Source organism: Rattus norvegicus, chromosome 7, assembly GCF_021556685.1.
Source record: "Rattus norvegicus strain SHRSP/BbbUtx chromosome 7, alternate assembly SHRSP_T2T, whole genome shotgun sequence".
Classification (NCBI taxonomy): Eukaryota; Metazoa; Chordata; class Mammalia; order Rodentia; family Muridae; genus Rattus; species Rattus norvegicus.
The window spans coordinates 25,493,388-25,616,701 of record NC_141540.1 but is presented as its reverse complement, the minus strand read 5'-3'; the positions used below and the strand labels follow the sequence as shown (position 1 = coordinate 25,616,701).

Sequence of the window (123,314 nt, the reverse complement as noted above, 5' to 3'; positions counted from 1 at the left end):
CAGCCACACAAGCTGAAGCTCTGTACTGCTGGTAGATAAGCCAGATCCAGGATGATTCTGGGGTCCTTCCAGCTAACCAGCCAGGCTGAATAACATGGCCAACTCAAGTTTCAGGGAAAGACCCTGTCTCCAAAGCAACGTAGAGAGCAATGGAAAACACCCAACTCCAGCCTCTGGCCTCTACACAAGCATGCACATGACAGCATACCCAGAGACACATGCAGACCTACACCACACACAATAATGCATGTATTAATCAAAATAAGAAACTGACATCCACTGGGCATTTCCTATGTGCTGGACACTTCTATAATATATTACATATGTTAACTCATTTAATTCATAAAATAAGCCTGGCTTATCATCAAAACCTTATTATAAAGAAAATAAATACAAAGCTTTAGGAACTCATATAGGATCATATTTAAGTAACTGTCTTTATATTATTTATATAAAGTTTTCTCTCCTCTCTATATAAAATGCAACTCAGATAACAAATGTTCTGCCCATTCCATCGCAGGGCAGGGAAATGCTAGTCTCACAACGAACAAGAGTTGTATCTTTGTTGTTCTATATTAAATAAGACAATTTTCTTACAGGGAGGTTTTGTTTACTTAGGTTTTTTTTTTTTTGGTCTTTCAAGACAGAGTTTCTCTCTATAGTCTTGACTGTCCTGGAATTCACTCAGTACACCAGGCTGGCCTCAAACTCAAGAGATCTGCCTGCCTCTGCCTCGCAAGTGCTAGCATTAAAGGTTCATCAGTAACTAGAAGGAGAAGAAGGTGGATCCTTGTGATTTTTAGGCCAGCCTCATGTACAAAGTGAATTCCAGGACATCCAGGGATAGACAGAGAACCATGTTTTGAAGGGGGCAGGACGAGGTATGTCATTAGACACAAGTTTTAAAGAAAAGAGTCTTGGGCTGGAGAGATGGCTCAGTGGTTATGAGCACAGACTGTTCTTCTAGAGGTACTGAGTTCAATTTCCAGCAACCACATAGTGGCTCACAACCATCTGTAATGGGATCTGATGTGCTCTTCTGGTGTGCCTGAAGACAGCTATGGTGTACTCATGTACATAAAATAAATAAATCTTTAAAAAACGTTTCTCCTTCCCTTTTTGGAATTATGTCAATTATAACATTAACATTATACCTTTTATACCTCATCTTTCTGACATGGTTTATCATGTAGCTCTGGCTGTCCTGGAACTCATCATATAGACCAGGCTGGCCTTGACCTCACAGAGAACCACCTGCTTCTTCTAGGGTTAAAGGCTTGTAATGCCAGGCCCATATGCCTCTTCTTTCTAATGCTTTCCCCTTGAGGCCCTTTCTCCTAACAGACCTTATTTCTTTTTCTTTTTCTTTTTCTTTTTTTTTTTTTTTTTTTGGAGCTGGGGACTGAACCCAGGGCCTTGCGGTTGCTAGGCATGCGCTCTACCACTGAGCTAAATCCCCAACCCCAGACCTTATTTCTTGAAAGATAATTCTGTGTTGGCTTCTGAGAACCAACCCATTCTTTCCCTCTTATATCTAATAAAAATAAATAAAACAAGTGGACAGCAACTGGAACAATACCCACAATTGTCCTAAGGCTGCCACAGGTGCTATGGCTAGCTATACAAACAACAGCAGCAAAAACAGGAAACCCTGACAAGGCAGAGGTCAGAAGGCAGGAACCATAGAAATGTGTCCTCTCCCTCCAAATGCCTACCGTCTTGGTTAGGGTTTTTCTGCTGTAAACGGACACCATGACCAAGGCAAGCCTTATAAAGAACAACATTTAGGTTTAGTCCATTATCACCAAGGCGGGAGCATGGCAGCACCCAGGCAGGCATGGTGCAGGAGGAGCTGAGGGTTCTACATCTTTATCTGGGCTGCTAGCAAAATACTGCTTCCAGGCAGATAGTATCTTAAAGCCCACTCCCACAGTGACACCCCTATTCCAACAGGGCCTCACCCTCTAATAGTTCTACTCCCTGGGAGGAGCATATACAAACTGTGACACATACCCCAATGCAAGTTTACAACCACCTGTTAAGCATGCACAGCTGAGGCTCTCACACAAAATACTTTTTAAAAAAGTCTCAGCAAAAGTTAATTTCCAATGCCATGTAGGTCTTATAATTCGCCTTGGGAAAACTGTTTCGGCACTGAGCTTTAAGAATAAAAATCACAATAACTAGGTACAGTAGCTCATACCTGTAATCAGGCAAGTGGGCACTTAAGTCAAGAGTCACATGAATCTATCTGGACTATGCACTGAGTTACTAGCCTGAACTATGGCATCAGCTACTGTCGTCCCACTCAACTGCCACGTGCAGGGACCTCAGGACATTCTTTGGGAATATGCAAAAGTGAATGAAATCCCCCTGATGACTACTGGCTTGTTATACAAAACCAGTCCAACTCTTAAAGTATCTGCTAGTGAATAATACAATAAATATTCATAAGCTTGAACATTTACTACATTTCCTGGGCTCACCATTTTGTTAATTTGCCTTTTTCTGTTCCATATGCATTTTTACCATCATCAGGTATAATGAATGGGTCTTAGCAGATTCCACTTGGGTGTTCTACTGAATTCTCTCTCTCTCTCTCTCTCTCTCTCTCTCTCTCTCTCTCTCTCTCTCTCTCTCTCTCTCTTTCTCTCTCTCCTGAATTCTTGACCAGAGTTCTTCCAAAACAAGCATTCACACAAATTAGTTCTTTTTATTTTGGTTTCAGTTTTGAGATCTGGCCTCATGCAGTTCAGGCTGGCCTTGAACTTCTGATCCTACTTGCCTCTACCTAGGACTATGGGGATTATAGCATGCATGTCCCCATGTCTGGTCATTTCATTCAGTGCTAGGGATCAAAGGCAGGGCTTTGTGCCTGGCAGACAAACGCTGTAACCAACTGAGCTACATCTGTAGCCCCTACACAAACTAAATAATCGTCAGCAGCTTCAAACTCTGTCAACTAGTCAAATAGACAGCAAGTGAGCAGTATGATTTAGCATATAACAAATGCCCGCCCATCTACAGCCAGAGAGAATAATCACTTGCGTTTCTTAATTGACTGATGCTGCTGTCGCCATCCTCAGCTGTCCTCATGGAAAGCTAATCATCCTAAACATGCTTAACTTCCCAGTGTCAGATTCAGCACTAATCAATCTTCACTACTGGTCAATGGCTGTCCATCTAGTTGCAGCTTCAGTTTTTTTTTTGTTTTTTGTTTTTTGTTTTTTTTTTATGGTATTGGTGTTTTGCCTGCATGTGTGTCTATGTGAGGGTTCCAGATCCCCTGGAACTGGAGTTAGACATAGGTTGCTGGGGACTGAACTCGGATTGTCAGGAAGAACAGCCAGTGCTCTTAACTGCTGAACTATCTCTCCAGCCCTTCATTTTCATTTTTAATTTTTTAAAAACATATTTCTTATGTATACAGCATTCTGCCTGCATGCATGCCTGCAAGCCAGAACTGGGTACCAGTATACATGGTTGTGAGCCACCATGTGGTTGCTGGGAATTGAACTCAGGACCTCTAGAAGAGCAGACAGTGCTCTTAGCCTTTGAGCCATCTCTCAAGCCCCCCTCACTTTTAATTTCATAAAGAAATTTTTTATGAGAATTTGATCTCAATTTTCTAGGTTATTTTTAAAACCTACTTCCCTGTAAGTCGAGACTATTATGAGGAATGTAATCTGATAATGTCTATTCTTCTCACATAGTTACACTGTGATGGTGTAACAGAAACAATGCTTTGCCACTTAATTTGATGACAACATCCTCCATTGTGCCTGGAGTCTGCCATTTGAAATCAACTTTTGTCTTTTCATTTTTCTCTCTTTTTGGTTTGAGAGAGGATCTGACTATAGCTGGTCTAGCCTCACCCTGTGGCAATTCTTCTGCTCCAACTTCCTGAGTGTTAAGATTATGAGCATGAGCCACCAATGGGTTAAGAAATGATTAAAATAAAAGTTTAAATGCCAAATACAGCAAATATACATGCCAGTCAATACCAGCAACACAACTACATCAATATCATTTTTCCTTTTTTTTCTTGGACAGGGTTCTCATTGCAAAGCCATGGTCGGACTAGAACTCATTACATAGACCAAGTTGTCTTCAAATGTGGTCACCCTCCTGCCTCTGCCTCTGCCTCTGCCTCTGCCTCTGGGGTGTTGAGTGACAGCTGTGAGCCAGCACAGCTGACTCCATTACTGGGATTTGTAATACACCATATGGCAGCATGAAGAGACCACCATATGTCTCCTGTGGAAACCACTCAACTTTGCCATTGGAGAATTAATAAATGCAAAGCTCTAGCAAAATTTTTATGTACACTGAAATTTAAATTTCATATAATGTTCATGTGTCAAAATATTATTCTTTTGTGTTTGATCAAATTCTCTACCCCATAGATCTTTCTTTCCAACTATGGAAATAAGGCATTCTCCTTTAGTCTAAAGAAAATTTCTTTTACACACACTTACACACACACACACACACACACACACACAGTGTGTGTGCACATAGGAGAATAACTGTCAGTACACTTCAGAATTAGAAGGCAGTTTGGCGAACCAACTCCAGGCTGTCAGAATAGGAGGCCATTACACTCACATGCTGAACCATCTCACTGTCCCCATAGCTTCCCTTACATTAATTTTTAATTTGTTGCAGCACTTATTCCAACAGTACAAGCTTGCTATCAAAACTTGCCGTGTACCTTTAAGCCAGGCAGTGGTGGTACACATCTTCAACCCCAGCACTTGGGAGGCAGGATCTCTGAGTTCAAGGCATGCCAGCCAGATCTACAGAGTTCCACATCTTCTTTGAAAATGTGCTTAATGGAGCTGAAGAGGTGGCTCCCCGGTTAAGAGCATTTGCTGCTCTCTCAGGAGACGGAAGTTTGGTTCCAAGTAGCCATGATAACTCACAACTGCCTGTAATTCCAGCTCCAGGGGACAATACAATAGAACATCATAAGTGAAAGCTGTTTTCATTTATAATATTTGTAGTATAGTATAAGTCTTTTTGAACTGATGTAACAAAAGTACCAGAAACTAAATAGCTTTTAGAGGAATTTTTTTTTCTATTCTGAAGGTTGAGAAAAATCCATTCCCAAGTGTGTCTATAAAGACAAAGAGAATGTATCCCAGGTGGTGGTGGTACAGCACTTGGGAGGCAGAAGCAGGCAGATCTCTGTTGAGTTCGAGGCCAACCTCATCTACAAAGTGAGTTTACAAATCGCCAAAGCTATATAGAAATACCCTGTCTCAAACAAATTTGAACTACAAAAAGGGATTTGAGCATGGTGGTGTATGCTTTTAGCCCAGCACTGAAGGGAGGCCAGCCTGTTCCAAATGAGTTCCTGAACAGCCAGGGCTACACAGAGAGACTCTGTCTCCAAAAGAATCAAGGGGAAATTGGGGGACAACTCTATATAAAAATAAGTATATGGAGTTTTATGTGGTTTTGTTCATTTGCCTGCCTCTGCCTCCCCAGCACTGGAATTAAAAGACAAATTGACATCATCTTTATTTTTAAAGATTTATTTTATGTATATAAGTACTCCATCGATGTCTTCAGACACACCAGGAGAGAACATTGGATCCCATTACAGATGGTTGTGAGCCACCATGTGGTTGCTGGGAATTGAACTGAGGACCTCTGGAAGAGCAGTCAGTGCTCTTAACCTCTGAACATTCTTTCTAGCAGATAAAATGCTTTCTTAAGATGATGTCATGCATCATGGACAAAATTCATATAAACTGTACCAGAATAATACTCCGAGTAGTTCTTTAGCTGACTGAGGCTGAAACCACGTAGGTGGTCAGTCACCCACAAAGGATAGCTATATAGGACAGGAAACCCAACTGGCTTCTGCCAGCCTATGTTCCTACCTGATCTCAAAGATGTCACAGTTCTTCTACACTGTTTCTCCCAAGTCACTTTCCTGGGTGATCAGTTCTCTCTGCTTCAGAGTGTCCTGCATTGTTTCCTCTAATCCTTCCTTATTCTGGTCATTAGATGAGTGTACTGTCAATGGAGGTATCCATACCTGTGTGCACATACAAACACACACAGACACACAGAAACACTAATACACACTCCCAAACACACAACACATGTGTGTTCACACAATATAAGCATAGTACATTGCAGTCAAGTGTTTACTTTCTGAGGTAATCCTTAATATAAAGACCCCCCAGGATTCTCTGAAGGCATAAAAACAAATGTTGAGTGGGATATGTACATAGCAGGCATAGCCTATAGCCTATAAACAACTCAGTCAGTGTTGTGCTGTCCTCCCATAAACCAACAAAGAATCATGGTTCTTGCCTTATTCCCCAATCTGGCTTAGCTCGTTCCCAAGGCTGTGTAGAGCAGGCTTGTTTCCCAGCAAAGGATCGTATGTTGGTGGTGGATTAGACTCTGTTCTTGTTCACTGTTTCAGACTTGCCCCACAGTGTGCAGCTTCTTCTAATAGCAGCTCTCTTTACCTTAACTTGAATGATTTCGTGCCCAAGGCTATTGGAACAGAATCATAGGAAATCTCCATACCCAGGATACAAATGAACAGTTTTTCTCCCCATAATGTGATTGTGTCACAGATATTTTGAGTAAGTAAGTAAATGCTTGCATGGATTATCTTACATTGAGTCATAATCCATTGAATGGCCCCACCGTATAGTACATTTTCACTCCCTTGGCTGATGGACGTCTGGACAGATTCTCCTTCAGGGCTGCTTGGGGACCACCACAGCACTGATGTGCCCTAGTTGCTCTGTTGACACCTACTCCTTGTTCTGTAATCTTTGGGTCAACTAAAACTTCTGTCCCAATTTCTATACATGTCTTCTCATAGGCCTACCTGTTCTTACACTACCAGACTTGTCTTAAGATCCTCATTCCTCCTATCCCGCACTGAGGCTGACTTTAACTCAGAGAAAATGATGTTGACTAACAGCCCTTGCAGAATGCTACACAGATAACATAGGGCAGTGGGGGAGGGTGTTAAACTTTTCACTCTTGAAAATGTAAGCTGGAAAAGTACTTGACAGAGGGGAAGGAGACGGCCCATGGGCTGTAGGGTCTTTAAAGGTGTCCTGGTGTTTACTTACTGAGCTATTACTGCCCAAATCTCACGTTAGCTGTGACAAAATAGCTCTAGATCTTGATCGATCTATCTGGAGGAAAATGATTACCCCAGTAGAGAGACACTGCTCTTTCACAATCCTATAAACTGCAAGATGGACAGTGGGTGTTCTCTACAGTGGTGATTGCATCCTACTAGGAAATATATCCCAAGATACTCAAGAAAAAACAAAACAAAACAACAACAACAGAAAAGCATGAAGTCAACAATTATCACTCCCTCCCAAACTGTGACTTAGCTCCACTCTTGGCTCAGGCTGTTCCAACTTTGTATCCATGGTTACACTACAGATAAAGCCACAGGAAACAACTAGTATCTCCATTATGCAATCAATAGAAAGCGCTAGGGTTAGCTTAGGGTTTACCATTATCTCCTGTTATTCCTGCTTATATCTGAATGAAACCTAATTGTTTCATTTAGGTAGTTTAAATGGATTTAGTTTTTTGAATACTTAGACTCCTATTATGCTACTTGGTCTAGTAGCGTGATTCTCCAGCCTTACTACTTACCCTGCTCATCACAGAGTGAGGTTTGCCCCAGTTAGAAGGCTCATGTACACCTGCATCTGATGGTCCTTTGACTCTCTCCCTAACACCAACAACTAACTTAATTGCTTAGAGCCTTTCTGTATGGAGACCTGGAAGGTGGCCTCTGTCTAGCTGCCTTCTGAGCTGTAGCACTGTGTCTTTGATTTTGGCTCCAGTCATGTTTCTTTATGCATCCCATTTATTAATAATGTCCTTTGACCCTGTCTGGATGATTTTTACCATTTATTTTCCTCTTTGATTATCCACTGTCTTGTAAAACATCCTGAGCTTCTTCACAATGGGTTCAACAGTGCATTTTCCTTTAGAACAGGCCGTGAAGTTCTTAGACCAGAATGGGCCTAAGATTGTCCCAATATGAAGACTTATGAAGAGATCAATTCTCTTAGTTTAATTTCAACTGCATCCTTTGTTAGGGTGCTCCACAAGCTAATAGACCAATAGACATGCTAATGTGGACATGGGAAACCTTACAAGGTATCATCCTTAGACAAAGAACTACATGTAACTAAGGAAAGCTGAGAGTGGAAGAAAATAGTCCTCCTCATGACAAGAATCCTAATTGGTTATCCAATACCATGTGGCTATCCCTGAAAACATTCATACAAATAACAGAAAACAATTCTGCTACTTGTATTTATATATTTATGTGTTTTATGTATCATATTGCATATATATGAATGATCAATGATATAACATATGATATATATATAGTTATAGATATGTCTATCTATCTATCTATACATACATACATACATACATACATACGTACACACATATGACAATCTTGATTAAAGAAAAAGAGGATGTGAATTTGAGATGGACCAAGTGGGCATGTGAGGAGTTAGAAGAAGGAGAGGGGAGGGAGGAGGTGATAAATTACATTTTAAATTAAAGTTTACATAAAAGTAGCTAGAGGCTAAGTCTTAGTCAGCATCAGAATTGACCCCAGCATTTTCCTTTCCATCCACCAGCTATGACAGATAAAAATGACTAAGAGACTATACATCCCATTTCTTTCTTGTTCCTCTTCATTTCCTACGCAAGCAGTGAGACAGCTCCTTAGGACTATGGTGTATCACTTTAAAATTGCCCTGGAAAGGTCTCCTAGTAACTGACACAGAAAACTGCACCTCCACATCACAAGTAACTCTGCATCCACCCAGAAATCAAAGTTTCCCAAACCAGCCTGGTCGTGTTTCTTTTTCCCTCTAGCATGCTCTAACAAGTCAGGTTTGGGCTCACAAATCCTGCTTCTGCCACCACCTGTCATCTTTCAAAGCCAACTACAAGATTAGAAAGAACAAGACCCATGAGAAGCCTAACTACTGATGCCTCCTACAAGTTCAGAGTCTTCCCCCAATTCACCTCCCACTTTCATAATTTGCTATACTTACAGTTCACTATAATCACTGAATCACACTATTTATCATGGAGAAAGTGTGCAGATCCAAACCAGCCAAAGTAGGAAAATACAGGACAGTCTTCCTGAGGAGGTTCCAAATGAGTTTTTCTTCTTCCTGTAAGTGCACATGAACAACTCTGGGCACTAACAAGTGACAATCACAGAGCACACACAGGAAGAGAGTACATCTAAGCTTCTATTTTCAGAGTCTGAACTGGGTCTTTATTACATGCACAAGACTGACTAATTGGTAACATGATGGAAGCTGGTCTCTAGATCAACTGAACCATGTGGCTCATCGTCCCCAGCCTGGTTTACATAGTTGGTTTTCTGGAATGGTCAGACTTCACTTGGAATCACATGAGTAGCCTTTTAAATGTGGTCAGTTTCTACTGAAATACGAGACTCCCATCATGTGTGGCATAGACTACCAAGGTGAGAGAAGAAGCTAGCTATCTTTTTGGATGAAGTCAAATTGCTTACCGTGTAACCTATACCTCACACTTTAAACACATAACTAACTTAGAATAAGTAACTGAGTCAAAGTTAAGAGCTAAAGTTATAGGCTGGAGAGATGCCTCAGTGGTTGAGAGCACTGACTGCTCTTCCAGAGGTCCTGAGTTCAATTCCCAGCAACCACATGGTGGCTCAGAATCATCTGTAATGGGGTTCTGATGCCCTCTTCTGGTGTGTCTGAAGACAGCTACAGTATACTTATAAAATAAATAAAGCTTTTTTTAAGTCATAAAAAGAGCTAACATTATAAAACTCACACATTAAAACATAGGTGTAAATTATCATGACATTGTATGTGGCAGTTTTCCTGTCTGTGTCTCCAAAACTGCAGTATCAAAAACAAAATAGATAAACAAGACTTGACTGTATTCATGTTTAAAAGAAAGTTCAATGTCAGAGCCAAAGGAAACTCCAATTCCCCTGACTCCAAGAGGCAGTCCAAACATCCAGGTATGAGCTCAGCCTGGACTACAGGAGGGTTTCTGGTGGTTAGATAATAGCCAGCATTCCTCAGGAATTGTGAAACTCATTGCCATCTATCAAAGGCAGAGGGACAAATGGCTACCTGTGGTATCTGTCAACACACCAATGCTCATGCTGGCCTTCAGGCTCCTTCAGTATAAAAAGTACCCATCCCACATTTCCCAGTCCATGCGAGCATACTAGCCCTTCCCACCTCTTCCTCTGCCCTAAACTTTCTATAGGTACTAATTCTCCTTTTAATACTGCTATTCCTCTCTTCCTCTCTCTTCCTCCCTCCCACTCCTTTCCCTCCCTCCCTCCACCCCTCCCTCTCTCTGAAAAACAAAAAGAAACACCCAAAAAGATGAAAATTGAAACAAACAAAACCAAGAAAATAATGGCCAAAATAAAACAGAAACTATACAAACATTGAGTTTGTTTTGTGTTGGACAACTACTCCTGAACCTGTTCTTAAGTGTGGTTGATATGCCCAGTGACACCTCACTGGAGAAACCTGAATTTCCCCTTACAAGTGGGCATTAATTTCAAATAGCTTCTTGGTTAAGTATAGGGCTGGAGAGATAGTTCAGCTGTGAAAGGCTAGGTTCACAAAGAAATACATATTTTGAGTTTTGATCTCTTTTTAAAAATCAGGCCATTAGTCCCACCATGAGGTCTCAGAGCCCCACCCTCTTTACCTCTTCAACTTTCCCTCAAAGGATATCACATCAGGGATTACAACCTTAACCATGTGAATGCTGGGGAAGACAGCACTTGGTCTTCCCACCTTTCAGGGAAGCTTCCTTCTGGGCCAGCCACACCCACCCCAGGGTGCATCCTGGGCTGGCTTCCCAGCACAGTGTCTTGGGCATCAGCTCAAAGAGAAGCCCAGGAAGGACTTGCAGTGGGTCTCACATTGCTGCTGACCTCCAAGCGATGGAGAGGAGGTCAAGGAGAGGGGAAGAGCTGGACCACAAACTCTAAAAGTACCATAGGAGGACCAGAGATGAAAATGGGTATAGTGTGTGAGTCACTATAATGGACAGTTGGACAGACAGGGACAGGCTGCAACCTGCTCTGTGTCTTCAGGGTAGAGTGAGAAGGACACAATAACCTATGTGCTTGCAGAGTTCATCACAAGGAGAGGAAAAAAGACACTGCTATTCATGAAGGTAGACCTCTGGGACAGATAGCAGTAATCCACTTAACTTGACCCCAGGTTTCCCAAATTTACCTAAGGACACTTATTAACCCCCTCAGGGAACCTTCCTGTAAAGTTTAGTCCAATCTTCCTATTTCATTGGCTTAAATTTCCAATATTTATACCTACAACCCTGCGTGAGTATCTGCATTAGTAACAGCTGGATTGGATTCTGGAGCTTTAAGTGTCAAGAACCTCTACACCTCTAATTCCTTTCTTCCCGTAAGACATAATTAAGGCTCAAACTTCCTAAAGTGACATTACCATGCACCACTGTGGATTGACTACTAGACACATGGTTAAATAAAGTGCTTTAAATATTTTTTTAAAAATATCAATTCAAGAAATGATGATTGACTGGCTCCTGGAGTCATCCTCATGCACTTTTCTCAGGAGTTACAAGGACACAGGAATAGCAGAGGCAGAAGTTGATGCATGAGGAGCACCGGCCAGGGCCCAATAGCTGGCCGTTCTCACACAAACATTTGGTGTCATCACCAGTCCCTTTTCACCCAGAAGCTGAGCCACAGAGAAGTATTATTGCCCAAAGTCTTGACTAGCCACAGATGGGGAAGGCTCTCAGGGAACTCACTCCTCACTGCCTCTCTGTATCATGGGCTACATAGCACAGGGGTCTGGTCAAGTAGTGAGTGCCCCTGTGTGTTTAATGAGCTGGGGCTGAGATAGAGTGGGTTCCTTGAGCCTCTTACTTTGGTGAGCATAATGGCTGTTATTGGTGGTCAACTTGATTATAATCAGAGTGAACTATAATCCAGAAATGGAGGGTACAGCTATGAGAGATTTTTTTGCTTGGTTTGAAGTGGGTGAGTACACTTCTAGTCCAGACCTTTGAGGAAGACACACATCTTTAATGCAGATCTTGAGATTAGAAAACCTTTAATCTGTGCCAAACCTTCTGCTGGAAGTCTACGTAAAAGACAGAGACAGAGTAGACTTCTGCTCTTTGGTTGCTCACCCTCACCTTGCTAGAATACCCATCCCTTCACTGGTACTGGAACCTCCTTCTTCAGGATTGCAGTGTATACTGCAGACCAGATATGATGAGACATCCTGCCTTGTGGACTGAGCAACAACTGGATTCTTGGACATTCCATTCACAGCCAGCTGTTGTTGAATTAGCTGGACTGTAGCCTATAAGTAATTCTGATAAATCATATATATGCAATATATACATATAATATACATATACACATATAATGTACATATAGAATATACATGCACACACACATAAAGTACATATGTATACTATAATACACATATAGTATACATATAATACATGTATACATATATGCATAAATAATTATATATAACAATATATACTATATAAATAATGATATATGTATTATTCATATAGGTATGCACATATATACATATGATAGATAGATGGATAGATAGATATAGATAGATAGATAGATAGATAGATAGATAGATAGATAGATGATAGAGACTCTCTCTATGATTCTGTTACTCTAGAGAACCCTAACTAATACAGGAAGCCTCTGTTTAAAGGTGCTACTGCTTACTCACTGTACCACCCAGCACAAGCCAGTTCACCTGCTGAGAAGGGATCTGTTGCCATGTAGTATCAAAATGACAGTGTGGCTCTTTAAAGAAGTTTGAGCCTCTAGCATGTTGGCCCCAGCAGTGCCAAGGAAGAATTACAGGGCAGCTTTAGCCACTCTCACTGTTTTTCTGAACTGTCATTGAATTTCCATTTAAGATATCCATGGCTGGCTAGGGTATAGCTCAGTTGATAGGAAGCTTGCCTAAACTGCTCTGAAACCCAGACTCTAAAATCAGGTGAGCCTGAAATCCCAGGGGAAGAGGCAGAAAGGATCAGAAACTCAAGGTTACCCATGAGATCTTCCTGTTTTTATGAGACCCTGTTTCAAAACAAAACAACAAAACAAATGCCTAAAAGTCACATGGTACTGGGTGCTAAATATGTAAACCTAGCCATTACTCTTGCATGGACTTACTGTTAGCCTGTTATCAGAATCCTTCTTTGCTAAGAACACTCCAGGTGTTTTTGTTTGTGTTTGTGTTTTCAGGGCAGTGTCTATTCAGCTACCCTCATTACCCAGCAGTTGTGTTAAAGGCAGGGGGAGTGGTGGTCTTAACTGGGTGAAGCCAAGGGTGCAGTGGGCAGCGGGTCTCTGCCTCTACCTTCCCACACTAGCTCCTGTGAGGACAGTTCCTGGGTCTGGGCTTCTTGGTGATTCCAGGAACTTCCTGGACACAAACAATTCAGAGTTTCCCTGCTGTATGAGACAAAGAACATTGGTCTCTGGCCTAAATTTCCTGCTTTTGTGCCCAGCACCAACCACTAGCAACATTGGATTTTTACATTTAAGTCCAGTCAATCTTTCAAAACAAACAAACAACAAAAAACAAAACCAAACAGAACACCAAAGACCACAACAACAAAAACAAACCCAAAATCAAATTTTCATTTCTTGGCCACAGAGGCACGTTTCAAGTGTTCATTGGCCACAGAGCCAGAAGAAGACAAAGCGGGGGTTGTGAATATTCCATGGAATTGCAGACACAGTTAGGGCCATGTGCTGCTTCTGGGATCTGTCCCACGTGCCTTATGAAACCTCTGTCCTCACATACTGCGATCCCATTTCTTCTCAGGCCATCACATTCTGCTCAGATCTTGCCCCAGGCCAAGCTCTTCTTTGTTATGAGAACCCAACATGGAAGCCCCGTGTCTATGTTCCTCCTCTGGGCCTTGGCTCAGTGGCACAGAACATGAGTGTAGCTCAAGGGGTCCTCCTCCCTTCCCACTCGATAACCTGGGCAAACCCAGCAGTGACTCTGTCCATTTGCACTGTGTATCCCTCTAGCCTTGCTGTAGTTCTCCAAGCAGGACCGAAGAGGGACCCTCCTTGTCCTGGACCATCTCATTCCTCTCTGGGTCAGAAAGACCATCAACAGCTGCAACGTTTCTTATCTCAAAACCACACAAAGGACACAACCCTGTGACCTGGAGGAGATCTGAGGCAGGGACACAATGGGCCTGACCCAGACCAGAGAGGGCTCCAAGAAGCCCATTGGCTTTACCCTCAGTGAAAACCTAGAATTCCCTCATTTCTCCTCCACCATTCCTTACTCTTGAGGTGTGGGCTCCCACAGGCTCTCAGAGCCTACTGTTGGCTGTGACCCATCGAACAGCCCGAGTCCTTCTTCAGAAATATACTTTGAATCCTGGATCTCATCCCTTCAGACCCAACCATTACCCTCTTTCTTCTGCACAGGAAACTACTTTGTATAGCGCCCAGCCTCCACATCAGGTAAGCTCTTCCCCACTGCCTCCAGACCTCAGCTCCTCCACTGTGCTGCCCAGTCCACAGCTCAGCCTGCTCTATAGCTGGCCTCTTATTCTTCCAGAGACTGTGAAGAACAGCCTGTGTCAGGACTTTGGGCTTAATCTCACACTGCCTGCTGGGTTTGCCTCATTAAACCCTTGATTTCTCTCTTCTTTCCGGCTGCAATCAAATGCCGCTTAACTGAGAAGTCTTTTCTGTCCACCTGTCCCAAGTGTCAATCCTACCTCCACGGCTCTGCCCTGAAGCCCTTTCCTTACTCCATATCTACACCAAGGTTACCCCTCCAGTGCTGCCTCTTTCTCTTCTTAGCACACATGCCAAGGCCCATGTCGTGCTGCACATTTATACATTACTGTGACGCTCTCACTAGAATATTGATGCATAAAGAAGGAACGTTTTCTATCTACTCAAACATACTGGAATATCAGTACCATACCTATGGAGAGACCTGTGAGCTAGGAAGCTGGAGGTAAATATCATTATCAGGAGGAAGGACGGAAGTAGTGTTCTTGTTTGTGGAAGAAGCATATGCAAAGGCCCTGTGGTCATCACAACTGAATTCTGGGATCATTGTGGCAGAGATAGGGAAGTAAAAAGTGGTCAAGGGAAGCAGCAAGTATGTCTTCCAGGCTTTGTGGGCAGTGGTAGGGAGCAATGGGCAGAGTATTAAGGTGGGTGGGTGAGTCAGTCAAAAGTTGAGAGCTCACTCTGAAAGTTCTGGAAAGTGGGAAGGGAGGGAGGGGCTCTAGAACAGCCAAGGAACAATTCTGGAACATCTAAGGGAGACAAGGTGGGACTGGAAAGTTGGGATTCCCATGGCTAACAGGTCCTTTGTGCTGCACTCTCTGTTTCATGAGCAATGTCATGTTAAAAAACAGAGAAAAAAATGCCTGTGTAAGTATTAGATATTGTAGCCATTCTTATAGTACTACAATTACATTTTATGACTAAATGGACTCAGATAACTAAGGTAAGTAAGGTATGATTCATGTGAATGTATAAATGTTCACAAAATGGCTGCACCTGGCGTAACTTCTACCTGGGAATGAATTTCTTGATTTGTGTCTTTGATCTTCACATTTCTATTCATTATGAAATCTAAAACCTACCTGAAGATAACACACAGAACAGACTGGAATGTCTATGCAACTGAGGCTCACAGGACCAGACTGTAGTCTTGCTTACACATTTGAAGCACTGACTGTTCGGCTATCTCCTGCGCTTTTTCAAATTTAAATAAAAGTCATTGTTTAAAAGATTATTCATTTTTAAAACGTAAATGCTCTACCGTTTTGGTTATGAGGAGAGTCTAAAGCATTCTTTTCAAAATTAATTTTTTCAATATCAAGACTACCTTCTGTATAATACTTGTTCATTTAAATAAAAGGAGGTATAATTACAGAGGGCAGAGTGTAGCTCAGAGGTAGAACCCTGGCCTGACATACTCAAGGCTCGGAGGTTTTATCGATGGTTTCGCTTCTCCTGCTTTACACACTGTAGGGCCCTCTGTGCGTTGTCCTGGATTTTTTCTTTTTGTAGCTTACCTCCTCCTCCTGTTTCAACCTCTTGCAGAGGACTGAGTTTTCTCATTCTTTGCCTCCTTCAGAGACACACCACTTTCATGAGCCCAGTCCCTGGCTCTCACCTGCACTTCGAAGGAGTCAGGTCCTACAGTCTCCAGTTAAGTAAGAAACAACTCCTCTTCCTCACAGACTTTGTGGTTTTGGTTTACTTTTAAAACTTGAGCATACAATTGAACTCAGCCGAGAGAACCCCATCACGGACAGTTTGCGGAGGAGCCTTAATGTGATCCGAGTGTATCTTACTACTTATCTATTTTACTTGGACATTCTCTCATTTATTCCCTATTCTCAGTCTCTTGTTTCCTTCCACCTGAACTTGTGTTCTTCAGATCTACCCAAACTGATAGCTGGACACATAAATAGTTTATTTCTTATAATAATTGAATAAAGCATTTTATTCATTTTATTTCTCCAGGACCTCACACAAGGGCATTAATATTGCTCCAAGTACTTTGTTGTGGTGAAAAGTTCTGCGATGAAGCTGTTGGCTTAGATCTGAGTCTATTCTTTCCTTCATTCAGCATAGATTTACTGGATACCTATCTGTGCTAAATACAATGAGGATGGGAACAGGGTGTAATCAAAAATAAATACAGCTTCCCGCTGTTTTAGTAAGGGAAGAAAGGACACTATAAATATATAATGCTCTATATAAAGCAAAGAAGAAAATAAATCAGGATAGGAAGGCAGAGACTGGCGAGGTTGCTATTTAGATGGAGGGCTCAGCAGAAGACTCTCTGAGAATGGAGTGACATTTGAACAGAGATGAGATTGAGGGAGAGTAGCCATGTGGATATCTGGAAATGGAATATTCTGGGGTAGGAATTAGCTGAACCCTGAGATGGGAAACACAAGGCAGTTCTGGAAATGGCATTGAGGAGCTGAGAGAAGAAGGAGGGAGGGAGGGAGAAACAGGAAACAGGAGGGAGCTGGAGCCATCAGATGGGATTTCCTCTACCACCTAGAAACTTTGGGTTCTGTTTTGAGTGGGAAGGATTTTAAAGAAAAGAACGAGATCTGACTCAGAGCTTTTGTTATTGCTGTTTGAAAGGTCCTGCTCGCTAGCAGTTCAGTAGAGAGAAGCTTTCAGAGAAACAAGGAAAAGAGGAAGTGGCCAGACAGGATGCCATGACAGTGGCCTTGCTGCAAATGGAAGAAGGGATATGTGTCCATGCAGAACTGGTAGAGGCGCTGGGGCCTCAGGCCAAACAAACATGAGGTGACTGGAAAGGTGGGGAAATAGCTGAATGAAGAGTGGAGGCCACAAGGGAAGACTCAAGCGAGAGACACAGAAGCTTTCCAAGGGCTTCAAGAAGGATGACATCAGTCAATGCTGATGGGCCCAACAAGAAGGCAGAATATAAACAACTCCCTGGAGATATGCTGCTGTAAATGAGCTATAGAAAGAGAAGTTCAAACAAAGACATTTTCTTTCCTTTATTTATTCTTCCTCCCCTCCCCCCTTCCACTGTTTCTTGTGTCGGATTACAACTCTTGTTGATGTGAGTGATACTACAGCGTAGGAGAGATGGGCAGCACAGAGGCAACCTAGAGAGCAGACAGGCGAGGAAGCCATATAGGGGTGTGGAGTGCACAGACACACACTGAGGACTGCCTCACTGAGACAGACGAAACACATGCACATTGTTTTCCTTTCACATTCTCAATTCAGTAAGAGAGGTGGCCAACTGAATGCAAGGCAGAAAAAGAATGGATTACAGGAGAAAGGTTCAAAAGGAGAAGGGAGGGGAGCAGAGAGCTGGCCAGGGTAGGGAAGCCACCAGAGGCCTTGAAGAACAGCTTGTTCAGCTGTCAGGTGGGATGGAGTTGAGAGTGAGTGGGGACTGCTAACCCTGGAGTTGTGCTTAGATGTCAGGGCACCGTGCTGGGTGACATATTCATAGAACTACATTAGTTTCTCCACATCCTCCCAGTGCCTTAGACAGTCCACAGTTCTAGTCTGTGGATCCTACTCAGGCAGTACAGTGGTTGCCTGGGACACTGAAGTCCCGGGATCAATCCCTATAGTAAACCACGTGAATCTGGTATTGTGGCGTCTGCCTGCAGAGTAGTCACAGCTATGAAGTGGAAGTTTCTGTTTGTGTCATGCGATGCAGACTCATGTGGTATTTTGCTTAGGCAAGACCTGCAGCAGGACAGGTGATGTTTGGAGAGAGTATACATACATAGGACTCAACAGACAGTGATGGGGTGCTTGCACAGCTAGCCTTGCAATGTTTCGTTGGTCTTCAGTCTTCACTGATCTTCACTTCATTGAGAGAGGTATGGCAGAGAGTTTCTCCTGGCACCCCAGCTGGTTCTGGTCACTCCCATAGTGGAGGACTGTCTGTTTCTGCTAGATCATACCTCCACTGCTGATCTGTATTTGATATCCTACCACTACCAAATTGGACTGCTGGTATCTCAACAACAAAGACTGGAATCACCCCCAAAGACCTACTTCTATTCTGGTCCACATACCCTTGTCCTAGTTACCATTTTTCTCTCCAACCTTTGGACAGTGGACTAGAAGGAGAGTGGGTCGAAGCATTTGAGGATTCTTATTAAAGTAGATTTTGAAAAACCTAAGCCTACACAACTCACTGCAGGGACAGAGCTGGTGTGATTTCTTAGAGTGGCTTGCAGTCTGTAGTTCAAGTAGCTCAACAATGGCTGTGTAGGGCTGGAGTCCTGGATTTTTGGGTTTTAGCTGATTCTAGACAGTCAAGCCAATAATCAACAATGTCCATCATAGCCTTAAGCCAGCATTCAGGAACTGAAAGCAAGAGGATCTGAAGTTTGAGGTCAGAGCCAGTGTGAGGCTGTCCTGCGCCACCTGAAACCTTATCTCAAAACACAACCACAATTTTTTTTTTGCCAAACTTTGAGACAAAATGGTGCTTCCCTCTGTAGTTTGAATATATCTGAGCACTGAAGTTGATCCTCTGTCCCTAGGCCTGTTGGTCTCTCCTATTCCCCCTTCTGTGAAATGTGTATTTATAATCTGTCCTAAAATGGGCTCCCTGAAAATTCTCAGACACAGGCTAGTCTATAGGTCATTTATTCAGAAGCACAAGCAAGGGAGTGAGGACATCACAAAAACAAGATCTCTTGTTCAGAAAAGGTAGACAGGTTTACCTTGCTAACAGGCTTCACAAAAAGATAAACAGGTTTCTGATGTAACTTTTTATTATTCCTTTATTTAAAGAAATAATAAATTATTTCCAGACTGTCTCAACCTGGCAGCCTCAACCCACCAGCCTCCAATAACGACACAGAGACTTACTATTATTTATTAAGGTTAGACCTTATAGTTTAGGTTCATTCCCAACTAGCTCATATAACTGAATCGACCCATTTATTCTAATCCACATTCTGCCACGTGTCCTGTTATCTCTCCTTCAGTCTTGGCACCTGTTTCTTCTTCCGTGTCTGGCTAGTGAATACTACACACACACACACACACACACACACACATAGACACATATACACACAGACCCCCACACACAGAGAGACACAAATACACACACAGACATACAGACACACACATGCACACACACACAACACACACACACACACACACACACACACACACACACACACACTATTCTGTCCCAGAGTTTCTCTCTCTACCCAGGTGTTCCCCTTTCCTCTCCTGCCCTGCCATAGGCTGTCAGCTCCTTATTAAAGCAAACACTGAGACAAGTGATGCTTCATGAAAATGATAGCAATCTTCAGACTGTACTCAGCAATCTGCTGGTACAGAAATCAACATTTGAATAATACAAAGAAACCTTTACACAATGCACAAGAAGATTATCCCCACAATAAAGGACTGCTCTCAGCAATCAACAACTGTATTATGAGAAATGGTTAAAGAGGAAAAAATGGTTTACAGTTTATGAAAGTTATGAGAGTCAAAGAAAGTAATTTCATATCTGGGGATATAAAAGCTTAAGTAAGTTATAAAAGTATGAAGAGAAAATGATTTAAGGCATATGAAAAGTGAGAAAATTTTCACATTTCTTTCTCCTTCTATGTGCCTGGAGTGCTGGGGGATGTTGGTCATGTAAGATAATAGGCCACATGTTCTTGCTTCTTTAAGCCAACTTGGTTGCCCCAACTGCACAGCATGTGCTTCATCAGAAGTAGGCAGGAGGTACATCATGATGGATGCTTGCCCCTGTTGGACAAAGACAGAAAGCACATAGCCTTGTGGGTTTTGCCTCTAGAAGTCTCTGAATAAAGTAGTTCTGGCTACTCTGGGAATCCTGAATTTGGATCTGACCATTGTCCATTGTCCTAGATAGTATTTAATAATTAAATGTGGCTCCAAATTTCTGGTTATGGTCTTGTGCTGCCTGGTGGAAATAAGAAAACATCATGTTCCTCAAGGGAGAAGTCCCCAGGAAGGCAGCCCTCATGTTATACAATGCACAACAGCAACCTGCTTATTAGCTTTCTTTCTTCTTCTGATACCCCTCCTGTTGTGTCAAAGGTGAAATGTCCTGCATAGCCCTTCATGTTTGAAGACTTGGTCTTCATCTGGAGGCTCTCTAAGGAAGGATGTGAAATCTGCAGAAGGTGGTGGCTTGGAGGAGGAAGTGGGTTCATGTGGGGAATTGCCTCAAGGTTTATTAGCCTGGCTTCACCGGTTGGTTGCTCATCCTTTTCTCCTTCCTGAGTATGGATATAATGTGCCCCGCACCCTCTCCGTCCTGCCACTGTCCTTCCTCACCAACACGATGGACTGTGTTCCCACAAACTGTAAGCCAAAATAACATTCCTTGTAGGGAGCGATGTGGTCTAAAAAGATGGCACCAACATCCGGTACTCGATTGTGGTAAACACCTGTGCAGCACATGTGTTGGCATACCTCCGGCAGCTATCAGGCCGGGGCGATATTCATGCTAATGAGGTGCTTCATGCTCCACCAATCCCTGGAGGAAAAGTATACAACCATAGTCTGTTATGTTTATAAGGTGAGCGCCCTTGCTGCTGGCGGTCCCCATATCAACAATGAGGTGGTCCTGCAATAAAGGCTGTTGAGAAGAATCTGACCAAAGAATTTTCTCTTCAGGTCCAGTTTGGTGAGCCAATTAAGTTATGGGAGATACTAATAGAAGTATAAGTGACCCAAAGGCAGTGACACTGCTGGGAAGACCCTGAGGGAACTTCTGGGTAGCTATGCCCCCAGAGAAGCCTTATTCTGGTCACGCGTTTACCCCTATGGAGTCAGGACTGGGATCACAGGGGAGAGAGGCTACTCCTGAAGATCTCACAGGAGCCCCAAGAACTCATCTCTCTCTGGAGAGCATGCTAACAGGGCACATGGGGGTCTCTGTGAGTCATGATACTGAATCAAGATGGCAACGACTACATTCGACACAGAGGAAACAGTTACACAGTACTGTCAATTAAACTACAATGAACAGCACAGTCCACACAAGAATTTCCAGGCCTCAATTACCAATTATACCTATGAGTGGGAGATCCTGACTTCATGTACCTGGGGTTCATGGCTCATAAACTCAGCTCAACACATTACCTTAGAAATCAGGTAAATATCAATTTTGGAGAACAAGTTCACATAGGTGATAATCCAGACCACGTCAGTTTCTGCTCTGTTACAATACAGCTGGAATTATTGGGGAGAATGGGGTGTCATGGTGAGCCAGCCCTTAGCTACATGTGAGAGAAAACGGCAATGGAAAAGGGGACACAGTTGCTGCTGGCTTAGGACAGCATGCAGCATGATTGACAATGCCAGCAGGACCATGGAGGTTCCAATAGCAGGGCACCAGGTATGAAGATTCTCACACAGTCATATATTTAACCAATGAAGTACCATATGTGCATTAGGAGGCTGGAGAAAAAGCTCAATAAATAAAGTTCTTGCTTTGAGGACCTGAGGTCTATCTCTGGAAACCAGGGCTACATAGTGCTACACACAGAAGAGTGGAGACAGGCATATCTTTTTTTCTTTTCCTCCATTTTTATTAACTTGGATATTTCTTATTTACATTTCGATTGTTATAACTTTTCCCGGTTTCTGGGCCAACATCCCCCTAACCCCTCCCCCTCCCATTCTCTATGGGTGTTCCCCTCCCCACCCTCCCCCCATTACCACCCTCCCCCCAACAATCACGTTCACTGGGGTTCAGTCTTGGCAGGGCCAAGGGCTTCCCCTTCCACTGGTGCTCTTACTAGGCTATTCATTGCTACTTATGCAGTTGGAGCCCAGTGTCAGTCCATGTATAATCTTTGGGTAGTGGCTTGGAAGCTCTGGTTGGTTGGCATTGCTGTTAATACGGGGTCTTAAGCTCCTTCAAGCTCTTTCAGTCTTTTCTCTGATTCCTTCAATGGGGGTCCTGTTCTCAGTTCAGTGGTTTGCTGCTGGCATTTGCCTATGTATTTGCTGTATTCTAGGTGTGTCTCTCAGGAGAGATCTACATCTGGTTCCTGTCAGCCTGCACTTCTTTGCTTCATCCATCTATCTAGTTTGGTGGCTGTATATGTATTGGCCACATGTGGGGCAGGCTCTGAATGGGTGTTCCTTCAGCCTCTGTTCTAAACTTTGCCTCTCTATTCCCTCTTAAGTGTATTCTTGTTATCCTTTTAAAGAAGGAATAAAGCATTCGCATTTTGATCATCCTTCTTCAATTTCACGTGTTCTGTGCATCTAGGGCAATTCGAGTATTTGGGCAAATAGCCACTTATCAATGAGTGCATACCATGTGTGTTTTTCTGTGATTGGGTTACCTCACTCAGGATGATATTTTCCAGTTCCATCCATTTGCCTATGAATTTCATAAAGTCATTGTAGTTGATAGCTGAGTAGTATTCCATTGTATAGATGTACCACATTTTCTGTATCCATTCCTCTGTTGAAGGGCATCTGGGTTCTTACCAGCTTCTGGGTATTATAAATAAGACTACTATGAACATAGTGGAGCACGTGTCCTTGTTATATGTTGGGGCATCTTTTGGGTATATGCCCAAGAGAGGTATAGCTGAGTCCTCAGGTAGTTCAATGTCCAATTTTCTGAGGAACCTCCAGACTGATTTCCAGAATGGTTGTACCAGTCTGCAATCCCACCAACAATGGAGGAGTGTTCCTCTTTCTCCACATCCTCGCCAGCATATGCTGTCACCTGAGTTTTTGAACTTAGCCATTTGAGACAGGCGTATCTTTAGGGTATATCTAATTAGTTAGCTCCAGGCTAAAAGGAAACCCTGTCTCAAAGGAAGTGCATCCTGAGAAAGACACCTGAGGTAGTCCTCTGGCCCTTGTACAGATAGGACTCATGCAAAACAAAGAGATAAGTAGAGCAATGTGGCTTGTTGCCTTGCTTCCCTGTTATAACACACCCTACTAAAGCAATTGAAGGAGGGAAAGTCTTATTTTGGCTTGTAATTCAGGAAGACATTGGTGAGAAGGGAAGGGATGAGTAGGAGCAGGAGGCTTACTGTCTCCTTTCAGCACCACTCAGGAAGCAGAGCAGGACAAAGAACAAAGTGTGACAAGGCTACAGAATCTCAAGGCTCACCTCCACCGACCCATTTTCTTTAGTGAGGAGCTACCTCCAAAGGCTGAGCAACCTTCCCAGAGAGGCCACCATCTGGGGACCAAGTGTTCAGTACACTTAGGTTGGGTATTTCATATTCTAAAGATACTTGTGCTATTTTAACACACCCTATCTGTACTGGTTGCTTTTCTGTTGCTCTTATAAAATACCATGGCATGAGTATTGCTCTTTATCCTCTGCTTCCACAGTGTGGATAGGATTGGTGTGGCCTCGAGCGTCCTGCGCCTACCTCCAGACACACATGGTACTAATTACAATGCTGTGATGGTTAATTTCGATTTTCAGTTTGACAGGCCTTAGGATCACCTAGGAAACAACCTCCAGAGTGTGTATGTAAGGACATTGCAGGGAAGCTTGATGGGTGGGACCTGCACTGTGGGTGCGAGTGGAACAATTCCATGGACTGGCCATGATTTCCCCACCATGGTAGACAATATCCTCAAACTACAGGCAAAATAAGAGCGCCTTTCCTCGGCACATCACCTTTGTCCAGTATTTTATCATCCTCACAGCAAGAAAAGTAGCTAATACAGAAATATTGTTACTGAGCAGTGGGCTGACCCTCTGCTAACCTGACCCTATAGATCATAGGCTGACCCTCTGTTAACCTGACCCTATAGATCGAGGCTTGCAGAACTGGAAGGTGTGAAGAATGTGAAAAACTTATTGTCATCCATGGGGATTTAGAAGACCAGAATGCCTAAGAAACACAAGCAATGGAGACCCAGCTCATGAGGTTTCAGAGAAGAAGAAACTGGGCTAGGTGGCCTTTGTGTCACAATTGTGCCAAGAACATAGCTGAAGCTGACAGGGAGCCACGTTTACTTCTTCCCTAAGAGAGATTCCAGGAGACTGCAAAGAGATGGAGTTCTCACCCCTTAAAAGCCCATGGATATAGAGCACCCACCACATTTCCTAGAGGGCTAGAGATGCCTGCAGAATGGAGCAGATATTTGCTGTGTGATAAAGTTGTCCTGGGAAGATGCAGCACAAATGTCTCTTCAACCCACATTGGGAACCCACAGGAGACAAAAGTATGGACATGACTGAAGACCAACTTGGTAGGGCAATGAGTTTTATTGGACCTACTTATAGGCATATGTATTTGTGTGTGTATATACATATACATACCTACATACACACACTATATATATATATACATATACATATACATATACATATACATATACATATATATATATATATATATATATATATATATATATATATATATATGGGTGAGGGGTTACTTGTAAGAACACAAATGTCTCAAAGGCAGCTGCATCATTTAGGCCCACTCTGTATGAGTGACAGCTGGGAAACTGGAGCACCCTGCACAGGTTAGAGTGTGACCTTTCCAGGTACCTCTGGTCTAAACCTCTTCCAGGCAGCTCAGCTGCTTTCTGCTTTTTTCCAGGCAGCCTGTGTGGTCTCAAGAGTCTTATTTGCAGTTCCCCTTATTTGGTCTGAGAGGGAATCTCAGCTTCTATTGCTCAGTCTGGCAGGGAGGGGCCTGGTGAATCTGGTCAGTTTCAGGTATTTCCTAAATCTACTTTGAGTTGTTTATCTGCCTGTTTAAGAAGCCGTCTGTAGGATAGAGTGTTCCAATAGCAGAGAAAGCTGCTATGCAACAATATTCCTTCTGAATTCCAACACGTGGCACTGATTGTAAATATTAAACCAAGAGCCCATCAGACTTAGTTGTGGGGCCCAAGGTACCACAAATCAGAGTGTTTGCTTTCTAAAACAGATCTTGAGACAGAATAGTACAGGGACCTGAGTGACTATGGGGCCCCTGCTTTAACTAACTACTGTGTGCTAAAGCCCCACCTCCGTTGTTCTGCCTAGATGCTACTCTTAGTTTCTATATTAAAAAGAGCAGAGGACTTGGTCTAATTTGAACTTGCACTGGGCTTGTGCTTGCTGTCATAGCCACTGTGAATGCTTTTGTCCAGCTGCCGTGTTGTGTCCGGAGGACACAGCTTCTTGCATTCACTCGCTGCTTCTTACAATCTTTCTGTCCATCTTCCACAAGGCCTTAGGAAGAAGGGTAGAGTACAGATGTTCCAGCTAAGGCTCCAGCAGGTGCTCAAGGCTCTGACTCGATTCACCTTGGTCAGCTGTAGCCACTGGGAGATGGACAGTAATCGTTCTTTATTTTTTCTTTTATTGGATATATTTTTTATTTACATTTTAAATGTTACCCCTTTCCCAGTTCCCCCTCCAGAAACCCACTGTCCCATCCCCCCTCCCCCTGCTTCTGTGAGGTTGCTCCCTCACCCATTCACCTGCTCCCTCCCACCTCCCCACACCTACATTCCCCTACACTGGGGCATCTAGCCTTCACAGGACAAAGGGCTTCTCCCATTGATGCCCAAAAAGGCCATCATCTGCTACATATGCGGTTGGAGCCATAAGTCCATCCTGTGTACTCTTGGTATGCTGGTTTAGTCCCTAGGAGCTCTGGGGGTTCTGGTTGGTTGATATTGTTCTTCTTATGGGGTTGCAAACCCCTTCAACTACTTCAGTCCTTTCTCGAACTCCTCCATTGAGGACCCCGTTCTCAGTTCACTGGTTGGCTATGAGCATCCATCTCTATATTTGTCAGGCTCTGGCAGAGTCTCTCAGGAGACAGCTATATCAGGCTCCTGTCAGCATGCACTTCTTGGCATCTACAATATTGTCTGTATATGGGATAGATCTCCCAGGTAGGGCAGTCTCTGCTCCATACTTTGTCTCCATATTTCCTCCTGTGAGTATTTTTGTTCCCTCTTCTAAGAAGATCTGAAGCATCCACACTTATTAAGCACTGTGGTGGTTTGTATGTGACTGGCCCATGGCTTGGCACCATTAGGAGGTGCGCCCTTGGTAAAATAGGTGTGACATTGTTGGAGGAAGTGTGTCACTGTGGGTATGGTCTTGTCCTAGCAACCTGGAAGCCAGTCTTCTCCTATTTGCCCTCAAAATAGGGTGAACAACTATCAGCTTCTCCTACACCATGCGGGCCTGGGCACTGCCATGCTCCCACCTTGATGATAATGGACTGAACCTCTGAAAGTGTAAGCCAGCCCCAATTATATGTTGTCTTTATAAGAGTTACCGTGGTCACAGTGTCTGTTCATATCAGTAAAACCCTAACCAAGACAACCACTGGTAAGTCAACTAAACTCCAGTGGAAGGCCACACATCCATGACTATATGGGCACTACAAATAGACACAATGAGAGAGAAAGAGAGAAAGAGGGAGGGAGGGAGGGAAGGATGGGGGAGGGGGAAGGGAGGGGGAGGGAGGTTGGGAGGGTAGGGAAGCGGGATGGATCTGGGAGAAGTTGGCAGAAAGTAACTAATTCTGGGATATTCTCAAAGAACTCCTAAATAAACCCCACAAGCATAAAAAGTGAAAATTAAAAAGGCAAACATCTTTGCTACATCCCTATTCTTCCCTGCACAGTCTTCCCAGACTAACCCTCACCTTAGTCCTGAATTTGTCCTCTGTGACTAGGTTCAGAACCCTTTCATTTTATTTCCTTTTCTCTGCTGTTAATTTAAATCAAGCTGCACTCACCCCAAATTCGGAGGCCACTGGCCTTTTTCATGTTCTCTTGATTTTCTAATTTGTTGTCTGTACGTTATAATGTATATTTTGTGATAATTCTACAATGCCTGAGACCTTTGTGGCACAGCACCGTTTTCAGAATGAAGCTTCTGATCTTTAATACTCTGTGCAGAGCTTGGCATGGTTGTCCCCTGTCTGCCTACTTCATGTGTCACATGCCTTTTTTCTCCATACTTGGACATCAGAGTTTTTAAAAAGTCCTAACCAGCTGCCTCCTCTCTTCCATTCTGTATGTTTCTTCCTTCTGGTTATTTTTCCTTGGCTCATGCCTATCCAGTTTTCAGATTTCTACTATGTTTAAAGTTTCTTCTTAACCCACCATTCCTTGTTGGTTTTCGTTTTTGTTTTTTTTTTTTTTTTGGTTGTCCTTTTGTTTTTTGTTTTACATCACTGTGTTTACAGTGTGTTTTGTCTACATGCCATCTACATATGTAAAAACTCAACTTTTTCCTTTGTGTTTGGCAGATGCCATGCCTGGTACACAGCCACTCACTCTTGTCTTATTTGGTAACAGAATTCCCTGTTTAACAAGATGCATGACTTACGTGTGTCTCAGAGCTAAATGCAATGTGAGGTAACTAATGGCCAAAGATGTGAAAATGAGAGTATGTCCATTCACAAAAATGTCTTTCTTCAGCCATTTCTCCTTCCCCAGATAGAATGACAGACTCTACGGCTAGACACTAGCTGTCAGTCTGGACCATAAAGTGGAAACTGCACCCTGGAGACAGTTGCACAGTATGTAAGATAGAAGATGAGTGCTGCGGCTGCAGGTACTATATCATTTTAGATTGTCTACATTGACATCAGAAATGACTTCTGTAAGGCATAAGACATCTTCACTTTGGTTTATTTATTGTAACTTGCCTGTGAAACTCATCCAAACTGATTCTGTGTAATTAGTGTCTCTGCCATCAGAACAGGAACTGTAGTGAGGGCTGGGACCATCTGTTTGGATGGTCTCTTTGTTTTCGTTTGTTTTAGAGACCAGAACTCACTGTGTAGTCTTGCCTATCTCAAACTCCTAGGGCCCAACAGAGCGCCAAATATCAGATCAACACTTACATGAACATTTCTAGAAAGAAAAAACTGGGGAGGGGGGACCAAATGAAGCAGATAGCCTCAGGGAATAGTGTAATATAAGAGTCCCTTTTAATAATGCATCTGGCAGCCTTGCTCCATAATCTGCACATACTGTGCACACATACACCCTGTCTGAACAGTGCACCTGGCAACATAGGACTCCTCCCAGCATCTCACTATACATACACGCCTCTCTAAACAATAGTTGAAGTTACTGTTCCCCTAACAATAACTAAATCTAGATAATTCCCATTCAAATATTCAGTGTACCCAGTGTAGCCAGTATGTAGGATACAAAGACTCACCTGGTCTGAATTGGTTGGAGAAATATGCCCAGTAAGTCAAACTGTGTCCTTCATGGGAATTTTTAGGGAGAATCCTCTTGAGAATCCCGGGCCAGCCCTGCCAGGGGACCTGGAGGCATGGCGCTCCTGCAGACTCCTAGCCCGGCCGCTACCAAAAAGCCACAGTCTAGGCTCTCTCTGTATTTTTATTTCCCTCTTGTGGTAAGAGCAGTTCATATGACACCTAGGTTAGCTGTGATGCTTTGTGTGCGCTTGGTCCAGGGAATGACACTCATAGGAGATAAGATCTTACTGGAGTAGTTGTGGCCTTGCTGCAATGGGTATGGCCTTGCTGGAGTAGGTGTGTCCCTGTGGGTGTGGGCTTTAAGACCTTTGTTCTAGCTGCCTGGAAGCCAGTCTTCTCCTAGTTCACTTCAGAGGAAGAGGTGGAACTCTGAGCTCCTCTGACCTCACATCTGCCTGGATGCTGCCAGGCTCCTACCTTGATGATAATGGACTGAACCTCTGAACCTGTAAGCCAGCTCCAATTAAATGTCATCCTTTGTAAGAGTTGCCTTGGTCATGGTGTCTGTTCACAGCAGTAAAACCCTACATAAGACACTAGTCCACTGATAGCTTTGGAGTGCACAAAACTCTATTGTCAATGATAAATGCTCTATTGCATTGCACTCTGAAATGTTATATGTGTTGAGTTTCTTTTCCCATTCCTCACCTGGGGACGATATTCTCATTGTGTTCTCTGTTTCTGGGTTGACTCTAACAGATATAGCTCATACAATCAGGACTGTTGCCAGCATACCTGATGGCCCAGAATAGAGAAAGGGAAGAATATTGGCTGGTGGCCTGGACCTTTCAGTACCAGTCCTGCAACCTGGTGGTTGGCATCCAGAGGAAGGCACAATGCTTCAGGAAGGCAAAAAAGGAATCTACTCTTTGTCAACTGACTTCTCCCTTCCTATTGGCAAGTTCCACACATTTGCTAAGTGTGCCTTGGGACTCAAATTTCTACCATGAGAACAGAAGTGTTTGTCACATAGAATGCTTGCTAACATACCCCCCTATGGAAGGCTCAGAGGATAATGAGAAAGCAACAGATATACCACTGTAAATGCCTCTTGCAAGGTTTCGGTTGGCTTAAAAGTACTCACAACTTCCCATTTCAGGGCAGACCTCCAATCATGCCTGCTCCTGCAGACCCCTAGCCAGGTTACCGGTCCGGTCCTCAGGGACAACAAGCCGGATGGCCTGCCCCGCCAGAGTAGCATCATCCAGGCAGGTAGGAGACCCGTACCCATCCTTGGGCTCATTCTCCCTGCCCAGGGGAAGCAGTAGCAGAAGGAGGCAATGCAAAGTGAGCCCATTGTGAAGGGAAAGCGAGGGTTCAAGGATGTTTGGAGTGCTGAAGCAGGGATTGGAAAGCCCATGGCATTGGAAAAGAATGGAGAGGTGATCTGGAGTTTGCATGAGAGCTGTACACTACTCTGACATCTCCAGAGCAACTTAGGGCTGTCACCTCTCTCCAGATTGACTTGGAATTAAATGGCCTTGTACCTGCCAGGGCAGGACAGGCTTTTCAGAGGCAGCTTAGCCAGGTGGCACACTCCCTGTAATGTTTCTATCCTATGATAAAGGACAGGGATCCTGTGAAAATATTTTCTTAAAACTGCAGGCAATGAAGGTATATTATTTATTAGATTTCTTCTGATCTACTTGTAATTGGTTGCCCCTTGCAAGTGATTGTACTTGGAGGATGTAAAATATCCCTCCTTCAATTACTTGGAGAAAGAGAACATAAAAGAAAGGGAGACATAGACGAAAAGATCTCCTGGGAAGAATACAAGCAGGCCACCTATGGCTACTACCTGGGAAACCCTGCTGAATTCCAAGATAGCTCTGGTCATTACACCTTTTAAAAGATGCTTCAACAAAATAAGAGGAGGTTTAAGGCTTCAGACCTTGACGGTGACCTGAGAGCTCCTCAGGAGGAGTTCTCTTCCTTTCTGCACCTAGAAGAGTTGGAACATATGAAGGAGATTGTAGTTCTAGAAACTCTGGAGGATATCGACAAGAACGGGGATCGTTTGTGGACCAGGATGAGTACATTGCAGACATGTTTTCCCAGGAGGACAATTGCCCTGAGCCAGATGAGGCTTTGTCTGAACAGGAGCAGTTCAAGGATTTCTGATATCCTAGCAAGGATGGGAACCTGGACAAGGATGAGATTCACCACCGGATTCTCCCTCAGGACTACAACCATACACAGGCTGAGGCCCAGCATCTGGTGCATGAGTCAGACAAAAACAAGGATGAGATGCTAATCAAGGAGGAGATTCTAGACAACAAGTACATGCTTATGAGAAGCCAAGCCACCAATTATGGGGACGATATTACCAAAAATCATGATGAACTTTGAAAGACACTCATCGGCATGTGGCCAACAATCTTGGGCTTTCTGCAGATGTTCTGGGTGATTGCTACAGTTGTCAACTGTATAGCAATTGTGTCCCTAAACCGTGAGATTATACCTCAGATTGGGGTAAAAATTATTTTTCACTCCATACTTACTGGAAAATAACCATCACTATTTATTCCAGTAGGATTTCCCCTGAAGCACATTAAACTCTTGGGAAATTGTAATTCTCTGAGGGGATGCACTGCATGATCTCCTAGACTCGTTCCCTACTTATTTAATTAATGGACAAGAAATCCTGAAGGGGTTCTATAATTTAATGTGAGTGGTGGGGACACTGTGCAGATAATCACTATGTATTTGAACTATTAAATTTTGGGATTTCTTAGTTGCCACTGTTAAATGTAAAGGTAAAGGCTTGAAGGAGTCAATGTTATATTGTCCTATGTCAGCCAACCTTGGAGCAGGCATGGTATTTCAAATTCTTTATATTGGGAGCTGCTATTGTAAATGGTATATATACTTTTGTGAATTTTCCTGTTTGGACCTGCTAATGTGCACAATAAACCCACATCTTTGTGGTTTTGTTTTGCTTTATTTTTAATACTAAGAAGCAGAGTTCCCTGCAGCTAAATCCCATGGGAGGGAGAGCTGGACCCTGAGAAGTGTGCAGACTCCTGAGAAATCAGTGGTGACAACATTCCAACATTCCCTCTGCCCAAGAGAGAATCGCCTAGTGCCAACTGTGCCCCCTGGGTGCAAGGACCCAGGAGCAATCACAGACAGGATCCTTCTGATTCCTGTCTGCACCTAAAGGTCAAAGACGGTCACCAGGAACACCTACACACTTGAGTCCCAGCACCTGTTCTCAGAACAGGTTGAAAGAAAACAAGAAAACAAGAGGGTCAAGCCACTCTCAGAAAAAGCAAGACAAGCAAACACCAGAGACAACCCAATGGCTAGAGGCAAGTGCAGGAACGTAAACAACAGAAGCAAGACTACTTGCCACCATCAGAGCCAAGTTCTCCCGACAAAGAAAATACTGGATATGTAAACACACCAGAAAAGCAAGATTTAGATTTAAAAATCACATTTTATGATAATGATGGAGGACAAATAACTCCCTTAAAGAAATATAGGACAACACAGGTAAACAAATAGAAGCCCTTACAAAGGAAACACAAAAATGCCTGAATGAATTACAGGAAAACACACCAAAACAGGTGAAGGAATTGAACAAATCCGTCCAGGATTTAAAAATGGAAATAGAAACAATAAAGAAAGCACAAAAGGAGACAACCCTGGAGATAAAAAAACCTAAGGAAGCGACAAGGAGTCATAGATACAAGCATCACCAACAAAATACAAGAGATAGAAGAGAGAATCTCAGGGGCAGAAGATACCATAGAAAACATCGACACAACCATCAAAGATAATGTACAACACCAAAAGCTCCTAGTCCAAAATCTCCAGGAAATCCAGGGCACAATGAGAAGATCAAACCTAAGGATAATAGGTACAGAAGAGAGTGAAGATTCCCAACATAAAGGGCCAGTAAATATAGTCAACAAATTATAGAAGAAAACTTCCCTAACCTAAAGAAAGAAATGCCCGTAAACATACAAGAAGCCCACAGAACTCCAAACAGACTGGACCAGAAGAGAAATTCTTCCTGTCACATAATAATTAAAACACCAAATACACAAAACAAAGAATATTACAAGCAGTAAGGGAAAAGGGTCAATTGACACATAAAGGCAAGCCTATCAAAATTACACCAGACTTCTCACCAGAGAAAATGAAAGACAGAAGTTCCTGGAAAGATGTCATACAGACCCTAAGAGACTACAAATGCCAGGCTAGGCTACTATATCCAGCAAAACTCTCAATAAACATAGAGGGAGAAAGCAAGATATTCCATGACAAAACCAAATTTACACAACATCTTTCTACAAATCCAGCCCTAAAAAGGATAATAGATGTGAAACTCCAACAGAAGGAGAGAAACTATGCCACAGAGAAAGCAAGAATATAATCTCTTTGCGATGAAATGAAAACAGGGACACACAAACCTAACATCACCTCTAACAATGAAAATAACAAGAAGCGACAATCACTATTCCTTAATATCTCTCAATATCAATGGAATAAATTCCCCAATAAAAAGACATAGACTTAAAGACTGGATACCTAAAGAGGACCCAGCACTTTGCTGCATACAGGAAACAAACCTCAGAGACCAAGACAGACACTACTTCAGTGTAAATGACTGGAAAACAACTTTCCAAGCAAATGGCCCAAAGAAAAAAGCTGTAGTTGCAATTCTAATATCGAATAAAATTGACTTTAAACTAAAAGTCATAAAAATGGTAAGGAAGGACACTTCATAGTCATCAAACGAAAAGTCCACCAAGATGAACTCTCAATCCTAAATATCTATGCTCCAAATGCATCAGCACCTAAATTCATAAAAGAGACCTTACTAAGCTCAAATCACACATTGCACCTCACACAATAATAGTAGATTACAAGACCCCACTCTCATCAATGGACAGATCATCGAAACAGAAATTAAACAGAGACATAGAGAAATTAACAGGAGTTATGAACCAAATGGACTTAACAGATATTTATAGGACATTTCATCCTAAAACAAAAGAATGTAACTTCTTCTCAGCCTCTCATGGCACCTTCTCCAAAATTGACCATGTAATCAGTAAAAATACAGGCCTCAACAGACACAAGAAGACAGAAATAATCCCATGCATCCTATCAGATCACTATGGACTAATGCTGGCGTCCCATAACAAGAAAATGACAGAAAGCCCACATATACAGGGAAGTTAAACAACACTCTACTCAATGATAACATGGTCAAGGAAAAAAATGAAGAAATTAACGACTTCTTAGAATTCAATAAAAAAGAAGGCACAATATACCCACACTTATGCGACACAATGAAAGCGGTGCTGAGGAAAATTATAGCTCTGTCTCCAAAAATAAACAAGAGAGAGCACAGATCAGCAGCTTGACACATAACTAAAATGCTCTAGGAAAAAAAAATTAAGCAAATACACTGAACCTCTGTAGAAGGCAGGAAATCATCAACCCTGTGACTGAAATCAACCAAGTAGGAACAAAAAGGACTATAAAAGAATCAACAAAACAAGGAGCTGGTTCTTTGAGGAAATCAAGATACATAAACCCTTAGCCAGACTGACCATAGGAGACAGAGAGTGTATCCAAATTAACAAAATCAGGAATGAAAAGCAAGGCATAACAACAGAATCTGAGAAAATTAAAAACAATAATCAGATCCAACTACAAAACCCTATATTCAACAAAACTGGAAAATCTCAAGGAAATGGACAATTTTCTGGACAAATATGAGGTAACAAAGTTAAATCAGGAACAGATAAACCATGTAAACAACCCCACGACTGCAAAGTAAATAGAAGCAGTTACTAAAAGTCTCCCAACAAAAAAGAGCCCAGGACCAGATTGATTTAGTGGAGAATTCTATCACACCTTCATAGAAGACCTCATACCAATACTGTCCTAACTATTCCACAAAATAGAAACAAATGGAGCACTATCAAATTCCTTCTATGAAGCCACAATTATGCTTATCCTACAGCACACAAAAACCCAACAAAGAAAGAGAACTTCAGACCAAATTCCCTTATTAATATCAACCCAAAAACACTCAATAAAATTCTTGCAAGTTAAATCCTAAAACACATCAAAAGGATCATCCATCTTGATCAAGTATGCTTCATCCCCCCAGCCTGCAGCAGCTCACTGCTCCCAAACCCCTTGGGAGAGATAGCTCACTGCACGGAGAGGTGGGCACTCCTGAGACTGCAGAGCAGAAGAGACCACCAACACTGCCCATCCCTGCCCACATTCCTGGCCCAAGAGGAAACTGTATACGGCCTCTGGGTTCCCTTGGATAAGAGCACAGGAGCAGCAGGTCCCCTGCGTCTGAGACACCGCCGGAACCTGAAAGGACCGACCAGATAAACAGTTCTCTGCACCCAAATCCCATGGGAGGGAGAGCTGAACCTTCAGAGAGGCAGACACGCCTGGGAAACCAGAAGAAACTACACTCTGCCCACATTACTGATTCCAGAGGAAAACACCAAACGCCATCTGGAACCCTGGTGCACGGAAGCTCCCGGAAAGGGCGGCGCAGATCTTCCTGGTTGCTGCCACAATTGTGGTTGAAGCCACAATTACTCTTATACCTAAACCATACAAAGACCCAACAAAGAAAGAGAACTTCAGACCAATTTCCCTTATGAATATCAACACAAAAATACTCCATAAAATTCTGGCAAACCAAATCCAAGAGCACATCAAAACAATCATCCACCATGATCAAGTAGGCTTCATCCCAGGCATGCAGGGATGGTTTAATATACGGAAAACCATCAACGTGATCCATTGTATAAACAAACTGAAAGAACAAAACCACATGATCATTTCATTAGATGCTGAGAAAGCATTTGACAAAATTCAACACCCCTTCATGATAAAAGTCCTGGAAAGAATAGGAATTCAAGACCCATACCTAAACATTGTAAAAGCCATATACAGCAAACCAGTTGCTAATATTAAATTAAATGGAGAGCAACTTGAAGCAATCCCACTAAAATCAGGGACTAGACAAGGCTGCCCACTCTCTCCCTACTTATTCAATATAGTTCTTGAAGTTCTAGCCAGAGCAATCAGACAACAAAAGGAGATCAAGGGGATACAGATCGGAAAAGAAGTCAAAATATTACTATTTGCAGATGATATGATAGCATATTTAAGTGATCCCAAAAGTTCCACCAGAGAACTACTAAAGCTGATAAACAACTTCAGCAAAGTGGCTGGGTATAAAATTAACTCAAATAAATCAGTAGCCTTCCTCTACACAAAAGAGAAACAAGCGGAGAAAGAAATTAGGAAACGACACCCTTCATAATAGACCAAAATAATATAAAGTATCTCGGTGTGACTTTAACCAAGCAAGTAAAAGATCTGTACAATAAGAACTTCAAGACTCTGAAGAAAGAAACTGAAGAGGACCTCAGAAGATGGAAAGATCTCCCATGCTCATGGATTGGCAGGATTAATATAGTAAAAATGGCCATTTTACCAAAAGCGATCTACAGATTCAATGCAATCCCCATCAAAATACCAATCCATTTCTTCAAAGAGTTAGACAGAACAATTTGCAAATTCATCTGGAATAACAAAAAACCCAGGATAGCTAAAACTATCCTCAACAATAAAAGGACTTCAAGGGGAATCACTATCCCTGAACTCAAGCAGTATTACAGAGCAATAGTGATAAAAACTGCATGGTATTGGTACAGAGACAGACAGATAGACCAATGGAATAGAATTGAAGACCCAGAAATGAACCCACACACCCAAGGTCACTTGATTTTTGACAAAGGAGCCAAAACCATCCAATGGAAAAAAGATAGCATTTTCAGCAAATGGTGCTGGTTCAACTGGAGGTCAACATGTAGAAGAATGCAGATCGATCCATGCTTATCATCCTGTACAAAGCTTAAGTCCAAGTGGATCAAGGACCTCCACATCAAACCAGATACACTCAAACTAATAGAAGAAAAACTAGAGCAGCATCTCGAACACATGGGTACTGGAAAAAATTTCCTGAACAAAACACCAATGGCTTATGCTCTAAGACCAAGAATCGACAAATGGGATCTCATAAAACTGCAAAGCTTCTGTAAGGCAAAGGATACTGTGGTTAGGACAAAACGGCAACCAACATATTGGGAAAAGATCTTTACCAATCCTACAACAGATAGAGGTCTTATATCCAAAATATACAAAGAACTCAAGAAGTTAGACCGCAGGGAGACAAATAACCCTATTAAAAAATGGGGATAAGAGCTAAACAAAGAATTCACAGCTGAGGAATGCCGAATGGCTGAGAAACACCTAAAGAAATGTTCAACATCTTTAGTCATAAGGGAAATGCAAATCAAAACAACCCTGAGATTTCACCTCACATCAGTGAGAATGGCTAAGATCAAAAACTCAGGTAACAGCAAATGCTGTCGAGGATGTGGAGGAAGAGGAACACTCCTCCATTGTTGGTGGGATTGCACACTGGTACAACCATTCTGGAAATAAGTCTGGAGGTTCCTCAGAAAATGGGACATTGAACTACCTGAGGATCCAGCTATACCTCTCCTGGGCATATACCCAAAAGATGCCCCAACATATAAAAAAGACACGTGCTCCCCTTTGTTCATAGCAGCCTTATTTATAATAGCCAGAAGCTGGAAAGAACCCAGATGCCCTTCAACAGAGGAATGGATACAGCAAATGTGGTACATCTACACAATGGAATATTACTCAGCTATCAAAAAAATGCCTTTATGAAATTCATAGGCAAATGGTTGGAACTGGAAAATATCATCCTGAGTGAGGTAACCCAATCACAGAAAAACACACATGGTATGCACTCATTGATAAGTGGCTATTAGCCCAAATGCTTGAATTACCCTAGATGCCTAGAACACATGAAACTGAAGATTGATGATCAAAATGTGAATGCTTCACTCCTTCTTTAAAAGGGGAACAAGAATACCCTTGGCAGGGAAGAGAGAGGCAAAGATTAAAACAGAGACAGAAGGAACACCCATTCGGAGCCTGTCCCACATGTGGCCCATACATATACAGCCACCCAATTAGACAAGATGGATGAAGCAAAGAAGTGCAGGCAGACAGGAGCTGGATGTATATCTCTCCTGAGAGACACAGCCAGAATACAGCAAATACAGAGGCGAAAGCCAGCAGCAAACCACTGAACTGAGAACAGGACCCCCGCTGAAGGAATCATAGAAAGAACTGGAAGAGCTTGAAGGGGCTCGAGACCCCTTATGAACAACAATGCCAAGCAACCAGAGCTTCCAGGGACTAAGCCCCTACCCAAAGACTATACATGGACTGACCCTGGACTCTGACCTCATAGGTAGCATTGAAAATCCTAGTAAGATCACCAGTGTAAGGGGAAGCCCTGTGTCCTGCTAAGACTGAAACCCCAGTGAACGTGATTGTTGGGGGAAAGGCGGCAATGGGGGGAGGATGGGGAGGGGAACACCCATAAAGAAGGGGAGGAGGAGGGGTTAGAGGGATGTTTTCCAGGAAACCGGGAAAAGGAATAACACTCGAAATGTAAATAAGAAATACTCAATTTAAAAAAATAAAAGAAATGACTATTTTAAATAAAAAAAAGTGTAAAAAAAAAAAAGTATGCTTCATCCCAGGGATGAAGGAATGGTGCAATATATGAAAATCCATCAAGGTAACCCACTATATAAACAAACTCAAAGAAAAAAACGGCATGATCATTCCATTAGCTTCAAAGATGCATTTGACTAAATTCAACACCCCTTTATGAATAAAATCCTGGAAAGATCAGAAATTCAAAGCCCATACCTAAACATATTAAAAGCAATATAGAGCAAGCCAGTAGCTAACATTAAACTAAATGGAGAGAAATGTGAAGCAATCCCTCTAAAATCAGGGCCTAGACAAGACTGCCCACTGTCTCCTTACTTATTCAATATAGTTCTCGAAGTCCTTGCCAGAGAAATCAGAGAGTGAAATGAGCTCAAAGGGATACAAATTGGAAGGGAAGAATTAAATTATTAAATTTTAATTTTACCGGGCATGTTAAATCAAAACAATATTAAAACTCCAAAGTAAACAAAACAGCCATTCAAAACTCCAAACAGAAAATTAGCAAACTCTCAAATCAGTCTTTTTTTCTTTGCCTTTCTGTTATCAAATTAATATAAATCTTAACACTCCCACATTAATGTCCGACTGACTTTAGAAATGAATGAATTCTGTTCCTATTCCTTAATACTACTGTGTTTAATGCATGTTCTCAAATAGCCGTTTCCTGAATAACACCATATAAGCCCCACTGGATCTCGAAATTTTCAGAAGTTAATAGAAACAATACCATCTTTTATTTTCAGATATTCTATGCATACAACTCATTTTTTTCCTGATTTTGATCCAAACTCTCTTCAATCAACATACAGTAGATTCTTAATTGGTTAACATGAATTTTTCTAAGTAGAACTTATTGGGAATGTGTGTATGGAAGAGGCAATACAACAGAGCACAACAGAAATGGACTTAGTCAAAACACCTACATTTATGCCTCTTACTAAGTTACGTTATAAGCAGCATGCTTACCCGAGTTTATCTCTGACAGACTGCTCTGATAATGACTAAAATTGGTGAACTCATTTTATAACGTATAAAGTAGCATGCTGTATTTGAATTTGTTTCAATGAAGTTAGAAAAGTCCCCCCCCACTAGATTTTCCTATCTTAGCTGCCTTTATTCACTGAATTGAATTGTAGTAAACTATTATGTCACATCCACTCAAAATCGATTCATGAAACTTAATAGGTAAATACTGAATATTAAGGAAAAGCTAGAATACATAACTTGTTTATATGTGTGCATACATGTTAAGAAGCTAAAAATGTCAGTTTTTAAAAGATTAACTTAATAAAAACTTTAGAAATGAAAAATCATCAAATCATGTTTTGCTTTTATCTACTTAAAGCCATATTTTCTATTTTGTTTCCTACATGAGAAGTACCTTATTCCTTTGAACAGTAAATCCCCTTTGTGTTATTTCATGCTAATGACACGGCAGGGAGTAAGATTATTAAATTTTTTCCTTCTTTCACTATCTTACAATTTCAGTTTTATTCTAAATGGAACTACTATATATGCTATGCAATTTGTGGACTATTTAGAACTTGTCTTGATTTGATTTCCTAATAGTGTTTATTAGTGTGTGTGAGTGTGTTTGAGTGTGTTTGAGTGTGTGAGTGTGTGAGAGAGTGTGTCTGAGGGTGTGTGATTGAGTGTGTGTTTTTGAGTGTGTATGTGAGTGTGTGTGTATGAGTGTGTGAGTGTGTTGAGAGAATGTGTGTGTGAGTGTGTATGAGTGTGTGAGTGTGTGTGAGTGAGTGTATGTGTGTGAGAGTGTGTGAGTGTGTGTATGAGTGTGTGTGAGTGAGTATGAGGGTGTTTGTGAGTGTGTGTGTGTGACTGTGTGTGTGTGTGAATGTGTGAATGTGTGTGTGTATGAGGGTGTGTGTGTGACTGTGTGTGAGTGTGTGTGTGTGTGTGTGTGTGTGTGCATGTGTGCAAACTAATGCTCTAATTAGCTGCTATGGAGAATACTATTCCCAACTCAGTCATTAAGGTTAGTATTAAGCTGTAAGTCATATGAGGAGAGTGGTCACAAATAATAATTATGAATCCTCTTCTGTTAAATTGTCTGAGATTTCCAAATGCTGCATGCTATGAGTGGGCCTCACATCTCAGCACACTAACTCTATTAAGTATAATTCCATTGTGTTTTTCTTCACCAATTTTCTATGAACAACTTTATTAATTTTTCTCCCATTCATTTTTTGGGGGGAGGAGGCAAGGTTCTTTGTTTTCTTGCTTATCGTAGGTCCACAGAATTTTCTGTAGCCTGTGAGGAAGTCCTAGACTTAGGACACTGGATCTGTACACTTTACGGAATTAACCAGTTCACTAAGCACGTTTTTGTTTGTTTGGTTTCTGTTTTTCTTTTGAGATCTCACTGTGGGAGCAGAGGAAGCCCTGAGGAAGTGAAGTCGTGAGTGGATGTGTGCTGTTAACATGAGCATGACCATGCCAAGGACCCCAAAGCCATTTACCCATGGGAAAAAGGCCAAGGCCCCCATGCCCCATGAGGCTCAGAAAAATGCCAAAGCCTTCTCAGGATGGTGTTGAGAGTGTGTGCAGAAAAAGTCTACTCTATCTTTCTCCCTGGCCCCATCTGGATATTTACAGCCTGAAGACTGCTCCCTGCAGAGACTGCTCCTACTAAGATTAGCTAAATCTGCCCCTTGTCAGTTACATATGCATAGTCTTCCCCTCCTTGTTTATCTGCATGTAATGCCCACCTCCTTGCTGCTGTGTGCAAGAACCCTGCTTCCTGGCCAACTCTATATAATAAACATGCTGAGCTTCTGGGATGCTGCATTTTCTCCAGCCCACAGACCCAGCCTTGCCCATGTATGTGTGTCCAATGTCATTCTTCATTTCCTCGTCACCTCCGGTCAGGCCCAAGTCCCTGGAGCCACGCAAAGGACTTGGCAATCTCAGTCTGCTCCACTTTGAAGGAAGTGCTTGCTAAACTGAAATCTAAAGGACACAGTGGATTAAGCTCCCTATCAAGTGTCTTTGGTGACGGTTGGGGTGTGTGTGAGACCAGTTACATTATGACTATTGCAGAAGAGTTAAGGATTCACAGTTTGCTTTTAGTGAAGGTAAGCTCCCCAAGAAGCTATCATTGCCAACGTTTTCCCAAGTCACCTTCTAGGAGGTCAACTGACTCCTAGGTGAATCTTTGGTTACACTGCTTCAGTTTTCTGTGTTTTCTTCTGGCTACACTGTCCAAATGGCACCCACTGGTCACACATGGCTATTTGAGATGAACTAAACTTAGAACTAAAATCTGCCTCTTTAGTCACAGCAGGCAAACCAGGAGGCCAACAGCCAGCCAGAATCCATAGCAAGAAACACAGCAGAGATAGAATATTTCTATCATCTAGAAAGTTCTCATGGACAGCAGTGGTCTAGGTTCTTGGTGTCTGGTTTTTCCTTCGGGGAGAATTACTTGATGTATTAATATCCAAAAGTTTATTTTTAAAGCAACTACCAAAATATGACTTACTCACCCCCAAATTAATCCATTTTAAGTCTACAATGCAATGGTTCCTCATAATCTACCTGAGTTCATCCCTAGATCACAAAACACAAGGAGAGGGGTGACTGCTTCTCAATTGTTTTCCAAGGATACTCCATGGCTAAAGAAATCCAGACACTGCAGAAGGAAGTTATATGTTACAGTGTACAGATGGTGACTTTAGAGAATTGAAACTGAATTTCTACCAACCCCAAGTGAGAAAGACGTCGTCGTCATGGGGCTGCAGCTTAAATGAGTTCAAAGAGAGGTACAGGCCTGGCTGGATTTCTCCAAGTCGTGTGCACAGGGGAGAGCTGCACTGCAGCACCAAAGCTGGACAACACTCATGGGCATGTCACAACTTAACATTTCTGTCCTGTCCTGGACACAGAAGTCTCTCTCTAGCAAGGGAAATCTAAGTCCATTAAAGCATGGTTAATATAGGACTCCTTCAGAACATTTGATTGTTGCAATACATACCATCCTATGTAACAGTACACTATAATATGTACAGTACGTAGTATGTTCTTGTAGAGTGTATGCGGTTATGTACAATAGTATGCAGCAGTATGACCACTGCATAATTATACTGCACTACTTTTGAATTCTTCAAAATTCAGTCTTTTATTGATAGTTGTACAAAAATACATTTTCCTAGAGTTGAAAAAATATTATACAGTATTTCACCTAGGCTTTTTATTTCATTGCAACATTAATATTTTTGTATCTTTTGCTAGTATCTTTAGATTCATTATAAGAGTTTTGTGTATTTTTCCCAATCTGGCCCCTATTTGATGCCATTTCAACGTTTTTTAGTATTTTGACGAAAATAATACCACAATGATAAAGTCATACCCATTTTCTTTAGTCATTTACACATGTATATACACATATGTGGGCACTTATACATATTAGAATGTACATATTTCTATGCTATATTGTGTAGAATACAATTCTATTATATGTCAACATATACAGTTTGCTCAATATGATTTCTGTGAATGTTATCAGTCAAGGGAAATATTAAGAGCCTGAATAAACATGGACAATATTTGCAGAATGCATATAAAGTTGAAGATGTATATAAGCAAAAATGCAGTGTATCACTCACAGCTTTCCTATCAAATGCACTTTAAAATGTTTAATAGATTAAAAATATTTAAATTATCTTTACCCGCTTTTTTGTTTTTCTCAAAATGTGTGTCCTGGATGACTTGAATGCTGCTCAAGATTCTTTTGACAATAGTAATCAAATGTCTTACAGGTACTTCTGATATTTCTATTCAGTTGATCACTGTTCAATAATTGTACCAAGTTGATTACTGTAATTTTTTATCACTTTGAGCATATAAATTTCATGTGTGAGTATATACCTTTGATTCTAGCTCTTGGGAGGCAGAGGCAGGTAGAGCTCCTTTTTGAGGCCAACCTGGTCTACATAGCAAAAACCTATCTTAAAAAAAAATCGATCGATAAATAAGCAAATAAATGAAAAAGATTTAAAATATTTGACATTAATATGAACACAACCACATCTTTAACAAAAACTGATTTTTTATTGCAGATAATTCATATAATCAATTTACAAAATGTTATATAGTGTCATATGGGAACTCAATTTCATCGTAAATTAAACCTGCTATTCTCTTTTCATTGGTTGACCTTAGTTAACATTTTCATTCACTTATACAATGTATTCTGATTATTCTCTTCCCCACATTGCCTCATCCCCTCCCCATAACTTAAACATACATAATCTTCTAAATTCAGGCTTTCCAATGTCTGATTTCTCTTTTATTTATTATATATTCCTTTACTTTTCCATCTGTGTTTTATGATATCTTAATAAAAAACCTATTCTGTCATTAGCATTATCTCAGTGTTTTGGTAGGAGACATTCACATTCTTTAATAGCTTGTCATCAGTGCAAGAAATGACATCGAGTTCTCTCTCTGTGTCTCTTCTGTCTCTCTCGTCTCTGTCTCTCTGTCTCTCTCTTTTTCTCTGTCTCTCTCTGTCTCTGTCTCTCTCTCTCTCCATCCTGTCCCCAGTTATTTTGTTTTCTAATACAAGGTCTCACACTTTAGTCTAGGCTAGCCTTGAGCTCAAGGCAATCCACCTGCCTCAGCCTTGTGAGTGTTGGGATTCCAGGCATACACCATCTTGCCCAGTGAATTCTGTGACTCTCTTACATCCCTTTACCATTTCTGAATTATGTTTAATATTGCTGTGACCCTTTTCTAGCTCCTAGATGTAGATACATTAACTTGATTAAAAGGTTTTATTGTTTAAAGATGTGTTTATTTATATATATATGAGCACTCTGTTTGCAAGTGTGCCTGCATGTCAGAAGAGAGCTTCAGACAAAAGAGGGCATTGGATCCCACTACAGATAGTTGTCAGTCACCATGCAGTTGCTGGGAATTGAACTTGGGAGCTCTGGAGAAGCAGCACTCTTAACCACCAAGCTATCTCTCCAGCCTGATAAAAAAGATTTTAAATTTCATTCTTTTTTGTGTTTGTTTGTAGCCTTTCTTCCTGAGAACACTGCGATGGAATCTCCAAATGGTACTTATTGGCATTTGGTGTAGAAGGAGCCATACGTGTGTTGCTAATATACTATAATAGAGCCCATGGATACGACCACTCTTCTCCAGGGAGAATCCTGACTGTTCCTCTGTTGGATGGATTCCCTCCTATTTTTCCTTACTTGTAAACTGTTACTCAGGTTTTGTACTTTTATGATGAAGTTGGGGCTCAAAAAATTCATACTGTTTTAAAGAAAACATGCTGTACCTTAAAACTTTATCTTAGAGCAATTTAAGAAGTGTAGGAATGGCTTATTTTTTAAAAGCTTTGAAAGAACTCACCACTAACGTACTGAGATAATAGCACCTACCTCACCCAACCGTTTTCTGTTTCTGATTATGTGTTTTTATTACATGCCTGTGCAAAATCAGGAAAGCATGACTAGTAAATCAATTAGTCAGACACTTGCAGCTCAGAATAATGGCTTTTTGTTGGTTCCTTTGTTTGCAGGCTGGGGATTGAACCCAGGGCAAACCCTTTACTACTAAGCTGCATTCCTAGCCCTGAACAGTGTTTCTTAAAATGTAATAAAAATCAATTGAACCTTTCGCTGATCACAGTAACTTGTTATTGTTTTTACTGGTTAATAGCTTGCCAGTTTCGCCCATTTGTTTCAGAATGCATACTACTTTTGTGTTGGATTACTTTATTCGATTGAGTTTTTACTTTCTTACTGTGTTTGGCTCATTACTTCCGTGCTAGGCATTTTGGGCACAGAATTAATTCACGACATTTCTAATCTCATTTCCTGAGTATTATGTGCTAAGAGAGAGAAATTCACTTGCAGAATCTCCTGGCATGTGTTCGTTGTTACTCTAGCTTCCTGCTGAGGGGACTACTGTGGAACATTGGCTTTCATTCTTGTGAGCTTGTCTCTGTAGAACTCTATTCTTTTTATTTAATTATAAGTGTAGTGGGAGAATATGGTGTCAGCAGAAGGGCATTTGTCCATCTCCATATACGATTAATTTGTGTAACTAAAGAGGATGTTTTAATCCTTTGTTCCAGGTATACTCTCCATATATTGTATCGTTTTCTTTACTTCTCCTGTGCCCATCAGCCATGGACTTCCTCTCCTATTTGTCTAAAGATTCTGCCGTATATTTTAGTGCCTTCACCTGCAGTCATATTTCTGAGGGTCTCCTGCTGCTCCCATATGTGCTTACAGACAATGCTTCCAGGATGTTATGGCCCACCCATAGGTTCCTATTCTCAGCATTCAGATTAATTCTTGACTGATCATCTGCTGTCAGTGTCCTGCGATTCTTAGTCATCTCAGCACTTGCCCTTTGCAGAGAGCCCTCCTGCCTGAGTCATGTAGCCAACCCTGTGCAGTCAATGGCCTTGCTGAGGTACATTTTGTCCAGGCTGATTGGAGATACTTTGTTGGATTTTCTAGATAAGACACTGTATCATCTAAATGAAATACGACTCTAGCAGACAGTTTGGAGAAAGTCCTCTCGTTAGCCTGCACCCCGACCAGGGTGAAATTACTGCAAGCAGCTTTCTCTGTGTCTACTTCATTTAATGTCAAATGTTCCATTGTTGCTTCCAGAGGAGCTTGAGGCCAGGTGTCCACCAGATGGGACCAAGCTCAGGCCCCACCAGTTCTTTAGTTTGGAGCAGCTGGAGTAAAAGGAAGCTCTGGTTTTAATCTTTTTCTTCCAGAATCCTTCTGCCTTAATTACATCCTACCATCACCCTGGAGGTTCAAGACTCACATTTCTTCAAAATACATCCCTTCTCTGGGGGAGTGGAGGAGGCAGCTGAGACGTCTCTGTGCAGTCCAGAGACTGGAGATGTCTTTGGTAGAGAGCCCTAGTTCTCATATGTTCTTTCATTTTGATCCTGGGAATAATCCCAACCAGTGATCCTCGTTACACCTACCTGCCTTTCAGAATTGATGAGTGCATTTCTCTAAGACAGTCTTTGTTTGCTAAGCAGGCACCTCTCTTTTTCAATGACACCATCTGTTTCTCTCAGGGTTCTAGTTCTCTCTCTTTGGAATCATCAGCTTAGATTTAGAAGACTAAAGCAGTTTTTATTTTTTAGGGATTCTTGTTTTTTTTTCAATTTACATCCCAATCACCCCTACCCTCATCCCTTCTCTCCTCCCTGTCCCACCCTTACAAATCCCTCCCCCATTACCTCCTCCTCCCCTTCTCCTCAGAGAAAGGGAAGCCCCACATGGGTACTGCCCCACCCTGGAACATCCAGTCATAGCAGGCCTAAGTGCATCCTCTCCCACCAAGGCACAACCAGGCAGTCCAGTTAGGGGAAGAAGACCCAATAGCAGGCAACAGAGTTGGAAACAACCTCTATTCCAATTGTTAGGGGACCCACATGAAGACCAAGTAGCACATCTGCTACAAACGTGTAGGAGGCCTAGGTCCAGCCCCTGCATGCTCTTTGGTTGGTGGTTCAATCTTTGTGAGCCCCTGTGAGTCCAGGTTAGTTAACTCTGTAGTAGAAGACTAAAATGGTTTTAAAGCTCAATACGGATGGACAAGTGGATGTGCAAATAATCCCCAAGCCAATAGGTCAAGAAGGAATCCATTGTTAACGGACTTCAATAGGACACACTGCATATCCATATTCCATGATAGAACATTATTCTATTCTATTCTATTAAAAATGGAAACAAGGAGGCTGCTAAAAATAACCTTTAGTGAAACAGTGAGAAGGGATGTACCTTACATAGAGTTGGAGCTGAGATCTCCTGTGTGTACCAGAAATAGTATGTAGATTATTGCTCCTTTTAAGTCCTATTCATGATGCTCTTGTGACTTGCTCCACCATCAACCCTGGGAACAAGATATAAAGACTAGTTACTATTTTTTATTTTATTTGAAGCATTTTTATTACATTTAGAGAGAAACAGAGAGAGAGACAAAGAGAGAGACACAGAGAGAGGACAGAGAGAGACTATGTGTCTGTCTGTTCAGAGGTCACTCCTCTTCTTCCACCAAGTCTGTCCTAGAGACTGAAGCCCACTTTTTATGTCACAAGTACCTTTACCTTCTGACTCAAATCACTGGCTCCCAGTCATCGTTTTTATCCCCCATGTGACCAAGTTGGAACATAATAATCCCCGAGGATTATTGTTTCATATCAAGCAGTAATTGACTACCAGGGTTCTGATGTACACTCCCAGGCAGTGTGCCTCTGATCTGGCTTAGTCACCCAGCCAGTGCGCTTCCTATTCACCTAAAGTGGACAGAAGTCTTGACTTCCCCGAAAATAGGAGTGCCTACACTACATTGTTGGATGGAAATGCTTACAGACCACCAAGAGAAAATGGCTTAGAGAAGGAGGACCTTGAACTAAGCCCCCTGTTTAGAAGGGAAACAGAGATGTAGTGGAGACAATGGGGATCTTTTTCATGGCTGAAGTGTCAGTGCACACTAATAAGATCTTTGGAGAGTGATGGGTGGGTAAAGAACGTTACCTGGCTCAGTCAGTGCTCTGTGGAGGGAGGAAGGCAGAGCTTGATCCTAGAGTATATGAAAGAGAAGCCAACTTTATTTTGGATGCGATGTGAGTTGAAACCCTGAAGTACAGAACCAGACTGTACTTTGATCGAATTGTGCCACGCTCCTAATTGTTCCCGACTGTCACAAACACAGCAAGCACACAACATCAAAGCAGTTACCATATCAGGAAAAAGGTACTTATAATTGAACAAGTAACCTGGATCTCTGCTCAATGACAGAGAGAAAGGAGACCTAATTTACAAAGCAGGAGAAATGGGCCAGTGAAGTGAAATGGTGCAACCCAGGTTCTAGAAATACACTGTGACAAAGGTATTTGATTTCAATACAGTAAAACTACACAGGAGAGAAATGTGCATTTGGAAGAAGGCTACAATGTTTCATTGTTTCAGATCAAATAGTAATTCCATTAAAATAGACTAGGAAGAACTTGGGGGTGAGGCAGCTGCTGCTGCTGCTAAACATTTAATTTGATTGCAATTATAAATTTAAAAAAAAAGACACCAGTGATTGAACACTGAGAATCCACAGGTCAACCAGAATCTTTCATTATGACCCTTTGCCTTGGGACTGGAACTGCCCCAACCCTCCTGGCAGATAATTGCCTTCCCAGTTCTCAAGGTTCACAGGAAAAGGCAATTCCAAGACTCCACTGGTAATGCATTCCAGTGCCTGATAGCAGAGCAGGGAAGGTATCCCTTATCCCAGCCTAGCTCAGGGTCCATGATTCCAATGGTAACAAGATCTTCAGAGATCATCTGAGGCTATCTCCCTGGAGCACCTAAACACCACTTAAGTACAGAGGACAATTTGTACAGGACTCTAATGGAGACAGAAAATAAGAAGCACAGTAGCCTGTGCTGTAGGCTTCTCCACTGTGACCTTCTGACCTCACATGGCAAGTGAGTTCCATCACTTCCTCTAAGGCCAGGCTCACACAAGCCTGACTTCCTTCCTTTGCCCCTTTCCAAGTTCCATATAGTGTAGGATGCTCCATCTCTACTCAATTTTTTTATTCAAAAATAAACTCAAAACAAAAAACATTAGTTCTCTAATTTTTATAGGATTCCATTTCTCAATATCCCATTTTGTATGGATGAATTTACAATATATTTACATTTGATGGTTCTTTTTACTGGTGTCTGTACCACAATACATGGATATATTTCAACTTAGAAGTGTAATATTTCACCAGTTAACCAGAGTATAAGTTATAATGCACTGATTCTCAGTACTGCAGGGGTACTATTAAATGTCTAGAACATTTCTGGATGTCACCAGTGAAGTAAACTTCTGGCATGTGGTAGGCAGCCAGGGATATTTCCATAACAATGGATTCCCATAACAAAGTATTACTGGGACCAAAACCTGTACAGGGATATGATGAAAAATCCTGTAATGGGTACCTCTAGAACTAAAGATCAAAATAATTGTTTGGGAGAACTTGCTTTTCATTGTTCATAATAGTGGTTTGCTTGCTTACAAAAATTAGAAAAAAATCTCAAATGTCTTCTAAATGTATTCTGTGTACTAAAGTAAAATGAATGTTTGAGAAAAGTTTACTGAGAATGAAAATAAAGCAGTAAATATTATAGGATGCTCGATTTGGGCTTAAACTACCTGTTTCACCAGAGTAAACATAAAATCGGTTTCACCCTAATAGTGTAAACTGTATTAAAGAAAGCACACCATATCCTGGTCCTTATCCTTGAGTAGGTGGCACTCAAAACCACGAAAGCAAAGAACTCCATTTTAATAAGACCTAATGCCTACAGTATGCTCAATATTGTTGTACTTAAAACACCCACTACTGATAAACGCTTTAGTTACTTCTTTTAAAATATGATCAAAACCACTCCACAACCAAATACTTGTAAGTCAAATTTTGATATTCAAGAAAGTGTTAAGTTTTAAACTTAAGAGATAGGGCCTTATTATGTAACTCTGGCTGGCCTGAAGCTTGCTATGAAGACCAGACTGGCTTCAAACTCATGCCTCTATTTCTTGAGTACAACAGATTTTAAACGACGTCTTATGTTGCCAAAGTTGACTTGAATTTCTAAAGGGCTCAAGTGATCCTCTTGCCTTGGCCTCTGGTCCCCACTCACCCCAATAGTTGAGATTTTCCACACATCTACATGCCCACTACTGACACTGGTGGAAAAGTATAATCTTACCCACCAATAGACTGTAATAGCATACTGAAAACAAATTGTAATAAATTTAAGGCAGATTAATTATATCTCCAAATGTGCTATGACTTAACGGGAAATGTTAGAATACCAGCAATGAACTTGGAGGCTAGCACACACAAACTTTGCTATTATGTACAGTAACATATTCCATTATATTTGAATATCCACATAACAAATAGTGCTAGAAGCTGAGAATACTGTTATTAAAGATTTTAGGATAACGTTTTTGAAATGCAATTAAATCACTGTACTAGGCAAATTTCCATGTATGTCACAAATACTAGCTAATATAAAGTCTGAAGTCCTCACATTTCAAAAACTAATGTAGTGAGTAACTGCCCGGTATTGTCAGATCTTAATTATTGTAATAGATAATTCACAATTGTGATTCTCAATTATTGCAAATGTTTACAAAAGTCCCACTTAATTTTCACATCTGTCATAAACTGTATGAATTTCTTCCTTTACCTTTAAAGTGCAAAAAATTATAAACAAGATGCAACATACAATGGATTTGTGACTAAATGGCCATCAACGTTTACAGTACTGATTCTGAGGCAGAGTCTTACTGTAGCCTAAGTTATCCTGGAAGATCTAAAGCTAGCGTCCTGTGGTGGGGTACAGCACGTGTCCTGTCTAGCTATCCCCTCCTCCACCCTTTCCTCAACCCAGCTCAGGCCTCTAGGGCTCTCCCCCAGCCCATGCACACCAGAAGTTAAACACACAGCTGAGGCAAAGCTGCCTCCACCACTCAGGCACCACTGTCCACAGAGCCTGACCAATGGCAGCCTTCGAAGGCCCGCCTCCAGCCTCCCAATAACCATACTTGCTAAGTCACCCTAGACACAGCAGCTAATCCAAAAGTCCACAGGCTCTGAGGCTGCCAGCTTAGGCGCCACCTGGCAAAGGAGCCCACACTGACTCCTACCCGGAACCTGCTCCAGACAAGGGCCTGTGCGGCAGGGTGGGGCGTGGGAGGCCGCGGGCCTGACCCAAGGCTTACTCCTCTGGGCACCTCCGCCCAAAGGCGGGAAAGGGCTGTCACAGGATGCCCAGGTCCTGCACATGGCCCACCCTGGACCAGCCCGAGGTCCCCAGGGCTGCCATTGGCCACCGGCCGACCCCCATCTTCCTGGGGCCCCTCAGTGCTTGTGTAGGCCCCAAAGTCAGCAAGGCCACGACTCCCGCCCTCCAGGATTTACCCTGGTGGCTGTCTGGTGGGGGAACCCAGAACCGGAAATTCGAAGGAACCCCTTTTGCCCTCTCCCCATTTCTTTGTGCTACACCCAAAAAGCCGAATTTCAACCTCCATGTAAGGAGTCTGCAGCTTAGGGCTGGTCTTCACTGTCACCCGGGACCTCCCCTAGACTCACCGTGATGGCGGCCGGAAGTCTGGTGCAAAAATAACTCGAAGGTGGCACCACTGAAGCCATGTGGTTAGCAGCTTCTCAGGGCAGCTGCGGAGTGGCAGCCTGGCCGCCAACGGGCAAAAAGCCAAGGTGGCTGTTGAAGGAGAGCCGAGGGCCTCCAAGGCAGCTGAGCAGACTTGGCGGGAGCCTGTGAAACACTGAGGTGTGGGTGGCTCGCCCTAGGGAAAGACTGTGGGTGGCTGGCCTTGTCCTGGGCTTCAGCCAATGGGCGGCAGCGCTCGGCCCTCGCCGGGGGGCCTGGGGACCCACGTCGCCCATCTGAGTATCTGAGGGGTACGCATGGGGCATGCGCGAGGAACAGTGCTCAGTGCAGAGCTAGGCCGGAGCCTCGCAGATGTACAGACTTGAGCCACTCCCCTGCCCCCCAGAACCGTGTCTGAAGACCCTTTGAAACAAGTCCTGTGCAGAACCGTGGTCAGAGTTCTGTCAGGAAACCATTTATTCAGGTCATACCCTCAAAATGGCGCCTGCAATACATAGGGTTATCCTGTCTGAAAAGCTCAGCGACCAAACTGAAAAGTAACAAAATGCCTGTAGAAAGAGAAAATAACAGGCCCGTCTAGAAAGAAGGCCTTGCCTGGCCAGACCCCTTTACCCCTTTCTCCAGCCACATTTAGCAGATGAGTCCGGTTGCATATTGGAGGACATACTCACAGACTGGCCCTTCAGCCGTCAGGACTTATGTTTTTCCTTCCGTTTTTTTCTCCCTTTCCGATGATAAGTACCTGAATTATCAGGTACAAGGGACACACAGCAGTGAACACGCAAGAGAATATTTCTCACGTCGTGGCACTTAAGTTGCAATGCGAGCTTTTCCTTGTAAGCTTTACAGAAACCAGCTAGGCCGTGAAAATCTCGTATCACAGAACCCCTTCAGCGCCTTATTCCGTCATGATTACCTTTTGTACTGAAGAAAAGTATTAGGTGTTTTACTTTTTCTTTTCTTTCTTTCTTTCTTTCTTTCTTTTTTTTTTTTTTTTTTTTTTTGAACTGGCAAAACGAGAGACTTAAAATTGCCATTAAAGATACAGTAATGCTGGATAAAATGATAATAACATAAAAAATAAAAAAATATTAGGGATGATGCACCCATTTAAAAGGGGGGGGGGATTCCAAGGTCCGGAAAATGAAAATAAATTGGAAACTGCAGTGGTGAAGATCCGATTCTCCGCTGGCCTTTGATTGGTGACTACATTGTGGTGTGAATGGTCTAACAACAGGCCTGGACTGTCCTAATTTTAGTACAGAGAAAAAAAAAAAAACCACCACACCTATCTGGAGTGGTTGGTTAAAGAGCATGGACAGACGGTTCTAACCTCTAGCTCTAGGCATAGTTGTGTGGGCTGGAGGGAAACTTTGAAATAGTGCAGACAGATGTGGAACTGAGCACCCTGCAGCATACCAGTACTCTGGAAAGGCAGCACCCTAAGGAAATGCATGGACTTGAGGAACGGAGAGCACGGTAGAAATTAGAGCAAAACACCACATCATTTAAGTCCAAATAGAATCTGACGCTCTACACCTGCATTTCCGGAGTTTGGCATTTATATTTATGACATGTTTATTACCAGAATCTCGAAATGAAGAAATAGGCCTTCCCAGCTCACTATCCCCTTCCCTGCAAAAGATTCTTAGGCATGGTATTTTTAAATGCTTGAAAAAGGGAGCAAAAGACAGTCTGGAGAGATGGTAAGGGATCCTCACAGAAAAGGACTTTTCAAAGAGAACCCTACTGGAAGTGGGGCTTAGAGGTACAATCTCCTAACCCCAGCTGCTTGGGAGGAGAGGCTGTGAGGCAAAGAAAACAAAAAGTTCAAGGGTGCCCTGACGATTTAGCGACACTGTTTGTACATAAATGGAAAGGGAACTACAGAGGATGCTACACAGGAGAGAGTTCTTACCTAGCATAATAGAAGGATGTCCTGGCTTTAATTCCCTTAAGCACTTTCTCTCTCTCCCCCTTTCCCCCTCTCCCCCTCTCCCCCTCTCCTCTATATACTCCCTCTCCCTCTCCTCCCCGTGTCTGTGTGTGTGTCTGTGTGTCTGTGTGTCTGTGTCTGTGTGTGCATGTGTGTGGGCACTCCTGTGTGCATGTCTCTCTGTCTCTGTGTCTCTGTCTCTGTCTCTTTCTATGTGTGAATGTCTGTGTTTGTCTCTGTTCCCCCTCTCTCACAATACCCCTCCCGAAAGATTACAAAGCCTTTACCAGGAATAGGAATGGCATGTTTGGATTGCATGGACTTTTGTCTTTTTCTGTCTCTGCCTTTGGTCTTTTAAGACAGACTTTCTCTGGGAGGCCAGGAATTCTCTCTGTAGACCAGGCTGGCCTTACAGAGACCCACTTGCCTCTGCCTCCTGGGGAATGAACACTCCTGGTTCTTTTATTGCTTTCACATACACTTTAAATAGAAAACCTGATAAATATCTTCCCTCTTAAAGAATTCAAAGGCCTCTCAGGGTGTTTTTACTTGTAAAGCTCTTCTCCCAGTTTAAACTGGCTAGTTTTCAGGTTCCTTCTGTTAGACTCCTATAAGTCAGCCATGGTGGTTTTTAGACCAACCCACACAAAGAAACAACACTGTACTCTCCACATTACCTCCTGCTCTACCCTGCTCTCCTAGCTCCCTCCCAATTTAATCCCCCTATTCCAGTTGATCCTAGAGTATATGGAAGAGAAAACAAGTTTATTTTGGATGCGATGTGAGTTGAAACCCTGAAGTACAACACCAGACTGTACTTTGATCGAATTGTTCCTAATTGTTCCCAACTGTCACAAACACAGCAAGCACACAACATCAAAGCAGTTACCGTATCAGGAAAAAGGCACTTATAATTGAACAAGTATCCTGGATCTCTGCTCAATGACAGAGAGAAAGGAGACCTAATTTACAAAGCAGGAGAAATGGGCCAGTGTAGTGAAATGGTGCAACCCAGGTTCTAGAAATACACTGTGACAAAGGTATTTGATTTCAATACACTAAAACTACACAGGAGAGAAATGTGCATTTGGAAGAAGGCTACAATGTTTCATTGTATCAGATCAAATAGTAATTCCATTAAAATAGACTAGGAAGAACTTGGGGGTGAGGCAGCTGCTGCTGCTGCTGCTGCTGCTGCTGCTGCTGCTGCTGCTGCTGCTAAACATTTAATTTGATTGCAATTATAAATTTAAAAAAACACACCAGTGATTGAACACTGAGAATCCACAGGTCAACCAGAATCTTTCATTATGACCCTTTGCCTTGGGACTGGAACTGCCCCAACCCTCCTGGCAGATAATTGCCTTCCCAGTTCTCAAGGTTCATAGGAAAAGGCAATTCAAAGACTCCACTTGTAATGCATTCCAGTGCCTGATAGCAGAGCAGGGAAGGTTTCCCTTATCCCAGCCTAGCTCAGGGTCCATGATTCCAATGGTAACAAGATCTTCAGAGATCATCTGAGGCTATCTCCCTGGAGCACCTAAACACCACTTAAGTACAGAAGACAATTTGTACAGGACTCTAATGGAGACAGAAAATAAGAAGCACAGTAGCCTGTGCTGTAGGCTTCTCCACTGTGACCTTCTGACCTCACATGGCAAGTGAGTTCCATCACTTCCTCTAAGGCCAGGCTCACACAAGCCTGACTTCCTTCCTGTGCCCCTCTCCAAGTTCCATATAGTGTAGGATGCCTTGTGTTGAGCCTTCCCACTACCACCTTTGTGTGACAGCACTGTTCCTCACAGGTGTTTCAGGTACCTTTTCCTTCAAGGATGAGGTAAAGTTTGGCCTTGTTTTTTTCTTATGTGTGTAAGTGGGAGCTGTCTAGAGAAGCTCCCTGTTGCCAGCTACTTTGGTTATAGCAACAGATTTCTGAATATTTCAACCATTTTTGTGTGGTATGTTATATGTGGTAGGGATCTCTGACTAATTATGGAGTTACTATACCAAGCTGGAGGGGTGCTGTGTTTGATCTGGTGGGGCTTTGCTATAGTCTACCTCTCACAGATAGGACTTTTAAAGCCCTGTAGGGAGGCCTCAACTCCTCCATTAATTCATTTTTTTTCTTTTTTCTCTTTTCCGGAGCTGGGGACCGAACCCAGGGCCTTGCACCTGCTAGGCAAGCGCTCTACCACTGAGTAAATCCCCAACCCCCATTAATTCATTTTTAATAGAACTGTTAATTTATACACAATGGACAATAGATATACTTTCTACTTCAAACCAGTTACCTTCCTTCATAGAACCAAACAATCGCTTTCAAAAGTACAGATGGTAGCTACCTGAAGGCGCTTATTTGCATAGGGTTATAAGGAAAAAGAAAGAAAGAACTATAAAGTATAGAGTTTATAGAAACTCAAAATATCGAAGGAAGAGGACTTAGGAAACAAGAAAGAGTTTATGAGTATTGAGGGACAAAGGTAGTCTTATTAATTCAAATCTACAAAATTATTGACGATCTATAATATTCAAACCCTTAGTTGGTGGGGTGATGGTAAATCCTATGTAATGTCAAAGGCTGACTAACTTTGCATCCAGAAAAAGCTTTATGTGGAGCTAACTCATGTGGACAAAGATTCATGAATAATTGAATAAGATATATAATAATGAGAGCCATTTGGAACTGTGTATTTAGTGCTTCAAGGGCCTTGAAACACTAATAAATTATTAAAATATATTATAGAAGCAATAAATGTTTATGTTTCTTGAAGGATACCTCCTACTTCTAAAGGTGAAAAGGAAAAAAAAATTCTATACCTAGCAGACACCACAGGCAGAAGGTGATGATGTCTAGCCTCCTCACAAAGATAGTGTGAAACTGTTGGCTACATTGAAGTAGGAGATTATACTAGAAAGAAACCCGAGGCCTAGCTTATAAATGTCCTTGTGCATATGAAAAGGAAATTTTCTTGAAGCAAGACCATTGGAGAGTTTGAATTTGAACAGAAATCCAACTCCACTTCATCCCTCACCCCTACCAAGGATCATTCTGTTGGAGCTGCAGACACAGCTTGGTCCTGGAAGGGAACTATGGCAAGCAGGGTAAGGAGGCAAGTACAGAAGTCTGTGTGGAGTATGCTAACACAGTAAGTAGTCCATTCTCATGGGAATGGGCTGGAGAGACATTTCTAGGTTAATTTGCAATGTCTCAGGGGGTTAAACGGAGCAACAGACTCAGGAGGTGGCTATTGATGCGGACTTTTTCAATGGTGCTACCCTGTGGGTTGAACACTCCTGAGTAACATATACAGTGTAGGAAAACCGATTTATGGAGTTCACATGTAGTATGTTTTGACTAATGTGTCAGCCCAGAACCTTGGCAGACCTAGGGAACATGGCAACAATAGAGGGGTTAGCATCAAATGTTCTAGAAAAAGTCAACAGATATAAAAAGTGAAAACCAGCACTCAGTGTGTCAACCAGGATCTCTAGGAAGGCAGTTCTGATGGAAAAGGCAGAAAGCAGACAGAACAAAGGCAGCTTAGAAGGGGAGAAAGAACGAGAATCACAGAACAGATGTGTTGTGGACAGGGAGGCTTCATGTGAGGGAAGGAAAGTGAGAAGAGAGGGAGACAGTTAAGGGAAGCTCTATACAGTGTATTATGTGGAAGAAAGCAGCCTTGGTAAGAGAAATAGAGTGAGCAAAAAGGAGATAGAGAACAAGGACCTGTGCCATGTCAGTGATATCATAGGAGAGACCCTCCGTATTGTAGGTGACGTTGGTCTCTTCAGCTCAAGTTTTCTTTGCTCTGGCATCTCATTGACTGTTAGCTCACCGGCTCATGCTGGCTGGGAGTGAGGTGGGGAGGAGGGTGTCCTCTCTTCTTCATGGACTGTCCTTGAATTTGTAGTGTCAGAGTGGAGGGGAGCGAGGGCTGGCAAATCTGCCTCAGCTAACATCATCAGGGACTTAAAACCATATGGAGTGATTTGAAGTCACTTACTTAGTGCTTCAGCATCCAGCCTTAGGGTGCTTCTGATGAAGGCATCTCCTCCCTGCCTGGCTTCTCAATTCCCTTCTCATTGCTTTGAACAGGGTCTCTTGAACTCTTTTTTTTTTTAATTTTTTTTTTATTAACTTGAGTATTTCTTATATACATTTCGAGTGTTATTCCCTTTCCCGGTTTCCGGGCAAACATCCCCCTCCCCCCTCCCCTTCCTTATGGGTGTTCCCTTCCCAACCCTCCCCCCATTGCCGCCCTCTCCCCATAGACTAGTTCACTGGGGGTTCAGTCTTAGCAGGACCCAGGGCTTCCCCTTCCACTGGTGCTCTTACTAGGATATTCATTGCTACCTATGGGGTCAGAGTCCAGGGTCAGTCCATGTATAGTCTTTAGGTAGTGGCTTAGTCCCTGGAAGCTCTGGTTGCTTGGCATTGTTGTACTTTTGGGGTCTCGAGCCCCTTCAAGCTCTTCCAGTTCTTTCTCTGATTCCTTCAATAGGGGACCTATTCTCAGTTCAGTGGTTTGCTGCTGGCATTCGCCTCTATATTTGCTGTATTCTGGCTGTGTCTCTCAGGAGCGATCTACATCCGGCTCCTGTCGGTCTGCACTTCTTTGCTTCATCCATCTTGTCTAATTGGGTGGCTGTATATGTATGGGCCACATGTGGGGCAGGCTCTGAATGGTGTTCCTTCAGTCTCTGTTTTAATCTTTGCCTCTCCCTTCCCTGCCAAGGGTATTCTTTTTCCTCATTTAAAGAAGGAGTGAAGCATTCACATTTTGATCATCCGTCTTGAGTTTCGTTTGTTCTACGGATCTAGGGTAATTCAAGCATTTGGGCTAATAGCCACTTATCAATGAGTGCATACAATGTATGTCTTTCTGTGATTGGGTTAGCTCACTCAGGATGATATTTTCCAGTTCCAACCATTTGCCTACGAATTTCATAAACTCGTTGTTTTTGATAGCTGAGTAATATTCCATTGTGTAGATGTACCACATTTTCTGTATCCATTCCTCTGTTGAAGGGCATCTGGGTTCTTTCCATTTTCTGGCTATTATAAATAAGGCTGCGATGAACATAGTGGAGCACGTGTCTCTTTTATATGTTGAGGTATATTTTGGGTATATGCCCAAGAGAGGTATAGCTGGATCCTCAGGCAGTTCAATGTCCAATTTTCTGAGGAACCTCCAGACTGATTTCCAGAATGGTTTTACCAGTCTGCAATCCCACCAACAATGGAGGAGTGTTCCTCTTTCTCCACATCCTCGCCAGCAACTGCTGTCACCTGAGTTTTTGATCTTAGCCAATCGCACTGGTGTGAGGTGAAATCTCAGGGTTGTTTTGATTTGCATTTCCCTTATGACTAAAGATGTTGAACATTTCTTTAGGTGTTTCTCAGCCATTCGGCATTCCTCAGCTGTGAATTCTTTGTTTAGCTCTGAACCCCATTTTTAATAGGGTTATTTGTTTCCCTGCGGTCTAACTTCTTGAGTTCTTTGTATATTTTGGATATAAGGCCTCTATCTGTTGTAGGATTGGTAAAGATCTTTTCCCAATATGTTGGTTGCCGTTTTGTCCTAACCACAGTGTCCTTTGCCTTACAGAAGCTTTGCAGTTTTATGAGATCCCATTTGTCGATTCTTGATCTTAGAGCATAAGCCATTGGTGTTTTGTTCAGGAAATTTTTTCCAGTGCCCATGTGTTCCAGATGCTTCCCTAGTTTTTCTTCTATTAGTTTGAGTGTGTCTGGTTTGATGTGGAGGTCCTTGATCCACTTGGACTTAAGCTTTGTACAGGGTGATAGGCATGGATTGATCTGCATTCTTCTACATGTTGCCCTCCAGTTGAACCAGCACCATTTGCTGAAAATGCTATCTTTTTTCCATTGGATGGTTTTGGCTCCTTTGTCAAAAATCAAGTGACCATAGGTGTGTGGGTTCATTTCTGGGTCTTCAATTCTATTCCATTGGTCTATCTGTCTGTCTCTGTACCAATACCATGCAGTTTTTATCACTATTGCTCTGTAATACTGCTTGAGTTCAGGGATAGTGATTCCCCCTGAAGTCCTTTTATTGTTGAGGATAGCTTTAGCTATCCTGGGTTTTTTGTTATTCCAGATGAATTTGCAAATTGTTCTGTCTAACTCTTTGAAGAATTGGATTGGTATTTTGATGGGGATTGCATTGAATCTGTAGATTGCTTTTGGTAAAATGGCCATTTTTACTATATTAATCCTGCCAATCCATGAGCATGGGAGATCTTTCCATCTTCTGAGGTCTTCTTCAATTTCTTTCCTCAGTGTCTTGAAGTTCTTATTGTACAGATCTTTTACTTGCTTGGTTAAAGTCACACCGAGGTACTTTATATTGTTTGGGTCTATTATGAAGGGTGTCGTTTCCCTAATTTCTTTCTCGGCTTGTTTCTCTTTTGTATAGAGGAAGGCAACTGATTTATTTGAGTTAATTTTATACCCAGCCACTTTGCTGAAGTTGTTTATCAGCTTTAGTAGTTCTCTGGTGGAACTTTTAGGATCACTTAAATATACTATCATGTCATCTGCAAATAGTGATATTTTGACATCTTCTTTTCCGATCTGTATCCCTTTGATCTCCTTTTGTTGTCTGATTGCTCTGGCTAGAACTTCAAGAACTATATTGAATAAGTAGGGAGAGAGTGGGCAGCCTTGTCTAGTCCCTGATTTTAGTGGGATTGCTTCAAGTTTCTCTCCATTTAGTTTAATGTTAGCAACTGGTTTGCTGTATATGGCTTTTACAATGTTTAGGTATGGGCCTTGAATTCCTATTCTTTCCAGGACTTTTATCATGAAGGGGTGTTGAATTTTGTCAAATGCTTTCTCAGCATCTAATGAAATGATCATGTGGTTCTGTTCTTTCAGTTTGTTTATATAATGGATCACGTTGATGGTTTTCCGTATATTAAACCATCCCTGCATGCCTGGGATGAAGCCTACTTGATCATGGTGGTTGATTGTTTTGATGTGTTCTTGAATTCGGTTTGCCAGAATTTTATTGAGTATTTTTGCGTCGATATTCATAAGGGAAATTGGTCTGAAGTTCTCTTTCTTTGTTGTGTCTTTGTGTGGTTTAGGTATAAGAGTAATTGTGGCTTCGTAGAAGGAATTCGGTAGTGTTCCATCTGTTTCAATTTTGTGGAATAGTTTGGATAATATTGGTATGAGGTCTTCTATGAAGGTTTGATAGAATTCTGCACTAAACCCGTCTGGACCTGGGCTCTTTTTGGTTGGGAGACCTTTAATGACTGCTTCTATTTCCTTAGGAGTTATGGGGTTGTTTAACTGGTTTATCTGTTCCTGATTTAACTTCGATACCTGGTATCTGTCTAGGAAATTGTCCATTTCCAGAAGATTTTCAAATTTTGTTGAATATAGGTTTTTATAGTAAGATCTGATGATTTTTTGAATTTCCTCCAAATCTGTAGTTATGTCTCCCTTTTCATTTCTGATTTTGTTAATTTGGACACACTCTCTGTGTCCTCTCGTTAGTCTGGCTAAGGGTTTATCTATCTTGTTGATTTTCTCAAAGAACCAACTTTTGGTTCTGTTGATTCTTTCTATGGCCCTTTTTGTTTCTACTTGGATGATTTCAGCTCTGAGTTTGATTATTTCCTGCCTTCTACTCCTCCTGGGTGTATTTGCTTCTTTTTGTTCTAGAGCTTTTAGGTGTGCTGTCAAGCTGCTGACATATGCTCTTTCCTGTTTCTTTCTGCAGGCACTCAGCGCTATGAGTTTTCCTCTTAGCACAGCTTTCATTGTGTCCCATAAGTTTGAGTATGTTGTATCTTCATTTTCATTAAATTCTAAAAAGTTTTTAATTTCTTTCTTTATTTCTTCCTTGACCAGGTTATCATTGAGTAGAGCATTGTTCAATTTCCACGTATATGTGGGCATTCTTCCCTTATTGTTATTGAAGACCAGTTTTAGGCCGTGGTGGTCCGATAGCACGCATGGGATTATTTCTATCTTTCTGTACCTGTTGAGGCCCGTTTTTTGACCAATTACATGGTCAATTTTGGAGAAAGTACCATGAGGAGCTGAGAAGAAGGTATATCCTTTTGCTTTAGGATAGAATGTTCTATAAATATCCGTTAAGTCCATTTGGCTCATGACTTCTCTTAGTCTGTCTACATCACTGTTTAATTTCTGTTTCCATGATCTGTCCATTGATGAGAGTGGGGTGTTGAAATCTCCCACTATTATTGTGTGAGGTGCAATGTGTGTTTTGAGCTTTAGTAAGGTTTCTTTTACGTATGTAGGTGCCCTTGTATTTGGGGCATAGATTTTTAGGATTGAGAGTTCATCTTGGTTGATTTTTCCTTTGATGAATATGAAGTGTCCTTCCTTATCTTTTTTGATGACTTTTAGTTGGAAATTGATTTTATTTGATATTAGAATGGCTACTCCAGCTTGCTTCTTCTGACCATTTGCTTGGAAAGTTGTTTTCCAGCCTTTCACTCTGAGGTAGTGTCTGTCTTTGTCTCTGAGGTGTGTTTCCTGTAGGCAGCAGAAAGCAGGGTCCTCGTTGCGTATCCAGTTTGTTAATCTATGTCTTTTTATTGGGGAGTTGAGGCCATTGATATTGAGAGATATTAAGGAATAGTGATTATTGCTTCCCGTTATATTCATATTTGGATGTGAGGTTATGTTTGTGTGCTTTCATTCTCTTTGTTTTGTTGCCAAGACGATTAGTTTCTTGCTTCTTCTAGGGTATAGCTTGCCTCCTTATGTTGGGCTTTACCATTTATTATCCTTTGTAGCACTGGATTTGTAGAAAGATATTGTGTAAATTTGGTTTTGTCATGGAATATCTTGGTTTCTCCATCAATGTTAATTGAGAGTTTTGCTGGATACAGTAACCTGGGCTGGCATTTGTGTTCTCTTAGGGTCTGTATAACATCAGTCCAGGATCTTCTGGCCTTCATAGTTTCTGGCGAGAAGTCTGGTGTGATTCTGATAGGTCTCCCTTTATATGTTACTTGACCTTTTTCCCTTACTGCTTTTAATATTCTTTCTTTATTTTGTGCGTTTGGTGTTTTGACAATTATGTGACGGGAGGTGTTTCTTTTCTGGTCCAATCTATTTGGAGTTCTGTAGGCTTCTTGTATGGCTATGGGTATCTCTTTTTTTAGGTTAGGGAAGTTTTCTTCTATGATTTTGTTGAAGATATTTACTGGTCCTTTGAGCTGGGAGTCTTCACTCTCTTCTATACCTATTATCCTTAGGTTTGATCTTCTCATTGAATCCTGGATTTCCTGTATGTTTTGGACCAGTAGCTTTTTCCGCTTTACATTATCTTTGACAGTTGAGTCAATGATATCTATGGAATCTTCTGCTCCTGAGATTCTCTCTTCCATCTCTTGTATTCTGTTGGTGAAGCTTGTATCTACAGCTCCTTGTCTCTTCTTTTGGTTTTCTATATCCAGGGTTGTTTCCATGTGTTCTTTCTTGATTGCTTCTATTTCCATTTTTAATTCCTTCAACTGTTTGATTGTGTTTTCCTGGAATTCTTTCAGGGATTTTTGCGATTCCTCTCTGTAGGCTTTTACTTGTTTATTAATGTTTTCCTGTGCTTCCCTAAGTGTGTTCATGTCTTTCTTGAAGTCCTCCAGCATCATGATCAAATATGATTTTGAAACTAGATCTTGCTTTTCTGGTGTGTTTGGATATTCCATGTTTGTTTTGGTGGGAGAATTGGGCTCCGATGATGGCATGTAGTCTTGGTTTCTGTTGCTTGGGTTCCTGCGCTTGCCTCTCGCCATCAGATTATCTCTAGTGTTACTTTGTTCTGCTATTTCTGACAGTGGCTAGACTGTCCTATAAGCCTGTGTGTCAGGAGTGCTGTAGACCTGTTTTCCTCTCTTTCAGTCAGTTATGGGGACAGAGTGTTCTGCTTTCGGGTGTGTAGTTTTTCCTCTCTACAGGTCTTCAGCTGTTCCTGTGGGCCTGTGTCTTGAGTTCACCAGGCAGCTTTCTTGCAGCAGAAAATTTGGTCTTACCTGTGGTCCCGAGGCTCAGGTTTGCTCGTGGGGTGCTGCCCAGGGGCTCTCTGCAGCGGCAGCAACCAGGAAGACCTGTGCCGCCCCTTCCGGGAGCTTCAGTGCACCAGGGTTCCAGATGGTCTTTGGCTTTTTCCTCTGGCGTCCGAGATGTGTGTGCAGGGAGCAGTCTCTTCTGGTTTCCCTAGGCTTGTCTGCCTCTCTGAAGGTTTAGCTCTCCCTCCCACGGGATTTGGGTGCAGAGAACTATTTATCCGGTCTGTTTCTTTCAGGTTCCGGCGGTGTCTCTGGCAGGGGTCCTGCCGCTCCTGGGCCCTCCCCCACGGGAGCCCAGAGGCCTTATACAGTTTCCTCTTGGGCCAGGGATGTGGGCAGGGGTGAGCAGTGTTGGTGGTCTCTTCTGCTCTGCAGCCTCAGGAGTGCCCACCTGACCAGGCGGTTGGGTCTCTCTCTCACCGGGTCTGGGAGCAGAGAGCTGCTGCGGGCCGGGATCCGCGGGTGTGGGACTTCCGGTAAACACAGAACGTGCCCGGTCCTAGAGAAATTCTGCTTCCGTGTGTCCCAAGCTCACCAGGCAGCTTTCTTGCAGCAGAAAATTTGGTCTTACCTGTGGTCCCGAGGCTCAGGTTTGCTCGTGGGGTGCTGCCCAGGGGCTCTCTGCAGCGGCAGCAACCAGGAAGACCTGTGCCGCCCCTTCCGGGAGCTTCAGTGCACCAGGGTTCCAGATGGTCTTTGGCTTTTTCCTCTGGCATCCGAGATGTGTGTGCAGGGAGCAGTCTCTTCAGGTTTCCCAGGCTTGTCTGCCTCTCTGAAGGTTTAGCTCTCCCTCCCACGGGATTTGGGTGCAGAGAACTGTTTATCCGGTCTGTTTCCTTCAGGTTCTGGTGGTGTCTCAGGCAGGTGTCCTGCCGCTCCTGGGCCCTCCCCCACGGGAGCCCAGAGGCCTTATACAGTTTCCTCTTGGGCCAGGGATGTGGGCAGGGGTGAGCAGAGTTGGTGGTCTCTTCTGCTCTGCAGCCTCAGGAGTGCCCACCTGACCAGGCGGTTGGGTCTCTCTCTCACCGGGTCTGGGAGCAGAGAGCTGCTCTTGAACTCTTTCCTGACGACTTTTAACTCACTAAATTTTTATGCCATCCATGTATATAAGTATTTAAAATAGGAGTACAGATGCGACATTTGCAGATGATAAATAATAAACTTATTTAAAAATAATTCCTTGTATACATATAGTTATTATTTATTTATTAAATACAAAGTATGTCATAGTTAGGGTTTCTGTTTCTGTGAAGAAACACCATGGCCAAGGCAACTCTTAAAAAGAACCTTTAATGGGAGCTGGCTTACAGGTTCAGAAGTTCAGTTCAGGTCATTATCATCAAGGCAGAAAGCACAGCAGCATCCAGGCAGACATGGTATTGGAAGAACTAAACGTTCTACATCTTATTCCAAAGGGAATCAGGAGAGGACTGGCTTCCAAGTGGCTAGGACAAGAGTCTTAAAGCCCATACCAACAGTGACACACCTACTCCAACAAGCCTATACCTCTTAATTGTGCCACTGCCTGGGCCAAGCATATTCAACTCATCACAAAGCCAAGTTTCATTCTAATGAGATGATGTACCATGTGTATTTATTTTTACAAAAAGATTAAAAGCTTGGCTGGATATTAGCAGGATGAAGAACTTCTTCAATGTTTTTTAAACTTGATGGAAAATTTGATTTTATGATTGTCAGTGCAAAAGATACTGCTTTGCATAACTATGTAGCATAAAATGGCAGAAGACTGTAGAGGGCCATTTCAAAACTTGCTCGAAATTGTCTCATTTCCAAATCAAAATTCATTTAACAATTAAAAAAAAATAAAGCCCAAATCAAGGAGTTAAGTAGTGATTTTAAAGACACATCATTCTAACCCAAGGTGATCCAATACATGAATTAATATTTACATGCTGAGAACTGATGGTAGGAAAATATTAGAAGCCATTGTTTTCTGTGATTAAACCAGCGTTTATCTAAGAGCAGAAAATTTTGTGTCTACCTTGAGAATGCTGCAGCTCTTGATACAAAGCGTTGGCAGGAGCTGCGGGGCTCCTGGCAGCAGCCTTGGTATCACACGGCATGTTTCAAGAGCTCTAACTACACTTTCAGGTCCAAGAGTGGTGAGGTCATGTGACACAGCATGGGTGAGTTCTGCCAGACACCACACATCCACCATGTATTTGACCTTGAATTGTAGAGGGCCGCTATAACATTCGCCACCACAAGATGGTGCTGGCTTCCACTGCGCCCCACGTGGAAGGCCAGGATAGCTTCTGCCATTACAAGATGGCGCTGGCCTCCACCGCGCCAGCCGACTTCCTTTCAGGAAGTTAACTGTGTGCGCATGTGCAAGAGTGCCTTCGTGCCAGGTCTTTGCCCACTCCGGGGCGTGCCTCATGAGATCATGGGTAAGCGACCAATGAGGTGTGGATGCGCCGCGCTAGGGTGTATATAAGCCGAGCCATGCAGGCGTGCGGGGCTTCTCCTTAAGATTGAACAAAAGTTTGGCTGCAGCAAGGATTCGTATGTCCCCGCGTGTTTTCTTGCTGGGGAGAGGTCGCGCGGGACATTGAATGAATTTTTGAACACATGCTCTGAACCCCTTTACTGTGGCCCAGGTTTTTGCACCCCTACACTTGCTTCTGTGACCCCATACAGAGTTGCTACTCACAGTCTAAGACTTTGGTACCTTGAGCACACTTAGAATACTTTGTTCTTTTCATCCCTGGAACCTTGTGCATGAGAGGCAAGTGCCCACCACTGAGCTGTACTCCATCATCTTCTGAAGGCATCTTCTCCTTTTATGTTGCTTTATGATACCAGAGTCAAGGCTGTTTCCAAAGATCTTGATTTCTTCTTGTTCTTACATTTGGCAATGGTGTGGGCCACTCCTTCAGGAAAGACTCCACCTTGTACTCAAGGGAAGGTGACAAGATCCAATCAATCACATCCTAATAGAGGAAGCTAATCACACCCAACACACACAGCTTCTCATTTGAAGCCAATTTTAGACCACTAGGGAGGTGAGTGGAGTGAGGGCAGGCAGATTGGAGGAACAGCCGATGTAGTTAAGTTTTCGAGGCAGTTGACTGTGTAAGAATCCTAGGGCAGCTTCTGAGCTAGGGAATCACGTGGGCAATCAGAAGACCAACAGTTTGGAGAACAAAGGTCCATGTCCAGTAGCAAAGAGTAAAATGTTGCCTGAAAGCACAGACGACTCTTCAGAGACAGAAGTCATATATTTGTCAGATAGCTTGGCTACATGACTTTTTTTTCTTCAGCTGAGTGGCAGCTTGGAGTATGCGAGGAAAAGGCCATGATTAGATATATGTAGACATATGTAGAAATATATCCATCTTGGCAAGGTGGACATGGGAGAGCAAGAATAAGAAGGGACCAGCATGCCACTCAGCATGTTAGGTTAAAAGTCTTGGCCATGAGGCCTGGTTGGTCAGGGGGAGGTAATACAAGAATGCTGGTGGGTTGAAAATGGGACAGGGTGGCTGACAGGTAAGTTTGGGGGAAAAGGGGCTGTGACTTGCATTAGTTAGTTTACATCGTCAACTTGACACAACCTAGACTTATAGAGGCATAGGCCAAGAGGAGAAATACTTGCTTACTGTATTGTTTGTAACGAAGAAAAACTCTTAACTGAGCATAAGAAAAAGGTTGGGAACCAAGAATTGCATGTTACAGGAACGGGCTCTCAGTGCCCACACCGACACAGCACGGAGATCCGTGCGTAAGCCTGCGGGATTATTAAAATCACATGCGGGATTAAAAAAAACACACATGCATGGGTTATTTTTGTTAAGAAGGAATGCCCATTCTGTAGCTTTATTTACCGAATATATACCCCAAGTTGACCAGGTGGAAAAATCTGGGAAGCACCGTGGGAAATCTTGGCCTAAGGCAGGATCCTCTAGGTGGTTATTGAAAACATCACTATTAGAGAACTCCTACTGGAAGACCTCTGCATTCTGTCCTCTCACAAATTCAAACACAATTATGACTGTAAATCTAATACAGCAAATGAAAAGCTGATTTGATAGTTCCTTCAAAACTCAGAAGATAAAAATATTTTGAGGCTAAACTATGAAAGGAGTTAATATGGAGGGTGGTGCTGGAAAAAGAATTAAAATATTGTTTATGCATAAGAAAACATTTGTTAATGTGTAGACCCTATTTGACTCTCCCAGTTCTTTTACAAAAGCCTGCCAGAGGATCAGAAGAATTAAAACACCCCAAGAATAACAGGGAGGGATTTTGATGTTTCATCTGGGGAAAGGGTGGGCATGTTTATGAATGTAAAGCTCATTTCCTTAGAGACTTCTTGGCAATTGGGTACCATATCATGCTAATGAGGGCAAGGTCTCTAAGTTCTGTCCCAAGGAACTCTCAGGTACTCCTGGTTCCAGGGAAAGTGCCTTTCCAGAAGAGGAAGTACAATGAGAGAAAAACTGGAGCTAGAACCAGGCAGGAGACTGGACCTCAGAGTGCCTGGGATAGGGAAGTGGGTGGAGCCTCTGGTGCCATACAGTGCACACTGGTCCTGCTGCTCTGCCAATGGCTCTGCCAGACTACCCAGTGGTCTTGCACTCTTCCTTGGCTCCAGGAATGGAGGTGTAAGGAAAGTCTTTATATATGGGAACGACACGTTGATTACTGATTTTTGATCCTATCCCAAAAGATGGTCCTGATTTGGTTGGTACCCACTAGGGGTTGGACAAGCAAGCATCTCTGGTGGCAGGTTTAGGAAAGACACAGTTGAAAGAGACTACAATAACAAACCTCCGTGGGACAACCCAGAGGCACCAAATAAACTTTGGGGAGGTCTTCTGTCTCTCAACGCCTGCCAGCCATGCCATTCCTACCCCAGATCCTGGCGACCAGTCGGACATGTTGAGTTTCACAGTCCAGGGGCACGTAAAAGGATTGATTTCTGTGTGTGAAATGGGTTTGCTTCACTGAGGAAGCTCACCAGGAGCAGGAGGGGAAGTGACTGGGTTCCAAGTGAGGGGCTGGAGAGTAGGTGCAGGACTAAATCCAAGGCCCCATGACCTGCGGCCCCTCCAGGGTGTGCCAGCTTGCGGCCCCTCGGGATGCCTTCAGGTGACAGACAGCTGGCGGGGTGGGGTGGGGGCTGCGCCCTGCTAAGCTGGCCTAGCAGAGCAGTGACCACAATGCCAGCGCCTAAGCCTGGACAGGTCCCCGCGGCCTGTAGTGGGCAGTGCGAAGCTCAGGAGGCAATGGCTGCGGGTACTTGGCAGTGGGCCTGGGCGCCGTCAGAAGCCGCCCTGGGCCTCCACCCAGCCCTGAGGGGGGACTGACGGGCCTGAGCAGAGCCCGGAGCCCGGCGCGACGCGTATCTCCGTGTCCCCTGCGCCGCGGAGTGGGCGCACGTGTCCCTCTCACCCTGCTGCGAGCCCGCGCCGGAGCCGGGTCTAAGGGGACGCGGCGCAGGTTGGTGAAGGAGGGGCCTGAGGAGAGGAGGCGCTCAGCGGTGAGCGCGGTGCCTGAGGGGACAAGGCGCCAGGCTGTGAGCCTGGGGCCTGAAGGGACGTGGCGCTCATCGGTGAGCTCCGGGCAGGGCCTGAGGGGACGTGGTGCGCGGCGGTGGGCGCCGGCACGCGCGTTCTTTTTGGCGCCCGCAGCGGCGCCTGTGCGGGGCGTGTTTTCCTTCCCCAGGTGCCCGCAGCCCGGGGCGCCTCCGCCCAAGCTGACTGCTCTCTCTTCTCTCTCTCCGATCCCGGCAGGCCCCCAGAGGTGATTCTGCCTGCATGACGTCCTCCGTTCCGGAGGCGAGCTCGCCGCATGCGCCACATCAGGATCAAAAATAGAAAGAAAAAAAAAAAGAAGAAAAGAAGAAGCGGAAGAAGCTGCCGAGGCGGTGGAGGTGGCGAGGAGGAGGGGCCTCGCGCAGCGATGGAGGAGGCAGCGGGGACGTGGGGACGCGACTTTGTGTAGGCGGGTCGTGGGGCGCCCAAGGCGGAGTGTGGCCCGGGCGCCACAGGTGGGGCCCTGCCCACCTCCCCCGGCCGGGCCCTCAGCGCCAATGGCGCCCTGATAGCGGGAGCCCGAGAAGGCGCGGTAGCGCCAAGGGCGGTCGCCTTAGCCAAGGTCTGGCGCGCTGTGACAGCGGCGGGGTTTCCCACAGAGACTACAGACTCGCAGTGTCGGGGGACAAAAGTCCGGGCCAGCCCTGCCAGGGAACCTCGAGGCATGGTGCTCTGGCCGACCCCTAGCCGGGTCGCTGGTCTGGTCCCCAGGGACAGCAAGCTGAGCGGCCTGTGAGCAGCAGCAGCGTCAAGGTAGGCAGGAGACTGGCCAGCATCCTTGTGCTCACTTTCCCCGCTCTGGGGAAGTGGTGGCAGAAGGAGGCGATGCAAAGTGAGCCAGTTGCTTAGGGGAAAGGAGGGTTCAGGGATGTTTGGAGTGCTGAAGCAAGGATTGGAAAGCCCATGGCCTTGGGGAAAGAATGGAGAGGTGATCTGGAATGTGCATGAGAGCTGTGCTCTGACATCCTCAGAGGAACTTGGAGCTGTCACCTCTCTCCAGATTGACTTGGAATTAAATGGCCTTGTACCTGCCAGGGTAGGACAGGCTTTTGAGAGGTAGCTTATCCTGGTGGCACACTCCCTGTAAGGTTTCTATTTTGTGTTAAAGGACAGGGATCGTGTGAAAATATCTTCTTAAAACCGCAGGCAATGAACATATATTATTTAATAGATTTCTTCTGATCTACTTTGTAATTGACTGCCCCTTGCAAATGATTACTTGGAGAAAGGGAACATAAACACAGATTTCCTTTTTTAGCCTCAAAAGCTCTGAGAGATTACAGTTCTGCATATTTTAATTCTTTCCTACCTGCTATAAGCAGGCCTCCGGATCAGCAAGTTCCTTTGGGATGGTTTTGCTTGGTTTTGTTTGTTTTCCATGGTGCTGTTTAGAAAGCCATGACTTGTTTCATGAATTTTAAATTTCAAGAGGTGACACTCAGAGTTTATGGTGGTTTTCTTCAAATATTGCAGCTTAGTTGCAGTTGAAGTGGGAAAAGAAAGTTGATGAGCCAAGAAAAGTAGAGCCATGAGCCAGATCAACCATTTGGCTTCCTCAGATAGGGAGCAAGCATGGAATGTTGCTTTTTCAGAAACGAAGCGGGGTTTAGGATAGGTCAGTGAACAGTGTCTGGTGCTAACCTGTCCTTTTCGTGGCTGACAACCTTAGGAGACAGGTCAGAATGTGTCAACAGCACAGAGCTTGGCACTGGTGGTATTTGAACTCAGAAGTGCTCAGGAACTGTGAAAGTGTCTGTGTTATCATCCTGGAACCATCTAATGAAATAGACCACTTTGATGCTGTGTAAGAGGCTGTTGTGAAACTGCATCTAGCCTTGTCATCCACTGCTTCAGTTTCTATGTGGACAGGGCACAGTTAAAGGGCTTAAAGATCAAGTACATTGCCTGTCTTTAAAGATCAAGTGTATCACTAACTTTTAAACCAAGAAGTGTAGTGTCTTTTTTTTTGTTGTTGCTTGTGTAGTTTTTAGTGATGTATCTTTCCTCCTAGTACGTTGTTTGTTTCCATGAAAGTTGTTTTCAAGTATATATGATTATTGATTTGCAGAGCTAGTCAATATTTCTGTTTTTATTGGTTAAATATTTGTGGTGAATTTGCATTGTGTTATCAGTAAAATGCTATGTGAAAGTTTTAGAGAATAGACCAGTTTGGGTAATTTTAACAACCTTTCCCCTCAAGCATTTTTGGTGACCTGTTTTCACATTTAAAAGTCTAGAATTTATTACCATTCAAAGCAGGATTAATAGGGAAGCCCAATGTACAGCGACGGTGTTGTTCCCTTTGACAGTTGTGGGAGCCAAGAAAGAAGTATGACTTGCCTATTTATGACTTACAAAATCAAGACTGAGTATCATTTCTGTAGAAGCACATGGAAAAAATGATGAATTTTTCAGAAATCACCAGTTGAGAAATGGTGGTGCTGCTTATATTGAATTCTGAGTTTCAGATATGTTTCATTTTTCTTTATTCCTTAATGAAGCTTTTTATCAACTTTTAATTCAACATTACACCCCTAGATGCACAGTGCTAGGATCATAGTAGGTGCTCAATAAATTACTTACCGCCGAGGCAGAGGAATGATAAGAAAGTATGTATTTTCTGTAAGTTTTGTTGGTCTCTGAAACAGTTGGTTTTAGGTTTACCAGTCATATCTTGGTATCTTGTTCCACATAAGACAACTTGACAGAATCCCCTTTCTGTCCATTATGTTCAACTTATTTTTGTCTTAACCATTCTTGAAAATCATGGAAGTAGTGTGGAAACTTGATTGTACCTGCAGTATAGCAAAAGAGGCCAGTCTAGATAGGTAAGCACTTATGTTTCTCCATGAACTGATGTCTTAAAACATCTAGATTTTAGGAATTTAGTGTTGTGTTTTCTAAAGATACATCATACAGCATAAAGATAACCTCGTAATAAAATAAAGGATCAAATTCCATAAAGCAATGATTACTGCCCAGCTATCTTGGCCATATGAGTAGCAGAAATTGTATTTCACATTTTAAAAGAAATAACAAAATTGCTTAAACTTAAGCGGAGCCCATGGGAAAAGGTCCCAGTGGTGTTTCTCTTTGGTTTTTGTGCTCTTTCTAGAGAATGGCTTTAAGGAGTCAGTGCAGCCAGGTAGTCATGAGCCGATTGGTAAGCAATGTGCTAGGGTCCCGTAGGCCAGTGAGCCTGGCTGAAGAGCAGATGCTAGCCAGTGAGCCTGGCTGAAGAGCAGATGCTAGCCAGTGAGCCTGGCTGAAGAGCAGATGCTAGCCAGTGAGCCTGGTTGAAGAGCAGAGGCTAGCCAGTTAGCCCAGATTCTTTAAGGAATTATTGTGTTTCCTCTTTAAGGCCTTTTACTTGTTTACTTGTGTTGTCCTGTATTTTTTTTTTTTTTGGTTCTTTTTTTCAGAGCTGGGGACCAAACCCAGGGCCTTGCGCTTCCTAGGTAAGCGCTCTACCGCTGAGCTAAATCCCCAGCCCCAATGTCCTGTATTTCTTTAAGGGAGTTTCTTATGTCTTTCTTAAAGTCCTCAGTCATCATAAAATGTAATTTTAAATCCAAATCTTGCTTTTTCGGTGTATTTGGATATCCAGTATTTGCTTTGCTGGGAGAACTGGGCTCTGGTGATGCCAAGGAGTATTGGTTTCTGTTGCTTAGGTTCATGTACTTGCCTCGCCATCAGGATGTCTCTGGTGTTCTCTTGTCTTACTGTCTCTGACAGCGGCTTGACTCTTCTGTAGGCCTGTGTGTCAGCACTCCTGTAGACTTGCTTTCTTTTAGCCGGATCTGTGAACATAAAGGTGCTCCTGAGTTTGTGAGACCTGAAAACCTGGTGGATTTCTTGGCACGGAAGAGTAGATCATACCTCTGCTCTCAGGTATGTAGGCACTCCTGATGACTGGATTTTAGCTCTCCGCCCAGGCAGAAACTGGAAGGGTTCTGCCCCTGACTGCTCCTAGGTCCCTTTGCTCAGGGAGCATAGATGGTACTAGGCAATTTCCTCTTGGTTCAAGAATGTGGGCAGAGAGTATATCCAAATTACAAAATCAGGAATGAAAAGGGAGACCTGACAAAAGAATCTGAGGAAATTAAAAAAACTCATCAGATTCTACTACAAAAACCTATATTCAACAAAACTGGAAAATGTGGAGGAAATGGACAATTTTTCTAGACAGATACAAGGCACCACAGTTAAATCCAGAACAAATAAACCATCTAAACAACCCCATAACTCCTAAAGAAAAAGAAGCAGTTATTAAAAGTCTCCCATCCAAAAAGACCCACGACCAGATGGGTTTAGTGCAGAATTCTATCAGACCTTCATAGAAGACCTCATACCAATAGTATCCAAACTATTCCACAAATTCGAAACAGAGGGAGCACTATCAAATTCCTTCTACAAAGCCATAATTACTCTTTTATCTAAACCACACAAAGATACAACAAAGATAGAGAACTTAAGACCAATTTCCTTTATGTATATTGATGCAAAGATACTCAATAAAATTCTTGCAAACCGAATCAAAGAACATGTCAAGAGGATCATCCATCAAGATCAAGTAGGCTTCATCACAGGGATGCAGGGATAGTTTTATATACAGAAATCCATCAACGAAATCCACCATATAAACAAACTCAAAGGAAAAACCACATGATTATTTTATTAGATGGTGAGAAATCGTTTGACAAAATTCAACACCCTTTCATGAATAAAGTCCTGGAAAGATCAAGAATTCAAGCCCATATCTAAACATAGTAAAAGCAAATTATGGCAAACCAGTACCTAACATCAAACTAAATTGGGAGAAACTTGAAGCAATTCCACTAAAATCCAGGACTAGACAAGGCTGCCTACTGTCTCCCTACTTATTCAATACAGTACTTGAAGTCCTAACCAGAGAGCAATCAGAAAATGAAAGGAGGTCAAAGGGATACAAATTGGATGGGAAGAAGTCAAAATACTAATATTTGAACATGATATGGTAGTATACTTAAGTGACCCCAAGAGTTCCACCAGAGAACTACTTAACATGATCAACAACTTCAGCAAAGTGTCAGGGTATAAAATTAACTCAAACAATTCAGTAGCCTTCCTCTACTCAAAGGATAAACAGGCTGAGAAAGAAATTAGGGAAATGACACCCTTCACAATAGTCCCAAATAATGTAAAATATCTTGCTATTACTTTAACCAAGAAAATGAAAGATCTGTATGATGAGAACTTAAAGTTTCTGAAGAAAGAAATTGAAAAAGATCTCTGAAGATGGAAAGATCTCCCATGCTCATGAATTGGCAGGATGAATATGGTAAAAATGGCCATTTTGCCTAAAGCAATCTACAGATTCAGTGTCATCCCCATCAAAATTCCTATGCAATTCTTTAAAGAGGTAGAAAGAGCAATTTGCAGGTTCATTCGGAATAACATAAAACCCACGATAGCAAAAACTATACTCAACAATAAAAGAACTTCTGGGGGAATCACCATCCCTGCCTTCAAGCAGTATTACAGAGCAATAGTTTGTATGGTATTGGCACAAAGGCAGGCAGATCAGTGGAACAGAATTGAAGACCCAGAAATGAACCCACACACCTATGGTCATTTGATCTTTGACAAAGTAGCTAAAACCATCCAATGGAAGAAAGATAGAATTTTCAACAAATGGTGCTGGTTCGACTGGAGGTCAGCATGTAGAAGAATGCAAGTTGACCCATTCTTATCACCCTGTACAAAGCTTAAGTCCAAGTGGATCAAGGGCCTCCACATCAAACCAGATACACTCAAAGTAATAGGAAAAAAGGTGGGGGAAGAGTCTCGAACACATGGACACTGGAGAAAATTTCCTGAACAAAAGACCAATGGCTTATGCTTTAAGATCAAGAATCGACAAATGGGACCTCATAAAACTGCAAAGCTTCTGTAAGGCAAAGGACACTGTCATAAGGACAAAATGGCAACCAACAGATTGGGAAAAAAACTTCACCAATCCTGCATCTTATAGAAGGCTAATATCCAAAATATACACAGAACACAAGAAGTCAGACTCTAGAGAGCCAAATAACCCTATTAAAAAATAGAGTACATAGCTAAACGAAACATTCTCAGCTGAGGAATATCGAATGGCTGATAAGCACCTAAAGAAATGTTCCACATCCTTAGTAATCAAGGAAATGCAAATCATAACAACCCTGTGGTTCTACCTCACACCAGTCAGAATGGCTAAGATCAAAAACTCAGGTAACAACAGATGCTGGCGAGGATGTGGAGAAAGAGGAACACTCCTCCATTGTTGCTGGCATTGCAAACTGGTACAACCACTCTGGAAATCAGTCTGGAGGTTCCTCAAAAAATTGGACACTCTTCTACCTGAGCACCCAGCTATACCTCTCCTGGGCATGTACCCATAAGATGCTCCAACATACAATAAAGACACATACTCTGCTCTATTCATAGCAGCCTTATTTATAATAGTCAGAAGCTGGAAAGAACCCAGATGCCCTTCAACAGATGAATAGATTTGAAAAATGTTGTATGTCTACACAATGGAGTACTACTCAGCTATGAAAAACAATGACTACATGAAATTCATAGGCAAATGGAAAGAACTAGAAAATATCATCTTCAGTGAGGTAACCCAATCACAGAATAACACACATGGTATGCACTCATTGATAAGTGGATATTAGCCCAAAACCTCGAATTACCCAAGATGCAATCTACAGACATCAGGAAGCTCAAGAAGAAGGATGACCAAAATGTGGATGCTTCTACTCCTTAAAAGGGGGAACAAGAATATCCATAGGAGGGGATATGGAGGCCAAGTTTAAAACAGAGACTAAAGGAACGACCGTTCAGAGCCTGCTCAGCACATGCCCCCCCATATATGTGTGTGTGTGTGTGTGTGTGTGTGTGTTTGTGTGTGTGTGTGTGTGTGTGTGTGTGTGTGTGTGTGTGTGTGTAAGTATGTATATCCACCAAAACTAGATAAGATTGATGAAGCTAAAAAGTGCTTGCTGGAAGGGTCCAGATATAGATCTCTCCTGAGAGATACATCAGGGTATGTCAAATAAAGAGGTCAGTGCTAGCAGCAAACCACTGAACTGAGAACAGGACCCCACTTGTGGAAATTAGAGGAAGGATTGAGAGAGCTGAAGGTGCTTGCAATTCCATAAGAACAACAATGCCAACCAACTAAACCAATAGCAAAAGACTATACATGGACTGACCCAGGGCTCCACCTGCATATGTAGGAGAGAATAGCCTTCTTGGGGCACCAGTGGAAGGGAAGCCCTTGGTGCTGACAAGGTTGGACCCTCAGTGCAGGGGAATGTCGGGGAGTTGTAAGGGGAGTGGTTTGGGAGACTGTCCATATCGGGGAGGGAGACAGGATGGGGGCTTATGGACTGGAAACCAGGTAAGAGAATAATATTTGAAATGTAAATAAAGAAATATATCTATGAAAAAAACTAAAATTAAAAAAACAAGATAAAAATTACTAAGAAGCAATCAAAAAAAGAAAATGTGAACAAAAAAAGAAATTTTAGGATTTGGAGAAAGATGAATGCCAGGTATATTATATAATATAACTATATTACCACGATCCACACTTTAATATACTTGAGAACAACTGCGTCTGTTTTTGTTTTGTTTGTTTGTTTTTTAAATAGTTAATGGAAATACAGTCCCTTCCTGTCTGTGAGACTAGGGATCCAGATGTAGTGGAATTCATTATTTGTTGAGTCCCGAACCTTTGAGCCTGCTTCTAGCACAGCTTAAGGCAAGGAAACAGAGCAAGGTAATATCTAAGCCAGTGACCAAACGATCTGGAGTAACAATTACAGGTGAAATTCTTCTTTGTAAATGAGAGGAGAGCTATAAAGGATACCTTTTAGATTTAAAACAAATGAAATGTACCCACCAAAAATCCAATAAAAAAGTTAAAATTAAAAAAAAAAAACTAGGAAATACAAAAGATTCGGGTGCAATTCCACAATCATGATGTGTTTCTTCTGTGATAGCATACAGGTTAACTTACTTCTCTATGACTGTTTTCTTATTTGAAAGTAAGTAATGGGATCATCTATGGAGTGGTTGGTAAGAACAAAAGCTTTGCCTAACTTGAATAATAGGTCCCTCCAGAGCATGTGCTTAACAGTCTAGGTACAGAGAAATTTGCTGAGGGGACTAAAAACAAAACCAAACATAAAACAGGAACAACAATGATTTAACAAAATTCTGCATGCTGGAATTGAAGGCATGTTGCAACTTTAATCATATTTGTAGGTATTTCTAATAAACAAACAAAGAAATAAAAATCGTATTACACTTCTAGCAGTTGCATCCAAGAGAGAGAGAGAGCTGTGAGGTAGTGTGTGCTGCTACTTTCCACAGATACACCTGGGCCTCAGGCCTGCCCTCAGTGAGCTGGACCTAAAAGCAGCCTAGTTGAAATTCCTGCTGCCATGGCAGGATTCTGCAAGAACATTTTCCTTTGACAACAAGGGGCCTTTGTGGAGGAGACTTCTTGGTGGGTTCTCAAGGACTCTGAATGTCTTATTCTACAAAGAGAAGCCAAGCCAGGACTTTTAGCAAGGCCAGCCAGTTGTTTGGGGAAGTCTCTGGTCCTGTGGCAGAGGGTGAGGAATGGTTGAAAAAATGTCGGCTCTGCTGAGAGCAAAGGATAACCTTCTAGAACTATGACCTCCTAATTCAGGACATTCCACTCCCTGCCCATCCTCCTGATTCTTATGTTTGCTACGAGTAAAAGATCCTGGTGCAGCCCCAATATTCTCATGCCTAGACTTGGAAATTCAGGAAGAATGATATTTGAGAAGTAATGGCTATGTGGTTACAATGTAGTAACACAGGGTCCAGGCTGACGTTTGCTTACTGATGTCCCATTTAATTGTCTTTTTATATTTGAGAAAGGGAGGATGTCCAACTTAATATATAAAAGAGACATAAAGTTATAATTTTATATATGCCCTGTAGTTGATCCCTACGATCCCAAGAAAAGGGAGTGATTATTTCAAAAAGTAGGATTATAGACCATTGATTTTGTGAAATACATAGATGTGTATATGGAAACAATGCCAGCTGTCTAGGACTGCACATTAAGCAAATATTACCAGATTTTATATAGCCAAATGTATAGGAGAAAGCTATTGGCCTCTAGAAAACAGGGAAAACCTTGGGATTCAAAATTTATGTCACATGCGTTGTCTCAGGTGGTAGATTTATTTTTAAGAAAAATCTCCCTTATCCATGCTCCCTAGAGATTTGGGTGCTAACAAAAATCTCTTATCAATTCAGGGTTGTAACCAACTCTTCCCATTAAGAGAATTGATGACTTCCAATGAAGCAGAGAGAAATATCTAGCTTTGGAGTAGAGGTTGTCAAAGGGTTTTCCCTGAGTCACATGAGAGACTGCAGGGAAAGGCCCCTACAGAAACTGATCAATTTGCGGAGAGCTAGTTAGCAGGTAGGCCACAGAACCTCGCAGTAACATCATCAGTAAGCCTTTCCTAGGAAAATCTCTTGTCTCTAAGACAGCACTAGAATCTTCTGGGATGTCACCAGTGTTGTGGTGACACCAACTGCCTTTGGCATATTCCTTCAGTTCCCTTTGGGTTCACAAACAGGCATGTTTCGCCAGCTGCTCAGGCTAGTTCGAAAAGAGAGTAGAGATCAAGGAGAGACCAGAAAAAGGCAGAAGGATGCAGAACTCCTGTCTAGTAAAAAAGGAAGAATGAAATCGTTCTGGGGAAGGCTTGGTGAGTCCAGGGCAGAGTTGGGGAACATCCTTGAGGAGATAGGTTTGAGACGTTCCTTCCAGGAGTAGGCCTTGCAACAAAGAACCTTGGGATTTCTCAATGACAGACCAAGAGTCCAGAGTTCTGATGATTAGTTTGACAGAGAGCCAAGAATTGGCAAGCCTGCAGCTTTTTTTCTGGGAGCTTTGTAATTTCGACTGCCAATACATGCCAGGAGGAGGCATGATGAGATTAACAATGGGACCATTCATGGTTGGGAGTTGAAGCACTTCATCCTCTAGATTACTGTAGGTTACATAAGTCTCTGATGATAAGAACAAGGAAGGATGCACCCCTAGTCATGAACTAAGATCTCAGACACTTTGGGTTTGAACACACTCATTAGAGATTGATGGTTCTAAGCATTAGGAACTCCAGGATTTACCTGTACCACATCTGATATGAGATGACAATGTCCCATGTCTGGATGTCTGAGGCAGCTTATGGCTTTCAGGGCAAGGGGTCCTCTAATAGTGAGTGTGACTTATGTATGGCAGTGAAGATTGGGAAGAAGGACATAGCTTAAGAGTCCAGTTTGAAGAAAGCTTTTCTGCTATTTCAGGGAATCATATAGTCTCCAGCCTTTCCATTTCCTCAACCTCCTTTCTGGGACTCAGAATGGTCTTTTCCTCCCCTGGGCCATCAAATATGCAATTTCACTTGTGTTTATCTATCTACAGGTTTCGGTAGGAAGGCATCATCCTGAAATGATATCAGTAAGCAAGAGAAGCGTCTAAAGAAATTGGAAGAACTAAAATTTGAAACCCAGAAGTGTAAATTCCAGAGGGATGTACTTTCTCAAATCCTGGACCTTTATATCTATGATGATTGGGACTATAGGTAGTCATTATGCCCAGTCACCTGTTCACTGTCTTGTGCTCTCTCTGCTAACCCAAGATTTCTTTACATCAAGAGAGTTTTTCACTCCTCATCCTGGATTTCAAAGAGCCTTGGCAGGTGTGGCCTGTTGAGATAAGCTAGGTGCTGTGGGCTTAGGGTCAAGCTCTTTTGTACTTGAGCCTGAGGTGCTTGGAGTTGGATTGGTTCTGTCAACAGCTGGAAGGACCTGGTCACATTTGCTGCATCTAGGAGTGTGAATGAAATGCCTGCATGTCATCACTCTTTTACCCTGAATCTGTTCATTGTTCACTGATTCTAAGGCACCTCCCTGGATATAGTTGGCATTCTAATTGTACTTAAATATGGGTTGGTATACATGTATGTGAAAGTATTTGTGAGTGTTTTGCTCAGGATCAGGACATCTGGGGACCTTTGATGGGCTCTGAGGATTTGTTTGATGAACAGTTTATAGGTCATGATAGTGATGAGTCTGTGGAGGCCCACATTGATCAATAGAGCACTTTGCACCTTCTATTTACCTTGGTGGAAGATAGGACTCTCTGGAGGGAAGGAGATGTTATAAATCCTCTGCCCTGTCAAAAGTATTTATGCCCTCTGGGAATTCATGTAACGATAGGAAACAATGATTGAGAATCCCTGCTTTCAAAACAAAAGAAATGTCATTGCCACTTTCTGTTGGACCTAAGGTTGTGGCACAAACTTGAGGAAACTTCTTACAGAACTAGTCAATGCCTTCATGCTCACCTGGCCAACTCTTGAAGGTCAGCTCCCTCCAATTGGTACCCTGGCTCTATTGTCCTGTACCCAGGATAATAAGTTTAATCAGCACCAATAGGACCCAGTTCAAAGGAGCAAGTCTGTGATATATACTGGCTTTAAGTAATATAATACAGAGAACAGTCTGATTTCACCTATTTTTTGCCCGATTTGAACTTTATTTATTTTTTTACTTTTCATTTTTTTAGCTATCTATGAATGGTTTATTGTGACCTAGAAACAGTCGCTTTGGAAACAAACCCTTGATACTTGTAATTCCCAAGCAGGCAGTTCTCAGGCTCTGCCCACTCCTATACAGAGAGTCTGCAGAGCCATATCTCCCCAGGTTCTTAAGGAGTTCTTATTTCAAAATAATTGTTTGCTGATTTGCATAGAAATATTTTCTATGGAAGAATCATGCTTGGGGTTTCACTGTTGTGTTTTTGCTCTGGTCTTAGAGATTACCACATGCTTCCCTCACCCCCATTCCTTAAATTTTAATTTTTTATTGGATATTTTTTATTTACATTTCATCTAATTCTGAGTTCATGAGCTCAGATGGTTATTTTTTCCATGGGCCATGCCCTACCACAGGCTGGATGTTGAATTGCCTATACTTCAATCTGAACGTGGGATGAGAATGATGGCTGTGCATTAAATGAACAACTCAATATGTGACGCCATGGAGAAGTACAAGGAGCTCATACAAGAGAACAATTCCTACAGTGAGTCACTGACAGAGATGAAACCCCAGCACTTGGCAGGGAATGCTTCTGTCCAGCTATGACTTTGAACAAAAGTCAGGGCTCTGGTTCTGCAGTGTCTAACTCTTAACAGGAAGCCTGCCTCGTGGCAAGGGTCTTGGATTTGTAACTCTTGGACTTAGTTGTTCTACATGTGAAGAGTGTAGAAAACCCTCCGATTGTTATTTTTACCCATTAAGGATTCTCTAGATAGAAAAGATTTGCACCATGGTGGGAATATCAATCAACTCTGAACCTCTAGGACTCTGACATGAGATTTAAAGATTTATGATCCATGAGAAACACATGGAAAGATTGTATAGCTACTGGGTCTTCTATCACCCTCAGAGGGGATTTGCCCTCTACCTGCAGGTGGTTTTAGCATACCATGGACATATAAGCTCCCATATGTACCATTTCTTCTTCCTTGATTTATATAAACACTCAGTGTCAGGATTTTCAGAAGTACTTTGATTCATATTGAATTTGGACTCTGGATTTGACTGCCTTTAATTGGTGCTGACTTGTATAGTGTGGCTCTACTCTGGGGATGTTGGAGGATGAGGACCCTTGAAGGGATGATTGTACTTGCAGGAGAGACAGGCAGATAGAAGCTGGCTGGTATTTACCATTTTTTGTTTATGGTTCAGCATCAGGCACTTCCAGCTCCTGCGTGAACGGACTCCATAGAAGAACAATATAAAGATTTTGCTGTATGAGAACAAAAAACTGATGGTGGAGCAGACTGTTCTGCCAGCATCCTGTGTGGAGGCAAAGAGGTTCTGTGAAGAGGCCGGAATGAACATCTGTGTCCCCAGAGCCAAGCAGTTGCAGGTAGGATTAGACCTCAAGGTCAGGTTGCCCTCATGTCTAACCATAAACATAGACAAACGAATGTAACTGTCCATTGACTTATCCATGTACTGACCTATGTCTCATCCAAGTGTTCATTTATGTGATCGTTTACAAGGCTTTCTGTTGGGGTAGCCTTTTTGAAGAAACTGCATATTTGGAAGGCAAATGCCCCTGCTATTCTAGAATCTGCAGTTTATTACGGGAGATAGGCTGACTACATCACAGCACTACATGCCTTTATGTGTGGAGGAGGGTGCTATGTGGGAGCCCCTCTTTAGACTAGCACAGAGCTTTGAGGGATGAGGCAAATGCCTGTAGTTCATTTGCTTTACAGGGATCTTGTGAGATTCCAGGAAGTAAGTAGTTTGCAAGGAGGAGAGCCTGGTGGAAATGCCAAATAAATGGTTCTCATTGTCATCTTTTGGTGCCTTTTGTTCTTTCTATCCCCTTTTCCCTATATATGAAGATGGTCTCTTCATGCTTCATACATCTTGGGTACCTGACAGAACCTGAGTAGCAGCATGTCAGTCCTATTTTGTTTAAGTGCTGCTGGACATTTCATATCTGCATCTTATACTCTGAAGTTGGTTAGAAGAGCAGGGATGTGGAAAGGGTTTCAAAAGGTGAGGATAGGCATGAGAGATTTGAGACTTCAAGAACAAAGTTCTCCATATATACCCCACATTCTGACCAAGAAGAGTGCTATCTAGGCCTTTTTATTCCTCTAGGGAAAATTAGCTGAGTTAGTGATTCTCTCTTAAAATACCTGCTTTGAATAATCTATATTATGATCTTCCTCCAGCATGATGGAATCTTCATTGTTTTCTGCCGACTTATGGTTTTTCGTGTGTGTGTGTGTGTGTGTGTGTGTGTGTGTGTGTGTGTGTATGCATTGCTGTGGTGACCTGTAATTTGTGGGTATTCAGGGAGGCCAGTTAATGACATACAATTTTGTCCAGTCATTCTCTAACTTAGTCCTTTGAGCCTAGGTCTCTCAACAAACCTAAATCTTCCTGTTTTGTGCTGGTCAGCAGTCTTTGCATCACCTGTCCAGTTCCAGGTGTTGCCACATCTGTTATTTGTCTCAACACATTCTGAATAGCTAAACCATTCAGCTATTTTAAAAGTAAGGATTAGATTTTGTAACTTTACCTTAATAGAGGTATCCCCCTGGAAGATTCTGGTCTGTCTTATTGCCTTAACCATGATCGTGCATGGAATCCTATAGTGCATCCCTCTGCTGACATTGCTTTGCTGACTATATCATGGGCATGGCATTCTTCAGGATAAATTCCCTCTCAGTGTTGTACAGGGTGCAGCATTTCAGCAAAGTCACTGTAGCCTTTTCTTTTGCCTCCTTCTGACTGATGTTGAGGTTGTTTTAATATCACATGAATTATAATGTGATGAAAAGTTCCTGGGTACTGACCATGAGTCACTGTCTTCTTCTGATGCTTCCAAGGTCTTCTATGAGGGAAGCAGGGTAGTTTTAGTGAGGGGCCTATGATGAGTCAACATGGAGCTTGCTGGAGGCTTTTCTTCTGTCTTGGGAATTTGGTGATGTGTTGTTTAGTTTATCTGTGCAGAGTTTGTAACTTACTTGTAGGTCCAGCAAGTATCTGCATAGCAAGATTTCCTGAAGTGGAAATGAGTACAGGCCAGGGCAGCACAGCCTGCTTGACTGTAAGAGACTTGTACATAACATAGCTCCCACTAATTCTTCATTCAACAGAAAACCTGCTGGATAAAAGGTATGTTTTCCTTAGTGTGTGTGTGTTTGTGTGTGTGTGTGTGTGTGTGTGTGTGTGTGTGTGTGTGTGTGAATGTGTGTGTGTGTGCATGTGTGTGTATTTGTGTTTTAGTTTGTGCAAAAATATAACTGTGTTGCCTATTTCCAAGTTTACTGAGAAAACCACTCTGAGAGTTCACTTTGCGTCATGAAACATCAAATACAGCAGCCCAATCATTTTGGCCTCTCCTCCTAGCTCTGTACAGCAAAAGGACACAAAAGCACTTGTAAAGTTCAATTTTAACGGTATTAGGGGCAAACCTACCAATCTGCATTGAAATCCTTTGGAGCACATTAAAGGAATGGAGTACACGGAGGTAAGGGGGAGGCTTCTCTATAAAATCCATGAGTTTATATTCCTTCTTTGTCCTTTGTGAATTGTGAAAGCCCACTGAAAGGTTATGTCACTCACTGTGTCTTCTCCAAGCTTGTTTTACACATTGCCTGCTCCCATTTCTTTCCAGCTACCTTGGCACAGTACAACTTCACCTTGGAGTCTGGCTTGGATTGTATTCACTGAGAAATTGAGTTGCATGGAGTTGTATTGGCATCCAGCAGAAGCCCCATAGCTGTGCTGTGGTTCAAGAACAGGGCAGGTTCAGGAGCAGCTTTAGATGCACAAATAACCTAAAGCATCCCCTGTGTTATCTGTGTAGCATTCTGCAAGGGCTGTTAGTCAACATCATTTTCTCTGAGTTAAAGTCAGCCTCAGTGGGGGATAGGAGGAATGAGGATCTTAAGACAGGTCTGGTAGTGTAAGAACAGGTAGGCCTATGAGAAGCCATGTACAGAAATTGGAACAGAAGTTTTAGTTGACCCAAAGATTACAGAACAAGGAGTAGGTGTCAACAGAGCAACTAGGGCTCATCAGTGCTGTGGTAGTCCCCGAGCAGCCCTGAAGGAGAATCTGTCCAGACGTCCATCAGCTAAGGGAGTGAAAATGTACTATACGGTGGGGCCATTCCATGCATTATGACTCAGTGTAAGATAATCCATGCAAGCATTTACTTACTTACTCAAAATATCTGTGACACAATCACATTATGGGGAGAAAAACTGTTCATTTGTATCCTGGGTATGGAGATTTCCTATGATTCTGTTCCAATAGCCTTGGGCACGAAGTCATTCAAGTTAAGGTAAAGAGAGCTGCTATTAGAAGAAGCTGCACACTTTGGGGGCAAGCCTGAAACAGTGGCCAAGAACAGAGTCTAATCCACCACCAACATATGATCCTTTGCTGGGAAACAAGCCTGCTCTACACAGCCTTGGGAACGAGCTAAGCCAGATTGGGGAATAAGGCAAGGACCATGATTCTATGTTGGTTTATGGGAGGACAGCACAACACTGACTGAGTTGTTTATAGGCTATAGGCTATACCTGCTATGTACATATCCCACTCAACATTTGTTTTTATGCCTTCAGAGAATCCTGGGGGGTCTTTATATTAAGGATTACCTCAGAAAGTAAACACTTGACTGCAATGTACTATGCTTATATTGTGTGAACACACATGTGTTCTGTGTTTGGGAGTGTGTATTAGTGTTTCTGTGTGTCTGTGTGTGTTTGTATGTGCACACAGGTATGCATGCCTCCACTGACATTACACTCATCTAATGACCAGAATAAGGAAGGATTAGAGGAAACAATGCAGGACACTCTGAAGCAGAGAGAACTGATCACCCAGGAAAGTGACTTGGGAGAAACAGTGTAGAAGAATTGTGACATCTTTGAGATCAGGTAGGAACATAGGCTGGCAGAAGCCAGTTGGGTTTCCTGTCCTATATAACTATCCTTTGTGGGTGACTGACCACCTACATGGTTTCAGCCTCAGTCAGCTAAAGAACTACTCAGAGTATTATTCTGGTACAGTTTATATGGATTTTGTCCATGATGCAATATATGTGATCTTCAAGATTTCTTGGTATTTTCTACTTCTTCTTTCTCTTACCTCTGTGGTAAACTCTGAGAACATTTTCTTTTCTGTTCTCTCACAAATTGCCTTACAATGACTATACACATACAGGGGTTCTGTTCTGTTTGTACACCACCATCACCTTTAATGCTCAGTGTGTACACTGGGAAGATTTACACGGAGCCCATTCTCAGTGATTACAGGATGTATGCAGTGCCCATGGTTTTGATGTGAGATGGTTTCTCTGTGTATTTACAGATACAGTGGTTACAAATGGAACCTAGGCAGGTTCCTTCACTGCAAAAATAATCTGAACCTTCACTTCAATTCTGAGCAGGTTCTCCATAAGACATCCACATGGTATTCTAGGTTGCTCATATCTCTCTTGAACTCAGATTCAGACATAGCCACAATGTTGTTATTCAATATAATATACCTGGACCAGTGACAAAATATGCTCATTTTTCTTTTGATTCCAGTACTGTGCATAGTCCACAGTTCGATTTCTAGCTGTTTTTAAAAGCTGATATATAAATCGAAGCCCATTTACTCTATGACACTTGGGGATGCAGGAAATGACCTCAGTTGACAGGTAATGCTGGATTGTCCAACCGAATAGAGCTGACGTAAGAGGGAGAGCTGAATCAACAAACCCTCACTAATCCTTTTTTCCCTTGCTCTGCTAGGTCTAAAATTCTCCAGCGAAACTCGAACATGGCATAGACCAGAACAAGATCTCCCTTGGAGAGCAGTGCCACAGGAGGAGTCTAAGTGTGCACAACAAATACACCACTATTACATCGCATCCTTAATATCCATAGCAGTTGTGGGCTGCATTTTCCTACTTTAGTTTGATTTCTTTGGATTGAATAGGCCATACTTTCATCTCGGCTCTCCCGAGCAAGCGTGCACATTTGGAAGGACTCAGAGAAGAGCTGATGCACATCAATTGAGAACTGCTGAGCATCCAGGAAGAGTGTGCACATGTACATTTGTACTTGTCCTGAAGGGTCACCCAGAAGAGTTTCATGGAGATCAGTCCACAACATTGGAAAAACTTTGAGTCAAAGACTGTCATATGTTTTATACTCAGTATTGGATGGCTTTGTCCTTCATACCCTCACTCCAACAAGGCAGACCTACTTACATTCCCCTTGAAAAGATTATTACCATCAGTAACTGCTTGTCTACTGTGTTTCCAAGGCAAGTCATTGGCTATAAGTCAATTCTGCAAATGAGCATCAAAAGAATGCTTAGGACAATTCCTCTGTTTACATTTTGGTTTGACTTTTGATTACTTTGGTTATTTGGTTTTCCTTATATTCATTTGAAGTTTTGTTATTTATTCATTGTTGTTTTGTTCATTCATTTGATTTGCTATTTTGATAAGGATACAAACTGTATATATTGACTACCTGCATCTGGATACTATTGATGTATTCTGGTGAATAAAAGAGTGATCTCAAACTCTCAACTCTTAAGAACCTTCTTTATTGAGGTGTGGTTTCACCATCTGATGTCCCACGGCTATCAGGCAGGGATGGATCTCTGCATTCTCATGGGGACTGGGCATCATAATTACTTCCCAGTTAGACTGAGATACAAAGGCAATTATACTTTCACTTTAGACTGTGTTTCCAACTCTGTGAATTCCAAGTTCATCATGCAAAAATTACCCAATGTATATACTTGTTTTTAAATATTTAGTTACCACTAAATTATACTCTTCTGTGGATGAGAATGTTAAACAAATTAATGGGATAAACATCAAATTTTCTATAATATCTCCCAGGAAATATAAACATTGTATAAGGGAGATGAAAGCAATCAGGAAACCTGCACCAAAATCCCGTGGTGGAGAGTGCTGAACACCCAGAAATGCGGACAATCCTGAGATCACAGGACACACCGCCCCTTCCGCCCAACTCTTCCCACATCCCTGGCCCAAGAGTAAACTGCATAGTGCCTCTGGATATAGGAATGTAGGAGCAGTCAGTGGCAGGAACCTGCTTGGTCCAGCATGGGCCCAGAACTGAATCGGGCCCAGAGCATATTTGAAGAAAACCAGAGGCATACAATTCTGTGTCTCCTGATTGTGGCATTTTTCAAATTTAAGCTCTAAATGCCATGTTGTTGTTGTTCTTTTTTTTAATTGGATATTTTTCATTTCCATTCCAAATGTTATTCACTTTCCTGGTTTCCCAGAAATAAGCTCCAATGCCACCCGTCCCATTCTTCTATAATGGTATTCCGTTCCCCATCCACCCACTTTCCCAACTCTCTGGCATTCCCCAAACTGAGGGTCCAGCCTTGACAAGACCCAGGGCTTCTCCTTCCATTCGTGTGCAAGGAGACCATCCTCTGCTTCATATGCAGTTGGAGCCATGGGACGGTCCATGTATAGTCATTGGGTAGTGGTTTAGTCTCTGGGAGTTCTGCTTGGCTGGCATTGTTGTTTTGATGGGGTTGCAAGTCCCTTCAGCTCTTTCAATCTTTCTGTAATTCCTCCAACTTGGATCCAGTTCTCAGTTCAATGGTTTGCTGCTAGCATTTGCCTCTTTATTTGACATGCTCTGGCTGTGCCTCTCAGGAGACATCTATATCCGGTTTCTGTCAGCCTGCACTTCTTAGCTTCATCCATCTTATCTAGCTTGGAGGCTGTATATGTATGGGCCAAATATGGGGTAGACTCTGAATGACCATTCCTTCAGGCTCTGTTCTAAAGAATAGAATACCTCTCCTATGGTTAATCTTCCCCTTTTAAAGAAGGAGTGAAGCATCAGAATTTTGGTTATCCATGAGTTTCATGTGGTCTGTGCATCTTGGGTAATTTGAGCATTTGGGCTAATATCCACTTATCAATGAGTACATGTCATGTGAGTTTTTCCATGATTGGGTTACCTCACTCAGGATGATATTTTCTACTTCATTCCATTTGTCTATGAATTTCATGAAGTCAATGTTTTTGATAGCTCAGTAGTACTCCATTGTGTAGATGTACCACATTTTCTGTATCCATTCCTCTGTTGAAGGGTATCTGGGATCTTTCCAGCTTCTGGCTATTATAAATAAGGCTGCTATGTCCCTAGTGGAGTATGTGCCTTGTTGTATGTTGGAGCATCTTTTGGGTATATGCCCAAGTGTGGTATAGCTGGGTCCTCAGGTAGTACAATGTCTAATTTTCTGAGGAACCTCCAGACTGATTTCCAGAATGTTTGTACCAGTCTGCAGTCCCACCAACAATGGAGGAGATTCCTCTTGCTCCACATCCTTGCCAGCATTTGCTGTCACCTGAGATCTTGAACTTAGCCATTCTGATGGGTGTGAGGTGGCATCTCAGGGTTGTTTTGATTTGCATTTCCCTGATGACTAAGGATATAGAGCATTTCTTTAGTTACTTCTTAGCCATTCCATACTCCTGAGCTGAGAATTCTTTGTTTACCTCTGTATCCCGTTTTTTAATAGGGTTATTAGGCTCTCTGGAGTCTAACTTCTAGAGTTCTTTGCAACTTTGGATATTAGCCCTCTGTCAGATGTAGGATCGGTAATGATCTTTTCCCAATCTGTTGGTTGCCAATTTGTCCTTATGACAGTGTCCTTTGTCTTACAGAAGCTTAGCAGTTTTACCAGGTCTCATTTATCGATTCTTGATGTTAGAGCATAAGCCATTGGTGTTTTGTTCAGGACATTTTCATCACTGCCCATGTGATTGAGACTCTTCCCCACTTTTTTGTTTCTTCTATTACTATGAGTGTATCTGGATTGATGTATAGATCTTGATCCACCTGTACTTAAACTTTGTACAGGAGGATAAGAATGGATTGATTTGCATTCTTCCACATCCTGTCCCCCAGTTGAACCAGCACCATTTGTTGAAAATGCTATTTTTTCCATTGGATGATTTTAGCTCCTTTTTCAAAAATCAAGTGACCACAGATGTGTTGGTTCATTTCTGGTTCCTCAATTCTATTCCACTGGTCTACCTGCCTGTCTCTGTACCAGTATAATACAGGCTTTGTCACTATGGCTGTGTAATACTGCTTGAGGTCAGGGAATGCTCATTCCCCCAGAAATTCTTTTATTGTTGCAGGTAGTTTTTGCTAGGTTTCACTATCCTGGCTTTTTTGTTGTTCCAAATGAATTTGCAAATTGCTCTTTCTATCTCTATAAAGAATTGAGTAGGAATTTTAATGGGGATGGCATTGAATCTGTAGATTCCTTTTGGCAAAATGGCCATTTTTACTATATTCATCCTGCCAATCAATGAGCATGGGAGATCTTTCCATCTGCTGAGATTTTCTTCAATTTCTTTCTTCAGAGACTTGAAGTCCTTGTCATACAGTTCTTTCACTTGCTTTGTTAAAGTCACACCAAGATATTTTATATTAGTTGGAACTACTGTGAGGGGTGTCATTTTCCTAATTTGTCTCTCAGCCTGTTTATCCTTTGAGTAGCAGAAGGCTAGAGATTTGTTTGAGTTAAATTTATAAGCCGACACTTTGCCGAAGTTGTTGATCAGGTTAAGTAGTTCTCCGGTGGAACCTTTGGGATCACTTAAGTATACTATCATATCATCTTCAAATATTGACATTTTGATTTCTTCCCTTTGAGCTCCTTTCACTGTCTGACTGCTCTGGCTAGAATTTTGAGTACTATATTGAATAAGTAGGGAGACAGTGGGCAACCTTGTCTACTCCCTGATTTTAGTGGGATTGCTTCACGTTTCTCTCCATTTAGTTTGATGTTAGTTACTGGTTTGCTGCATAGTGTTTAGATATGGACCGTGAATTCCTGATCTTTCCAGGATTTTTATCATAAAGGGGTGTTGAATTTTGTCAAATGCTTTCTCAACATCTAGTGAAGTGATCATGTGGTTCTTATCTTTGTGTTTGTTTATATAATGGATTAACATTGATGGATTTCTGTATATTTAACCATCCCTGCGTCCCTGGGATGAAGCCTACTTGATCATGATGGATGATCATTTTGATGTGCTCTTCGATTTGGTTTGCAAGAATTTTATTGAGTATTTTTGCATGAGTATTCATAAGGAAAATTGGTCCTAAGTTCTCTTTCTTTGTTGGGTCTTTGTGTGGTTTAAGTATAAGAGTAATTGTGGCTTCACAGGAGGAATTTGGTAGTGCTCCATCTGTTTCTATTTTGTGAAATAATTTGGACAGTATCGGTATGAGGACTTCTGTGAAGGTCTGATAGAATTCTGCACTAAACCCTGAACTGCTTTTGGATGGGAGACTTCTAATAACTGCTTCTATTTCTTTAGGAGTTATGGGGTTGTTTAGATTTTTTTTGTTGTTCCTGATTTAACTTTGGTACCTGGTATCTGTCTAGAAAATTGTCCGTTTCCTCCACATTTTCTAGTTTTGTTGAATATAGGCTTTTTTAGTAGGATCTGATGATTTTTTTTAATTCCCTCAGACTCTGTTGTTATATCTCCTTTTCCATACCTGATTTTGTTAATTTGGATAAATGCTCTGTGATCTCTGGTTAGTCTGGCTACACGTTTATTTATTTTGTTGATTTTCTCAAAGAACCAGCTAATGGTTCTGTTGATTCGTTATATAGTCCTTTTCGTTTCAACTTGGTTGTTTTCAGCCGTGAGTTTTATTATTTCCTGCCTTCTACTCCTCTTGGGTTCATTTATTTCTTTTTGTTCTAGAATCTATAGATGTGCTCTCAAGCTGCTGACATATGCTCTCTCCCATTTCTCTTTGCAGGCACTCAGAGCTATGAGTTTTCGTCTTAGCACTGCTTTCTTTGTGCCCCATAAGTTTGGGTATGTTGTATCTTCATTTTCATTTAATTTCTTTCTTTATTCCTTCCTTGACCAAGTTGTCATCGAGTAGAGGGTTGTTCAACTTCCATGTATATGTCGGATTTCTGTCGTTCTTGTCGTTATTGAAGACCAGCCTTAGTCGGTGGTGGTCTGATAGGATGCATGGGACTATTTCTATCTTCTTATATTTTTTGAGGCCTGTTTTATGACCAATTATGTGGTCAATTTTGGAGAAGGTATCATGCGGTGCTGAGAAAAATGTATATCCTTTTGCTTTTAGGGTGGAATATTCTATAAATATCTGTTAAATCCATTGGTTCATAACTTCTGTTACTTTCTCTATGTCTCTGTTTAATATCTATTTTCACAATCTGTCCATTGATGAGAGTTGGGTGTTGAAATCTCCTACCATTATTGTGTGAGGTGAAATGTGTGCTTTGAGCTTTAGTAAGGTTTCTTTTATGAATGTAGATGCCCTTGTATTTGGAGCATAGATATTTAGGATTGAGAGTTCATCTTGGTGGATTTTTCCTTTGATGAATATGAGGTGTTACCTTTTTAATGACTTTTGATTGGAAGTAAATTTTATTTGATCTTAGAATGGCAACCCCAGCTTGTTTCTTCAGGCCATTTGCTTGGAAAGTTGTTTCCAGCCATTTACACTGAGGTAACGTCTGTCTTTGTCTCTGAAGTGTGTTTCCTGTATGCAGCAGAATGCTGGGTCCTTTTTATATATCCAGTCTGTATGTCTATGTCTTTTTATTGGGGAATTGAGTTCGTTGATGTTCAGAGATATTAAGGAATAGTGATTGTCGCTTCCTGTTGTTTTCATTGTTAGAGGTGGAATTATGGTTGTGTGTCTCTCTTTTGGTTTCATTGCAAGGAGTTTATATTCTTCCTTTCTCTATGGCATAGTTTCTCTCCTTGTGTTGGAGTTTTCCATCTATTATCCTTCATAGGTCTGGACTTGTAGAAAGATATTGTGTAAATTTGGTTTTGTCATGGAATATCTTGCTTTCTCCCTCTATGTTAATTGAGAGTTTTGCTGGGTATAGTAGGCTAGGCTCGCATTTTTATTCTGTCAGGGTCTGTATGACATCTGTCCGGGATCTTCTGACTTTCATAGTCTCTGGTAAGAAGTCTGGTGTAATTCTGATAGTTCTGCATTTATATGTCACTTGCCCTTTTCGCCTTACTGTTTTTAATATCATTTCTTCTTTTGTGTATTTGGTGTTTTAACTATTATGTGACTGGAGGAATTTCTCTTCTAGTCCAATCTATTTCGAGTTCTGTATGCTTCTTATACCATTGTGGGCATCTCTTTCTTTAGGTCAGGGAAGTTTTCTTCTATAATTCTCTTGAATATATTTACTGGCCCTTTACGTTGGGATTCTTCACTCTCTTTTCTACCTATTATCCTTAGGTTTGATCTTCTCACTGTTTCCTGGACTTCCTGGATGTTTTAGGCTAGGAGCTTTTGCGTTTTTACATTATCTTTGATGGTTGTGTCGATGTTTTCTATGGTGATTTTTGTATCTATGGCTCCTTGTCTCTTCCTTGGGTTTACTGTATCCAGGGTTGTCTCCCTTTGTGTTTTCTTTATTGTTTCTGGATGGTTTTGGTCAATTCCTTCACCTGTTTGGTTGTGTTTTCCTGTAATTCTTTCAGGCGTTTTTGTGTTTCATCTGTAAGGGCTTCTACTTGTTTACTTGTGTTGTCCTGCATTTCTTTAAGGGAGCTATTCATGTCCTTCTTAAAGTCCTCCATCTATAGCATAAAGTGTGATTTTTAAATCAAGTCTTGTTTTTCCAGTGTGTTTGGCTATTCAGTATTTTATTTGGTGGGAGAACTAGGCTCTGATGATGGCAAGTAGTCTTGGTTTCTGTTGCTTAGTTTCCTGTGCTTGCCTCTAGCTGTTGGGTTATCTCTGGTGTTTGCTTGAATTGTTGTTTCTGAGAGTGGCTTCACCCTCCTGTAGGCCTCTGTGTCTGCACTCCCAACGAACTGTTTTCCTGTTTTCTTTCAGCCTTTTCTGAGAACAGGTGCTCTGATCTCCTGTGTGTGGGCAATCCTAGTGACTCTCTTACATCTCTAGGCGGGGGCAGGAATCACAAGAATTGTGCCTCTGATTTCTCCTTGGTCCTTGCACCCAGGGGGCACAGTTGGCACTAGGCGATTCTCTCTTGGGCAGAGGGAATGTTGGAATGTTGTCATCACTGATTTCTCAGGAGTCTCCACACTTCTCAGGGTCCAGCTCTCTCTCCCATGGGATTTAGCTGCAGGGAACTCTGCTTCTTAGTATTAAAAACAAAGCAAAACAAAACCACAAAGATGTGGGTTTATTGTGCACATTAGCAGGTCCAAACAGGAAAACTCACAAAAGTATATATACCATTTACAATAGCAACTCCCAATATAAAGAATTTGAAAAACCATGCCTGCTCCAAGTTGGCTGACATAGGACAATATAACATTGCCTCCTTCAAGCCTTTACCTTTGCCACGATTTAACAGTGGCAACTAAGAAGTCGCAAAATTTAATAGTTGAAATACATAGTGATTATTCTGCACAGTGTCCCTGCCACCCACCTTGACTTACAGAACCCCTTCAGGATTTCTTGCCCATTAATTAAGTAAGTAGGGAAGGAGTTGAGGAGATCATGCTCTAGCAACATATCCCCCAGAATACTGCATTTTGCCAAGAGTTCAATGTGTTTTAAGCCAAATCCTACTGGAATAGATAGTGATGGTTATTTTCCAGTAAATATGGAGTGAAAAATAATTTTTACCCCAATCTGACGTATAATCTCACGGTTTAGGGACACAACTGCTATACACTTGACAACTATAGCAATCACCCAGAACATCTGCATAAAGCCTGTGACCGTTGGCCACATGAGGATGAGTGTCTTTCAAAGATCACTATGATTCTTGGTAAGACTTTCCCATAATTTGTGACTTGGCTTCCCACAAACATGATCCAGTTGTCTAGAATCTCCTCCTTTTTAAGTGTCTCATCCTTGTTTTTGTCTGGCTCATACACCAGATGCTGGGCCTCAGCCTGTGCATGGTCATCATCGTGAGGGAGGAGCCAATGGTGAGTCTCGTTCTTGTCCAACTTCCCATCCTTGTTCAGATCATGGAAATCATTGAACTGCCCCTGTTCTGACAAAACCCAGTCTGGCTCAGGGCCATTGTCCTCACGGGAAAATCATGTCCATGATGTACTCATCCTAGTTCACAAACCATCTCTGTTCTTGCTGATATCCTCCAGGGTTTCCAGAAGTACAATCTCCTTCATACGTTCGAACTACTCTGGGTGCAGAAAGGCAGTGAACTCCTCCTGAGGAGCTCTCAGGTTGCAATGAAAGTCTGAAGCATTAAATCTCCTCTCATCCTGTGGCAGAATCTTTTTAAACGTGTGATGATCAGAGCTATCTTGGAATTCAGCATGGTTTCCCAGGCAGTAGCCATAAGTGGCCTGCTTTTTTCTTCCCAGGAGATCTTTTCATCTATGTCACTATTATAATCGTTCCAGACTTTATCCACATTATCGTAGATGTGTCTTTTCTCTACCTGATTGATTCAAACTTTCAGCTCCTCAGTAGTAACAAGGCCATCTCCTCACTGTCAATTGGATCAATAGTTTTCCCCAGCCTCTCCTTGCTCTAGTCTGGGCTTAGCTGATCGAAGGTCTTGGAGTCCTTGCCCAGGAAGACCTCTTGATCATACTGGAAGCTCTGGTTGTTTTCAGACTGCCACTCCCTCAGCTCCTAATCTGACTGAACCAAGCGCTCTTTGCACACCATGTGCTTGGCAGGCATCACCAGCACCAGTACCAGCAACAGCCCTAGGGCAAGTCCCAGGCAGACACCGCCTGCCATGAGCAAAGGGAGGCAGCCGGGCAGTGGGGCCTGGGAAAGCTGCAGCCTCTGTCCCCTGCCCAACAAGGGCTTTTGTTACATTTCAAATGTCATCCTCTTTCCTGATTTCCCATCCATAAAACCCCCACCACTCTCCCCCTTCTTCTGTGAGAGTTTTCCACTCTAAATCGGTGAATTCTTTCTGTAAGACAGCATTATTTCACACTATTTGGAAACTGAGTCTGAGTGTTCCTGTCAGGGTTTGAGGTGGAGAAGAGCTATTCTCTGCCCTGGAAAAAGTGGGTCCAAATACTTGGCAGATTCCTAGACAGGCAACAACACAAAAGGCCACGTTTTCTTAGCACATCACACTGGTGAGGCTAGTGAGATGGCTCAGGAAGTAAAGGCACTTGTCATCATGCCTGACAGCCTGAGTTCCATCCCTGGACTCTGCATGGCAGATGGTAAGAATGGCTTCTTTAACATTCTTCTAACCTCTAAATTATGTGCTCCAGCACAAGCATATGCACAGAAATGTGGGCATGTGTGCTCAACACACACACACACACACACACACACACACACACACACACACACACACACACATTTAAAAATCAACAATAATAAAATTCAGCGCAACCCTTCCCTCAACGAAAACTCATCCTAACTGGAGTCTTAGAACTCAGGGTTTTCAAAGGTAAATTGAAGAGAGCCTCATCTCTGGAAATGGAGCTCAACAAAGACATGTGACTTACAGGTTTCCAACTCATCTTCTCTCCTCAGGTTCAAACAGAAATTTCCAGGCCCTGGCTCAGTTCTTCTTGAGTTCAAGATAATATACTAGCAAGAATCAGAGGCATGGGGCTAACATAATTCCTTTTTCAAAGAAGGAAATAATTAATGCAGTGATAACTAATTTTCTAGGGGAGGAAATAATACAGTAAGTATTGATGTAAAATCATTTTACACTAAATTATACATGAAAACTTTAAAACTTAAAACAAACTTTTCAAGGAGATCTTACACTTGTGGTAGTGTTATGAACCAGAGATTTCCAATTGGAAGAACACCCAGGACCAGCCAGAGGACAAGTCGGAGCAGGATCTGGAAGCCCAGGACAGGTGCCTTGCAAATGAGTCAGCCTGCATGGGACAGCACATTAGTTGACCAGGTAGCTGACTACACTCAATGGCCCATGCTGGGGGTACTGTGCCTGGACCCCTCCCACCACATCCCCTGCTGCCAGTGTGCCAAGACTTGCCTGCTGCACCATCTACTACGCTTCGTGGCTTGACCCTTGATGCAAACACCAAGTAGTGTATGATGTTTGTAAACCGTTCTGTTGTCTCCATATACACTCACTTCCTTGACCTGCAGAGAAATATTGCACAACACAGCAGCACTGCATGCCTGGTTTTCAGTGCATAAGTCTGTGGACTCTTACCCATATGATTTCAGGAGAGTAGCACACAAAGAAGAAGCCCCAATGGCCCACAGACCTTAAAGGACTAGGAGGAATACAGCAACACTTTGGGCTTGTTTTGTGGGACAGTGGTGTCAAGAAGGCTTCGGGTTTAGCTCTAATTATTTTTAGTGGGTGGAACAGGCTTGATTCTTTGGCACTCGAAAGGCCATTCTGAACAGGACACTGATATCACAGGCATGGAGGCCAAGAGGTAGTAAATGAGACCTCATCAAGGTGAGAACCTTCTCACGGGAAAGGGCAGCATCATTTAGGCAAACCAGCAGCCTACAACATGGGAAGGGGTCAATAGCTAGAATATGTAAAAAAAAAAAATGAAACGACCTAAATACCAAGAAACGGAACTCAGCTGAAAAGGGAGATCTAGAATTAAGCAGAGAATTCTCAAAAGATGAAGCACAATGGACTATTAATCACCTACTAAGAAAAATGAAGTTTGTAGGTAAATGGATGGAGCTAAAAATTATCTCATGTGAAGCACCCCAGACCTCAAAAAAATCACATATTTTCTCTTATATAGGCATTAGCTTTTATATGCTTTAAGAAGTTTTTTGATGTTTGCTACAATCCAGATAACCATCCATAAGTAGCCAGTAAGAAACCAGGGCAGAGCATGGGATCATGCAAGAAAAGGGGAATAGGATAGATTGTGATGGAGAGATAAAAGGCAAAATGGAATAGGGGGATTAAATTGGGAGGGAGCTAGGAGAGCAGGGTAGAGCAGGAAGTAATGTGGAGAGTTGTTTCTTTGTGCGGGTTGGTCTAAAAACCACCATGGCTGACTTATAGGAGGCTAACAGAAGGAACCTGAAAACTGGCCAGTTTAAACTGGGAGAAGAGCTTTACAAGTAAAAACACCCTGAGAGGCCTTTGAATTCTTTAAGAGGGAAGATATTTATCAGGTTTTCTATTTAAAGTGTATGTGAAAGCAATAAAAGAACCAGAAGTGATCATTCCCCAGGAGGCAGAGGCAAGTGGGTCTCTGTAAGGCCAGCCTGGTCTACAGAGAGAACTCTTGGCCTCCCAGAGAAAGTCTGTCTTAAAAGACCAAAGGCAGAGACAGAAAAAGACAAAAGTCCATGCAATCCAAACATACCATTCCTATTCCTGGTAAAGGCTTTGTAATCTTTCAGGAGGGGTATTGTGAGAGAGGGGGAACAGAGACAAACACACACATTCACACACAGAAAGAGACAGAGACAGAGACAGAGACAGAGACACAGAGAAAGAGAGACATGCACACAGGAGTGCCCACACACATGCACACACAGACACAGACACAGACACAGACACAGACACAGACACAGACACACACACAGACACACACACACACACACACACACACACACAAACACACACACGGGGGGGTGAGGGAGGGAGAGGGAGGAGAGGGAGGAGAGGGAAGAGAGCAGGAGAGGGGGAGAGGGGGAGAGGGGGAGAGGGGGAGAGGGGGAGAGGGGGACAGGGGGAGAGGGGGAGAGGGGGAGAGGGGGAAAGTGCTTAAGGGAATTAAAGCCGGGACATCCTTCTATTATGCTAGGTAAGAACTCTCTCCTGTGTAGCATCCTCTGTAGTTCCCTTTCCATTTATGTACAAACAGTGTCGCTAAATCGTCAGGGCACCCTTGAACTTTTTGTTTTCTTTGCCTCACAGCCTCTCCTCCCAAGCAGCTGGGGTTAGGAGATTGTACCTCTAAGCCCCACTTCCAGTAGGGTTCTCTTTGAAAAGTCCTTTTCTGTGAGGATCCCTTACCATCTCTCCAGACTGTCTTTTGCTCCCTTTTTCAAGCATTTAAAAATACCATGCCTAAGAATCTTTTGCAGGGAAGGGGATAGTGAGCTGGGAAGGCCTATTTCTTCATTTCGAGATTCTGGTAATAAACATGTCATAAATATAAATGCCAAACTCCGGAAATGCAGGTGTAGAGCGTCAGATTCTATTTGGACTTAAATGATGTGGTGTTTTGCTCTAATTTCTACCGTGCTCTCCGTTCCTCAAGTCCATGCATTTCCTTAGGGTGCTGCCTTTCCAGAGTACTGGTATGCTGCAGGGTGCTCAGTTCCACATCTGTCTGCACTATTTCAAAGTTTCCCTCCAGCCCACACAACTATGCCTAGAGCTAGAGGTTAGAACCGTCTGTCCATGCTCTTTAACCAACCACTCCAGATAGGTGTGGTGGTTTTTTTTTTTTTTTCTCTGTACTAAAATTAGGACAGTCCAGGCCTGTTGTTAGACCATTCACACCACAATGTAGTCACCAATCAAAGGCCAGCGGAGAATCGGATCTTCACCACTGCAGTTTCCAATTTATTTTCATTTTCCGGACCTTGGAATCCCCCCCCCCCTTTTAAATGGGTGCATCATCCCTAATATTTTTTTATTTTTTATGTTATTATCATTTTATCCAGCATTACTGTATCATTAATGGCAATTTTAAGTCTCTCGTTTTGCCAGTTCAAAAAAAAAAAAAAAAGAAAGAAAGAAAGAAAGAAAAGAAAAAGAAAAAGAAAAACACGTAATACTTTTCTTCAGTACAAAAGGTAGTCATGACGGAATAAGGCGCTTAAGGGGTTCTGTGATATGAGATTTTCACAGCCTAGCTGGTTTCTGTAAAGTTTACAAGGAAAAGCTCGCATTGCAACTTAAGTGCCACGAGGGGAGAAATATTCCCTTGCGTGTTCACTGCTGTATGTCCCTTGTACCTGATAATTCAGGCACTTATCATCGGAAAGGGAGAAAAAAACGGAAGGAAAAACATAAGTCCTGACGGCTGAAGGGCCAGTCTGTGACTATGTCCTCCAATATGCAACCGGACTCATCTGCTAAATGTGGCTGGCGAAAGGGGTAAAGGGGCAAGGCCAGGCAAGGCCTTCTTTCTAGATGGGCCTGTTATTTTCTCTTTCTACGGGCATTTTGTTACTTTTCAGTTTGGTCGCCGAGCTTTTCAGACAGGATAACCCTATGTATTGCAGGCGCCATTTTGAGGGAATGACCTGAATAAATGGTTTCCTGACAGAACTCTGACCACGGTTCTGCACAGGACTTGTTTCAAAGGGTCTTCAGACACGGTTCTGGGGGGCAGGGGAGTGGCTCAAGTCTGTACATCTGTGAGGCTCCGGCCTAGCTCTGCACTGAGCACTGTTCCTCGCGCATGCCCCATGTGTACCCCTCACATACTCGGGTGGGCGACGTGGGTCCCCAGGCCCCCCGGCGAGGGCCGAGGGCTGCCGCCCACTGGCTGAAGCCCAGGACAAGGCCAGCCACCCACAGTCTTTCCCTAGGGCGAGCCACCCACACCTCAGTGTTTCACAGACTCCCGCCAAGTCTGCTCAGCTGCCTTGGAGGCCCTCGGCTCTCCTTCCACAGCCACCTTGGCTTTTTGCCCGTTGGCGGCCAGGCTGCCACTCCGCAGCTGCCCTGAGAAGCTGCTAACCACATGGCTTCAGTGGTGCCACCTTCGAGTTATTTTTGCACCAGACTCCCGGCCGCCATCACGGTGAGTCTAGGGGAGGTCCCGGGTGACAGTGAAGACCAGCCCTAAGCTGCAGACTCCTTACATGGAGGTTGAAATTCGGCTTTTTGGGTGTAGCACAAAGAAATGGGGAGAGGGCAAAAGGGGTTCCTTCGAATTGTCCAGTTCCCCCACTGGACAGCCCCAAGGGTTAGGCCTGGAGGGCGGGAGTCGTGGCCTTGCTGACTTTGCGGCCTACACAAGCACTGAGGGGCCCCGGGAAGATGGCGGTCGGCCGGTGGCCAATGGGAGCCCTGGGGACCTCGGGCTGGTCCAGGGTGGGCCATGTGCAGGACCTGGGCATCCTGTGACAGCCCTTTCCCGCCTTTGGGCGGAGGTGCCCAGAGGAGTAAGCCTTGGGTCAGGCCCGCGGCCTCCCACGCCCCACCCTGCCGCACAGGCCCTTGTCTGGAGCAGCTTCCGGGTAGGAGTCAGTGTGGGCTCCTTTGCCAGGTGGCGCCTAAGCTGGCAGCCTCAGAGCCTGTGGACTTTTGGATTAGCTGCTCTGTCTAGGGTGACTCAGCAAGTATGGTTATTGGGAGGCTGGAGGCGGGCCTTCACAGGCTGCCATTGGTCAGGCTCTGTGGACAGTGGTGCCTGAGTGGTGGAGGCAGCTTTGCCTCAGCTGTGTGTTTAACTTCTGGTGTGCATGGGCTGGGGGAGAGCCAGAGGCCTAGCTGGGTTGAGGAAAGGGTGAAGGAGGGGATAGCTAGACAGGACACGTGCTGTACCCCACTACAGGATGCTAGCTTTAGAGCTTCCAGGATAACTTAGGCTACAGTAAGACTCTGCCTCAGAATCAGTACTGTAAACGTTGATGGCCATTTAGTCACAAATCCCTTGTATATTGCATCTTGTTTATAATTTTTTGCACTTTAAAGGTAAAGGAAGAAATTCATACAGTTTATGACAGATGTGAAAATTAAGTTGGACTTTTGTAAACATTTGCAATAATTGTGAATCACAATTGTGAATTATCTATTACAGTAATTAAGATCGCACAATACCGGACAGTTACTCACTACATTAGTGTTTGAAATGTGAGGACTTCAGACTTTATATTAGCTAGTATTTGTGACATACATGGAAATTTGCCTAGTACAGTGATTTAATTGCATTTCAAAAACGTTATCCTAAAATCTTTAATAACAGTATTCTCAGCTTCTAGCACTATTTTTATGTGGATATTCAAATATAATGGAATATGTTACTGTACATAATAGCAAAGTTTGTGTGTGCTAGCCTCCAAGTTCATTGCTGGTATTCTAATATTTCCCGTTAAGTCATAGCACATTTGGAGATATAATTAATCTGCCTTAAATTTATTACAATTTGTTTTCAGTATGCTATTACAGTCTATTGGTGGGTAAGATTATACTTTTCCACCAGTGTCAGTAGTGGGCATGTAGATGTGTGGAAAATCTCAACTATTGGGGTGAGTGGGGACCAGAGGCCAAGGCAAGAGGATCACTTGAGCCCTTTAGAAATTCAAGTCAACTTTGGCAACATAAGACGTCGTTTAAAATCTGTTGTACTCAAGAAATAGAGGCATGAGTTTGAAGCCAGTCTGGTCTTCATAGCAAGCTTCAGGCCAGCCAGAGTTACATAATAAGGCCCTATCTCTTAAGTTTAAAACTTAACACTTTCTTGAATATCAAAATTTGACTTACAAGTATTTGGTTGTGGAGTGGTTTTGATCATATTTTAAAAGAAGTAACTAAAGCGTTTATCAGTAGTGGGTGTTTTAAATACAACAATATTGAGCATACTGTAGACATTAGGTCTTATTAAAATGGAGTTCTTTGCTTTCTTGGTTTTGAGTGCCACCTACTCAAGGATAAGGACCAGGATATGGTGTGCTTTCTTTAATACAGTTTACACTATTAGGATGAAACCGATTTTATATTTACTCTGGTGAAACAGGTAGTTTAAGCCCAAATCAAGCATCCTATAATATTTACTGCTTTATTTTCATTCTCAGTAAACTTTTCTCAAACATTCATTTTACTTTTGTACACAGAATACATTTAGAAGACATTTGAGATTTTTTTTCTAATTTTTGTAAGCAAGCAAACCACTATTATGAACAATGAAAAGCAAGTTCTCCCAAACAATTATTTTGATCTTTAGTTCTAGAGGTACCCATTACAGGATTTTTCATCATATCCCTGTAGAGGTTTTGGTCCCAGTAATACTTTGTTATGGGAATCCATTGTTATGGAAATATCCCTGGCTGCCTACCACATGCCAGAAGTTTACTTCACTGGTGACATCCAGAAATGTTCTAGACATTTAATAGTACCCCTGCAGTACTGAGAATCGGTGCATTATAACTTATACTCTGGTTAACTGGTGAAATATTACACTTCTAAGTTGAAATATATCCATGTATTATGGTACAGACACCAGTAAAAAGAACCATCAAATGTAAATATATTGTAAATTCATCCATACAAGAATGGGATATTGAGAAATGGAATCCTATAAAAATTAGAGAACTAATGTTTTTTTGTTTTGAGTTTATTTTTGAATAAAAAATTGAGTAGAGATGGATAGATTGTCTATTAGGAAATCAAATCAAGTCAGGTTCTAAATAGTCCAGAAGATGCATAGCATATATAATAGTTCCATTTAGAATAAAACTGAAATTGTAAGACAGTGAAAGAAGGAAAAAATTTAATAATCTTACTCCCTGCCATTTCATTAGCATGAAATAACACAAAGGGGATTTACTGTTCAAAGGAATAAGGTAGTTCTCATGTAGGAAGCAAAATAGCAAATATGGCTTTAAGTAGATAAAAGCAAAACATGATTTGACGATTTTTCATTTCTAAAGTTTTTATTAAGTTAATCTTTTAAAAACTAACTGACATTTTTAGCTTCTTAACATGTATGCACACATATAAACAAGTTATGTATTCTAGCTTTTCCTTAATATTATGTTTCATGAATCGATTTTTGAGTGGATGTGACATAATAGTTTACTACAATTCAATTCAGTGAATAAGGCAGCTAAGATAGGAAAATCTAGTGGGGGGGACTTTTCTAACTTCATTGAAACAAATTCAAATACAGCATGCTACTTTATACTTTATAAAATGAGATTAACCAATGTTAGTCATTATCAGAGCAATCTGTCAGAGATACACTCTGGTAAGCATGCTGCTTATGAATTAACTTAGTAAGAGGCATAAATGTAGGTGTTTTGACTAAGTCCATTTCTGTTGTGCTCTGTTGTATTGCCTCTTCCATACACACATTCCCAATAAGTTGTACTTAGAAAAATTCATGTTAACCAATTAAGAATCTACTGTATGTTGATTGAAGAGAGTTTGGATCAAAATCAGGAAAAAACGAGTTGTATGCGTAGAATATCTGAAAATAAAAGATGGTGTTGTTTCTATTAACCACTGAAAATTTCGAGATGGCAGTGGGGCTTATATGGTATTATTCAGGAAACAGCTATTTGAGAACATGCATTAAACATGGTAGTGTTAAGGAATAGGAACAGAATTCATGTATTTCTAAAGTCAGTGGGACATTAATGTGGGAGTGTTAAGATTTATATTAATTTGATAACAGAAGGGCAAAGATAAAAGACTGATTTGAGAATTCGATACTTTTCTGTTTGGGATTTTGAACAGGTGTTTTGTTTACTTTGGAGTTTTAATATGCTTTTGATTTAACATACTCAGTAACATTAAAATTTAATAATTTACTTCTTCCCTTCCAATTTGTAGCCCTTTGAGCTCATTTCACTGTCTGATTTCTCTGGCTAGGACTTCGAGAAGTATATTGAATAAGTAGGGAGACAGTGGGCAGTCTTGTCTAGGCCCTGATTTTAGAGGGATTGCTTCACGTTTCTCTCCATTTAGTTTAATGTTAGCTACTGGCTTGCTCTATATTGCTTTTAATATGTTTAGGTGTGGGCTTTGAATTTCTGATCTTTCCAGGACTTTATTCATGAAGGGGTGTTGAATTTAGTCAAATGCATCTTAGCCGTGAATTGAGTGAACATGCTGTTTTTTCTTTGAGTTTGTTTATATAGTGGGTTACCTTGATGGATTTTCATATATTGCACTATTCCTTCATCCCTGGGATGAAGCATACTTGATCAAGATGGATGATCGTTTTGATGTGTTCTTGGATTTAGCTTGCAAGAATTTTATTGAGTGTTTTTGGGTTGATATTAATAACGGAATTTGGTCTGAAGTTCTCTTTCTTTGTTGGGTCTTTGTGTGCCTTAGGATAAGCATAATTGTGGCTTCATAGAAGGAATTTGATAGTGCTCCATTTGTTTCTATTTTGTGGACTCCAGGGGGCAGTCAATCATCATTTCTTTAATTGATATTTTTAAAAAAATATTTAAAGCACTTTATTTAACAGTGTGGCTAGTAGTCAATCCACAGTGGTGCTTGGTAATCTCACTATAGGAAGTTTGAGCCTTAATTATGTCTTATGGGAAGAAAGGCATTAGAGGTGTAGAGGTTCTTGACACTTAAAGCTCCAGAATCCAGCTGTTACTAATGCAGATACTCACGCAGGGTTGTAGGTATAAATATTGGAAATTTAAGCCGATGAAATAGGAAGATTGTACTAAATTTTACAAGAAGGTTCCCTGAGGGGGTTAATAGGTGTCCTTAGGTAAATTTGGGAAACCTGGGGTCAAGTTAAGTGGATTACTGCTATCTGTCCCAGAGGTCTACCTTCATGAATAGCAGTGTCTCTTTTCCTCTCCTTGTGATCAACTCTGTAAGCACATAGGTTATTGTGTCCTTCTCACTCTGCCCTGAAGACACAGAGCAGGTTGCAGCCTGTCCCTGTCTGTCCAACTGTCCATTCAGTGACTCACACACTATACCCATTTTCATCTCTGGTCCTCCTACGGTACGTTTAGAGTTTGTGGTCCAGCTCTTCCCCTCTCTTTGACCTCCTCTCCATCGCTTGGAGGTCAGCAGCAATGTGAGACCCACTGCAAGTCCTTCCTGGGCTTCTCTTTGAGCTGATGCCCAAGACACTGTGCTGGGAAGCCAGCCCAGGATGCACCCTGGGGTGGGTGTGGCTGGCCCAGAAGGAAGCTTCCCTGAAAGGTGGGAAGACCAAGTGCTGTCTTCTCCAGCATTCACATGGTTAAGGTTGTAATCCCTGATGTGATATCATTTGAGGGAAAGTTAAAGAGGTAAAGAGGGTGGGGCTCTGAGACCTCATGGTGGGACTAATGGCCTGATTTTTAAAAAGAGATCAAAACTCAAAATATATAGTTCTTTGTGAACCTAGCCTTTCACAGCTGAACTATCTCTCCAGCCCTATACTTAACCAAGACGCTATTTGCAATTAATGCCCACTTGTAAGGGGAAATTCAGGTTTCTCCAGTGAGGTGTCACTGGGCATATCAACCACACTTAAGAGCAGGTTCAGGAGTAGTTGTCCAACACAAAACAAACTCAGTGTTGGTATAGTTTCTGTTTTATTTTGGCCATTTTGTCTTGGTTTTGTTTGTTTTGATTTTCATCTTTTTGGGTGTTTCTTTTTGTTTTTCCGAGAGAGGGAGGGATGGAGGGAGGGAGAGAGGGAGGGAGGGAAGGGAGTGAGGGGGGGAAGAAGAGAGAGGAAGAGAGGAATAGCAGTATTAAAAAGAGAATTAGTACCTATAGAAAGTTTAGGGCAGAGGAGGAGCTGGGAAGGGCTAGTATGCTCGCATGGACTGGGAAATATGGGATGGGTACTTGTTATACTGAAGGAGCCTGAAGGCCAGCGTGAGCATTGGTGTGCTGACAGATACCACAGGTAGCCATTTGTCTCTCTGCCTTTCATAGATAGCAATGAGTTTCACAATTCCTGAGGGATGCTGGCTATTATCTAACCACCAGAAACCCTCCTGTAGTCCAGGCTGAGCTCATACCTGGATATTTGGACTGCCTCTTGGAGTCAGGGGAATTGGAGTTTCCTTTGGCTCTGACAGTGAACTTTATTTTAAACATGAATACAGTCAAGTCTTGTTTATCTATTTTGTTTTTGATACTGCAGTTTTGGAGTCACAGACAGGAAAACTGCCACATACAATGTCATGAAAATTTACACCTATGTTTTAATGTGTGAGTTTTATAATGTTAGCTCTTTTTATAACGTAAAAAAAGCTTTATTTATTTTATGAGTACACTGTAGCTGTCTTCAGACACACCAGAAGAGGGCATCAGAGCCCCATTACAGATGATTCTGAGCCACCATGTGTTTCCTGGGAATTGAACTCAGGACCTCTGGAAGAGCAGTCAGTGCTCTCAACCACTGAGGCATCTCTCCAGCCCATAACTTTAGCTCTTAACTTTGACTCAGTTACTTATTCAAGTTAGTTATGTGTTTAAAGTGTGAGGTGTAGGTTACACGGTAAGCAATTTGACTTCATCCAAAAAGATAGCTAGTTTCTTTTCTCACCTTGGTAGTCTATGCCACACATGATGGGAGTCTCGTATTTCAGTAGAAACTGACCACATTTAAAAGGCTACTCATGTGATTCCAAGTGAAGTCTGACCATTCCAGAAAACCAACTATGTAAACCAGGCTGGGGACGATGAGCCACATGGTTCAGTTGATCTAGAGACCAGCTTCCATCATGTTACCAATTAGTCAGTCTTGTGCATGTAATAAAAACCCAGTTCAGACTCTGAAAATGGAAGCTTAGGTGTACTCTCTTGCCTGTGTGTGCTCTGTGATTTTTACTCGTTAGTGCCCAGAGTTGTTCACGTGCACTTACAGGAAGAAGAAAAACTTGTTTGGAACCTCCTCAGGAAGACTGTCCTGTATTTTCCTACTTTGGCTGGTTTGGATCTGCACACTTTCTCCATGATAAATAGTGTGATTCAGTGATTATAGTGAAGTGTAAGTATAGCAAATTATGAAAGCGGGATGTGGATTGAGGGAAGACTCTGAACTTGTAGGAGGTATCAGTAGTTAGGCTTCTCATGTGTCTTGTTCTTTCTAATCTTGTAGTTGGCTTTGAAAGACGACAGGTAGTGGCAGAAGCAGGGTTTGTGAGCCCAAACCTGACTTGTTAGAGCACGATAGTGGGAAAAAGAAACACGACCAGGCTGGTTTGGGAAACTTTGATTTCTGGGTGGATGCAGAGTTACTTGTGATGTGGAGGTGCAGTTTTCTGTGTCAGTTACTAGGAGACCTTTCCAGGGCAGTTGTAAAGTGATACACCATAGTCCTAAGGAGCTGTCTCACTGCTTGCGTAGGAAATGAAGAGGAACAAGAAGGAAATGGGATGTATAGTCTCTTAGTCATTTTTATCTGTCATAGCTGGTGGATGGAAAGGAAAATGCTGGGGTCAATTCTGATGCTGACTAAGACTTAGCCTCTAGCTACTTTTATGTAAACTTTAATTTAAAATGTAATTTTATCACCCCCTCCCTCCCCTCTCCTTCTTCTAACTCCTCACATGCCCACTTGGTCCATCTCAAATTCACATCCTCATTTTCTTTAATCAAGATTGTCATATGTATGTACATATGTATGTATAGATAGATAGATAGACATATCTATATATATATCATATGTTATATCATTGATGATTCATATATATGCATATATGATACATAAAACACATAAATATATAAATACAAGTAGCAGAATTGTTTTCTGTTATTTGTATGAATGTTTTCAGGGATAACCACCTGGTATTGGATAACCAATTAGGGTTCTTGTCATGAGGAGGACTATTTTCTCTCACTCTCAGCTTTCCTTAGCTAGCTGTAGTTCCTTGTCTAAGGTTGGTACCTTGTAAGGTTTCCCATGTCTATTGGTCTATTAGCTTGTGGAGCACCCTACAAAGGATGCAGTTGAAATTAAACTAAGAGAAAGGATCTACGTAAGTCTTCATATTGGGCCAATCTTAGGCCCATTCTGGACTAAGAACTTCACGGCCTGTTCTAAAGGAAAATGCACTGTTGAACCCATTGTGAAGAAGCTCAGGATGTTTTACAAGACAGTGGATAAGCAAAGAGGAAAATAAATTTTAAAAATCATCCAGACAGAGTCAAAGGACATTATTAATAAATGGGATGCATAAAGAAACATGACTGGAGCCAAAATCAAAGCCACAGTGCTACAGCTCAGAAGGCAGCTAGACAGAGGCCACCTTCCAGGTCTCCATACAGAAAGGCTCTAAGCAAATTAAGTTAGTTGTTGGTGTTAGGGAGAGAGTCAAAGGACCATCAGATGCAGGTGTACATGAGCCTTCTAACTGGGGCAAACCTCACTCTGTGATGAGCAGGGTAAGTAGTAAGGCTGGAGAATCACGCTACTAGACCAAGTAGCATAATAGGAGTCTAAGTATTTAAAAAACTAAATCCATTTAAACTACCTAAATGAAACAATTAGGTTTCATTCAGATATAAGCAAGAATAACAGGAGATCACGGTAAACCCTAAGCTAACCCTAGCTCTTTCTATTGATTGCATAATGGATATACTAGTTGTTTCCTGTGGCTTCGTCTGTAGTGTAACCATGGATACAAAGGTGGAGCAGCCTGAGTGGAGCTAAGTCACAGTTTGGGAGGGAGTGATAATTGTTGACTTCATGCTTTTCTGTTGTTGTTGTTTTGTTTTTTTTTCTTGAGTAACTTGGGATATGTTTCCTAGTAGGATACAATCACCACTGTAGAGAACACCCACTGTCCATCTTGCAGTTTATAGGATTGTGAAAGAGCAGTGTCTCTCTACTGGGGTAATCATTTTCCTCCAGATAGATCGATCAAGATCTAGAGCTATTTTGTCACAGCTAACGTGAGAGTTGGGCAGTAATAGCTCAGTAAGTAAACACCAGGACACCTTTAAAGACCCTACAGTCCATGGGCTGCTCCTTCCCCTCCAACAAGTACATTTCCAGCTTACATTTTCAAGAGTGAAAAGTTTAACACCCTCCCCAACCTCTGTTACATTGCGGATCTATATACCCAGGGTAAAAACCAAACTGTACAACCAAACCAATGTCTCTCTAGCTGGGTTTCATGCACCAATAAAAAGTGTCAGTTACAGTATCCTCATGCCTACTCTTTCTTCATAACTGACAGTGTATTTACAGAACACCTTCATTGCAAAACCAACTGTTTACATTACTTGCAATATAATGTCAACATGCTAACTATAGCCCTTCTTCAACTGTAGAAACTCAGTCCCTTGGGCCAGGATGGGCTCCTCCACCAACTAAGCAAGGATATTTTTGGGTCTCCCTTGTGGGTGCTGTTGCTGGTAGGCAGTAGGATAAAAAAAATGATACAGAAGCCCAGGAAAGGCATAGAGGGAATCATTAAAATAGTAAAGATCTAGCCATATAAGCAAATTCAGGGATCCAACCCAGTGTTTCTCTTCTTTCCAAGATAGGAGGATGAGAAAAGGAAAATCTACAGTTGCCAAGGCAGGGAGAGCCAGGTGATCTCCAGGCTGTCATCCACAAGTCACCTGACTCTTTATCCTGCTCATCACAGAATGAGGTCTGCCCAGTTAGGTTCATGTTACTCCTGGGACCTGTGGTCAAGCATGGTACACTGTTCTTATAGTTCTATTTTATGGGGAAATTTGGCCCAGAGGAAAATAGAGATATTGTCTGAGTCTACAGGGCAAGATCTGATTCTGAATCCCTTAAGTCTGATTCTTAGATGAAGATCGTTAACCTTGGAGATAGGGAAAATAATACCATGAATATTTCAAAATATTTCTAATACCTCTATCCCTAATTTTGGATTTAGATGTTCTTACATTCAGTTTGTTAATTAATGACTGCAGTGGGCAGAGCCTGCCTCAGGACCACAGTAGTGGGTAGGAAAGAAACAGGTGTGTCTGTCTCTCACAAAGTACATGGAAGAGAGGGAAGTCAGAGAGGTGGACTGTTAAAGCTGATCTGTGGTGAAATTCAGGAAACACAGATGTCACAACGTTAACTATTTTAAGGATACAGTGACATTAAGTGACTAAACACTACTGTGAAACCACCATCACCATCATTCCTAAAATGTGCACCACCAGAAATAAGGATTCTGTATTAGTTAAAGAGTAACTCAGTGCTTCTCCTCTAGAGCTCCTGATCCACTTGCTTACATTTTATGGATTTGCCTGTTCCTCATACATGTGAAATCATGAAACATTTGTTCTGTACTAATATATCACTTATTTACCCATGTTGTGGTTTCATATAAAAATCCATTCTTTTTAAAGAGCTGATTAATAATAGTCCATTGAATGGATCCAGTACATTTCTGTTTGTCCATTTGTTGGATGACACCTATTTGACATCTTTCCATCTATTTTTATATGAGCATTAGTTTACAAATATCTTAATTATGTTTTTACTTATTTACTCTGTGTGCGTCTTTGTCTGGGTCTGTGTGGTGTGTGTGCATGTGTGTATCAGAAGACAACTAAAGGGAATTAGCTTCCTCTCTCTACCATATGGGTCTCAGGGATCAAACTATGTCCGTCATGCTTAGCTCGGCTGTCAACCCTTAAGGTCCTCTTTGGCATATATGTAGAAGTAGAATTGCTGGTAATTTCTGTGTTTAATATTTCTGTGGGGGTGGTGAGTGGAAATGATTATGGTGTGCTTTTCCATGAGGTGTTGTGATGCTTAATCTCAGTTGTCAACCTGATGGATGTGGAATCATCTGGGAGATCAAGTCTAGGTGGTGCCTGTGGGGGATTCTGTGATCTTGCATCATGTCTAGCACCAATGGTAGAGCACATGACAAGGTGTAAAAGAGCCGTTGTCCCGTTTCCTCGCTCTCTGTTTCCTGACTGCGGCTGTGATGTGACCAGCTGCCCTAAGCCCCTGATGCTGAGCCTTCTCTAATTATGGACATAACCTTGAACTTAAGTTGCTTTTGTTGGGTATTTTTATCATAGCCAAAGGAAAAGCCACCAAGATAGATGATTGGCAACCAGAAAATTTTTTTTTTTGCTTTTATTTTTCATCTTGAAAAACAGTCTGTAATATTTATGCTCCTATAGAACAAACAGAACACTTCATAACTTCTACAGCTCAGACCACATGACTGGGGCCAATTATTGCTTCCCTAAATAATACTTTATCCCCCACTCTGGGTTATTCTATTTTTTTGCCTGGTAGAACTTGGGCAATAAAGAGGTAACCTGTCTCCTGTGAACCTTTTATTTTAACACAAAAATCACATCCCAGCTACCTGGACCTCTCATTCCTTCTAGGGAGGAAAACTTGAATAGAATTGTTCATTGACTCAGCCCACTCAGCCACCTAGCGCGGGTGAGTCAAAACCCTTTCCTTTCCGATATTCGTTTTTACTTTATTATCATGTGCAAATGCTATAGATGTTTTCTAGGCATCTCCAAACTTCTTTAAATGACTCATGTGTTTATAAATACTTTGGCTATGGTATTTTATTTCTAGCAAGTATTTCCTCATGATTTTTCAAAAACCATTCAAGTCATATACTTTAAAAAGAAGATCATTCTTTTTCTTGGATGAGGGAGATAGTTCAGTTGGTAGACTGCTTGCCTTCCAAGAATGAAGACAACCTGATTTTGATTCCTTAAATTCACATAATAAAGTCAGATGTGGTGATGCATGCTTTTAACACCAAGATAGGGAAGAGGAGGCAAGAGAATAACTGCATGCCACTGTTGGTCTGCGTTCTGCTCACCTCAGGGTAGGGATGGCAGCTCAGGAGGCAAAACATCTTTGGTTGGGGAGGGGTTTGACTGTGCTTATCCAGCCATAGCCAGTTGGGTGCTGGGTTTCAGGGAAGACTCAGCTCCAGGTGAGGGAAAGCACAGTCTGAGATGTGTGAAAGCCAGAGCTGGTTCAGAGGTCTTTGGCCTGCAATGAGGGTGGTGCTGCGGGGTTCCTCTGACTCTCCGACATCCAGATGCTGCTGGGAGTCTTGGAACAGCCTAGAACTGAGTCAGAGGACCTGCAGGCTGAGGACAGCATCTAGCCTGGGGCAGGAGTGGTGGAGTAGGGATGGAGGAAGAGGGTTTCCAGCTTAGCTGCTGTGACTGTCCTTAGCTTGGTGGTGGTTGTCTGGGAGTACAGATGAGCCTTCTACAGGAGACTTAGCTGTGGTTCTGTAGGCCTTTTCCACGCTGCCCTGGTGGATCTTGATGAAAGACAGCCCATGTTTCTAAACTGTTCATTCATTATTCATGGCAGAAAATGGATCCATACCCTACTTCTCAGGGTGGACCCAAGATTAAATACCTTTTGGACGGAGGAATGTCTGGAAGGGAAGCTTATTGGCTAAGTCCTCAGGGCCTCTAGGTACCTCATTAGCATGGAGAACTCTGCTCTGGGCCCACAAGACTACAGGCCAGGTTTCCTTATGTGGGGAATGTGGCACATGTTCCAGGCCAGGAATCTGTCACCTAAGTCTCAGGTGTGTGCCCACCAACTCTCTGGGTCTCAACCTGCTCCACCTTAGCAAACTTTCTGGTGTTGTTTTACCATCCCACATTCCACTAGCCACCGCACTAGCAAATTCTGGATTTCCAAACAAATGAGAAAACATTTGGTAAATGGCTCCTGAGAAACAACAACCAATGCTGTTCTATAACCAATTGTCACACACACACACACAGACACACACACACACATACACACATACCATACTTTTCTCTTTTTTTATGAGCAACGGTTTTACCAAGGTTATCTCTCAGGAGACTATAACCATTCCTTTGATTAATTAATATTCATTTAACAACAGAGAAATCAATATTTGGATTCCATAGTTCCCATTTTATAACTGGATCTTGTATTTTAATTAGGAATATTGATGATGCCCAATATAAACGTAACATATTTTCATATTTCCTTTCTTACTTTGTTTTAAGATATGTGATAATGCATGTGTGTATGAGAGACCCCATATCTTGATGTGCACTTGTCCATTCTTTCACAAAGATAGTTTAAAGTAGTAAAAGTGTGGCCAAGTACTTTTATGGTTAAGAAATAAGGGGAGCATTAGGACAAGTTTTAGTGACAGAGCACTAGGCCACACCCAATGCTGTCACCCACCTTGCACTGTCCTCATGTGCGTTTTGCTGAACGAGCAATCCCTTTCTCCCAGGATGGTAGCATTTTCGTCTTTTTACACCATCTTCTTATAACAGAGGATGTAGTTCACTTCTGCCTTGTTTGCCTACTCTCTCAAAATATGACAATGTGACAGCTGAGTGGGAAAGGAGCTGAAGGTTGGTCAAAAGCTACCAAGGGTCTCAGCCAGAGTGTCTTCCTTCAACCCACCATTGTGAGTCACGGTTCCTCCTGACTTTAAGTCAGTGACCTTCAGGAGGATTTTAGGTAACTTTCAAGGCTAGGTGATATGACAAGGGATAGCATCTTCCTGACTCTTCCAAAACTCCTTTGACCTAGTACGATGCTGTAAGGAATCTAAGTGAGCACATGGAGAGGTCATCCATGACTGTTTAGCAGATAGCTCCAGCTGAGGTCCACGTTAATGGCAGTCAGCCAGCATCAGCTGCTGACCTGAGAGTAACACAGGCTGCTCTTGCCCTCTAGGTTTAGACCTTCTCCAGTGACCTGATGGAGCTGACAGACAAATTGCAGACTAATGAGCTAATACTAATACCTCTTGTGATTTTAAGATAATTGACCTACTGGTCACTGCACAAAGCTTCCTGCAAGTGCTACATGGTCCCACTGCACAGAAGTCCCACTCAGTCCTTTCCACCATATAATAATTAGGTACTGTGTTATGACCAATCAGCCTTTCCTGCCTGTAAATCCCCCACCCCACCCCACAAAAAAACCTCTGAGGAAAGTCACACAGCCTATGGCCAGATTACAGGTTCAGCTTCCTCTTGCCTGATAAGAACTTGCCAGTTGGTTCTTGGAATTCCTCTTCATGTAAGTGAATTGTCCCAGCCCTAGCCAATAATGGAGACCTACCCTGGAAATCCCTACCCACTCCCCAAGATCTACCTTGTTCACTCCAATACAGTTGATTTGTCTCACTGAAGCTGATTCTGGAGGTACTCATGGCTAAACTCTGCCCCCCTAAAGGCTGGATAATATTCCAGTATGCAGACACATTACATCACAAACTTTTCCATTTGGGTGTAAGTCCAACTCATTCATTCATTCATTTAAGCAGGGCCCCAATAAGTAGACTAGGCTTGTCTCGAACTGGTAGTGGGCCTCCTGCCTTTGCCTCTTATGTGTTTGAAGAGAACTGTCATGTGCAACAACGGCTGTCTCTTACTTTTTCACTCCACTGCCTCATCCTTTTGTTGCCATATTTAAGAAATTACAGACAAATGTTAAGTCAAGGAGACTTGTGCCTGCATATTCTAAGTTTTATCTCCATCTTGAGTTTTATTGCATACGTTGGTATATGATAAGAGGAAAGGGTCCAGCTTCACTCTTTTGCCTATGAGAAATTTAGCCTTCTGAGCCCCATTGTTCATGGTGTTGGACATCCATGGAAAGGATGACTTCCTGACTGTAGATTATTCCATAGCATGCTATTAATTATTCCTCATCCTCCTGTAGTGCTGGAGAAATGCGTATCATTTACTCCTTGCCCAGACCTTCCTTTAGAGAACCCGTCCACCTCACAGCTCCAGATAGGCAATCTCATGACTCTTGGATGTGGTTGACTGACTACTTCATGGAGACATACTCAGCCAAAGCTGACTTATCAGGCTTTACTCTGGATATGTGTTACCCACAAAGATCCATTATGAATTCAGTTAGCTCTCAAGGATTGCACTGTAGGAGATAGTTTGGTGTAGGGTCTGGTGGGAGATCTTTAGGTCACTGGGGAAGTAACCCAAGTGTAGGATCTTTTCCTCAAGAGACCCATTGATGTATAGACAGAGTAGATATAAAAGCCTGAGTTTGGCTTCACCCAAGTTCCCTCTCCGTTCCCTCTCCATCCTCCTCTCCCTTCCTCTTCTTTTCTCCTTCCCTGTCTCATTGCTGCTGCTTCCTTAAACAAGATAGATCATTCCTCTCCCCACAGGTCACACTTTGACATTCACCATGAAGCCCTCAGTCAGAATTCATTATTGGTGACTTTTGTCTTCTATAATATCAAATGTACTTTGCAAACAACACCATACCAAATGACTATGCTAATGAGAAAACAAACAAAATGTAAACAAATATTCTCAGGGTTTGGTTCTTATGGGTGGATTGATGTCTATGTGCAGATGAGGGCAGGCACAAGATAAGGCAAGGCCTGTGATTGGGCAGTGAAAAAGTAAGGAGGGCACAAAGATTTGAAGAGAGGAGAGTGAGAAAGGAGAAGAACCAAGATGGAGGAGGAGAAGGACAACCCAGGTCTGTGTGGCCTTAAAGGGCCACAGGTAGCAAGTTGGGTTGAGATGCTTTGTTGATTAAGATGCCGTGTGACCTGCTGGAGCCGGCACTGGTGTGGGTTGAGAGATTTTTTTTTTAATATTTACCGCTACACTTATGCTAAGTATCTAGTCAGGAATCTTATAAAAACTGCAGAAATTATATTTGAATTTAACAGTCATAACACAGTTCTTTAACTGTTGTTTAAATAGTCTTTAAGTGTTACCATTGATTTAGAATTGGCTTAGTAATGAGGCATATAAGCCTCAAATAAGTTTAATTTAAATCTAAGTGTAATTTTCTCTCAAGAAGGCCAGGTCTCTACCCAGAACCTCTGTGTCCCGTGCCATGGTGACAGGCATCTGGTGCTGCTCTCCTACAACACAGCTCAGGGGCAAAATCCTAAGATCTCCTCAGCCTTCCTATCAACTGGAGAGTCTAAGAATGCACTCTCTGCTTTAAAGACACTTATCCCAACTTGCTTCTAGTACTTCTGTTTATATCTTATTGGGCAGAACCAAATCAGTTAGGATTCTGGGAAATGTAGTTTCTACTGGAGGCAGCCATGTCCCTGTCTAGAATCTGAGAGTTTTGTTGCTAAGGTTGGTTGAGATAACAGGTAGTAGAGACAAATCGGATTTGGTCATACTTTGAGATAAAATGTGAACTCACTGTCAATGAAGTCTTGACCAACCAGATATAGCTTGCTCTCCTGCTTCCTAAAGGGGTTTGATGTTGCTTCTAACCTTTGTTTTGTTTACCTTTTCTCTCAGGTGGAGGACTCCATACCACCTTTGCACATGCACTTACTGCTGGGATTAAGGAACCCTGCAGTAGATGCTCTGTCACCATGAATATCTTCATATCTAATATCTAATATCGCTAATACTTCTGCTTTGTAGCAACTATGACCATTGAAAGTGCAAGTTATTTACCTTCTGGTTCACTTTGTTCTGCTTCATCTTTATCTTTAAGCCTCTAAGTCCTATGAATCAGGGGCTTGGTTTGGTTCATGCCTGTATTCCCAGCATTATACTAATTAGTTTCTTATTAAGTTGTCCCTACTCCATGGGAAAACTCACGGTTTATTTGATTAAACAAAACTAAAATGATCTGCCTAGAAACAATTTTAAAGTCTCCCATAGCTGATCCAGCAACTCCTCTATTCTTCTCCAGCCTCTGTGGACCACAGCAATGTATTCAGAAGCTCGTGACCTCACATAGGAGGTTTCAGACAATTCCTTACAGCTCCTTCATCTGTTCACCGTCTGCCATGCAACCCCCAATGTTATTATTTAAGTTTTAAAGGAAAAAGAAAAACCAAAGGAAAACAATGACAGGATGTGGGGATTTGTAATTGAAAAAAAGTTCAAAAAAGTCTTATGGAATCAACTAATGAGCTTTCAGATAGAACGACTTCATGGAATGACACAGTCTAGTTTTCTCAATGTCACTGAATGAAAGTTTCACTTCACATTCAAAGTCTTCCTCAAATGCCCTGGTTTCGTCCCCTGCCTTGGTAGGGACAGCATGCCCCCTGAGCATTTGCCCTGTCCTGGACAGCCAGAGGCTTGCCGTGGCCGAGGACCAGTGTACTATCTGCCAGTCTATGCTGACCCAGCCAACAAAAACTGAGGAAGAGGGCACCTCATGGAAGCTGTTGTACTCTGGGTGGTGCTGTGTTCCAAAAGCTGCTTTAGACACATGTGTGCAGCAGAAACCTTGTTTTTACCCCTAAAGTGGCATGTCAAAAAAAAAATCAGGTACTTCTGCTTCTGAATTGGCAGAGGATTTATTTTATGCATAATTTTCCATGTTTCTTGGGAAGAAAAGAATGCACCTCTTTTATAAGTGCTTCATTCCTTTCCACCAATGTGAGCCATCTTGAGATCTCTGCAGGATAGAAACCAAACCAAATGGGCATCGTGGGTTGCCCAGGGGCAGGGCATGGGAGTGGGGTCAGAAGAATAGAAATCTGTCTGTCAATCCTCTCCCCCCTCCCCTTTTCACCCACAAAGGCAAAAGACTCTTTCATTAGGGGCTCCACAGATCCAATCCATCCCTGCTAGGTGAGCCTTTCCTAGAAACAAGCACAAAAGGGATCTAGCAGCAAAGCAAGCACTGAGGGAGTGAGATGGGCTACCAAGAGAGGAGAGGAAAAAAAATCAATAATGAAAAGGAGCATTTCAGTATAATTTAATCTTCTGTTTCAATAAAGGCATTTATTACCATATAAATGTAGCAAAGAGCCTGGGCTAATATGAAAATGAGTTTTATTAGGTAATTATGATACAAAAATTATATTCAATGAGAAAGTGACCCAAAAAAACTTTAGAAAGTTTACTATGTAGGTAGGGAGAGAAGAAAATACATTTCTATTCAGATTCAAATTTTAATTTTTTAATATATGTTTGGGTTTAAGCTCTTTTTGCCCCCCACATTTTCGGGGGAGAAATATCATTTGATTTTCTTATGGGAGTATTCTGGATGGAGAGTAGAGAGGGGATGGGAGGTGGTCCCTCCTAGGGCCCCAACAATAGATTTGCTTTCACTCTGTGGGATCCCCTTCCCCCTTTCTGAACCCAACCCCCAGGAGAGTAAGCAGAGCCAAACAAAGGAAGGGATTAAACAGAAAAGAAGTGTGGGACTAAAAACTGAGGGTCTTAGAGTTTCCTTCTTTCCCCTTCTCTGAGCAATTGGCAGTTAGTAGGGATAAGTCAGGTCTAACAGGCCTGGAGAAACCCTCAGAGGTGTGAGATGTAAAGAAATAGATTTTTTTAACAATTTTTTCTGTAGATGAGAGGATAAACTGAGGGATTTAAAAGAAGAGAATACTACAAAATAATTGAAATTTATTTCATATAATCCTAGAGAAAGAAAAAGAATTACTAGTTACTTAGTAGAGGATAGTCAGAGAGCTTAAAGTTTAGTAGCATTATGGGCCCCTGAGCGAAGTAGAATGGAGAAAAGTATGGGGGAATAAAAGAATAGAGGCCAGTGGCTAAGCTGCCCTAACCCTGAGGACAGGGCTAGGGCAGGCTGTTAACTAGGGTTGGGAGCTTCCAGTCTGCTGGGGTTGATTCTGAGAATCCTTAGGCTTAAGTACAGGACAAGTACATGAGAGCTCTGTCCCAGGGCATTTGCAAGGGTCATCTGAATCTCGGTGATTCAGGACCGAGAGCTTGACCATCTAAAAGGAAACCTCTATTCATACTGTCCAAGACACCGAAGACAGCCTCTCCCAGGTTACCCTGACAAAGTCCTTGAAGTCACCTTGGTTCACCTTGCTACAAGGTTCAAGAGCCAGGTACTCAGATACTCTGCCTTTATCTCCACAAGAGGTTTCTCACTTTGGAACATGGAGTTCCCAAGTCAGGTTTTCTCTGTGTAGCCCTGACTATCCTGGAATTCCCTCAGTACACCAGGCTGGCAAGTAACTCATGGATCCACCTGCCTATGTTGCTGGAAGTAAAGGTGTGCACCTCCACCACAAGGCTTCCTCAAGGCATTTGCAATCATTCAACTACCAAATGTGGAGAGTCTAGTGACCATCCCCAGGCACCAGGCACAGGGATAGCAGCTAATGGGAAGCAGGCCCAGTAGCCCAAGCGAACAAAGTTCAGAGGGGCAGGAGGAATACATGTAGACACTCTACACAGCAGGGTGATGTGATGGGCCCCTGAGCCCTGTAGAATGGAGAAAAGTATGGGGGAATAAAAGAGTAGAGGCCAGTGGCTAAGCTGCTCTAACCCTGAGGATACCATAGCAATCTCTCCTAAGGTATTCAGAGCAAAGGATTCCTTGGCCCCTAGCACCTAAAATAGACAGCATGGACAGCCATAACCCCGTGGGTTTGAGGGACGTGGGAAGGGAATCAGCCATGTTTGGATTCTTTTCAGAGTTAAATCCTAATGGCTCCATATTCTGTGTGCAGGCCCTAGCCTATTGACCTCCACAGTTGAACAGTGAAGAGGCAGGAAGGACTGAGGCTGCAGTTGACCTGGCCCATGGTGAAGTCCTGCACTGGATAACAGTCACTGAGAATACCTTGGGAAGGAATATGAAGGTGTCCTGAGGAGGCAGATCTAGGAGTGCACTTTTCCTTTCTAGAAGGCTGTCAACAAAACTGAAACAGGACTCTGGAGACATTCCTGTCTCCTATGATTTAGATGATGGAAACTAAGTGTACCAAATAATGAAGCTTCACTAAGAGCCTGGACAGAAGGTAGCTTCTGTACCAGGTGTCACTAAACCAGTCACAGAATGCAGGGGAAACAACATCAGGCCTTTGGCATCAGGCTCTAGAGAGTACTGCTGTAAGGTCTAGTGAAAGAATGCTGACATAGGTGAACTGTCCTACCGTCCAGAAATTACAGCTATGACTGAGACATTTATAGTAACCAAAGTTTTGATTAATGCACAGCTCCATGCCCCTGAGAATGTGATACCTCAGTCCAAAGGAGGGCAGACCTGGCTGAATTGGACAGTGCCCAGAATCTCCTGTGTGGAAGGCAATATGCAAGCACAGACCTAGGACAGTCACAGTGACCTCAGAGGATTAGGAAAAGAAAGCACAATCCTCAGTACAGCTGGATCAAGATACATCCAGGTGCAAGGAAGACATTTAGGATGTCTGTTCTGTGAATATAAATTTGATCCTGGCAACTTGGTAGTCCTTAATAAAACTAAAATTCTGTCTTCTTTGGCCCTCTCCAAGTTTGCAGAACTGCCTTTGATCCTGGTCCATGCATGGGTCATAAAAATCCACCCTTCCTTGAGGCAGAGACTTGCAACCAGACCCTGAAGATGTGTGAAACCTCCTGGCGGCTGTGATGCTGGTGGTATCCTAAGTCCGCTGGGCCTATAGAGGGAGGGAGAAGTATCTCAAGGAATGAGAGGAAGGTGGCTTTTGCCTCCAAACAATGTGGTGAGAATCTGTCACCTCTAAAAAGAAATAGGTGCCCCATCATGAGTTCCAATATAGGAATCTCCCTCAGGACAACAATTAACCATCAAGGCAGGATGCTCCCCTTTTGGAAGAAGACAGACAGAAAGACTTTCAACATCCTCTGAGGCTTCTCCTGCAACTTTCCAAAAGTCCTTCCCAGAAAGGGATAGGGCAATGCCCCTGAAGAAATGAGGGAGCACTGACTTAGGGTCAGACCTCCAGTTCATCATATGTTCCACAGCAAAAATTCATTCATTCATTCATTGAGTCAGTCATTCCCTCCCTCTTCACTGAAAAAAATGTGGCTAGAACGTCCCTAGTTTCTCCTACCCTGAACCAGTTTTCCAAATAACACAGTTTGTGGTTCCTGCCTACAATAGCAGAATACTTTTTGAACCAGTTTTCCAAATAACACAGTTTGTGGTTCCTGCCTACAATAGCAGAATACTTTGAATTTAGGTCTTCGACCTCCATTCCCAATGTCATGGCAGTCACAGAAACATTGGCAGACTGCTGCCTCCCAGAGCACCCAACTGCCATGCAGTATGTTTACCTATTCTGCACTTGTGTGGTCATGGGTTCGTTTCTTTTGTTGGGATCCCTATTCTGCAGTTGTGCATTGTTTCTCCTAATCAACTCCAAAATCCAGATGATCCTGTTTAAGTGAGCCATAGACTTCATTAAATCCACTGGTGCCACGGTCCACTCAGACAGAGGATACCACTGTGGGAGAAGGAGGGCTCTGGTACTCAGGAAGGCACAGGTTTGGTGCAATGACAGACAGACACAACACACTCAGGGTGATTTGAATCTGCTGCGATTTTACTAAATTTCTGCTTAGTGGTTATATACAATGCTTGAACAGGAGCTAATTTTTGGCCCCTTGCCAGGGTACAGTCAAACCATAACAAAGAAAAAGTTTAACAGTTTAAATGAAGTTCAGAACAGAAAGCAAGACAGGAAATAAACTTTCCTGAGAATCGGACTGGTGCCAGACGGTGGTCATAAACCTCATTTACCTCCATCTCTAAATATCATCTCTCGGATAACAACAGGACAGCCAGCTGTAAGGAATCTTTAGTCTTTTACTCTCTCTTAGCCAAAATTCATGTAATCGTCTTTTTAAAGGTAGGATAATTCCTTTTGATAATAGGCAAGCAGGGGGATGTGATCTGGCCAAGTGTTCTATAAAATTTAAAGAAAAATATAATACTCTCTTTCCATCAATATTAACCCATCTATCACCTTCTTCATTATATGTCCCTGTGTAGGGCAATGGCTGTGCAGCGGTCCTGTATCTACTCAGGCTGTTTTTACCTGGAGGAGGGGCCCACCACCTTCCTCTAATTAAATAATGTTTTCTTCCATGTAACTACTTGATAGGAATTCCTAAATGTATGGATTTTTTTATAATTGACGGGACTTTCCCCTCTAATTGCTAGTGCCTTGATTCTTTCACTATCTAGGAGGTCTGGATTATCCACAGTTCATTCTTCCTGTTATAAGTTATTGATCACATCTCTTAGAGTTCCATTCTGATTCTACTTAATTTTTGCTAGTGCTTTCAAAAGAGGCATGGTCCGTAAAGCCCAAATCAGGTCTCGATGTTCCCATTAGTAGAAAAAGGAACAAAGGGGTCTGTTCAAATCAGTAGGCAGAAAGTCGAGAGGAAGTGGCCAAGTGTCTCCAGGAGACCAGGTTCCGAGGAACACATATCTCTGGCCTGCTGACCACGATTGTTTCATGTCAGACAGGCTCCACTGGAGCTGGGCCAGCACTATTTCATGTGGGCTTTGCTTCCCAGGTGAGCAATCGTTTCTCATGGGTGAATTGAGACCCATTCCCTGCACGTGTGGCTGTATATATCCAGGCAACTACACCAGATCCCCTCACATAAGCTTTCTGTTCCTTGCCTTCCCAACTAAGCTGCTTGATTCATGAGTGCAGCTTCCAAAATTGAACAGAATTAGTTTCTGGTACTGTATAACAAGGAGGCAAGTCTCATTACCTTGTATGACACCTGAGATTTAGAGCCAGACCTAAGCACATGAAGTCAACTTTAAAGAGTGCAGACACGTGACTCTTTGTCCAGCCCACGTGGTGTTTTTAAGAAAGCACCATCCAGATCTACAAAAGGTTATCGTAGGAAAGAAACAGTCATTATTCTACAGGACTAGAGGGCACAGTTCACAGGAGTGGGTAGAAGTAGGGAGGAGACCCAGAATATAGAGGGATAGACAGAGCTGTCCCGCAGAGTAGAGTTCACCTTCCATGCTCTTACTCAAAGTGGGCAGAAATCCTGGCAATAAACAGAACCCTATAGCCTTCAACCTTCCCATTAGATCTCAGATTCCTTGTTTATTCTTAC

The 123,314-nt window shown here is 42.4% G+C and overlaps 1 protein-coding gene and 1 long non-coding RNA gene across 2 annotated transcripts; one reads left to right on the top strand and one right to left on the bottom strand.

The window, feature by feature from the left end:
• Positions 1-20,053: 20,053 nt before the first annotated feature.
• On the bottom strand, positions 20,054-52,070 carry LOC148004560 (uncharacterized). The gene is made up of 4 exons (XR_015624551.1): positions 51,653-52,070; positions 48,042-48,087; positions 47,286-47,397; positions 20,054-20,395 (listed from the first exon to the last, which is right to left on the bottom strand). It is a non-coding gene; the product is annotated as an uncharacterized LOC148004560 (long non-coding RNA).
• A 16,534-nt stretch (positions 52,071-68,604) lies between these two features.
• On the top strand, positions 68,605-87,477 carry LOC148004559 (uncharacterized). Its single transcript, XM_087559346.1, has 5 exons — positions 68,605-68,631; positions 68,930-69,280; positions 69,462-70,016; positions 82,098-82,281; positions 86,690-87,477. The coding sequence occupies exons 1-3, from the start codon at positions 68,605-68,607 to the stop codon at positions 69,543-69,545; spliced, it is 462 nt and encodes a 153-aa protein (XP_087415472.1). The 3' UTR covers positions 69,546-70,016; positions 82,098-82,281; positions 86,690-87,477.
• Positions 87,478-123,314: the final 35,837 nt, after the last annotated feature.

Bases quoted from the DNA above. Each gene is read 5' to 3' on its own strand.
- LOC148004559 (XM_087559346.1), top strand. From the start codon at position 68,605: ATGTTGAGTTTCACAGTCCAGGGGCAC. The intron at 68,632-68,929 runs GTAAAAGGATTG...CGCGGCCTGTAG, and splicing joins GTTTCACAGTCCAGGGGCAC to TGGGCAGTGCGAAGCTCAGG. The intron at 69,281-69,461 runs GTGAGCTCCGGG...CGATCCCGGCAG, and splicing joins AAGGGACGTGGCGCTCATCG to GCCCCCAGAGGTGATTCTGC.